Raw genomic sequence first — 144,179 nt, 5'->3', positions numbered from 1 at the left:
CTAGAAGCATGAATGCCTCTAGCTAGAAGGGAGGGCTAATGACGGCCGGTTTTCAAAACCGTGGCCACAAGAACCAACCCCAATCAGGGAGGAGCACAATACAAAAAAACAATGAAAAAGAATGTTTTTTACATTCACCACCCCCCCTTCTATGCTTGCCCTCTGGCGGGCCGCCTCTCAGTTTGGCCACACCCCTCCATTATCACCAGAGAACAGCTCCTCTCTCTTGCTCGGCTCGGCCAACCCTCTCTCTCTCTCTCTCTCTCTCTCTCTCTCTCTCTCTCTCTCTCTCTCTCTCTCTCTCTCTCTCTCTCTCTCTCTCTCTCTCTCTCTCTCTCTCTCTCTCTCTCTCTCTCTCTCTCTCTCTCTCTCTCTCTCTCTCTTACCTTGTTTCTGTGTCACCTAGCCCAATGGGCGCATAAAACAAGCTGCCACCCTCTTTCTTCCACTAGCGGGCCACCATTCTTGGACAAAAGTCTCCCTCTCTCTCTTTCATTATTCATATTAACAAAATCTCTCTCTCTCTCTCTCTCTCTCTCTCTCTCTCTCTCTCTCTCTCTCTCTCTCTCTCTCTCTCTCTCTTACCTCTCCTCGCTCATCCATACTCCCTCCGGCAGGCCGCCATACCACCCTCTCCCTCTCCCCTCTCGTCCACGCTCTCTCGACCTCACTCTCCCTTCCCTCTCTCCCCTCTTCTCTTTCTCCCTTTGGCGGGCTGCCACTCACCCAAGCCCTCTTACTCACTCATCTCTCTCTCTCTCTCTCTCTCTCTCTCTCTCTCTCTCTCTCTCTCTCTCTCTCTCTCTCTCTCTCTCTCTCTCTCTCTCTCTCTCTCTCTCTCTCTCTCTCTTTCTCTGTCGGCCAGGCAGCCTGAACGGGCGCATTATAGAATCTCTCTCTCTCATAACCCACACACAGACACCACCCTTCACCATTTCACCCCTCATCCGCACCCCCCCCCTCCCCCTCTTGGCCCACTACTCCCCCCATCCCATTGACCTCCCCCCCCCCCCTCTCTTTCCTGCCGCGGCCAGGCAGTACCAATCCATCTCTCTCTCTCTTCTTTCTCTCATGCTCTCTGTGTCAAGCTTGCAAGCGCAGTACAGAGGTCTCTCTCTCTCTCTCTCTCTCTCTCTCTCTCTCTCTCTCTCACACACACACACACACACACACACACACACACACACACATACCCCACACTACCCCCATCACCCCCTCAGCACTCCCTCACCCCATCTCACTCCCACCCTCTCTGTCTCTCTCTCCCCTTGTCAAGCCCGCAGATGCAGTACCGAGAAATCACTATCTCTCTCTCATACACACACACACACACACCTACACACACACTCACACACCCTCTCCCCAGCACCCGCACTATCATCTCTCTCTCACTCTTGTTCTCTCTCTCTGTTTCCCTACGTAGTAAGCAACCATTAAAAAAATTTAATTATATATACATATATAATAAAATCACACTCTCTCTCTTGTTCCCACACACACACACTTACACATCCACACAGAACCTATATACATACGGACACCCACTCACAAACACGCCTACATGCATGCATATAAACACACAACACAAGCACGCCATACGCACCCACAAAACTAAAAATAAAAAACAATGAAGTTCGATCCCATCGACAAAAGAAAAGAAACGGCCAAGTCGCTCAATGCCGACACCAAATCAAGGAAAGACGCCAAAGGCATGCCCCGGCCGGCCCCGAAACTAGCAAAGGCACTACACCAACACCCCAACGAGGCCCGCCGATCGCTGGCATCTCGTCCAAGACAGATCTTTGCAGTAATATCCGTAGGTTATCATTATTTTTCTAGTTTCAATCCAAAAATCTGCCCCCATTGTAAATTGTCACCTCTCTCTAGGTGATGGTCACAAAGGCCCACCTAGGAGTTTTCATTTTAAAATTACCCTAAGACAAAGCAAGGTTCAACCATCTGGGACCCAACTCCTTGCTTTGTCTCTCCTAATTAGGGCCCTAACCTAATTGGATTACCCTAAACTAATGCAGCCTGCACCTATAAAAATGCACTGAGAGGTCACTATCGGGGGGGGTCAATACTTGGTAGCATTTTGGTGGGAGGGACTAGAAACACTTGTATCAAGAGAGAGGGGATTTAGTGCAAAATTTTGGGAATTAACACTGAGAAGAAGCCATGTCCACACCTTGACTCCAATGGTCGTCACACACTCACGAGAGTAGGAATCTCCGTGTCTATGAGTCACCCCTAACGCACCATTAGGCTCACTATCTCTCCCTCTATCTCTCTATCACCATGGTTGTCGTCTTGCCGGAGATGAGCTTTCTGTAAATACTGCATTGAATCAATTTTCCCTCATATCTCGAGGGATTTTCATCACCCACGTCTCTCTCTCTCTCTCTCTCTCTCTCTCTCTCTCTCTCTCTCTCTCTCTCTCTCTCTCTCTCTCTCTCTCTCGGTGTGTAGTGTTCGTGTTATTTCAAATCACTATTGTATGCGTCCTAGCCACTCAAAGCTTGGTGGTTCCCCCTGTTCATTCACCATGGCCAGCTCAACGTGCATCAGCTCCTGGCGTTTTGAGGCCGTTTGGGTCCGTGTCGCGCTTTGCGCTCGTCACCACTCATAAGGATTTTCTCTTTAAGCAGTCTAAGAATGTCAAATATCAAATAAGGTCATGATAATCTATCTACCAATGAAAATATCACATATTTAAGTAGCTGTTAGGGTGGAAGTGAAGTTTACCAGGAAAGTTTGGTGACACTTGTGTCTGACTAGCCGTATATAGATTGGAGAGTAACCATTGCAAGGGATGCTCAAAATAGTGAATTGTAGCTCCATAGAGTGGGAGATGTGCAAGATTACAAAGCACATCATTTGGGTTTTGTTTGATGCGACCTATTTTTTATTTCATTTGACTCACTCCTTCTGTTGTCACCCTTTGCGGTTCGATTTCCATGTTAAGGAATGTGTCAAGAATCTCATCAATATGCTCCTCCTCAATATAGTGCTCATCTACACTTGTTTTTGTTGTAGAATCTATTTCTAGGTTTAGAGATTCTTCTTAGTTGCGGGTCTATTGGTGTTATGTCTAGATGCTCAACTTGATCTCTAGCTCCTTCATATGAGTAGAAGAGAAAATTTACAAACCAAGGATGCATCAAACACATTATATTTATGGATGTGAATGTTACAAATCCATCACTTCCGAAAGATATGATACTTGCATTCACTGCAAGAGAAAATGATATTCTCCTTGGGATCACTACTCTCCATCTACATTTTTACAGGTAGAGTTGCATATTGTCTTTTATTTGATCAAATATGCAACCATCTCTCTTTATCTAAAAAAAAATCCCGCAAGGAACATGCATTTGCAACAGTTGTAGCAAAACCACAGATTTTTTTCTTAACCCTAAAGTATGTACTTATGGCATTGCTATGAAAATAAGCTAAACATGAATCTCTTTCTCTCTAGAGTGTGTGTGTATTTCCCTCAGTTTGTATTTTTAGGGCAAAAAACACAAGTGGACAAGCTGCTTTTGGAGTTCGTTTGCGTTTTCTACACTACAAACAATTTTCAAAAACGACTTGCTCGCTTGCCATTTGTGCTTGTCTCTTTGCAAAACGCTTGTTCACTTGTCCATTGATGGTTTGGGCAAGTTGTATGCAAGAGACAAGCACAATTGATGAGTGAGCAAGATATTTTGAAGTTTGTTTGCGTTTTTTACTTAAAAAATGCAAACGGATTTCAGAAACGGCTTGTCGGCTTGCGTTTCATGCTTGTCGGTTTGCATAAACTTTTCCGCTTTCCTGTTGATGGTTTGAAACATTTGTATGCAAAACAAAAAACAAAAATGGTAAGTGGGCAATCCGTTTTGAAGCCCGTTTACGTTTTTTGCCCCAAAAATGCAAATTGACTTAAAAAACGGCTTGCCCATTTGCCATTTGATCATTTTGCTTTGCATATGGCTTGCCCAAACCAACACAAACAAATTCCATAAAGGGCTTGCCCGCTTGCCATTTTTGCTTATCCCTTTGGGCAAGCCGTATACAAAAAGAAAAGCCAAAATGGTGAGTGGGCAAGCCATTTTTTATTCGTTTGCATTTTTTGTTTGAAAAACGCAAACAAACTTTAAAAATGACTTGTGCACTTGCCATTTCACCTACTGGTTTTCATAATGCTTGTCTACTCACTCGGGAAAGTTGTATACAAATCGACAAGAAAAATGGCAAGTGGAAAATCCTTTTTTGAAGTTTGTTTGCGTCTTTCATCTTAAAAACGTGAACATGCTTCAAAAATGGTTTTCCCTCTTGCTGTTTCCACTTGCCGCTTCATATATGGATTACCTACTTGCTTATTGATGGTTTGGGTAAGCCTTTTGTGGTTTGCTAAGCAACTTATGGCAAGTGGACAAGTCATTTCTGAAGTTTGTTTGCGTTTTTTGCCCAAAAACGCAAACGAACATCAGATTTGGCTTGCCCATTTACCATTTGGGCTTACCGCTTTGCATATGGCTTGCTCTTGTGTCTATTTATAATTTGAACAAGCCAAAGTGGCAAGCAAAATGGAAAGTGGGAAACCCATTTCTCTAGTTTGCTCATGTTTTCTGTCCCAAAAATGCAAGCCTACTTTAAAAATGGCTTGCGGGCTTACCATTTCTGCTTGTTGCTTTGCATACAGCTTGTCCAATTATTGATTGATGATTTAGGCATGCCATATATGAAGTGGAAAGAAAAAATGTCAAGTAAAAAAGCCATTTGTGAAGCCCATTTGTATTTTTGGGGAGAAAAGCTTAGACAGACTTCAAAAAACAATTTCCCCACTTACCAATTTTGCTTGCCTATACGACTTGCCCTTGTGCCTATTTATTTTGGGGAAGCCATTTGCAAAGGACAAGCCCAAATGGAAAGTGAGAAATCCATTTCTGAAGTCCATTTGTGCTTTTTGCTCTAAAAATGCAAACGGACTTCAGAATAGGCTTGTCCACTTGCCATTTCCATTCGCTACTTCTATACGGGCTTGCCCACTTGCCTATTGATTGAAAGTAGTTCTCTCTCTCTCTCTCTCTCTCTCTCTCTCTCTCTCTCTCTCTCTCTCTCTCTCTCTCTCTCTCTCTCTCTCTCTCTCTCTCTCTCTCTCTCGGAAGCAATCATGAAGCTCAATGACATTCTTCAACCTATCTACATCAAGCCCGAAATTATTGCTTGGATCAACGACACACATAGACAGATGCCACCCGAGCATTGCATACTCACTTTCAAAGACAAAGATGAGTGTCTAAAGCTGCTATGTCAATCTTGACTTCTCAAGGGAAAAAAGCTTTGGATTAATAAAGAATTGACCATGAATCAACTCAAGAGTAAAGCGAGCGAGTTCAAGAAGATGCATGAAGCACGTAAGCAAGGCAAATGGGCAGTCTACTGAGATGGCAAAGCGATCATCCAGGAATTTAAAATCCCAAATTGGCTCTCCCCTCAACCGACCCTCTTTAGGTTTTGTTTCTCTCTTCTTCTCTATTCTACCCTCTTGATGGACCCTCAGTCCTTAACTGATATGTATCAGCCCGCACTTAGAAGATTGTTGTAATGTTGTGTTTTTTGGTCCCATGGGTCATATATGACCTCCATGGACGATAATTCAATCTCTCTCTCTCTCTCTCTCTCTCTCTCTCTCTCTCTCTCTCTCTCTCTCTCTCTCTCTCTCTCAACTTCTATCTTTCTATTTTTGATGTGGCTATTTTTCTCTATGTCTTTCCCTCCTCTCTATTTATTTATTTTCTCTCACTTCTTTTTTCCTCTCATATTAAACCCTATTAAAGAATTTATCTCCACCTTTGTATCTCCCTCCCTCCTCTCTCTCTCTCTCTCTCTCTCTCTCTCTCTCTCTCTCTCTCTCCCCCCCCCATTTTGCATTTTTCCTTCTTTCTATATGTCTCCTTTTCCTTCTACCTCTCTCTGTAACCGTCTCTTTCTCTAACTCTCTTTCTCTCCCTATCTTTCTATCTTCCCTCAATGCCTTTTGATCTTTCTCTCTAGTTCTCCCTTCTATCCTTTCAAACCCTCTTCCTCTCTACCTTTCTATCTCCTCTCTCTCTCTCTCTCTCTCTAGCCCTCTCTTTTTCTCTCTAACTCTTTTTCTCTATCTACCTTTCCATCCTCTCTCAATGTTTTTTCTCTCTTTCAGTCTTTTTTTTTTTTCTCTCTCTCTCTCTCTCTCTCTCTCTCTCTCTCTCTCTCTCTCCAATGAAAAACAATTTAAAAAATCTATTCTTTTAAATATAATAACTAATCTACATCTTAAAAATATATAAAGTGCTTTTTTAAAACAATTATCTACTTGATATTTTAACAAATAAACTAACATACAATCAATTTAAAATACTTAAATATTTATTAACTAATTCAATAAAGTATTCTATTTGACAATTCTAATTAACAAAATTACATTACAAAGAAATACATACAAATAAATTAAAATAATACAAACTAACATTTAACTCATCCATTGATTTAATAACTGAAATAAGATTAATTTAATTTAATGGACCGAAATAATTTTTTTTAATTTAGTTGTGTTTGTGTGTGTGTGTGTGTGTGTGCGCGTGTGCGTGTGCGTGTGCGTGTGCGTGTGCGTGTGCGTGTGCGTGTGTGTGTGTGTGTGTGTGTGTGTGTGTGGTAGTGCACTCTCCACAATGTTGAGCTCCTATTTTTGTGTGCAAAATTTACATAAAACCTCCAAAAAACTCCAAAAAGAAACATCAATTACTTGCATGTATCAACAAACTAGAACAAATATGTAACCTATATAACACAAATACCATAAAATGTATGTGTGTTTGTGTGAGAGAGAGAGTGTGGGACGGGTGTCTAGCCTCACTCCTATCTTATTCCAGATTTAGCGAGAACCACTATTAAATTGTCAATCCATGGGATGAAGCTGACTCGACTAGTGCATAGAGGCTACAAGAGGTTGTCAATCTCTCGAAAAACAACAAACAACTCGCATCTAACTCAAGCTACACTCAAGTGACTGAAATCACCAAAAGCCAGTCGCTCATCGGCAAACAAATCACATCCGTTACAACATCAAATGACATCCAAACGTAACGAAACTTCTAGGACAAGTTTATAAGACTAAGAACACATGCTTATGGTCTCAAATCCCACTTTAGGTCAAGTGCCAAAATCACGATTATTAACAGTAGTGGAGTTTTGACCTTGTCGTTTTCGACCCAGAATGCACCTAAATGCTTAGCAATGATGCCCCAATACCCCGCCTATGCTTAGTTTTTGATTTTGAAGTGTAAATTTCTACTTATAATAAAATTATGCCGCGGGTTGGCGACGCCAAAAGCTACAAAATACCGTGAAGTGTTTACGTCAATGCGTAGAGCACTTACTTGCGGTTGCAATGCAACAAATGCGACTACAATGTGACAACCCGAGAGGGAGTAGGAAGCGTGAGAAGGAGAGAAGTGAGCATCGTTAGCTCACGATGTGTATTTCATTATCCAAAACTTAATAAAAGCTTACAAAAATTGGCTTTTATACCATAGCCAAGGTTTTTGGTGGTCAAAACTAATAATTTGGGAGCTCTAACTAAAGACACGTAATGACAAGTTGATACAATTTGGAAGCTTGTAGCCCGGCTCATCTATTATAAAGTTTATCCGAAAAATAGGAGTTACAATATTCTTGATTTATCAAAAGTAATAATTGTTTTTACAATGAGAGCTCCAAAAAATGGTATCCGAGTTAGGCTAACATCCCGTCCTCCTCGCATGTGTCATCCCTTGACACAGATTTATGGGCTGAAGTAGTCTTCGAGTTGACGGCTGGTGAGGCGATCTTTAAGCGCATTTAGGAACTTTTCGTATCTAATCTTTCTTTCTTTATCTGGCACCTGCAAAAATTGCATAGTTACTCTGTTTTTAAGCCACTACTAAGTAGCCTACAAATCTCGAAGTCAGGTTGCTGATCACAAGCCCAAATATCTTCGTTCGCCAAGTGAAGAACCCTATGTAGAATGCTGTTATGGAATTAATATCTTATTATTTCTTGCAGCTGTGAGACAGGTGAAAAAGGCTTGACCGAGCTAAGCTATTGCAAAAGGATATCATATTTTATGTACATTTTATTATTCAAGTGCTCTTTATGAGCTTTGGCCAGTGATGACCGGCCGGCCAGTTTGTAACCAATTTGACCATTCAAGAAATCTATATAACAAATACGTGCAAGAGGGAAATGGTCACTCTTGCACGTGCAAGAGGGAAATGGTCACTCTTGCACGGGGGGAGATTGCACCCAGTGCTTGTGTCTTCTTCTCTTCTCTCCTCCCTCCTCTCTCACCGTGCCGGCGTAGCACTCCACTCTAGGAGGTGCGCCTACACGTCCTCTTTCCCTCTCTTCCGCTCTACGTCTCTCGCTATTCGCATATAGCTTTGATTTCGAGTTCGTGGATGATAGTCAAGAAGCTATGCTACTGCTTACATGAGGTCCGTCGATTTCATGGGATGATAGTCAACATTTGGTACATACTTTTGCATTCTAACCTACTTCAATTTTCGTACCAGGTCATTGTTCTGTATGTTTTTATGTCTAGCCTAGTCCATTGGTCATGGACACACAGATTCGCCGATTTAGGCAGTGTGTGGATACTCATCCTCGTGCCGATCTGCCGATTTAGGCAGCACATTGATGAATCGGAGATTCATAATTTTTAAACAATATCAGTGCAGATTCGCCGATTTAGGCAGCACAAGTGCCGATTCACCGATTTAGGCAGCACGTCGGTGTAGATTCGCCGATTTAGGCAACACCGATCACAAAATCATGCTATAGTGTGGCTGGCCACCACTACAACTGGTATGATTTTGTTACACGGGTACATAATGAAAGTGATTTGGATTTGGACTTATATTGTGGAATTGGAATTGGATTGGGATTTGGTATCTGGTGATTATTATGGTAGTGTTTATGTGATGAGACGTGACATTATGAGATTAATGATGAGTGTGACCAATGATATCCTGATTCATCAGGGTATGACATATACTGCTTATTCTAGTGGTATGGGACACTAGAATAGGTGGTATGTGGATGACGGCAGGCATAAGCAATGTTGTTTTGTTTCATAAATTTTTCATTTTACAACGTGCTTTTTTGACACAGAATACTAATCATTGTTTTTGACAAGTATGGTTTGCAGATTTTTATCTTCACAACTGAGGACAGTTGCTTTCCAACGGAGAGGTATGTTATGGAATTAATATCTTATTATTTCTTGCAGCTGTGAGACAGGTGGAAAAGGCTTGACCGAGCTAAGCTATTGCAAAAGGATATCATATTTTATGTATATTTTATTATTCAAGTGCTCTTTATGAGCTTTGGCCATTTATGACCGACCGGCCAGTTTGTAACCAATTTGACCATTCAAGAAATCTATATAACAAATACGTGCAAGAGGGAAATGGTCACTCTTGCACGGGGGGAGATTGCACCCAGTGCTTGTGTCTTCTTCTCTTCTCTCCTCCCTCCTCTCTCACCGTGCCGGCGTAGCACTCCACTCTAGGAGGTGCGCCCGCGCGTCCTCTTTCCCTCTCTTCCGCTCTACATCTCTCGTTGTTCGCATATAGCTTTGATTTCGAGTTTGTGGATGTGCCAGGCTTTTCGCGCTCCCGTCTGTAGAAAATGCTTCCTCAAACACCAAATATTATGAGAAGGTAAGAACATACATCTAGCATAGAAGCCATAGAGGACTTCTTCAGAAGGTTGTTCACTGAGATCGTAGCATAAACCTTTATTACTCTCCAGGAATGACATCAATGGGGCACCTGCTTGCTCTAATTCATGGAAAACTTTGATGCAGGTGAGCAACATTCGGTATATTTTGTATAGCATTGCACATGATAGATCCGGTAGACTTTTGAAGAAGGACATGGTGCTCGTTAGGATTTTCACCATGTACTCTTCTGTCGATGATCCCTTTTTTGGCGCAGGCAATCTCGAGTAGTTCAGCCAGGTTGGCCGCTTGTCTCAGGTGCTTGCCAGGTCCTTACTCTTGGTACAAAACAAAAAGTGGGATCTTTCTGAAGTGCCACAGGTGCTTGTGTGAATAGAATTAGATACCTTGGATTCTTGTTCAACCAGCTCAGCCTCCACTTTGGGTGGTCTTGATCTGCACCTTCTAGTTGCATGTCTTTGTAAAGCCTTTCTTTGACTTGGAGCAACTCCACCTTTATCAAATGATATGGCAGGGATTGTTGATGCCATTGCACATTGATTTGATTGGGAGTGAGTTGAGTAACATTGACGGAGTGAAGAACTCTCAACTCCCAATCCATCGCTACCTTCCACTGCTCATCCACCTCTTGTGTGATCTTTTCTTTCAGCACATCTTTCTCAGCCTTTGACAGCTGGACCATTGGCACTGTATTAATTTCTATTATTTGTACTTGGAATTCCTTCTTGCCACCTAGCCCTTTTGCTGGTTGTGTCTCCATCTCAGCGAAAGAAACAGAGGGGATGTCTATCTGTGGCTGTTCTGAGGTTCTTACTTCTTCTTGAGTGTCTGGTCGTCCATACCTCAACAGCTGGTTGACTCTTTAAAGCTCAATAGCTCTTCTTCTCGTTGCATGCACATTAAAGCCAGGTCTTTGGGCTGAGATTGCTCTAGTTTAAGCTCCAGCTCGAGGTCCTTGTTCATTTTCTCTAATGCTTTGTAGACTTTGTCTGTCCCTTTGATCGAAGCCACGGCGGGATTTTCTTGTATTTGCCGCAAGAAAGTTGCCTGATCATTTATTCTTTGCTTTGAGTATTGCAGGGAGGCGTTCGCTACATCTAACTGTACTTGAATCTTCTGAATTGACAGGGTTGTAGTTAGAAGTTCGTTGGTAACTTCTGTCAGTTGTTCATCTTTTTCTTTGCAAGCATCTGACAACTTCGTAAGTAAGTCACCGAGCTCCTCCATCTCTTTTTGTTGTTTATCCCTTGCTAGCTGATGTTGTTCACCTTCAACTTTCAATTCCTGCACTTGCTTTTGTAGGTCGGTGATGACATTTAATCGGTCATCTGGAGAGCGTCAATCACCATCCTCTAGTTCTTTAGCCTTTGTGTTGCGGCTAAGTGTTGTTGATCAAAGTCTTTGCGTCATATCCTGCATTTGCCTTGCATATTCGTTGACTTGCAGGATTACCTAATCATTTGATTTCCCATCTTCATTTCTCACTAGCTACCTAGATGTCTTGGTAGTGTCTCACTCGGCTGCGTCATGGTGGCTGATTATTCTTGCCCTTGAGGCTGTGGCCGATCTTATTCTGAACCTCCAAAATTGTTATGCTTGGAGTAATGCATCCATTTCTGCACTATTAAAGTAAATGTTTTCTCTATTTTCAATGTTTATTGTAATATTTTTTAATGTTTTAATGCTTAATTTGTATGTGCTCTTTGCTCAAAATGTTCCAGGCCACTATCTCTAAAGTTCTTACCCTCAAACAACGCCCTTCTTACATCAAGAGATGAAGTGAAACAGATGTTGAGCAAAATTGGACTCGGTTACAACACCATACACGCATGTCCCAATGATTGTATTTTGTATAGAAATGAATACAAAAATGAAAAATCATGTCCAAAATGTAAAACATCTCTTTATAAAGATATGAGAGCAAACAGATCCCTTGTAAGGTGCTTCAATATTTTTTTTTGGCACCCCGTATACAACACATATTTCAAACCCCAGATTTAGCAAGACTTATGAATTGGGGAGAAAAGAATGCAAGTACAGATGGGACTATGAGAGTTCCCTCAGATTTCCCTACTTTCAAACATATCAATACAAAATGGCATGAGTTTGAAACAAAACCATAACAAATTAAGATGGGTGCTGGTTTGGATGGTTTGAATCCATTATCCATATGCTCAATTAGATGGTCTACTTGGCCAGTAGTTCTGGTTAACTACAATATGCAACCCTTTATTTGTTTTATAAAAGAGCACTTATTTTTGTCTCTCATACTTCCAAGAAAACATCAAGTTAAAAACATTTAACGTATACGTCACACCTCTTATTGATGACCTCCAAGAGTTGTGGAGAGGCATAGACATGCTTGATATGTCCTTACCAAAAAATGAAAGGAGATTCAGAGTGCGAGGAATCTTAGCATGGACTATACATGACTTTCTCTGCTATGGATTATGTGTCGGTACTGATTTTCTTTTAAGTAATACCTACAAGTACTCCTTTTCATTTCATTCTATTTTTTATTATTATATGAATATCTCACTATGGATATAGGGTGCTTAATCAAAGGTTATAAAGCTTGTTTCTCATGCGGCATTGGTTGAAATCTACGTAAATGAAGCAACTCAAAAATATATACCTTCGACACAAACGATTTTTCCCCGAAGATCATTTGCTACATAGAAGCACATAAACTAGACATTTCAATGGAAAGGTCGAGAGTCCATTCTGGACGATGTCCAGAATGGATGACACGCAGAGGTATGCATTTAAAATGATCAAAGGACCCATTATCGATCCAGAGTCAAAGCTTACAAGTGACGGAGATGATGACTGATCTCGAGGAAACGACCCTCCCTAACTCCCTCTATCTCTATGGTTTTCTTTGGAGTATTTGAAGAATTTAAAAATCGCTCATATCCTTCTTGATCCTATGCATATATTCAAAAATGTAGGCCACTCTTTGTGGAAATGTCTTATTGGTTTGAAAGACACAGAAGCAACTCAAAACGACTTAAAAGATCAAAATTACAAACGCAACTTGTGGCCCCATGTTGATGAGGGACGGGTCAAAAAGAATATGCAAATGCACCAAGTGTGCTAACCTCCAAAGATATTGACACAACTAATCAAAGAATACGATCTATCCGCACACCTATGGGATATGGTGCCTCATTGAAGAATATATTCACTGTGGATGACACGAGTCTTTTGAACTTGAAGACACCTGATGGGCATGATTCCATAAAGGTAACCCGATATTTTTTTAATCGTAAAAACTCTTTCCTCCAACCAAGAGATACTAATTTAATTGTAAATTGATACATGTAGCATGTTCTCCCCCTTGTTATTGATGTTTTCTTAACAAGTGGTATCCGAGATATTGTCTATCGTTTAGGGAAGCTAGCAAGGTATTTGTATACCTTGTAGATGTTTATACATGTACTTTTAATATATTTTTCACATTGTATTTATTCTATTTTTCTATAGATGGATCACGTCTAAGGAGATTGATACAAGGTCAATGCCTAAGAGAAAAGGGAATGCATTGAGCTCCTTTGCTTGGCAGAGAAAGAGTTATCGACATCCTTTTTTGATATCCAAGTCCACGTGCTCGTGGATGAGATAGAGATTGCACGTGTTGTTATATAAACTTTAGCAGGAGTCAGCTCATGTTGTCCCCAAGGTGTACTAGATGTGCTTCAGGGTGTGCTCCATGGTGTGGTCGTAGCAGTCAATGTCGATGGACGTATATGCTCTAGAGTGTGAACATCGATGGAGCCATTTATGTAGCATCCTCCCCCCTCCTTCGCTGCTACTACTATGCCTATGTCTTGACCTCCTCAATGTAGAGGAACCTGAAGTTGTGGCCTTTGGTGTGGTTGCAATTAGAGTATGCCCCTCGAGTGCCTAAGGGAAAAGGATCAAGGGGGGCTGTAGATGTAAAAAAATCTAGTAGTGTAGTGGTTATAAACCATCCAAAGTGGGTAGCAGATGTAGGTGGACCAATAGGGGGCAATGTCTCACTCTGTTAGAATGCAGTGGCTTTCTACTAATGTGGGGTGACCATGCCTACCCATTTATTGAACCTGTAGTGAAGGCTGGCGAACCACTCGCTAAAAAATGAAATCATCCCCCAAAGGTGTATCTATGTGAAGAAACATTGTAAGAATACATTAAAGCAAATTAGTAGATGTTTTTCTCTACCACAAAATGAAAATATAATATATATACATAATATTAAAGGATTTTTTTCACAAACAACGCAAAAAAATACATCGAATATGAGCTAAAACACTCTGTGTACTTGGAGAAAAAAATGAGTGCTAAGAAAGATAGTGTTTTTTGATATTTAGTTACAAAGTGAGGCATCAAGTGTCCATTAATCTTTCATTTTCTAAAAATTAAGAGGCTCCAAAAACATCTATTTCTAACTCTATTCCAACGACTTTTGTCAAACAATTAAATTTCGTTAATTGACTCCAATTCATCCTCATCCCTGTCTTCTCATGGTGGAATCATGTCCATCTGTTCCTTGGTATTTTCCTCTACAGCTTGGACTTCCACCTCATTGTTATCACCTTATTCAAGGGGAAGTTGTCATGGTTTGGCATCATCCAAAATGACCATTTTTACTCTGTACTTCTCGGGCACAATTAGAGACAAGAGTAAGTGTCCCCAACCATGGTGGAAGGTTGTAGTTCACCAGGTAGACCAACCATACTTTGTACTTCTCAGGCACAATTAGAGACAAGAGTAACTATCCCCAACCATGGTGTAAGGTTGTAGTTCACCAGGTAGACCACCCACATACTCTAAGATAAACTTTGTACTTCTCGGGCACAATTAGAGACAAGAGTAATTGTCCCCAACCATGGTGGAAGGTTGTAGTTCACCAAGTATACCAGCCACATATTCTAAGATAAACTTTAAAGCTCAAATAGGTTAACCCCATCCATTTCCAAGCCTAGCCATATACTTCATATCTCTTCCTTGAAGGCGGGCCACTTTCATTGCAAGGGCTCTTTGTAAGTAGGGACACCTAGGAAACTTACGAGCATCGCTTAAGCGACGCCAATATTTTTGCACCAAAAAATAAATATAGTGCTGCTAAAAGCGTCGCTAATTGTGCATTGCATTTTGTGATGCGCATAGTGACGCCTACAAACTGTATTACGTTGCATAAGCGACGCAAAAAACTTCAATAAAAATCCCAAATTTGTCACGAAAGTCATTTTTGCTCCCACGACATTTTGCAGAGCAGCAAGTAGAAATGGAGCAGACAGCCCATCCCCCTCTTCCCCTTTTGATATTTCTACATCCTCGTGCCACTCGTCCCCCTTCCCCTTGAGCGTCCTCCTCTTCCGAAGGAGGGCTCCCACACACACACACACACACACACACACACACACACACACACACACACACACACACACACACACACACACACACACACACACACACACACACACACACACACACAGAAATGAGATGAAATTATATATTAACGTCTTCAAAAGGCCAAAATGACCTATGAGACCAGTTTTCTACAAATTGGTGAATCTGATACCATGTCTGATTACAAAAAAAGAGATACCAAATCGAATCTAGAAGTGTTACTAGCTGGAACTGTGTGGGGTATGTGTGATTAATGATACATTGGGTGCCAAACACAAAAGAGAGATACAATGGGTGATGAATCCATCCTCATCTGTACTTTGGATGTCGAGATAGTATGGATCAAATCCTTTGTTGTAGTATCTGTCAATGTTTTGAAGCTCCTCTCCTCTGTGTGTGTGTGTGTGTGTGTGTGTGTGTGTGTGTGTGTGTGTGTGTGTGTGTGTGTGTGTGTGTGTGTGTGTGTGTGTGTGTGTGTGTGTGTGTGTGTGTGTGTGTGTGTGTGTGAGAGAGAGAGAGAGAGAGAGAGATAAAAAGAAATGAAATGATATATTAACGTCTTCAAAAGGTGTTAATGACCTATGAGACAAATCTGTTACAAATTGTTAAATCTGATACCATGTCTGAGTACAAAAGAAGAGATACTAAATTGAATCTAGAAGTGCTACTAGCTGGAATTGTGTGGGGTATGTGTGATCACCGATACAATGGGTGCCCAATACAAGAGAGAGATACAATGGGTGATGAATCCAATTGAGCTTTTTAGTGGTGGCTACTCCTCTATTTGTCCAGTGTCTAGTGTGAAGAAATCAGTAATCTGTCTCTGGGATTGTCTCTCTCCATATCTTCTCAGTAAACTATCTTTGTGTCTATGTAACTCAAGTAGATAAAAATCTAAGACATCTCTGGTCCTGATAGCTCATGACTCTGGAGAAGGGCTCGAAGCCTTCTCTGAATAGACAGTGGAAGCGAGCACTATAGTAGTAATACATTGTATACTGACATATATAATGCATCTTCATTTTTGGCTCTGTATGGCATAGGCGTAATATCATGTTAACTGTTGATATCACTAGTCTCAATCTCAAGTTGGTGTGAAGATGTGCAAGAGAGAGGCATGAAATGAAATGTTATATTAAACATCTTCAAAATGGCTAAAATGACCTATAGCTATGAGCACCAAACTAATACAATCTTGGTGGATCTAATCCAATGTCTGGGTACAAAAATAAAAATAAAATAAAAGTAAATGAAGTAAAATGAAAGACTAAAATCATCATCAATGCATGAAAATGACCGGCATCCGGTGTTGTCCGAGAAAGTATTGCATGGGACGCTGAAGAGCTTTGTCAATGTCCACCTCTATAAATAGTCTCATAAGGCATCTCCCATGTAGTACTAGAACTTAGTTTTGATCCTGTGATGGAGCCACCGTCGATGTCGTGGTCGCCCTAGTAGACTTGGGCATCTAGCTCCCCCGAGCTCAATGGCTCTATCAACTAATATAATCTGGTATATGTGGGCTATGAAGTCTGTTGTGAAGCATGCTCGTCTAGTTGTCGAGTCTCTGCTCTACAATGATCTCCCTCTGGAAATTTCTCCCTCTACCTGATCTCCTCAAGAGACTCTCCATGTGTCTACATAGCTCTAGCAAAAACAACCCGAGGCATCTCTGATTTTGATATCTCATGACTCTAGCCAATGGTCCAAATCCTCTCCAAATAGACAATGAAAGCGGCATTGTATCTCATTGTATACCGGACAATGACAAATGTGATGTAACTCTGTCTCTGGCTCTATATGACATACTGGCATATCCTAGCCTCTGCTGGTACTCTCCTAAATCTGCTAGTCTCAATCTCTATCTCATGCGATGATGTGCGCATGTGACCAATAGCACATTGTGTGTGTGTGTGTGTGTGTGTGTGTGTGTGTGTGTGTGTGTGTGTGTGTGTGTGTGTGTAATCAACATATATATACCCCTTACAGGGGGTCGTAGCCGAACGGTGCGCAGAGGCAGTGCAAACTTCTTGTGGAATGTGCTTTGCACGTCGTTCGGCTACAACCCCCTTTAAGGGATTTATATATATATATATATATATATATATAATCAACATATACATATATATAGAGTATATATATATGCATACATATGTGTGTGTGTACATATATACACACACACACATATGTATGCATATATATATATTCTATATATATGTATATGTATGTATATGTTGATTATATATATATATATACATATATATATATATCTATATATATATATATATATATATATATATATATATATATATATATATATATATATATATATATATATATAGATAGATATGAGAGGGGGGGGGGGATGGAGAGAGAGAGAGAGAGAGAGAGAGAGAGAGAGACGGAGGAGGAGTTTCCATTGGTTGATGCATTCACAAGCATCCAAAGCAGTCAACATCAGAAGGATAGATAGCATCTTGGCATTGTTTGAAGAACCATCTCTCCAATCTGCTTGGAGAATTCCATCATTCCCAAGGAGTCATTGCATCGTCCTCGATTTGTGCACATCCTTGACAGCACATTGGGTCCACACCATCTACGTCTTTTTTGCAATTGGTTGCCATCAATCCGGAGAAAGGGACACATCTCTTTCGCTCTCTCATTCCCTCTTTTCACGGAAAGTAGAAGGAACCATCATCATGCTAAAAGCAATCATTGAAGCAAGAAAAGAAGTAAACATTTGTAGAAATGTAAAGTCTGTCTCTTTTGACTTCATAAGAACCAAAACGTCTTTAGATAAGCTCTGTGGATAGTTTTACCTTTGACTAAAACCTAAAATTTTCAAACCGATCATTTTGATGGCTCCCACCTCATGTCGAGTAGGTCTACTACTGGCACTGAAGAGCATGTTACGAGTTTCTGGCGTTCTGAGGGAGCAGATAGCAGAGGACATCCTAGAGTAGGAGCAGCTCCTCGACAAGGAGTTGGAGGCTACCATACGTTGACTACAGGAAGTCTTGAGACCCATACATGCAGACGAGGGATCTTCTCGAGACCCTTTAGTAGGAGCAACACGCAAGTTGAATCTCTTTTTATATAGAGTATGTATGTATGTATGTATGTATGTATATATATATATATTGTGCACATAAGTATATCACTTTGTCTCACCAAAACATGATAAACTTGTGATAATAGCAGGACCCCTCTACTAGAACGAGCTACTATCACTACTCAGTCATTGCCTCCAGTACAGACTACTCAGCGGCCATCGGACGACGAGGTCACATAGCAGGCCCCTCACATATAGCAGATCCGATGAGTCTAACAGTGCACCTCTGCAGCCTCGTGACCTTCTTCGACCCAAACACCCTCTGGATCAGGGTCCCACGCATCTTCCACGCCCTCACTAGGGCCCAGTTCTGACCACGAGGGACCTTTTTGGCACGTGTGTCGACAATTAGCGACATCGAAATTAACCGGCGGGTTTGTTCCCATTGGAGTGGAGTCCTTTTTTGTCAGTGCATAGGTCAGCTGGTGGAGCTATACATGCTGACTCCACATACTTTGGGCATACGTATCTATGTGTTGTTTTAAATGTTTTATAACTATTCACTTTGTCTAATCTGTCTCTTTGTAATACAGAGATCAGCTAGATAACAAAAAAAAATTTGTGATTGCTCAACTACACTGCGAGTTTGGAGAGGGATGGGAACCAAAAAAGCTTGGGCCTGAAATGCCAAGCTTTTACAACACACACGGCACAATGCATGGTAAGTAATTACTCAGAGAGAGAGAGAGAGAGAGAGAGAGAGAGAGAGAGAGAGAGAGAGAGAGAGAGAGAGAGAGAGAGAGAGAGAGAGATGAAATGAAATGAAATGTTATATTGAACGTCTTCAAAGGGCAAAATGACCTATGAGACCAAACTAATACAATCTTGGTGGATCTAATACAATGTCTGGGTACAACCAAATAAAAATACAGTGTCTAGGTACAAAAACAAAAATACATTGTCCAATCAATTTTTGCAACTTTCCATGGCTTAGAAAGAGAGTGCTATTGCAATGGCAAACAAAGTGGGACAAAATTGTGCATGCTACTGCATGAGAGTGCTAGGGGGGGGGGGGGGGGGGGGGGGGGGGAGAGAGAGAGAGAGAGAGAGAGAGAGAGAGAGAGAGAGAGAGAGAGAGAAGATACGACATATGGGGTCCCAAACCCCCCTCCAAGGGCCCCCCTCTCAATTTCTAGAGAGGTACTTGTTTTAGATTGCACAAGTTTGGTACAATGGTCGTAAATGCTCTCATGCTAGAGGATGGACTATGTCAACGACGAACATGACAACGACGACAATGACGAGGAGGAGGTTGAAATTTGAAATCTGAAATCTAACTGCTGAAATCTGAAAATGCTATGCTAATGTACAGGGATCTGGTGCTACCATTCCGGTACATGGCTAATCTGCAATCGTCATGTTGGGCATGGCCTAAAAACCAAAAACACTGGGCTGATCTAGCTGAATTTGAATACACTATTGTTCTTGACGTTGGGTACTAATGGTTGTGCAATCACAGGGTATGCAATTATTCTTAAGTGCCTCGATATGCACGGCTTGGGAACAAGCTCACAAGGGTGCCAGAACACTTCCTAAGTTGTCCTAAACCCTAGAAGTATAAATACTCTGTCCACATGCACATAGGGTTAGATGTGCACATGCTAGTGCTTGAATTCATAAATGCCTGCAATGATTGCTTCTTTGGGCCACGTTGAAAGCGATTCCACTTCATCTGCTTCGGGTTCATGCTTCAACTTGGTCTATGAAATTGGGTCCATCTTCTTCCAGGAGCTCCGTTGAGAGATCTTCCTGAAAAACTTAAAACACAAGACCATAAACGGATCTGTTAGATTTAAAAAAATGCATCCTAAACTTAACTTTTTGACCTAATTCTATCCACTATGGCAAACCCTGACGTGAATACCAATGCTCGTTGGGAAATCGTGCTAATGCGTCTTCTATGATTGTGTCATGCCAAGGAATGTGCATGCAAACATGACATAAAATTGTGAAACACTACGAATTCCTTGAAGAGAAGCTACCTATCTTTCCTAAAGTGCTTTTCATGCATTTGTGCTTATCCATGAGTGAATCCTGTGCAACGTGCAATATGGTTTCCTTGTGAAAAGGCCACACACATAGATGGTGACAAGCATACAAGAAACCATCACAAATAAGACACTCTACCAATGCAAACTGACTAATCATGAAAGAAAAGGGTACTTCTTGCATTGCTACTTTTGACTCGACTCAAGAGTCAAGATCGGTCCTTTGTGACTAATCATATCTGCAATCGGGTTAGTGCTACTAGACATACAAGCACTCAAACCATCCAATGGCTCACAAAACTGGAACCATCTAGCTTGATGGTCGTGGCAAGGCTGCAGAGAGCGAAATCAATCGGAGTATTCAAGGCGGATGCAAATACACTATGCTGTGATTGCTGAGATCTTAAAACGCTACTGATCTTATGGCTGAAAACTGAATGCAAGGGTTTTCAGTGGTACTTGCAAAGCCTGACAAGGATCTACTACCGTTGGGGAGTGGATCCGATGAGGCTTAGGGCTGAAATGAAAACACTAATGAAGGCTGAAAATGTTGATCCCTTAAGCTCCAAAAACACTGACTGAATTGCTGAGATAACTTGTTGAGTGGATGTGATGTTGTGGATTTGCAACTGGCGTGCCGGGTATGGGCATGGGTTGTTTTGGGCTAAAAATTGTCTATTGGAAGATCTGCAACAAGTAGGAACTTGTGGCGAGGATCTGGGCTAAAATCCGCAAAACGCTACTGCTTTAAACTAGATCTGCAAACCGCCACGGTACTCTATTCTCTTCTGCGAACTCTATTCTTTAGGGTTCAATCAAACTCGGAAAGAGCTCAATGATCAATCTTATCTCTTCATTGTCCTTCATTGCTTCTTGAAGCCCTTTAGCTGTCAAGTTTGCATCAAGAGAAAGAGTGTCTGGCAACCAATCAAGGATGGACTAGGCTCGCATGAAGGATCAATGTCTAACTCTAAGGCCAGATCTTTCGTTTCATCATCCATTGCATCAGTGTCGCTCTCTTCTTCGTTGCAGTAGTCATAATGTGCTAATGCTATTAGGATATGGGAATGCATAGACGTCGTGTCATTCTCTTGAGTTACATCATTTGAGACTCCACTTGAGTTGGTGGTGTCAAATATTCGACGTCCTCAAGGATTAACAAGCACGACTTGCCTCCATGGACTGAGAGAATCTAGAGAACTGTAAAAGAAGGCCTGCTCACAATGTGCCGGCAAAATATATGGCTCTTGTGTTGTCCGTAATGGTTTTGAAGAGTCAACTGCCCAAAAATTAGACGGCTCTTATCTCATTGTGGCTCTAGCCCCTTTATACTTAGCACGGAACTAGTATATATCCAATACAATCTGTTCAACATAAGATATTCAAAAAAGATTTAGAAGAAACTTCAAAGTTAATAACATCCATATTTGTGTATATCTATAAAATCTTATTACTCATTTGCAAACATGAAAGCTGAGTTCATAAATACCACCTACGGTTCCCACATAGCCAAGCTTCTCATCGATAGGGTTTGAATCTCTTGCACTTTCACACAATTGCTTCCTAAAAGATGAAACAACACAAGAATCTTTAGTAACACATTGTTGATCAATTTTGTCAACTCGAAGTTGTTGTCCACAGGCCCACATGTTGCTATACCCGGAAACCTAAAAGTACAGAGTGGAGTACATAAAATCCAAGTAAGAATATTAGAAATTCAAACAACTTCATAATATACATTCATAGAGAAATTTAAACTTCATAAATATAAATTCATAAAATAATTATTACTTCTCTATCATAGCCATATCCAATCCCTCTCTACTCATCAGTGATGTCTTCTCCTTCCAGAATTCTATCTTTGATACGTTTAGATAACCATGAAAGAATGGATGGAGGTTCAATCTTGGTAAATTTGCAAGCTCTTCGTCTTTTTTGTGAGTTGCAAACTTCATGGTACTCTTTAACAAATTTTTCCATACACTGTGAGTTTTAAATAACAAACGTGAATATGTACAAGCGTTCGGCAGCCGTGAGCTTGCAAGGGATGCCCTTTACACATAGCACCTCACCTGACAATGTAGGAGACTCTTCCATTGTCCATATCCAAGGAGTAGATATATCAACACACTTAAGGTACTCTAAACGGTAATACATGCACTCTCCAAGCACCCATCCTTCGGCCATTTAAATTGAAAAGTTTTTTTAAAAGGAAGCTTCAACGCAGTCTTCAAGGAGGAGCCTAGGCCCACCAAAAGGCTTGATTTCTTTTGCATTTCTTGCTTTGCATCCTTTGTATATCAATCGGGCATAGACACTACCGTCATAGAAGGAATAATACCTCTATTGATAAGACCCGCGAGCTTGCATTAAGATTCTCATTTAAGTTTTTAATACTTTGCATCAAAATAATCATGAACATGAACCTCTTTGTAGTCCGACACGAAGATGGCATTACGATCATTCACACATCTGCCACACACAAACATAAAGGAAATGAGCATGAACGACATAAGGACATGAAGAAGATCAAGGTACACATGACAAATACATGAACTCGAGTCAATCATGAGTCAAAGACAACAACGACATAAATGTTACCCCTTCTACAATTATGATGTACTCTATAATTGAACCTAGGAATGACTAAATGGCCACCTTGTGAACCCTAGAGTGATGAATTAAATTGAACCACCTACGATGTATTAGTGTGCCACCACAAACCCTAGATAAATTACCTTAGAGTATCCATGACTAGTTCAAGGGGGAGTTTGTCGGGATTTCCCTAGCCATGGAATGCTATGGGAACATCCTCTCTCTCCATGACATGATGGCCATATTACACTTCCATGAAGCATACATGCATGCATATATTCGTGACCCATGAAGACTTGGTAGAATCCATTAATTGGAGTCCAAAGACTACATTAAAGAAAGTCCATGATTTTTATGATTTTAGAAGCCTAGCTTTGGGCTATTAAAGCACCATGTACTTAGTTCATTTTTAATCAAATGCATTGCAATTTTCATTTATGTTTACATTGGACTCACTCATTATTCACCTTGTGATTAATCCCATTATTCTAATCACTCATTAATGGTACTAATATATATCCGTCTTAACACTAACCCATTGCGAGCTCAACACCAAGTACTCTTTACAGGTTTTTTACCATTTGATGTTGAATTTTCACTAATTTGCAGATAGTTGGACTTTCTTTATTGTTATTTTTTAGAACATATATATTGTAAATGTGGCATGGTATCAACTATAGGCACGATACTTTAATGATGATTTTGTATATTTTTGTGAAATGATGATATGGTTCTTAATTCAGGCCATCAATTGTTAATACATATGTATATGCAAAGAAACTTGCACTCCGCTCAAAAACAAATTGTAGGTTTTTTTTATGGTATGAGTGTTGGTATATGCATCGGTATTTTTTCATGCTTATAACAACACTTATATCCATGTTTATAATGGTGGTATGAGGTGGGTATAGATTTCGACCCTTATATTGATGGCATGATAAATTTGTAGCCATTTTGAAGCACTGGTGTGAGCGACTATGTCCGAGAAATTTCTTGTAGTGATAGAGGTATTATAAATCTTCATATGTGCTCTTAAAAAGGATGGCAAGTATGTAGTGATTTCCTTGTATTAGGATGGAAATTTGAAGCCATTTTGAAGCACCAATGTGAGCGACTATCTCCGAGAAACCTCTTGTAGTAATAGAGGTATTAGAAATCTTCATATGTGCTCTTAAAAAGGATGGCAAGTATGTAGTGATTGTCTTGTATGTAGTCGGCTCAATCATTGCTGATGATCATGAGGATCAAAATTAACAAATAAGAATAAGATTAGGAATTGAATTTAGAATGGCACATCAAGGTGTTTTGTATCACAACTTTAGCTTTAAGTAAATCTATACATCTTCACATACTTTTAAACACTTTTGTAGGACTTTTTGGGGAATTTTAGTCAAATTTCATATCTCAGTGTATGAATTATAAGATTGTTGTTGTTGTTTTGTTGCAATGGTAGACAAGGCCATAGGAGAAAGGATTTTAAAATTTCATTATGAAGAAAAAGAGAGAGGGTAGTAGAAAGAGCAAATCCGAGCTTTGAGAAATGGTTATAACTTTGGTAACTTTCTTCTTGTAAGAAATCCAAAAAATCCATAATAAAAAAAGTTTCAAGTAAGCAATGAAATTAGGTACATAAAATTGGGCATCTTGGCTGCAATTCCATTCTATGTAATGTATCACAATCACCAGGTTGAAGGAAATAAAAAAGAAAGATCTTTCCTAACAAATCTAATCATTATCTTAGCAGCAACATAACCTCTTTTTCTACCCCTTTGATCAATGAGACAACACCCAAATGAAAATGTGACAAAGAAGGATTTTCTAAAGCCCACCTACCTAAAGCCACTAGCCACATCCCCCCCCCCCCCTTCAGGGCCATGTAAACTCATATCTTCATCAAGGATAACAACATAAATTTTGACCACTATATGACCAACCATAGCAGCCCTATGATTTTGGAGATGGAACACATCTCCCAATTTGTTGATAAGCACAATAAGATGCATTCCAAAACCTTTTTGCTAGTGGCTTATTTTCAAAGTGTACAAGAGTAAGAAATAGAGTACATATTGTGAAAATGGGCCAGTTGTGTGATCTATAAAAGCATGAGCTACAACACAAATCTTTAGATTGGGTGTTATCTTTACCAACACAAAGGTAGAAAGAAGATTCTACAACACTTTATGATGTGTGGGATCAACAAGATGTTTGTTTCACTCATAATCTGGCTTCCATTTGTTAGTAATTGGTTATCTACATGTTCATGTGGCAAGGTAACCAAACATAACCAGCAAACGATAGAGAGATGGGGGAAGAGAGAGACAAAGAATATGAGAGACAGAGAGAGAGAGAGAGAGAGAGAGAGAGAGAGAGAGAGAGAGAGAGAGAGAAATATGCAAAGATAGAACTTAGACACAAATATGCAAGGACACAAAGACAAAGAACAAGAAAGAATCATTGCTTACCACATTATTGGATACTTTGGTAGCCATAGACAGTTTTGCATGCTTATTTTATATGGTGATCCACATTGCAATAGCCTTGTCTTTCTCCTATTCTTAATCTCAAACATTGCATCAAAAGTGCAACACACAAGAAAGAAAAGTGTTCATAGCGGTCTTGCCGCTATTTTTGGTCATAACTCCTCTTCACCTACTAGTCCTTACAAAAGCAATGTTTAAAGATATGCAGCCCTGAGTTTTGAGCACTTGTACTTTTGTATTTAATGAAGTACACTATGATATAAACTTTAAGATTTTTTAAATACATTTTTGCTTTCAATAAAAATCAAGAAATATTACTTTTGATTCTCTCTCTACGTTGGCATGTCATTTCTTACAAGGCCCATATTTGAGTCCAAACTTTTCAATGGATCAATATGATGTTCTTTTCAAAGTCGACGATGCGGAAGCGTAGAGGCCAAGGGGAGAAAGCATGAGTGTGTGTGTGTGTGTGTGTGTGTGTGTGTGTGTGTGTGTGTGTGTGAGAGAGAGAGAGAGAGAGAGAGAGAGAGAGAGAGAGAGAGAGAGAGAGAGAGAGAGAGAGTCTCTTGAACCAATCAACCTTGGCAATGAATAACTGAATGTGTATACAATGGAGGCAAAGGGGTTGCTTATATAGGAATCCTAGTAAATTTCCCTACCCAATACTTTGACAAATAAGTAAAACAAATACCCAAAAGCCAAACTAAATAATGGGATCACATTGGGCAGTTCACTTGAGATGCCTAAACTTTAACACCCGCTTAGCAGCTCATAGTGGACATCAATAGTGAGACCAAGTCAATGAAGAAGCTACCAATGGACACCCCAGTAGTGGCCAACAACTACATATACCTCGTTGTTTCTATTCTCAACTTTGAACCTGAAAGTAATGCCATCTTGAGCATCGGTTGCCTTCGTAGAAATTTTGAACTGTAGACCATACTACGTCCAATAATCCCCATTCGTGAAATGTGAACATATCACGTCCAAAATATAAAACTCCAAGATAATGAGTTGTTGGAACACATCTTGTCCATAATCTGACCAACAACAATGGATTGGTACACTCACCCATAGTGTTTTAGACATCTGATTGGTTCTTTGCTAGATGCATGTGCATTGAACTCCGACCTACGGGTCCAAACACCAATAACTTGAACTCCAACACAAGGGTCCAAATTAATTATAGGAGCATTGCTTGCCCCTCTCTACCACTCACAAGCCTCTCTCTGGTTGAAGCTAGTGGTGACACCTGTCATTTGACTAGAAATCTGACGTCGAGGCCACTATGGCCATCGCCACGAGTGCCATGTCGATCTCCTCTGCCAAATCTTTATTACCGTAATCTCTATCTAGCTTGCCTTTGACTTTGTCTATCTATGAGTTCCTGCTTTTGCCTTTGGCTTCAAACTCTCGAGCCAAATAGAGCGTTGAGTCGCATTCATGAATGTGGTCGTACCTCTTGGATATCGAGGCAGCTAACTCAGTACTGGTACTACCATCCTTGTCCAACTGACCTATTCTTCTCTAGCAAACTCCTCCATTCGCTTTTGAATTCATAAACTCAAGCCAAACAAATTGCCGGGTTCCTTGAGAACTGTGTCGTTGCATAGGCTGCTAAATGGATGGTTGACGATCCATTATCCATAACTTTTGGTTGCTTTTGGTAGTTGTTGTCGCGTCTCGAGCAAGGTAGGTACATATACAAGTTGCAAGATCTGGTAATCGGGTACCATCTCATATTATAAAAAAAATGGTAGTACAAACCAAGTCGAAAAAGATCCAAGCCGCTTCAACTCCACCGCAAAGGGAACTCCACACGCAATGGACTCTGCACAATCTGCTATCCCTCTCTGAAATCCAAAACTTTGTCGCCGATATTCACTTCGCACGTTTGCCGTATGATAGACCTCGAACAAGTCGAAAGCTCCACAATAAATTGTGCATAGCAATGGCTAAGAATTCCATCTACGCTGCACAAAATTTCCCAAGTCTCTCCGCACCCTCTGCAATACTTCTCTTCAACTCTAGTTTTCTCGCTCCACAAGGCTTTGCTCCCAAGGAGCAAAATCTCCAAGCCGATCCGATCTACTCTCCTTCAATTTGCTCCTCACGACACTCAACACTGCCCTTGCTAGATCTCCAAGCCTCTATCTTGCTTGCCACTGTCAGTGTTTTAAAACACTGGCCAAGGAGGGCTTGTCGTTGTCTCCAAAGGGGGAGCGTGTTGACTGTGGCATTCAAAACGATGGGGACACAAATGTTGCCAAGGGGGAGACTGTGGACTGCGGCGGACTCCAACGTCTCAAAACGCAAGACAGTGGGGGGGGGTCACAAAGTTGCTGTGAGGCAGCGTTTTGAAACGCTGCACAATAGTAGGGTCTTCTCCTAGCTCTTGCTTCTGCTGTCGGCGTTTCAAAACGCTGGTGCACCGCAATGTAATCGAGACAGAAGGATACAGGGAGGGCGTTTCAAAACGCACAGCGAGAAGGGGGGTGTGCTCTCCGGCGCCGATTTCTGGTACTTGAAAACGATAGTGTTTTAGAATGCCAACAGCCCCAGTGTTCAGCGCTCTTCTCTTCATTGCTCCTCCACACCAAGGGCTTCAAACCGCCTACTCTGATACCATGTCAAAGCCGACGATGTGGAAGCGTAGAGACCAAGGAAGGGGGGGGAGAGAGAGAGAGAGAGAGAGAGAGAGAGAGAGAGAGAGAGAGAGAGAGAGAGAGAGAGAGAGTCTCCTGAACCAATCAACCTTGGCAATGAATAATTGAATGTGTACAATGGAGGCAAGGGGTTTCTTATATAGCAAGCCTAGTAAATTGCCCTACCCAAGACTTTGACAAATAAGTAAAATAAATACCTAAAAGCCAAACTAAATAATGGGATCACATTGGGCAGTTCACTTGAGATGCCTAAACTTTAACAGTCCTAAGGTTGGAGAGAAAATCCTTAGATCAGGTGATGATTTAAGGACCATCTATCTTCATTTCTATTCCAAATGTCATCACAAAGCGTATAATCTCTTTGTTGTGGATTCTGAGAGCACTATTGTTGTTAATGTTACCGGTCCCCACTTTCTCATTAGTACCAATAAGGTAATTTGGTCCTTTTTCTGTACCACCAAACCCTGCTTTCAACCAAATATGTTTAAGAGCGAGTCAATTGCAAAGTTAATGACATGGCATGCTAGCAATAGGTCCACAGAAAACATTTTACAAGTTCCAGCCGACTGAGCTACATGGAAGCACATGGAAGAAAACACTATTAGGCCGCTTTGTAAATAGGGACGAGTTTTTACGTTGTATAAGCGACAAAATCCGTGTCTCTATCACCGTCACTATAGGGACGTCCCTTATGAGACGCTCTTAGCGACGCTTATACGTCGCATAAGCAACTAAATTTAACGTCGTTTAAGAGACACTCGTCATCGCTTAAGCGGCGCAAGATGTTTTTGTTAGTTAGCATCGCTTAGGCAATGACGAGTTACAAGGCGTCGTTTAAGCGACACTAAGCCGTTTTTTTGTTGTTGTCGGGATCTTCAAGAGCCCAACCATTCCAAGCAAGGCTCTCTCTCTCTCTCTCTCTCTCTCTCTGCACGCACTTTAGAATGTGTGGGAGGGGTGCTAGAGGCCACCACACGGAGTCAGCTTGAGGGATAGAGAAAGAGGTTGAGTCCCATCTAGTAATGATACTACCTAATCTTCTGAGGAGGAGGCTTCTAGCAAGGCAAGCTCTTGATAGGTGAGGTCCCTCCTCCTTCCGAGGTTTTTTTTTCCCCTTCCAGCGAGACAAGCTCTTGATAGATGAACTCCCCAACATTAGCCGAGGGCATGAGGCTCCTTTTTTTTCACCATGGGAAGGTAATACGGATAACTTTATACGTGTCTGTGTATTTACAACCGGACTTGCCATGCGCATCACCCACCCATCCAATAGGACAGCCACATCATGGAGTTTTTTTTATTATGTAGAATCTGACGGAGTGCTGAATACAAAATGCCCTTTCAATTTCTCAAATTGAAAGCGGGCAAACTTACTATTTTTTCAAAAAATGGAAAAGCGGAAGCAATCGCCCCCCAAAAAAATATCCCCCCCCCTCTCTTTCTCCAGCACTCTCTCTCTCTCTCTCTCTCTCCCCAGCGACGGCTGCGTCTCAGCAACGTGGAGGAGGAGTCTCTCTCTCTCTCTCTCTCTCTCTCACGCGTGCGCGCACGCGCCAATGCAACCTTGCTGCTTTGTGCCGTCGCTGTGGACGCCTACGACTACGCTGTCGTCCTCGTGACTTCGTCGACAACCAATTATAACCTTTGTGTGCAATGAAGTAATTAATGAATGGTGCCCGTCGTGTGAATAGGCCACACAAAGGTTATAATTGGTAAGTAGCTCCATTGGAACGACTTCCCCAATGAAGAAGTTGGCTACTTCCTATTTAGTACCTCCACGTGGCATGCTTGTACTTCGGACGCTCTCCAGCTACAGTTCCTTCTCCAGGAAAGCCATCGAGTACACAGCCGCTCTCTTTACGACAAGGCGACGTCTTTCATCGACTCCATTTGCAGCCATGGTTACATGCAAAGCCATCCGCGTCTATGAGCTTGGTGGCCCCGAGGTCTCTTCTTTTCCCTACTTTTAATAGAACTCACGCTTGTTTCTTTCTGATCTACTGCATGCGGCTCTTGCTCTGAGAGAGAGAGAGAGAGAGAGAGAGAGAGTTTTTAACTACTGCGATCTGTAGCATCAGTTTATGGATCATGTGGAAGGTTCATTGTGCTCACAGTCCTTCCCGACATCAACTCCTTAGACAGCTATTTGGACTGAGCTGCTGCATAAGCCAATGGGTATGTATCGGGGTGCTTGCCCCCGTGTAGGTGGAGGTCCAGCGCATCAAGCTAAGCTAAATACAGCTGCTCGCACTTTGCAGGCATGAGTGTGCGTGCAACACAGTGGTAGAGGTGCTGTCTCTCGTAGGCCAAGTACTGAGTTTGACAACCTGTGGCCTGCGTGTTGACCTTCCTCTTGGTCAACCGGTTCTGGCCCCGTTGGAGGTGACTGGGGAACCAGGAGGGGTCGCTTGCCACGATGGCAAGCGTCCAACGCCACTGCATACTCTTTTGCAGCCAATGGGATACTTTTTTGGGCTCCTCTAGGGCAGCGGAGAGGCGTAGATACTCTTTCCTTGGGACATGGGCGAGATCTTCAGTCCTTTTTGCTCTCGATCATGGACACATCATATGGCATTACACACCTCCCCAATGCTTCATTTTGCATTCTTTATACATGCCACCTTGACGTATACATAGCACTCACTTTGTACTCCCCGGCTTGTACATCCTCTGGGCGATAGACCTTTGAATTTTGAGCATCCTAGCAGTCTCGGCTCCCCACCTTAAGAAACCACAGTACTTTTTACTACGGTGGTGGCTTAAGGTTTACAGAACCCCTCTTCTCTTCTGTCACATTCCCGCTTTTAGAGGTGCTGCCTATCATCCATCAGCATGAAGCCCGTCGGGACTACTGTCTCTGCCTGGAGAAGGTTACTTGCATGACCTCGTCTCCCACACCAACCATCCTCCTCCTGGTGCTGCAGACTCCCCGGCAATTGTTCGGCCATTTCTCCCTCTGTTGGTCCAGCTGCTACATCGGTGCCCTGCTTGTTTCGGGTATGTTTTCTTTCCTAGAGTTCTCTCTTCAGTTATGGTCTTCAAGAGCCAACTTCAGCAAGTGGACTGCTCGCTCTTCTAGATGAAAGCTCCTTGTCTACTCTGGTGTAGTGCTTTGTTACCCACCTTGTGCCATTCTAGTGAAGTCTCTTGGTGATGTCAGTTGCCTCTTCATCCTCACCTTCGTCCCCAACTACTCTCTCCCTTTTGTTCCTCCATTACCTTTTGCTGTCAAAAGTTTACCGGTTGGCGGGCTTTGCTTGACACGGAGCTTCTCGTAGCTGCTCATTGTCATCTTCATAGTTGGTGGATTTTGGTGTCTGGTTCTTGATTTAGGGTTGCTAAATGGGCTTTTGGTCGAAGTGACCATCTTTTAGAGGCTACTGCCATCCTCTCTCCATTTAGCTTGCTCTCGGGCACTTTTTTCTCTCTTTAGGAAAGGTTTTTTACCCTAGCCTTCAGTCTTTTCCATTTGGCCATCTCGTTTTACAATTTTTCGTTTGATGCCTACGGGCCTGCTATGTAAACAGTGATGTACGTGCTCTCAGAATAGGCACCATTTGGCCATTCTGTGAGATTTTCAAGTAATAGAATCAGCCTCTTTTTCTTGCCCCACACACACACACACACACACACACAGAGAGAGAGAGAGAGAGAGAGAGAGAGAGAGAGAGAGAGAGAGAGAGAGAGAGAGAGAGAGAGAGAGAGAGAGAGAGAGAGAGAGAGAGAGAGAGAGAGAGAGAGAGAGAGAGAGAGAGAGATGAAATGACATGAAATGCTACATTAAACGTCTTCAAAGGGCCTATGAGACCAAACCGATACAATTTTGGTGGATCTAATATAATAGCTAGGTATAAAATAAAAATGAAGTAAAGTGAAAAACTAAAAACATCATCATCAACATCATCATCATCAATGTTCGAGAAGCCCGGCATCAAGCGTTGTCCGAGAAAGTATTGCATTGGTCAGTGAATGGCATCTTTGATGTCTGCCTTTGTAAATAGTTGTACTGGACGTCTCCCAATGTCGTGCTAGAATATTCATGATCCTTTGATGGAGTCTCCATTGATGTCGTGGTCTCCCTCGTAGACGTAGGCGTCTAGCTCTCCTAAGCCCAACGGCGAGAGAGAGAGAGAGAGAGAGAGAGAGAGAGAGAGAGAGAGAGAGAGAGAGAGAGAGAGAGAGAGAGAGAGAGAGAGAGAGAGATTTCATTATTGTCCATGGAGGTCAGATATGACCCATGGGACCAAAACAAGCATTACATCTGGTTTTTCGAATTGAAGGCATTAGATACATATCCGTTAGACACTGAGGGCCCATTAGGGGGTGAAGGAAAAAGGAAAAGAACAAGAACAAAACTTAAGGAGGGTTAGGTGGAGGCGGTGCTGTCTTGGGAGTTCGAAACTCCTAGATGATGGGTTTACCGCCACGGTAGACTACCCATTTACCTTGTTTACGAGCTTCATGCATCTTCTTGAGCTCGCTTGCCTTAAGCTTGAGTTGATTTGTGTTCAATTCCTCGGCGATCCAATGCTTTGTCCCCTTGAGGGGATAGGATTGACGTAGCAGCCTCGTCCGTTCTTCTTTGTTTTTGAAAGTGAGGATGCATTGACCAAGTGCCACACGCCTATGCGTATCATTGATGCAAGAGACAGCGTCGGGCTCGATGTTCACTGGTTGAAGAATGTCATTGAGCTTGGTGATGGCTTCTTCGAGGGTGTCTTCCTTAGTGCACCATGGTGAGCAGAGCACTCCAATCCGAATCTTGAGACCGAGGGCTTCTTGTAGTTGGCATTCTTGTAAGGCTGCTTGTATTTCGCTATCAATCTTCTTAACTTGTTTTGGCATTCTGAGCCCCAGTTGATATTGGAACTAAAAACACTGGAGTTGTCTTGTGATTAGCGCTTCTGAACTGATGATCAAACGCTAGGTTTGCTACTCCCTATATAGGTGAGAATTGGGCTTATAGGTGAAGTAGGGCAATCCGTCCACCACACCCAACAAATAAATCATTAAAATAATTAATTAAAAAGTTAGGTCAAGGGGGGTTAGCTTGGGTGAAACTGTCGCACATCTTCCCACCCGGGAATCCGATCCACGCAGGGAGTGGCTCGTTGGATTCCTCCTGTAGGGTACAGCGGAGAACTTTGCTCAAGATGAGTGCTCCGAACTGTGCTCAAGTATTCCTTTTACTTACGGAAGGGAGAGCCTTCCGTTCCTTCAGCGAGAGCTTGCAAATGATCACAAACAAAGTGGGTAAGCATTGTGCATGAAAGTACTGAGATTGAGAGATAAAGAGAGAAGAATACGAACCAAACAAGTTGTCAAACCCTCCTCCAAGGGCCCCTCTCTTGATGGTGAGGGAAGTCTTGGCTATTGATTGCACAAATCTGATTTAAGATGTTGATGCAAGTTCTGGACACTACGATGCAATGAGGTTCTAAGTCGGAGACGACGGCGACGACGAGGACAACGGCTGGCTGAAAACTCTGGTTTCAGGGCTGAAAGGATGCTGATTTCATTTGCTGAAAATGCTGGACAGCGGGCTGAAAACGCTGGTTTCCTGCTACAAAAACGCTGGACAGCGGGCTGAAAACGCTGGTTATCCTGCTACAAAAACACTGATGCTTGCTTGCTGAAAACGCTGATCTGATCTGCTATAAAACGCTGATTTTCTGGACAGAAAATGCTGGCTGCCGAGTGTTGCAAACGCTTGTGGAAATGGTAGTCCAAAGGCTGATCTGCAATGCTGGAATGGATGCTGAGAACGCTGGAGTTATCTGCTGAAAAACGCTAGAGTTTTCTGAGGTTCTTGCTTGAGAAGGGAGGTTAGAGAGCCTGCTGCATGGGGTGCCTGTGCTCTCCTTTCTTCTTCTGCTTCCACTAAGTGACTGCCAGTTTCCTTACATATTAACTTAGCAAAATTGCCGTACCCAGTTTCGCAACAAAGTCACTTATTAATAATAAGTGAAAAAGGGCTAAAATAGGGAAAATGGGTTCTGTGCACTGAAAAATACTCCTAATGGATTTTGATGGTAATGTTGACGATCGTGCTGTGTGCAACCAAAGGATATGCAACTACTCCAAGTGTCTGGACATGCACGGCCTGCTCACAGGCTCACAAAGGTGCCAGAACACTTCCTAAGACGACATGAACCCTGGACTTGAAGTAGCTTGTCCACATGCACATAGGGTTAGATGTGCATGTGACATCCCCTCCTTTTTAAAGGGAGGTACTGGTACCGAGCTGCATGGCTTCCTTGTAGTCGACCAACAACTCTGGGTAGTCTTTGAAAAACTCTTCGTCGACTCACACTGCTTTGTCGGTTCCTCGATCCTTGAACTTCAAAAATTACTGTCTCACTTGTTTCTTTGAACCATGGCGAAACTGATGCAATAACACTTGCTCTGGCTCCATGACTTTTGCTTCATCGATGATCTCCGGTTCTTCTTCTTCGGAAATGTCCTTTGGAGGTGTTCCTTGAAACACTTTCAAACAAGAAACATGGAAAAACGTTGTGCATTGACCATGAGTTAGGCAATTGCAATTTAATCGAAACCTCGTTTATCTTTTTAATGACAAGAAATGGACCATACACTCTGAAAGACAACTTTGGACACTTCTTTGCAACGTGCTTAAGACGTTGCTTCATGATTCTTAAATACACCCAATCCCCTTCCTTGATCGAAACATCCTGACGATGCTTGTTAACCTGGCGTAAGTAAGACTCCTGAGCCTTGATAAGCCGAAGCTTCACACTCTCAGAAATCTTATCCAACGACTGACTTTCAGCATTGACATCAGGCATTTGACTGACCGAGCGAGTCAAGAGTGACTGGAACGGACGGCCAAAAGCTACTTCATACGGAGTTCGACCAATGGCAGAGGAATAAGAGTCATTCAAAATAGCTTGAACCAATGGGAGATAGAGCTCCCAATGAGACTGCTGATCATGCACATATGACTTTAAAACATCAAAAGTCAACTGATTGTAAATCTCTGTCTGACCATCTGATTGTGGATAAAAAGCTGATAAAAAATTCAACTTAGTGCCAAAATTTTCAAAGAGTGCGCGCGAAAAATTGGATGGAACTTAACATCCCTATCTGAAAGAATCGATTTTGGCAAACCACAGAGGGGGTACCAATGATTTATGAACAACCGTGGCACATCTTGTGCGGTGACTGTGGCCTTACAAGGAATCAACATGCAGAACTTGCTGAACCGATCAACAATTGTCAAACATTGAGTGTTCCTTGAATGCAAACTAGGTGGAAGGTTAGTCACAAAATCCATGGAAATATCTTGAAAAGGTCCATCGGGAATAGGCAGTGGAAGCAAGAGGCCTTGCTGCTTACCCCGAGGAGCTTTTACCTTTTGACAAATAGTGCACTGTGTGACATAATGAAACACATCTTTTCTCGTTTTAAGCCAATAAAAGAATCTTTCTATTTTTTCCAAAGTGGTGTTCATTCCCCTGTGCCCACCCGTGAGAGAGTCATGTGCATCGTGCAATACGGTTGTCCTGAGAGAGGGCAACACACATAGACGGTGACGAAAATATAATAAACCATCACGAATGAGATAGTTGCTCGGCCCTTGCGAAGCAAGAGCGTGCAACCATTGCTTACCAAACTCGGAATCTGCGTACTAGTTCTTCATGCTGTTGAAAGACACACCCTGAAGAGAAAGTGTGGATCTTTACTCAAGAGTCAAAATATGTGCTTTGCAACTTATTAACGCATCTGCAACAGGGTTAGCTTTTCCAGGCACATACTCAATCAAACCTCGAGATTGCTCAAAAAATTGTGACCGCCGTGCTTGGCGATCACTCCAATGTGCACTAGGCATTGTAACAAAAATACGGAAGCGTAAACTGACGTTTAATTGCACTTCAAATACTCAAGAGAATTAGAGGGAGCGAGAAAACTTGACACTTCATTGGGGACCAGAAGATGGGCTGGTCCCCCCCCCATAAAGAGAATATCTTTATTACTAAGGGAGAATCTTTACAAGCACAGGAACGGGGCATACGCCCGTCCTCTATTCTTTCTTTTGTTCTGTTCTGACTACTGGAAAGTGTTTCCACTTTCTTACTGCTTAGGGGATTTCCCCTCTTCTGCGAGACTGGTTGGAAGCTCTCGAAAAGAGAGTCTATCTTCCGAAACAGCTCATCAGAAGCTCTCACAGAGGAGAGTCCATCTTCCGTTATGTGTTGCCTTCATGCTCATTCATTCATGCATCGAACACAAAAGAGAAACCAGCAAAATGCACACGCACATGCTTGCTGTAATTTTCTGCACATAACCTGAAATTCTTACTTGTGCACACCCCTACGCCGAAACAGAGGTCTTCTTCGCGATGGAATCGCGCCAAACTTGATGTAGACTTAGGATAAGGAGAGAGAAGAGAATTTCTATGGCTGATCTGCTGAAAACAGCCCTAATCTAGGTGATTAGGGACTGAAAACAGAGAATTACAGCAGCCGCACTCTGCTAAGAGAGCTTTTACGGCAGCTTCTCGCGATGAAACTTCACTAGAAAGTGTCTATGACTGTGAGATCCCTTGTTCTTGACAATGGGAGCACAAGGCTGCCACATATGTCGCAAGGGGCTGCTCTCAAGCTTCAATGGAGGGCTCCACCGCGTAGAGCACGCTCACATTAGGGGCGGTAGGTGCACTGCCAGCCCTGAAAATGGGGTAGGAGGGGCTCCTAAATAGCCATCAGGGAGAGGGGGCGCTAGGAAGAGAGAGAGGGTAAGAGAGAGTGAGAGAATTAGTTTGCATTGGTAAGTGTGCCAAGTGGCACACTTACTTTAAAAACTTAAAAACCATTCAACTTTTGACTTTAAAAACTTCTAGCTCATAAAAAAAAATGTGTAACTAACTAACCACTGCTACCAATGATTCTTTTATGAGAACACTAAAGGTCTGCCGGCGCAATGCCGCACGGGCACTGCACCGCCTTTACCTGTTCACACTTGTCCGGCCGCCCGCCCGAGCACGGACCGTTAAATTTAATTTCACGAAACTTACCCTAAGGCTTTATTAGCTTTATTAGCCTTAGGGTCACTGTTCTAAGGACCCCATCTCATTCATGTGCTTGTACTGACGCGCGTATTTTTCTGAGCCTAAAATCTGAGGCTACTGCTTATCCCTTTCTGAAGACCCGATTTCCCAATCACTAGGGCTTCAGGGTAATTTCTGCTAAGGTCCCTCTGAGGTGTTCCAGCCCGCATTTAGGCTCACCTGAGGCCTTAGAACTGCTAGGTCTATTCTGGTGTGCACACAACTAATTAGATAATTTTTTTTCTCGTAAATAAATTAACTATTTACAAAGTCTGACTTAGTTACATCCCTCTTGGTTCTAAACAGTTGACCTCAACTGTAGAGCGTCAACATAACTGTGCAAGATGTCAGGGTAGTCCTTGAGATCGGACTCAGTCATCCACTTTGCATCTAAAGGAGTGTAATTCTTGAACTTGACTAAATACTTTCGATGTAGACTCCCCGACTTGAGTTGTCTCTCCGAGTGGTGTATTACTGTTCAGGTTGAAGGATTTCCTCAGTCTCTTCGACTTCTGGAGGATCTTCTTGTATGGGCGCCACTGGAGGAGGTCCAACATATGGTCGGAGGAGACTGACATGAAAAGCATTGTGGATGCGCCAGTTAGAAGGCAAATCCAATCTGAAAGTCACATCATTGACTTTATCTGTAATTTTGAAAGGGCCGTAGAATCTATGGGAAAGTTTGACAACTTTCCCTTTGCCGACCCGCTTTTTCAATCTAGCTTTCTCAAACCGAAGCAGGACATATTGTCCTTTTTCAAGATTGAGATTCCTTCTGTGCTTGTCTGCTTTTCTCTTCTGTTGCTCTTGAGTACGAAGAATTGCTTGCTTTACTTGTTGATGGGCAATATCAATATTGCGCACAAATTCATCTGCGGCGAAGATGTTTTCTTTGGTCACCATAATAGGAAGTAAGAGTGGCTTCCCGTAAATAATTTCAAAGGGAGCTTTACCAGTTGAGGAATGTATGGTATTATTATACGCAAACTCAACTATTGGTAAGTACTGCTCCCATTCGGATTGTCGTTCCGAAACATAGCACTTGAGGAGATCTAAAACAGTGGCATTAGCGATTTCGCTTTGACCATCTGTTTGAGGATGATAAGCTGATGAAAAATCAAGCTTAGTTCCCAAGTTTTCAAACAATGCCTGCCAAAATAGACTAGTCATGCGGGGATCTCTATCGCTGACAATAGTCTTTGGCAATCCATGGTGTTTAAAAATCTGAACTAGAAATATTCTAGCCATGTGATTAGCTTTGATCGTCTCCTTTACTGGAAGAAAATGGGCTTGCTTACTGAATCTGTCTACGATAGTCTAGATTGCATCATTTCCATTCTTGGATCGAGGAAGATCCGTAATAAAATCCATGGCAATACTTTCCCATGGCGTGTTAGGCACAGGGAGCGGCTGAAGCTTGCCATAAACTTTCTGTCTGTCATATTTCACTTTTTGGCATACTAAACACTCACGTACATGTTTTTCAATGTCCGCACGGAGTGTTGGCCAAAAGAAATACCTTTCGAGGGCACTAGTGGTGGAAGCAATTCCCCGATGCCCGGCATAAGGAGAATTATGTGCTTCATCCATCACCTTTTGTCGTAAGGGCTGAGCTATGCATATTGCTTGTTGACGATAGAGTGTATTATCCCTGATAGAATAAGGTGGCTTTGAGTGACCAGCTTGAAGATCTGCCCAAATTGTGGCGAAGTCTGGATCTTGAGGATACATCTCGCTGAGAGATTCTAGTTCCTCATGATAAATTGTTGTGAGTGCATTGATCTTTGGACGCCTGGAGAGAGCATCTGCAACTGCATTCTTTGTTCCAGAAGTGTGTAAAATCTGAAAATGAAACATTGAAAGAAAGTTGGCCCATCTCATCTGCTTTTCTGATAACTTTCTCTGTGTGAGAAAGTAGCGAAGACTTTGATGATCTGTCTTGATAATAAAATCAGCTCCTAATAGATAGTGTTTCCAAATGGAAAGAGCATGAATTACTGCCAGTAGCTCTTTTTCGTATATGGAGGCATGCAACTCTGCATCTTTAAGGCGCCGACTTTCATAGGCTATCGCGTGACCCTCTTGGTTCAGAACTGCTCCTACACAATCTCCAGATGCATCGCAGTATACCTCGAAAGGTTTGCGAAGATCAGGGACGGTGAGAACAGGTCCGTGACTAAGTAGATACTTAAGCTTTTCGAAAGCTTGTTTTTGTCCAAACCCCCAATGGAATGGAATCCGCTTCTTTGTCAGGTCATGGAGGGGACCTGCTATCGCGGCAAAAGCTCGAATGAAACGCCGATAATAAGAACAGAGGCCAAGGAAACTTCGTACATCATGTATAGTTGTTGGCGTAGGCCATTCTACAACCGCTTGAATCTTATCAGGGTCCATTCTCACCTGGTTGTGAGATACTATATGGCCCAAATAGTGGATTTCTTTTAGAAAGAACTCACTCTTCTTAGCATTCACAAATAATTTGTGTTTGCGTAATTCTTCAAACACTAAGGCGAGATGCTTATAGTGTTTGTCTTCCGTCTTTGAGAAGATTAAGAAGTCATCAAAGAAAACGCCTGTAAAGCTTCTGTATGAGTGGAAGATTCTATCCATCATTCTGTTGAATGTAGCTAGTGCATTAGTGAGCCCAAAAGGCATCACTAGAAATTCATACAACCCGAAGGTTGTTCTAAATGAAGTCTTATGCACATCCTGAGGAGCTATGCGGATTTGATGATAACCGCTCTTCAAGTCTATACGACTAAAGACACTGGCTCCTTGTAACTTATCAAGAATGTCGTCAATCCGAGGGATTGGAAATCGATTCTTGATTGTTATCTTGTTTAGAGATCTATAGTCTATGCACATGCGGAATGTGCCATTCTTTTTCTGTACTAGCAAGACAGGTGAACAATATGGAGAAGTACTAGGCCTTATTAAGCCCTTCTCCAAAAGTTCGTTAACCTGCTTGAGAATTTCCTCTTGCTGCATTAGACTAACTCGATAAGGGGGCTGATTTGGAGGAGAACTTCCTGGGATCAAATCAATGGTATGATCCTCAGGTCGCGAAGGTGGGAGTTCATTTGGAAGTTCATCTGCAAAACAATCTTTATATCTTTCTATTAACTTAAGTCTTTTTTGCTCTAAAGAGGAAGAAAGTTGTGAAACAGACACATCTCTCTCTCTTGCAAAAATCAAGTACGCTGAAACACACTTTTTCATTTCTTTCTTGATGGCAATGTGGTTGGCGATAGGAATACGCCAATCACCTGCATCTGCAAGTACAAGATACTCCTTTCCTTTATGAGCAAAAGATAAGGTTTTCTAAACATAGTCAGGAATGGGATGCATCTTGTAGTGCCAGGGCATTCCCAAGATAACATCGCATCCTTCAAGTGAAGCTAGTAAGAAAGACTCTTGATCCTTGTAGTCGTCGACCTTTAGATTCAACTTCCCTATGATTGGAGTAGAGTTTGAGTTCTGCCCTTTGAAAGCAGATTGCGCTTGAATAGAGACTCCGAAACGATTGGGCTGCAAGTTCAGGTCGTCAGCTAGCTTGGTAGAGATGAAGTTGTCTGTGCTACCAGGGTCAAACAAAATAAGAGCCCGCTGGTTGTTGATACTACCCCATGCTTTGAGAAGAGCTCTTTCTTTTCCATCCTTGGTTGTATTTCCCTGTACATCTGGGACTGCATTGGAAGAGGGTGGTTGTGGAGGTTTGGTTGGACAGCCACCCTTCATATGACCAACTTGTCCGCACTTGAAGCATCTTCCTTCACTAATGTATGTTCGCAACTCAGCAGGAGAGAGATATCTCCCTTTCTTGGGCTGATTTGGCTTTGCTTCTGCTTCGGAGGCGGTTCTTTTCTTCTTTTGAGAAGAAGTAGAAGAGGTAGGCTGCTCATGGAGAGCCTTCTGCTTAGCATGGTAAGTGCTTTGCTCCATCTTCCTGGGAGTATCCTTGTCATGTATTCCATCAGCTATGCGGGCTGATTCCATAAGTATCTGCAAGTTACCTCGAGGGTAAAGCTTCATAGCCTTTTGCAAGGCTTCATGCAAACCTGCTTCAAACTTGCGCATCTTCTCCGAATCGTCAATCTTCTTGAATGGAGTGACTTTCAAGAGAACGTCCCAAAACCTATCCACATAGCGTGGAACAGTTTCGTTCTCTGACTGTGAAAGTCGGTCCCATTCTTTCTTTACCTCTTTCTCATAGTCTGGAGGAAGGAACTGTGCGTAGAACTCCTTCTTGAAGGCAATCCAATCTTGGGGTTTGCGATCTTCCAGGATAAGGGTTAACCACCAATTTCTGGCGGTGCCTTTCAGGTACAAACTGACATGGCGAAGCTTGGATCTTTCCTTGAAATTCCCTTCTGCAAATACAAGTTCAAATTGGCGGATGAAAGCCAAAGCTTTGTCATTATCACGCCGTCCATTGTAGGTGTCGAATTTCACATCTTTATCTCCCGACTTGAATGTTTTCTGCCTATGGTGTTTCTTCTTATGGTGCTCCTTCTTTCTATGCTTAGACTCCTTGTGGACAGGAGTCCTTCCCCTTGAATGCACTTCTTGCTGTGACGGATCGTCGAGAAACATGTCTTCCGGAGAAACTATGTCTTCCAGATCCTTCATAAAAGAGAACTGAGGGGAATCAGGGGGATCCTGCTCTTGAACTTTTGGATTAAACCGCACATGACGTTCTGGAGGTTTCTTCTGCCTCTCGTGCATGCTGGAGGTTCCAATCAAAGGATCTTTCCTTGGTTGTGGCGCCTTTGGGTTCTGCGGGATTTCTCCCGACCCCATCGGCATTTTCTCCTTCCCTTTTTCAAGAGTATGGAGAATCTTTTGGACTTCTGGATGGGAGAGAGCTTTCTCCAACTCTTCCACCTGCTGTTGAAGGAGAGATAACTCTATCTCGCGTCCTCCCATTTCTGCAGTCTGCCAAGAGTCGTCAATCCCTTCAGGAAGAGAGAGAGGACCTTGCTCTGATACCACTGTAACAAAAATACGGAAGCGTAAACTGACGTTTAATTGCACTTCAAATACTCAAGAGAATTAGAGGGAGCGAGAAAACTTGACACTTCATTGGGGACCAGAAGATGGGCTGGTCCCCCCCCCATAAAGAGAATATCTTTATTACTAAGGGAGAATCTTTACAAGCACAGGAACGGGGCATACGCCTGTCCTCTATTCTTTCTTTTGTTCTGTTCTGACTACTGACTGAGAAAGTGTTTCCACTTTCTTACTGCTTAGGGGATTTCCCCTCTTCTGCGAGACTGGTTGGAAGCTCTCGAAAAGAGAGTCTATCTTCCGAAACAGCTCATCAGAAGCTCTCACAGAGGAGAGTCCATCTTCCGTTATGTGTTGCCTTCATGCTCATTCATTCATGCATCGAACACAAAAGAGAAACCAGCAAAATGCACACGCACATGCTTGCTATAATTTTCTGCACATAACCTGAAATTCTTACTTGTGCACACCCCTACGCCGAAACAGAGGTCTTCTTCGCGATGGAATCGCGCCAAACTTGATGTAGACTTAGGATAAGGAGAGAGAAGAGAATTTCTATGGCTGATCTGCTGAAAACAGCCCTAATCTAGGTGATTAGGGGCTGAAAACAGAGAATTACAGCAGCCGCACTCTGCTAAGAGAGCGTTTATGGCAGCTTCTCGCGATGAAACTTCACCAGAAGGTGTCTATGACTGTGAGATCCCTTGTTCTTGACAATGGGAGCACAAGGCTACCACATATGTCGCAAGGGGCTGCTCTCAAGCTTCAATGGAGGGCTCCACCGCGTAGAGCACGCTCACATTAGGGGGGGTAGGTGCACTGCCAGTCCTGAAAATGGGGGAGGAGGGGCTCCTAAATAGCCATCAGGGAGAGGGGGCGCTAGGAAGAGAGAGAGGGTAAGAGTGAGAGTGAGAGAGAATTAGTTTGCATTGGTAAGTGTGCCACTTGGCACACTTACTTTAAAAACTTAAAAACCATTCAACTTTTGACTTTCTAGCTCATAAAAAAAAATGTGCAACTAACTAACCACTGCTACCAATGATTCTTTTATGAGAACACCAAAGGTCTGCCGGCGCAATGCCGCACGGGCACTGCACCGCCTTTACCTGTTCACACTTGTCCGGCCGCCCGCCCGGGCACGGACCGTTAAATTTAATTTCACGAAACTTACCCTAAGGCTTTATTAGCTTTATTAGCCTTAGGGTCACTGTTCTAAGGACCCCATCTCATTCATGTGCTTGTACTGACGCGCGTATTTTTCTGAGCCTAAAATCTGAGGCTACTGCTTATCCCTTTTTGAAGACCCGATTTCCCAATCACTAGGGCTTCAGGGTAATTTCTGCTAAGGTCCCTCTGAGGTGTTCCAGCCCGCATTTAGGCTCACCTTAGGCCTTAGAACTGCTAGGTCTATTCTGGTGTGCACACAACTAATTAGATCTCGTAAATAAATTAATTATTTACAAAGTCTGACTTAGTTACAGGCATAGACTGGAGCCACTTAAGGGCTTGGTGATCTGTGCGAACTGTGAACTCTCTACCATACAGAAAATGCTTCCAATGCTTAAGAGAGTGAATGACAGACAAAATTTCTTTATTATAAATTGAATAGTTCTTTTCTGCACTATTGAGCTTTCGACTAAGGAAAGCAACTGGACATTGCTCGCATCCATCCATACCTCAAAGGGATCATCCCAAGAGGCAAGGATGAGACACAACGCTTCTGTCACCGCAACCTTGAGAGCTGCGAAAGCCTCAATGGCTGCCTCTAGCAAATCCACGCGCTGTTGGCGAGTCTTTACTCCTTTTAAAACATCAGTTGTGGGTGCGGCAATGCGTGCAAAATTCTCTATGTGCGAACTATATGCTTGACATAAACCAAGAAAAGAATGCATATCATATGCAGTTTTGGGCAAATTCCAATTACGTACCTATTCCACTTTCGCGGGGTCTAGCTTAACGCCTTTCTGCAGAAATGATATAACCCAGATAAGTAACTTAAGTGAGAAAAAACTCAGATTTCTTAGCTGCAATGTACAACTGATACTCATCCAAATGGGTTAATACCCTTTCTACATCCTTTTCATGTTGTTTCCACGATGCAAAAAAAATGAGAATATCATCAAGAAAGATGAACATGCATACACCAACCATATCACCAAAACGGCCTACCATGAGACGGTTAAATGTACCCACGGCACCTATCAATCCAAAAGGCATGACTACATACTCCCATTGCCCTCGCTCTGTGCGAAAGCGGTCTTGAAGATGTCGCCTTTGAATACCCTTACCTGATGGTACCTACTTTTGAGATCGACCTTGCTAAAGACCTTTGCCCCATTGAGCCTATCCAGTATATACTCAATGCGAGGAATCGAAAACTTGTTCTTGACGGTCATCTTGTTCAATGCCCTGTAATCAACACACAAATGAGACGAACCATTCTTCTTGCGGACAAACAAATAGGAGCAGCAAAAGGACTTACACTAGGACTTATGAATCCTCTAGCCACCCACTCCGTGAGTTGCCGCTCCAACTCTTCTTCCTGTGTCTTGTTAAAACGGTAGGGAGCCTTACTGACAGGCTGTGCCCCCTCCGTAAGCTCGATGCAATGGTCCTCCGGCCGCTCGAGTGGGAGACGGGGTGGTAGATCATCTTGCAAAAAAAGATGCTTAAACTTGGTAAACAAAGCTGAATACCTGTCTGGAGCCTGAATGCTCTTGGTAGCTGGAGCGACATAGATGAATGCCACTTGTGCTCCTCATGTAATTCACGCTTTGTTTGCACATGAGAAATGAGAGGCAAAGAATGCACACTCCTCAGCACGAATGATCATGGGAGAGTCACTTTTGGCATTTAATATGAGAGTATTGTCCTCCCAATCAATGAGAGGGTTAAGCTCACGAAACCATCGAATGCCCAAAAGCATATCACATCCAGAAAGAGGAGACATGACAAATTTCCTACGGAAGGTAGCTTGTTGAACTGAAAACAACACATCATGGCACTCTTGCGTGATGAGAGAGTCTATACTGGGAGCGAAGCCAGACACCTCGAGAGGAGATGTCAGACTAACCTCTAGGCGGGCTCTCTCTACAAGAGAGGCACTAATCATATCATCCATACTACCTGGGTCCTGGATCAAACAATATGACAAAACGCTGACCCTTCACATGACCATAACACTTCATGAGAGACTCATCAATGTGTGTCAGAAACATGTGATGACGCAGATTGATTCATTGAAGTGCTTGTGGTAGCTGTGGGTTCCTTGGGTTCTTTAGGTGGGGCTGTTTTAGGACAAGCTTTCTTAATGTGACCCTTGACGTGACATTGATAACATCTACCTTCCTTAGCATAAATCACTTGTTCTTCAACAGTTATGTATCCTCCTATAATTCCTTGTGTGTCTTTTTCATTCGGGGTTAGCTTAGGTTTTGCAGGTGCTTTAGCTTTACCCTTAAAGTCATTTTGAGAGTTCTTTTCCAAAGGATTAGAGGAAGATTGGCTAGAAGAGTTACCATTTTTACCATTCTTACGGTTCAGAGGGTTCTGAGAAGTCTGAGAGGTACTTTGAGACGACTTGTTCTCCTTAGGTTCTCTTGTGCGAGAGCAATCGCTACCGCCTTGTTGACATCCACGGGATCGAAGACTTCCACATCAAGCCTGATATAGTCGTCCAATCCGAAAATGAAAGCCTCTTTGCACTTTGCATCCGATTTGCGTAATTGGGTGCCGAGCTGCAAAACACGGTTAGAAAAAGACATGACTAGAGTTTTCTTGAGATCGCGCCAATCTTCCTTTAACCATGCTAGGTATTGAGGGGGCAAGAACCGCGCCTTGAGCTTGTCTTGGGAGTCAACCCAACTGAAAGAAAGGGGCACGCCAACCTCGGCTTCCTCTAGGTGCGCAACCAATTGCTCCTCTTGCCACGCTTGATACCAATTAGTGGCATCACCGGCAAGATACATGTTTGCCGTCAAAACTTTGCTATTCCTTGTCTTCTTAGTTGTCGCAAAATAAGCATTAAATTGATGCAACCAAGAATGGATAACATTAGAATCCATCTTACCGTCATACTTACTAAATGTCAGCTTCTCCCTGACGGGGCTGTTTGAATCCGCTTCTCGACTTGTGCTACCAGATGATTCGTCCACGTCCTTGGGTGGCTCGGACTTCGAGGTGAGAACCTACGCCTCACGTCTTTCTTCGGCCACCATGCGGTCTTGCTCACGCTCACGCTCCATGGCTACCCTTCTTTCGTCGGCCGCCAAGCACGCTTGCTGTTGTAACATCATATCCATCATTGACTTGACCAGAGCCTCCATCGGATTTGGTGCAAACTGTGGCGTAGATGGGGAAGGAGGAGGGTCGGAAAAACCTCTTGGTGGGGAAAATTCTTCTTCACCTCCTTCATGCTCATCACCTTCATGCAAAGTATCCATTCCGCTACGGGTGATGACCATACACTGAGATCTTGGGTTCTTAACTTCACGAGGAACTTGGGTTCTTGTGGTTCTTGGGGGTCTTGAGGTTCTTGAGGTTCTTTCATTAGCTTGCAATCTGTGTTAGAGAAGGATCTTCTCTTACCCGAGCTCTTCTCTTGCCCGTGGGCGCACCCCTTGGCGGCCTTGCGCTCACACCAAGGTTGTTTTTTCCCACCTCACGTCGATTGGCCGGCCGCTAAGTGCATGGTTGTCTAGAGTAGCGAGTCTATACACAACACGTCCGCATGAGCCTCGACAGCCCCCGTGAGTTCTGGGCTGGAGCTGAGTGTGCTGCCACGCCAGAGTCTGTATCGGTTCTTTGAGATAGTCGAGTCCATATGTTCCGGTCTGCTGTTGTGTCTTTGTGTTGATCAACTGCTATCTATTGTTTCCTTTGTTTTCATTCTGCTCGAGTGAGATGTCACGCACATTGCACTGAGGAGCACCCATTGTAGAGAGTACGATACACTATCAATGCTACAGAAATGGCTCGCTGGATTCCTTAACCTAAAACTACATGCACGTCATGCCAGATGCCCACTGTAGTGTAATAACATCTGTCAAAACACTTGTACTGTCAAAAACTTAGCCAAAGTCAAGTCTATCAATAAATCGTTTTAATGATTTAGTTTTATAACTTTGTCTTCCAAACTTGCCCTACCTAAGTCCTAAAAAGTTTATAACCACTATACAGGGAATAGGGGAGCGAGCGTTTGGGACGGATGACCAAGCGCCAGATCTAGCCCAGCGTGCATGCTCCCAGCGTTTTTGCTCACAGATTGCAGATCAGTTGAGTGTTTTCAGTTTTCAGCCTATTTCCTCATCAGAGATGTCGTGGATCTGCTAGCACTAACCTCTTTGCTGCAACTCGATACTTTGGCAGTCCATTGAGGCTCTTCTCGGCCATTCCCTCGCCGCATGGAGTGCTCCCATTGCTGTCCATCATCCGCATCATTATCATTTGTGTTTTCAGCCCTGCTTTGCGCGATAGAGCTGCGTTTCTACAGCCAGCTTTTAGCCCTTGTTTCCTCTCACATCGGGAGCGCAAATCAGCCCTAGATCTACCCCTTGGTGGCCATCAACAACCCCTTATCGAGAAGGATCCAATCAAATCAGCCCGGAGTGCATCATCTTGAAGAGTTACTGCGGCAACATTCCCCATTTGAGTCAATAGAGTCTGCATTGAGGTATTGCATGTGTGTACATTCCATTTACTCGATCAAAAGAAAATACCACATCGGCAACGGTGTGGGGGGCCCTTGAGAGGGTTGGTTGGGACCCCATCGGGTGTCATTCCTCTCTCTCTCTCTCTCTCACTCAACAGTCCTTGATTAGATGAGATGACTAGATTTATTGTTTGCATATGAGTGTTCGGTGTAAACTATGTGAATGCAAACTAATACTTTGAGATCCAATGTGGATTAGGATATATGTGGATGCACGCTTTGTGAGTCCACCGTGTTGCAAGGGATGGTCATTGGCATGTCCGCATAGAATTGGTGTCTACTGAAGATTTGGTTATGTCTGTTGCGCAATTGTTACGCTTCCAGGTATCAAGATGGGTGCCTAAGCCGCCATGACACTTGTCGGGGCATAGCTGAGGTGCCCATCTTGATGTTTGGGGACATAATAGTGATCGAGGGTGATTACTCTTCCCTAAAGGGGGCATATGTGACGAATTGATGATGTGGTAGTATTGCACCGGACGTCGACACAGGAGAGCAGAAGCCAGTCATACATAATAAAAAATTGTGCCGCAATTTATGGCGGGATTTGGAGTGAGAAAAGTGGGCAGCCATACAGTTGACGTTGGGCTTGCTTTTGGGCGCCAGTTCTGTAAGCATTGACTTTATGTGCTTTTGTGCATCAATTTTTTAGACAATTGACTTTTGGTGCTTGTGCACTTGTAAAAACATTGACTTTATGTGCTTTTGTGCATCAATTTTTTATGTCAATTGACTTTTGGTGCTTGTGCACTTGTAAAAACAACTATAATTTTTAAAGTTGCTTTTGGGTATCACTTTTGGACCCGTGCCTATAAAAGAAAGGGCAGGTTGTTGTTAAGAGCAGATCGGCCAGTGGAATGCAACTCTTTGATGACTCAGTGGGAGAGCGTGACTCTTCGAGTTTATTCCAGTAACTTCAGTCTAATGGATAGACAAATACCGTATGGGGCCTAGTTGAGGGGCCAATACTTCTGGTATTTGACATCTATTGTGTGATGTTCTTTCTCTTTCAAGTTCAAGTGTTTGCAGCTTCGGTTCAGTTTGGCATTGTTCTAATGATCCATTGCCTCGCTAGTGGCTAGCCATTTACAAGAAGCATGTAGTAGATTAATGAAATAGGGCAAGAGGTAGTGATGAATCAATAGCGTCAGTTGATAGTGTAATATGTCACTGTAAACGTGGTCACAATCATGGGTGAATGGATGGTAGTCATGGGTGTGAATTCTAGGAAGAACAGTCATCTATGTCATACCTATCGAGTAAGCCTTTGTGCTCCTCCTAGCATGTGATGCCTATATAACTTCTGGACTGGGCTCATATGGGCATCCTGTTATCTCGTTGGAATAAACAATAATGAAAGTCTCTGTCTTTGTTTAGGATTTGAAACAACTCAGATGTGTGATGGCATATTGAGTGACCATTTTCTCTCTTCTCTTGGGCCTTGGTTATGGTTGTTTTAGTGAGAGATATCTGTATTGTGAAATCTTTATGCATCTACATATCCTGTTGTGTTGAAATTTGGAATGATGCCAGGTGCTCAGATATGAGGATATTGAGGTTGGTGAACCTGGAGACGGTGAAGTTAGGGTGAAGAACCTTGCTATAGGCATAAATTTCATTGATGTGTACTTCCGCAAAGGGGTTTATAAAACTCAACTTCCTTTCATTCCTGGTATGTAGCAAGCTTGTAACGTGGATAGTGTGCCTTTATAAGCATTTGGCCTCGAATTCTTCCTGCTGTAAAAGAGTGTTAACTGTCTATCTGTAACCAGGAGTGGAGGCAGCTGGTGTGGTTACTGCAGTTGGACCTGGACTCACAGGTAGAAAGGTCGGGGATAGAGTGGCATATGCTGGTAAGGCGATAGGATCTTACACAGAGGAACAGATTCTCTTGGCTGAAAATGTTGTGCCGATTCCCCCATCTATTGATTTTATTACTGCTGCTTCCATCATGTTGAAAGGCATGACTGCTCAATTCCTACTTCGTCGCTGCTTCCAGGTTAGGCCTGTAAAGTCTAGTTGTTCATCTTTTGGCACTTGTATTCTTTTTGTCAGCTTGGTCTTTAAGTGTATGATTCATGTTTCTGCTTTAGTGCTATCTAGTTTGTATCATATAACGGGACAAGAACAATGGCACATTCTGTGAGAGGAACTAGCATTGGTAAGGACATTAGCACTGCTTGCACTGAGGTCTCGAAATTGTCCTCGCCTCTCCCCCTGAAGGCGTCTCTCGACTTGCTCCAAAGGGTTTGGTTTCCTGACATTGCTTGTCGGGGCTTTTTCAGAGGGTCATCTCCTTTCCCTTCTCGTTCCTGCAAAGCAGCAAACACAGATGGAGGCTCATGCTCCACCCTAGAGGGACTCTCAAGAAGTCCCCCTTGCCCGACCCTGCAAAGCCCACCATCATACTTGCTCTTTCACCGATAGAGCAAGTGAGCCCCGCAGCAGAGGTGGAGCACCTCCAGCACCTGACCTAGCAGAGGAGAGGTGCATGATCTCCTACAGGCCCGCCTTTTAGCAGAGGTGGGCAAGAGCCTCGACGTTCAGCTTCTTGGACGTGGCTACTACCAGATAAAGTTCAAGACCCCCGAGATGGCGTCCAAGGTCATTGCGATGAGCCCCCTGGCCATCCGAGCAGTTCGAGCTCATTTTCGATAGTGACACCATGGTTTTGACCCAAGTACCGATGTTCTTGTCGAGGAGTCAGACCTTCCCATCTCAATGTGCTTCCCCGGCCTAAGGAGGGAGTACCTTCGGCACTTGTCCAGGATTGGCTCAGAGATTGGGACCGTCCTGGAGACACCTTGCACGGCAGCCTCTGTAGCTGCCAAGGCAGCTGGCATAGTCACAGTACGTGTTTTGGTTCGGGAAACCCACACCCTCGCGAAGGTCATTCTACTACCTCGGGTGATTGGTGGTTGGCTCCGCCAGACTGTGGAGTATTCAGGCCTCCTGAATCAATGCTTCATTTGTCGACAGATGGGCCATCTTGCAAAGGCCTGTCCACGGAGGAGGCCCCAACCTTCGCCTCAGACTGAGCCCCTAAGGTTGACAAGCATCAACAGACAGAGTCACAAGGTACTTAGGAAGACTCACCCTCCGAGTTTGGGGCCCAAGTGTTAATTTTACACCACTCTGGTGCTTCACATGTCTAGAGCATACTTGTACGGCTAGTATGTCTTCGGGCTGGGCGATTGGGACACCCCAGGCTGCTGCTACACTCATGAGTATTGTCCTTCAGTGGACATTGTAGCAGATATCTTCATCATTTGCTTCACATCTTCGGCTTCATGCGGTTTGTTCAGCATCCGATGCTGAGAAGGGGTGTTAGATTTATACCACACTGCTGCTCCACAAGTCTAGGGCATACTTGTACGGCTAGTATGTCTCCGGACTGGCCACCCATAGTCTAGGTTGTACCTGGTCCGGCCATCCGAGTTTGGGGCCGGCCGCCCACTTTTGTCTGGGCGCCCGCATATATTTCCATATATCATTTTTTTGTTGGGTTGTAGGGATTTTTTATCAGGCCTTGCCCTACCTCCCCTTGGGCACCTATTTATGGAGCCAGGGGGGTATCCACTTCCAGATCTCACAGAGATCACACATCTGATTGTATTGGGTCTTTTGCTCATGGTAGTCATGGGGGTGATCGCCCCTCTTCACCATACCTTGCATTTGTGTCTCTTGTCTCTCTCTCTCTCTCTCTCTCCTCTCTCACGCTTCCGCACACGCGCACTCTCACACCAGGCAGAGAAGGGCTGGCACTAGGTCCATGGTCGGTGTCGACAAGGGCCACCACGTCAACCTTGCCTTCCGGGTGGTGGCCAGCAGGCTTCAAGCCAGCAGAGCAGTGGGTTCCCACAGGGAACTGTTTCAGCCCCTTCAGCAGGACAAGACCTCAGCTTCACCCTCCACCGCAGCCTCACCTTCCACAATCCCGCCTCCCCCCAAGTCCTCCCCCTACCGCCCCCCTTCCTCTCCGCCCCCCCCCCCCCCTTGCTTCCACATCTCCTCCCGCTCCCACCCCACAGCCGGCCCATAGGGCCTGACCTTCCTCGGCTGCTAGGAGATCTCTTGGCAACACTTTTGCCACGAGGCGCTTGGGAGAGAGGGAGAGCCTTTCTTGCAAACCCCCCTTTTGGGGCAAACGTCTCCCTTTGCAGCAGTTCCTCGTGGATTGATGAGCTTCGACGTCTGTCGTAGGTGGGACTTCTTTGCCTACGACTTCACATGGTTCCTCGGTGACTCTTCATTAGACAGCTTGTTTCAGAGTTCATGTATTGTTTCTTGCAACTAGAGGGATAGAGGCCCTTGGCTTCTCTTTTCCCTTATGTGGCAGGGACCAGTCTAAGTGGACTCTAGACTCAGTGATGGATTGGCTGCAGGCACAGGCCCTCAAGTTCTCTCACCACACGGGAGACTTGGGGGTTACAAATCTGGTACAGACTTTGTGGCCGTTGGCCAAGCTCTCAGTGACACCTCTATACACGGCAGGATGTAGACACATTGTGGTACACTTTGGTGCTAACACGCTAAGCCCACCATGCTATGTATACATACATGAGGACTCCTGGACAGAGGAGGTTGCCTTGCGTATGGCACGCTCTTCTTGGGCCTGGGCTAGATGGTCTTTGCAGTCAGGCCTATCTCGGCGACGCTTGGATGCGGATTATGCCCCATCCAAGCCAGCCTCGAGGATAGCGCGGTTAGCTGCTATTGTAGCATTGGTTTTTTCTCGTTCTCCATGAGGATTGTCTCATGGAACATGCAGGGATTAAGTGTGTTTCAGCGCGAGCGCTGGGGTCGATTGCATCAGGAGCTTCAACGATGCCTTGTGGGCGGAGGGATTGATCTTCTTATGCTGCAGGAGCATCATCTTTGTGAGAGACGTATTAGACGATGTGATCAACTTTTGCGTGGTCGATATGAGACATTTTGGTGAGATGCATTTGGACCTGGTGGTATCCAGGGAGGGGTGTATATGACTATTGCGGACTCTTGGCAGCAGGCCATCGTGGGCAGAGGTATTATTGTGCCTGGCAGGGCTCATTGGATTACTATGTAGGTTCAGGGTTGCCTCTTGGGGCTTCCTGAATATCTATGCGTTCAATGTGGCAAGTGCACGTGCAGAGTTTTGGTCTCACATTGTAGAGTCTCTGCCACATGCAGAGCAATGGTGCATTGGGGGTCTTCAACATGCTGGAGGTATCCATGCTACTGTACACGGGACTGAGTTGGCAGCTTGGGAGAGGCTATGTATGACCTTGAGGATTTCAGATGTTTGGCAGCACTCTGGCTTTGTGAGGCCCCAGACAGCTTTGCCTTCTCTCGCTTAGACCGCAGAGTGGGAGGAGTGAATCTATCTCGGATGGATCGCTTCTATGCCAGTGACCACATCTGTGACTTGGTTGGGTCAGTTTGCATTTCGGCCGGGACATCTTTTTTGCACCAGTGATCCTCACTGTGACAGATAGACAGAGGAGGGGGAGCACGATGCTATGCATCTCTGAGAGGATCTTGTTGGGCTTAGAGCTCAAAGAGCGATTGGTGGCTGTTTGGACAGAGGGCTTGGATACGTAGGACTCCCCGGTTGACAGAGTGGCCTTTGGACTTGCTCAGCTTAGTCGTTTCTTTCTCCAGGAGTCTATGGCTCGCCTGGCTGTAGCAAGGGTGGAGGAGAAGCATCTCCAACGGGGCGTTTCTTCCTTGCAGAGGATGCAGGAGCAACACCCAGATAGTCCTTGGTAGGAGGAGTAGTTGCAACAAGCTCGCCAAAAGCTAGCCAACATAGATAAGAGGCGCCATGAGTTTTCTTTCCATCGACATGCGTCTCAGTGGACCCAGGTGGGTGACAGAGTGACTAGGGCGTTTTTAGAGACAGTGGGACCCTGTCATGTATATACTAGTGTCAGTCAATTGAGGAGACCCGACGAGTCAGTTGCTTCAGAGCCAGAGGATATGCGTGCAGTTGCTACTGACTTTTACCGTGACCTGTTGTTAGCAGAGCCTCAGTCAGAGCGTCAGGATGCATGCAGAGAGCAGGTTTGGACACAGATGCCTTGTCTTGTGACTGAGGAGATGTGCCAGAGGCTTGAGCTGCCTCTCATCTAGAGGAGCTCCATGAGGCCCTCAGAGCACTTCCCCGAGGTAGTTGTCGTGGTGAGGATGGTTTGACTCCCAGTTTTTTCTTGGAGTACTAAAAGTTGCTTGGCTCAGACCTTTGCAGTGCTTTTCAGTACATCTTGCACACAGGAGAGATGCCTGACAACATGAGTGAGGGCTTGATCTACCTCATTCCCAAGGAGGGTGGCTCCTTGGATGAGATTCGGCAGTGGCGGCCCATCACCATCCTCAACTCAGCCTACAAAATTTTAGCCAAGGCTCTAAGTTTGAGGATTCAGCCACTTCTAGAGAGCATTAGAAATGGGACCCAGACAGGCTTTGTCAAGAAGTGTAGTATCCTTGACAACATCTTCACGTTTTGAGAGGCGTCTGCCCTCGCGCGCCTCCGAGGTGAGGATCTGGTGGTTTTGAGAAGCTTTACGACAGAGTTGATTGGGACTTCTTGGAGGGCACTTTACGCAGGATGGGTTTCTCAGATGCTTGGATCAAAGGTGTGTGTCAACTCTCTACAGATGTGCACACAGTCAGGTGCTTTTGATAGGAGGTAGAGGGGACCGGTTCATGCTCACATGCTCGGTCAAATAGTGTAACTATGCCAGACTTTATAAATAATTAATGTATTTACGAGAAAAAGAATTATCTAATTAGTTATGTGCACATCAGAATAGATCTAGCAATTCTGGGGCCTCAGGTGCGCCCAAGTTTGGGCAAGAGCACCTCAGGGAGAGAATCTAGCAGAAAATACTCTGAAGACCTAGTGATTGGGAAATTGGGTCTTCAGTGAAGGGGTAGATAGTAGCTTTAGATTTCAGGCTCAGACAATTACGCACGTCAGTGCAAGCACAGGAATGAGATGGGGTCCTTAGAACAACAGTAACCCTAAGGCCTGAATTATTTCACGGTCTTAGGATAAGTCAATTAAATTATTTTAAATTGTCTATGCTGGACCAAATGGCCGGACAAGTGCGAACAGGTAATGCCAGAGCAGTGTTGGTACGACATTGTGTTGGGGAACAGTTAACATTTTTATTGGTTGCATCTATGTGTGTAGTTGTGCACTTAATTGCACATTTCATTAATTAGCATAGGACTTTTAAAGTCCAAAGTTGAATGGTTTTTAAATTATTAAGTAAGTGTGCCACTTGGCTCACTTATCCATGCTCTCTCTCTCTCTCTCTCTCTCTCTCTCTCTCTCTCTCTCTCTCTCTCCATGCTAGTGCCCCCTCTTCTGGCTGGCTATATGAGAGCAACCCCTCCCCCTCTTGCCAGGTTGGCAGTGCACTACCTCCCTTAAGTTGAACGTCCTCTACACAGTGAAGCTCTCCATTGAAGCTTGAGAGAAGTACCTTGTGGTATATGTGGAGCCTCTGGGCACCCATCACCTAGAACAAGGCCTCTCATGGTTGTAGGCAGCTGTGGGAGAAGTTTCATTGCGTAAAGTAGTAGAAAACTCTCTTTCTCCCTCGTCTAGCTGCTGCAAATTCTATGTTTTCAGCCCCTAATCACCTGTATTAAGGTGAATTTCAGCAAAGTCTTAATGAAATCTTATTCCTCACTACCTACTCTACACATACACAAAGTGTGGAGCGTTTCCATCGCGAAAGGACCTTCATTTTCACATTGGAACGCTCTCAGGTAACAATTTCTGGTTATGTGCAAAAAATTACAGCAAGCGTGTGTGCGTGCATTTTGCATGTTTCTTTCATGGGTTGACTGCACGAATGAGTATGTCTGAAGAGACACAGCTAGCGGAAGATAGACTCTCATTTATGAGAGCTACCGATGAGTTTTGTGGAAGGTAGACTCTCGCCCATGAGAGCTTCCCAAAATCTCACAGAAGAGGAAAGATCCTCTCAGTAGTCAGAGAGCAGTTCTTCTACTCTCTCGGTCAGAAGTAGAAAAAGGACAAGAAAGAATGGAGGATGGGCTTTTGCCCCGTTCCTGTGCTTGTAAAGATTCTCCCTTAGTAATATAGATATTCTCTTTATGGGGGGGACCAACCCATCTTCTGGTCCCCAATGATGTGTCAAGCTTTCTCTCTTTCTCTCCAAAGTCTCTTGAGTATATAAATTGCATTTAACAGTCAGTTTTTTTCGCTTCCATATTTTTGTGTCAGTGGTATCAGAGCAAGGTCATCTCTCTTCCTTAAGGGATTGACGACTCTTGGCAGACTGTAGAAATGGGAGGACCTGAGATAGAGTTCTCTCTCCTTCAACAACAGGTGGTAGAGTTGCAAAAAGCTCTCTCCCATCCAGAAGTCCAAAAGATTCTCCATATTCTTGAGAAAGGGAAGGAGAAAGTGCCGATGGGGTCAAGAGAAATCCCGCAGAACCAAAGGCGCCAGAACCAAGGAACTGTTGGGTCTAAAGGCCCTCTTATAGCCTCTCTTACACATTTATTCAATCTTATATACTTGGGTGTGTTCACACCCAAAGGCCATTTAAATGGTCACAAGTTTGTACCCTTAATAAAAAAAGATAGGGCTTTTAGTTGTGTGCCCAAGAAACACAATTGAAATCGTACGCTCTCTCTCCCTCTCTCTGCAACAGCGCTCGCACTCTCTCTCTCTCTCTCTCTCTCTCTCTCTCTCTCTCTCTCTCTCTCTCTCTCTCTGCTCGTGTGGTCTGCTACATCCATCGCTAGCCCCTCTAGCACTTCAAACTGGTATCAGAGCAAAGTTCCCTACTTACGCGCGCATTCCCTCGCGAGAAATCTTCATTTTCTCTCTCCTGCGCAGTTTTCTCTCTTTAAAAACAGCAAGCATAGGTGTCTTCTCTCTCCTCCCCGGACTCAAGGAAGACAATACCTCAGCCCACAAGTGCTTATATGCTGAAAACGGGTTGAAAACAGGTCATTTCGGGTTGTTTCGCTTCAAAAACAGGTTTTTTTCTGTTAATTACAGCAAGCACAAGTGTTACAGGTACATTTGGAACACTTTGGGCAACACCAATCCACCCGGAGAATTGGGGGTTTTGCCCTATTTGCTGAAATTTCAGTAAATTTCAGCAATTTGTCACTTTAAACTTGGGGGTTTTGCACATTAGTGCAAGATTATTCAAGTCTACGCCTACAGGTGTAATTACAGGAGAAATTCTCGGGGATTCGAGTTGAGAAATTGAGGGCTTTTGCTGATTTTTCAGAAATTTCAGCAAATTGTGCAGTAACTTTTGGGGCTTTTGCAAATGTGATGCAATTCTGGACATTTTATGTAATGTATTGCAATTTGTGGTACAATTGAGCAGAGTTTGAGACCTCTCTCATATATACATGAGGTTTATGTGACAATAAACACATGTAAATACATGTGGATGCTTCCCATTGAGTCTATGTATTGCTGAAAATACATTTTGCAGCAGCTTTTACCTCAGTTGCAGGTTTGAGGTTGTTGCAAATGCACTTTGGTTTTACTGCTGAAGTGGGAGCATTCATGCACAGGATGTATGCTTCATGTGTGTGCTGAAATTTCAGTATTTACTACTGAAATTTATCTCTTTTACTGCTGTACACTTTGGATAAAGTGTTTGTAACCCAGTGTTACGTTTCCTTGCACTTCTATAGTGTTCTCTGAGCCTGTAAGAGGCTAAAATTGCAACTTGCAGCTTGCTGTTATAAAATTACAGCAGTGAATTTTTGGTCTATTTTGCATCGAAATGGATTCCAATGCATCTGCAAGTAGCAGTGAGTCAAAGTCTTTGATGGAAATCAAAAGATTTGATGGCACTGGCTTTGATTTGTGGAAGGAAAGAATGCAAGGCATTCTATTCCTTAAAGATTGCGAAGATGCATTGCTCGCAGCAAAACCTGAAAACTTGTCAGATGCAGACTGGGCAAAGTTGAACAAAAAGGCTATTTCTTATATCAAAATGGCTGTGTCAGATGATGTGCTTACTGATATTAAGCGTCTTGACACTGCACATGCTATTTGGCAGAAGTTGACTAGTTCGTATGAGAATAAAACTCCTGTGAATCAAGTTCATCTCATGGAGAAACTTGTAAACATGGAATTGGATGAGGCAAAGCCTGCATCTGAGTATTTGAATGCGTTTACAGGTGTTTTGAGTCAACTTCAGGATTCAGGGCTGCAACCATTTGATGACAAGTTGAAAGCTATCTTTCTTTTAATGACTTTGCCTGACAGTTGGGAAGCGCTTGTTGTGTCATTGTCAAACAATGCTGCTTTAACCTATGATGGTGTAAGAGGCTCCATTCTCAATGAGGAGATTAGGAGGAAAGCCAGTGGTGAAGGCAGTGGCACAGCTTATCATGTAAGGGGCAGGTCAGAGAAAAGGAACAATGTAGCTAACAGGGGCAAGAATAGAAGTAAGAGCAAGGAAAATCCTCAAGATATAACTTGCTATCAATGTGGACGCAAAGGGCATAAAAAGCCTGATTGCAGATTTTACAAGCAAGAGCTTGAGAGGAAGAAGCAGCAGCAAGGTAAGAAGAAGAAGGATGTAAAAGATGCTAAAGGTGATGATGACACCTCCTCTTCTTCCAAGGATGTTGGCAAGGCAAATGTGGCCTCTAGTGTGGTCATAGAGAAAATTGTTGATGTGGACGAAGCACTTGTCGTAGCTTCGAGTGTCTTTGATGATGTTGTGGCTATGGCAAGTGATATGTATATCACGAAGTCAGATCTTATTGACGCTTTGCTTTCAACTCATGATGGGCTATCCCAGTCTTGGATAGTAGACAGTGGTGACTCATTTCATGTAACTCCTTCTTTGGAGTCTTTTGCTACATACACTGCAGGTAACCTGGGTAAAGTTTACTTGGGTAATAACTATGCATGTGACATTGAGGGTTGTTTTGCATGATGTTAGGTATGTGCCTGGCATTAAGAAGAGTCTGCTATCAGTTGGGCAGCTGGATGTAAAGGGCTACTTCACTACTTTTGGTGGTGGCTCTTGGAAAATACAAAAGGGTTCTATGTTGATTGTGAAGGGCAGCAAAAGGGGAACTTTATACTATTTGCATTGCAAGGCCTTACCTGGCAAGTTTGTTGCTATGGCTGAAGTTCATTGTCCAAAGGAACTTTGGCATAAGAGACTTGGCCATATGAGTGAGAAAGGACTACAGTTTCTCTCCTCTCTTGGGAGATTTGATGTAAAAGGTCCTTGCCTTGAGTTTTGTAAAGATTGTCTCTATGATAAACAAGTGAAGTTCTCTTATTCGTCTGGTATCTCTAAAAAGTTGCATGCTCTTGATTTAATATATTCAGATGTTTGCACTATGCCTGTGAGCTCACATGGTGGTGCACGCCATTTTGTATCTTTCATTGATGATTTTAGTAGGAAGACTTGGGTGTATGTACTTAAAAACAAGAGTGATTTTTTTGACGCTTTTAAAAGATTTCATGCTTTTGTGACCACACAAAAGGGTCTCAAGTTAAAGGCCATAAGAACAGATAATGGGGGAGAGTATGTATCACGTGAATTTAATGTTTTTTGTGAGATGCATGGTATTAAAAGGGAGTTAACAGCCCTTTATAATCCATCATCTAATGGCGTGGCTGAGAGATATAACCGCACAATTTGTGAGAGGATACGTTGCATGTTGTCCACAGCTAATCTTCCGCAAGAATTTTGGGGAGAGGCTTTGAAAACTGCAGTTCATGTATGCAACCGATCTCCAAATCGTGCTTTGGATAATGGTATCCTTGAAGAGGTTTGGTCTCGCAAACCTGCTTCATATGACCATTTGCGTGTTTTTGGCTGCGAGGCATTTGTACATGTACCTGTAGATCAGAGGACTAAGCTAGACATGAAATCCATCAGAGGCATCTTCATGGGTTGTAGAGATGAGGGTGAGATGGGTTACAGAGTATGGCTACCTGATTACAGGAAGGTTGTACGCAGCCAAGATGTAGTATTTAATGAGGCTAAATTGCTCCAAAATGCTACACATGTAGACCATGATAAAAAGAGGGTCAAATTTCATAATGACCAGCCAGCCATAAAGCCTTCCTTGGCTGAAAATATGGTGCCTATTGATGTTGAAAATGAGCAGCAACCATTTGTGCAACAGCCAGAAGAGAATGGACAACAAATAGATGCACAAAATGAGGTAGAACACAATAACCAGCAGGCTGAAAATGATTTACAGCAGGGTATAAATGCTGAAAATTAGCTGCTAAATGATAACAGAATCATTCCTGAGGATTTAGACCCTTTACCGGCAAATGTAGATCATTGGGTGAGGAGATCTACACGTCAGAGACGTCAACCAGAGAGGTTTCAACCATCTTTGGATTGTGTTTTGTTGACTGATGAGGGAGAGCCTCTTACATACAAAGAGGCCCAATCTTGTGACGACAAAAGTAAGTGGGAGCTTGCTATGAAATCTGAGATGCAATCACTGTATGCAAATAATACATGGGAGCTTGTGCACTTGCCCAAAGGTAGGAAAGCTATTCCTAACAAGTGGGTTAATAAGATCAATGTGTTGATGACAAACCCAAATACAAAGCGTGTTTAGTTGCCAAGGGTTATGCACAGAAGGCAGGCATTGACTTTCAGGAAATCTTCTCACCTGTAGTGAAGATGTCTACTCTCCGTGTGTTGTTTGCTCTATGTGCTATCTTGGATTTGGAGCTTGATCATATGGATGTGATCACTGCTTTCTTACATGGTGACTTGGATGAGGAGCTGTATATGCTGCAGCCTGAGGGCTTTGTCATCCCAGGGAAAGAGCATTTGGTATGCAAACTAAAACGCAGCTTGTATGGGCTGAAACAAGCTCCTAGATAGTGGTACAAAAAGTTTGATACTTTTATGCTCAATCATGGTTTCAAACGCAGTCAAGGAGATCACTGTCTTTACACTAAAAAGGCTCCTGATGGTAGTCTTATTGTGGTAGTCCTATATGTGGATGACATGTTGATTGCTCGCAAGCATAAGGAGACTTTGAATGCTTTGAAAAAGGAGCTGAATTCAGCTTTCTCGATGGAAGATTTGGGTGCAGCTGAACATATTTTGGGTATGCGTATTAGGAGGGATAGAAAGAAGCGTCTTTTATTCCTTTCTCAAGACAAGTACATCAAGAAAGTACTTGAGAGATTTAATATGGCTGATGCTAAGCCTCTTGGTGTGCCCTTACCTACGCACACAAAGCTTAGCAAGCTTGATTGCCCAAAAGATGATATAGCTGCTCATGCTATGAAAGGCATTCCTTATGCTTCAGCTTGTGGTTCATTGATGTATGCCATGGTTGCTACATGACCATACATTGCTTATGCAGTGGGAGTTGTTAGCAGGTTCATGTCTAATCCTGGCAAACCACATTGGGAGGCAGTGAAGAGCATATTCAGGTACTTAAAAGGTACACTGGACACATGTATATGTTATGGCAAGGGTACACTATCATTGCGGGGATTCTGTGATTCGGACATGGCAGGTGATCTTGACACTAGAAAGTCTACTAGTAGGTATGTATTCACACTTGCTGGAGGTGCTATTTCATGGTGTTCAAGGTTACAGAAGATTGTGGCACTGAGCACTACAGAGGTTGAATATATTTCAGCCACAGAGGCTTCTAAGGAAGCTATTTGGCTTGGCAGGTTGGTGAGAGACTTTGGTCTTCCTGCATATGCTCCAGTGCTTGGTTGTGATAGTCAGAGTGCTGTATGCGTGGCTAAGAATGCCATGTTCCATGCTCGTACCAAACACATTGATGTGCGGTACCATTTTATACGACAGGTATCGGAAGATTGCCTTGTCACACTGACAAAGGTCAAGACACAGGATAACCCTGCAGATGTTCTCACTAAGTGTCTTCCTAAGACACAACATCAGCATTGCTTACACTTAGTGGGAGTTACTTAAAGGTACCACATCAGGCGTTTAAGTGGGAGGTTGTTGGGTCTAAAGGTCCTCTTATAGCCTCTCTTACACATTTATTCATTCTTTTATACTTGGGTGTGTTCACACCCAAAGGCCATTTAAATGGTCACAAGTTTGTACCCTTAATAAAAAAAACATAGGGCTTTTAGTTGTGTGCCCAAGAAACACAATTGAAATCGTACGCTCTCTCTCCCTCTCTCTGCAACAGCGCTCTCTCTCTCTCTCTCTCTCTCTCTCTCTCTCTCTCTCTCTCTCTCTCTCTCTCTCTCTCTCTCTGCTTGTGTGGTCTGCTACATCCATCGCTAGCCCCTCTAGCACTTCAGGAACGATCCTTTAATTGGAACCTCCCGCATGCACGAGAGGCAGAGGAAACCTCCAGAACGTCATGTGTGGTTTAATCCAAAAGTTCAAGAGCAGGATCCTCCTGGTTCTCCTCAGTTTTCTTTCATGAAGGATCTAGATGACATAGTCGCTCCAGAAGACATGTTTCTTGACAATCCCTCGCAGCAAGAAGTGCATTAAGGGAAAGGACTCCTGTACACAAGGAGTCTAAGCATAGAAAGAAGGAGCACCATAAGAAGAAGCACCACATGCAGAAAACATTAAGTCGGGAGACAAAGATGTAAAATTCGACACCTACAATGGACGGTGTGATAATGACAAAGCTTTGGCTTTCATCCGCCAATTTGAAGTTGCATTTGCAGAGGGAACTTTAAAGAAAGATCCAAGCTTTGCCATGTCAGTATGTACCTGAAAGGCACCGCCAGCAGTTGGTGGTTAGCAGTTGGTGGTTAACCCTTATCTTAGAAAATCGCAAACCCCAAGATTGGGCTGTTTTCAAGGAGTTCTACGCACAGTTCCTTCCTCCAGACTATGAGGAAGAGGTAAAGAAAGAATGGGATCGACTCTCACAGTCAGAGAACGAAACTGTTCCACGCTATGTAGATAGGTTTTGGGACGTTCTCTTGAAAGTCACTCCATTCAAGAAGATTGACGATTCGGAGATGATGCGCAAGTTTGAAGCAGTATTGCATGAAGCCTTGCAAAAGGCTATGAAGCTTTACCCTCGGGGTAACTTGCACATACTCTTATGGAATTAGCTCACATAGCTGATGGAATACATGACAAGGGTACTCCTAGGAAGATGGAGCAAAGCACCTATCATGCCAAGCAAAAGGCTCTCCATGAGCAGCCTACCTCTACTTCTTCTTCTCAAAAGAAGAAAAGAACCGCCTCCGAAGCAGAAGCAAAGCCAAATCAACCCAAGAAAGGGAAATATCTCTCTCTTGCTGAATTGAGAACCTACATTAGCGAAGGAAGATGCTTTAAGTGTGGACAAATTGGACATATGAAGGGTGATTGTCCTACCAAAACCCTCAACCACCCTCTTCTAATGCAGTCCCAGATGTACAGGGGAATACAACCAAGGATGGAACTCCGAAGCAGAAGCAAAGCCAAATCAGCCCAAGAAAGGGAAATATCTCTCTCTTGCTGAATTGAGAACCTACATTAGCGAAGGAAGATGCTTCAAGTGTGGACAAATTGGACATATGAAGGGTGATTGTCCTACCAAAACCCTCAACCACTCTCTTCTAATGCAGTCCCAGATGTACAGGGGAATACAACCAAGGATGGAAAAGAAAGAGCTCTTCTCAAAGTACGGGGTAGCATCAACAACCAACGGGCTCTTATTCTGTTTGATCCTGGCAGTATAGACAACTTCATCTCTACAAAGTTAGCCGATGACTTGAATTTACAGCTCAACCGTTTTGGAGTTTCTATTCAAGCACAATCTGCTTTCAAAGGACAAAACTCTAACCCTACTCCAATCATAGGGAAGCTGAATTTAAAGGTCGACAACTACAAAGATCAAGAGTCTTTCTTACTAGCTTCACTTGAAGGGGGTGATGTTATCTTGGGAATGCCTTGGCACTACAAGATGCATCCCATTCGTGACTATGTTCAGAAAACTTTATTCTTTGATCATAAAGAATATCTTGTACTTGCAGATGCAGGTGATTGGCGTATCTCTATCGCCAATCACATTGCAATCAAGAAAGTAATGAAAAAGTGTGTTTCAGCGTACTTGAGTTTTGCAAGAGAGAGAGATGTGCGTGCTTCACAACTTTCTTTCTCTATAGAGAAAAAAAGACTTAAGTTATTAGAAAGTTTTAAAGATTGTTTTGCAGAAGAACTTCCAAATGAACTCCCACCTCCTCGACCTGAGGATCATACAATTGATTTGATCTGAGAAATTCATTCTCCAAATTAGCCCCCTTATTGAACTAGTCTAATGCAGCAAGAGGAAATTCTCAAGCAGGTTAATGAACTTTTGGAGAAGGGTTTAATAAGGCCTAGTACTTCTCCATATTGTTCACCTGTCTTGCTAGTACAGAAAAAGGATGGCACATTCCGCATGTGCATAGACTAAGATCTCTAAACAAGATCACAATCAAGAATCGATTTCCAATCCCTCGGATTGATGAAATTCTTGACAAGTTACAAAGAGCAAGTGTCTTTAGTCGTATAGACTTGAAGAGCGGTTATCATCAAATCCTCATAGCTCCTTAGGATGTGCATAAGACTTCATTTTGAACAACTTTTGGGCTGTATGAATTCCTAGTGATGCCTTTTGGACTCACTAATGCACCAGCCACATTCAACAGAATGATGGATAGAATCTTCCACTCATATAGAAGCTTTACAGGCGTTTTCTTCGATGAAGTCTTATTTTTCTCAGAGATGGAAGACGAACACTATAAGCATCTCGCATTAGTGTTTGAAGAATTACGCAAATACAAATTATTTGTGAATGCTAAGAAGAGTAAGTTCTATCTAAAAGAAATCCACTATTTGGGCCATATAGTATCTCACAACCAGGCGAGAATGGACCCTGATAAGGTTCAAGCAGTTGTAGAATGGCCTACCCCAACTTCAGTACATGATATACGAAGTTGCCTTGGCCTCCATTAGGAAATTTTGGAGGTCATTTGGAGGGCCTTATTGAAGAGAAAGAAAAAAAGGCGCAGCCAATGAGCAACAACCTTACGTAACGTAGAAATACATGGAAAACAATACAAAAATGAAAGAAAACATTTTAAAATATTGAGTTTTGTCCCATTTTCATTAGGTAACTTCCTCGTCTTACATAGTAGGGCCCACTGTCAGTAGCCATCAAGTTCATGACACCTGACTACTGATTGATAGCCAACTCTCTCCCTTCATTAAAAGATATCCACTACCTATATGAAAGGCTTTCAAACCTCATTCTCTCTCCATTATACCTATGGCTTCGTCTTCTACCTGCACAAGAAGTTCTAGAGGTTTCTCTACACTGTCCCCAACTAGCCTCACCATTAGTGTGCCAAGAAGACAATGTAGTAGCATAAGCACTATCTCAATCTCAAACTCTCTCACTAGAGATAATAGGTGTCAAGAGCAGAGGATAAGCAAAGGTTCTTGGGTTCTTATGCAGCCAAGAAGGAGAAAAAGCTCGAAAGCAACAAACATATTTTGTTCTGCATGGAAAGCAAGAGTTCTGGATTTTAGAGTCGAGGTTGGTAAGAAGACTATGAAAGAAGTCTTTGTTCAACATGTTTTCACTCACTCTGATGTGATTGCTAATGGCGGAGATGTCTCCATGGTGCATAATCCACGGTGCAACTGTAAGTTAATTATTTAGCACTCCTCTATAAATGTTATCTTACATTTCAAATGTGAATCTGTTTTTTTCTTCTCTTATTACAGGTATATAATTAGGTTATACAAATGCTTGTATTTATTTCTATTATCTTATATTCACAGATGTTTATCCTTCCTCATATGAGGAATGGGAGCCACTGAAGTGCATTATAGGTCTCATCTCTATGACCCATGCTCATATTGGAGTCTTGCAATATGCTGACAGAACTAGCAAAAGCTTGGCAGACGAGGGTATTTTCTTCTCTGACCATTTCTACCAACTCAATCAAAGGAATTAGAGAGGATTGTTGGTGAAGGTTCCACTACCAACCAACTGGAACTCCATGGATTGGCCCGTTCCCGACACAACAATGAGTGAGGCATTGAGGAGCACGCTCTATAGGGATGTTCAGAGATCTCTCTGAAACTCTGTACCCACTAAATTGGTGAAACTTACAAATTTCTGTCCTGTTGGTCTCTTTGTTGAGTTATTTCATACTTGCAAAGTACATGTTGCTAAAACTATGCTGCTCTACAAATCATTTGATTCCCTCTTGTGTGATAAGCTTCTTGATCGAGGGTGGTATGTGAAAGAAACAGATGGCATATGTTGCGAGATTGCTCTTGACACTTTCATTGTCAAGTATATGCTTGCGACACAGACATTAATAATCTCCTTTTGGTACAAGCGTTCTCACATTGTTGAAGGTTGTTATGTGCCTATGGATCAAGAGGCAGCAAGTTTGGCAAACAATGCTGTCATAGACGTAAAAGTGGTGGACAAAGACCTAAATCTTATGACAGTAATTACAATAAGGCAGCAATGCAATCTTTTGCGACTTCGACATGACATAGTGGAGGAGACTGCCGACATTGACTCCGTAAACTTTTATTTCTTGCTGGGCGGACGAAGAGTAATGCAAACGAAGGTAGAAGCATTTTTTTTGTGGAGATCTTTCTGGCAGTATTCAAATTGTGCCCATGTAATCAGCCCTGAATGGCTTCAACGAAATGTAACTTTTTTGACTAGTTTAATCTTAATATCAAGTGTTAGCTCAAGGCTCTCTCTCTCTCTCTCTCTCTCTCTCTCTCTCTCTCTCTCTCTCTCTCTCTCTCTCTCTCTCTCTCTCTCTCTCTCTGAGTATTCGAAACACATAGACAGGTAGACAATATCAATTTAAGGTATAAACAATGAATTACTAAGTACATTTGTAAGTACAAATTCCGATGTGCTCAATGGGCTTAAGTACATTGCTTGCAGGTATGGGACCAAAATGTCCTCTAGGTAAAAATCGTGAAGATGCCCTTCAAATGAAGGTGGGGAAATAGTAGTGCCGAGTGGATTAAGTAAACCCTTATGTGGTGTGTCATCAATCAACAAAGTATTGAGAGTATCATAAGGCACATTGATCTGTTCAAAGGGCTTGTAGAAAAGTGGTACATTAGCTTTAGTTGGGTGCAAATGTCCTGCAATGGTATTACAATTTCTTTGACGATACACAAAATAAAAATCCGATCTCTGAATTTCAGCTAAATTGCAAACTATGATAACAAGGGGATTCAGGTTTTGAGCCTGCATTGAAGACCAGATAGCAACCCTAAACCGTGGAATCAAAAAATTCAAAAATTCCTTTGTGCCTGGTTGAATTAATACTCTGACATTTCCCAAGCGAAAACTACATAAATCGGAGAACTCGGTATGTACACTGTACGACTGTCATAGCAGCAACAATCCATTCAGATCTAAGATAATCTGTCTTTGCAATCATTGTGTACGTACATATAAGTAGTTAGAAACAAAAAAGAGTATATTGAGGAATCTGGACGCTACTTGCTACTGCTGCTCGCCCCCCTCTCCCTCTGCGCCATCGCTTCCCCCCCCCCCCTGTTGCCTCCCGTCCCCTGCCTGCCCCTCGCATTGCCGCCCTGCCTGCCCGCCCGCTCGCGCGCGCCAGCCACTCCAGCCACTCCAGCCCGCCCCTCCTACCCCCGCTTGCAGCCTCGCCTCGCGCTGCCTCCCCGCCAGCCCGCAGCGCCCCCCTTCTCACGCCACCTTCCCCCCCCCCCCCGTCTTCGTCAATCTTGAAGGACGTGCAGTTGGCTCTGCATCTCTGTTACTTCAAGCAGTGCTCGGCGTGCTCAGTTGCAGAGCGCCTTCACCGACCGCTTCTTCGCCTCAGCAGTAGACACAGATGGAGGCTCCAGCTCCGCCAGAGAGGGACTCATCCGAAGCCCCCGAAGCTCGACCCCGCTGAGCTCACCATTCGACTTGCTCTTTCGCCGACAGAGCAAGCGAGCCTTGCCGCAGAGGTAGAGCGCTTGCAGGCGACTTCTGTCATCTGCAAGGTTCTCGGCACCCGTCCTAGCAGAGGAGAGCTGCGAGACCTTCTCCAGGCCCGCCTTCTCGCAGAGGTGGGCAAGATTTTGGATGTCCAGATCCTCGGACGGGGGTACTACCAGATCGAGTTCGAGACTTTCGAGATGGCCTCCAAGGTCATAGCTATGAGTCCATTGGCCATCCGAGCATCACGCGTCCACTTTCGACAGTGGCGACATGGTTTTGACCTGACTTCGGATGTGCTAGTAGAGGAGGCAGACATCCCCATCTCAGTCTGCTTTCCGGGTTTACGGAGGGAGTACCTTCCACTTCTCTCCAGGATTGGCTCCGCCATCGGGACTGTCCTGGAGACACCTCGTACGGCAACATCAGTAGCTGCCAAGGCGGCTGGCATCCCTTCAGTTCGAGTTTTGGTCAGAGGTACCCACACGCTCCCGAAGGTCATCCTTCTGCCTCGGGTGAGTGGGGGTTGGTTTAGACAGAGTGTGGAGTACTCGGGTCTCCCGAACCAGTGCTTCATTTGCAGACAGATGGGCCATCTAGCGAAGGCCTGTCCACGGAGGAGGCCACGACCTGCAACTCAGCCTCAGCCCCAGCCTGCCAAGGCTGGGCCGTAGCCACAGCCAGCGTCACAGCGCACAGATTCTGAGCCACCCTCCAAGCCTGGGGCTCCAGCGGAGGAGGGATGGCAGCAGGCCCGTGGCCGTCGACGCCAGGGGCCACAGCGGCAGCCTGGCACTCAGAGTGGCCCTCAGGTGCCTACTCAGCAGCAGTGGGTTCCCACGGGGAACCGCTTTGGTCCTCTTGAGCAGGAGAAGGCCCCTACGCCAGCCTCCACTTCCGCTTCACCCTCGCCAGCCACCCCACCCTCAGATTTCCCCTCATCCCCTCCCCCGCCCTCTGCTCTCGCCCACTCCCCACCTCGCCCCCCTGTCTTTGTCGCCCCACCCCGCTTCGTTTCTCCTCCGTCTCCCCCAGCTCCTTCTCCCCCTCCTCGTGCTTCAGTGCCCCAGTCGACTCAGGAGACTGGTCCCTCGCCGGCGGCTAGGAGATCTCTTGGCAGCGCCTTTGCCACGAGTCGCCTAGCGAGAGAGGGTCAGCCCTTCTTGCGGCCCCCTCTGCAGATTCAGACATCTTCCCTTGCAGCTATCCCTCGTGGTCTGACGAGCATTGACCTCAGACGCCGCTGGGATTTCTTCGATTACGGATTCACTCGCTTTCTCGGCGATTCCGCAGCAGACCACGAGGCAGCCTGCTTCAGGGTCCACGCTCTGTTCCTCGCCGCTAGGGGGACAAAGGCCTTGGACTTAGCAGTTGGTTTCTCCTTTCCCCTCTGTGGTCGGACCGAGACAGAGTGGTCCCTAGACTCAGTGGTGGGATGGTTGCATACACAGGTTCTCGAGTTCTCTCACCACATGGGAGAACTTGGAGTTACAGATTTGCTGCAGACTTTGTGGCCACTGGCCAAGTTTGCGGTGACACCCCCAGACTCAACAGGATGTAGGCACATTGTGGTGTACTTTTTTGCTGATACGCAGTGTTTGCCTTGCTATGTATACATTCATGAGGACTCCTGGACAGAGGAGGTTGCTTTACGCACGGCTCGCTCTGCATGGGCTTGGGCCAGGCACTCACTACAGGCTTGCCTATCTAGAGGACGCTCGGATGCGGATTACTCCCCATCCAAGCCTGCCTCGAAGATAGCCCGTCTTGCTGCTGCGGCAACATCTGTTCTCTCTCGCTCCCCATGAGGATCGTCTCGTGGAACGTGCAGGGATTAGGTGGGCCCCAGTTTCAGCGACAGCGGGGCCGATTGCGTCAGGAGCTTCAGCGTTGCCTTGTGGGAGGAGAGATTGATCTCCTTATGCTTCAGGAGCACCATTTGTCTGAGAACCGCATTCGGCGATGTGGTCAGATTCTGCGAGGACGTTATGATACCTTTTGGTCAGCTGCTTTTGGACCTGGAGGCATCCAGGGTGGGGTATGTATGACTATTGCGGACTCATTGCAGCAGGCCATTGTGGGCAGAGGGATTATTGTGCCAGGCAGGGCTCAGTGGATTACTTTGCAGGTTCAGGGTGGCCTTGTGGGCTTCCTGAACATCTATGCGCCCAATGTGGCAAGTGCTCGTGCAGAGTTTTGGTCACAGATTGTTGAGTCTCTGCCACAGGTTGACCATTGGTGGGTAGGAGGGGACTTCAACATGTTGGAGGACCCCTCTGACAGGATCGGAGGCAGCCATGCTACTGTACATGGAGTCGAGTTAGCAGCTTGGGAGAGGTTGTGTATGACTTTAAGGGTCTCGGATACATGGCAGCACTCTGGCTTTGTGAGGCCTCCAGAGAGTCTTGCCTTCTCTAGGTCGGACCGCAGAGTGGGAGGAGTGAATCTATCGCGGATAGATCGCTTCTACACTAGTGACCACTTCAGTGACTTGGGGGATCAGTGGGCATCCTGGTAGGGACGTCCTTCTCGGACCATGCACCAGTGATCCTCACAGTGGCAGACAGGCAGAGGAGTGGGAGCACGTTGCTTCGCATCCCAGAGCGGGTCTTGTTGGACTCAGCACTCAGAGAGACTGGACAGAGGGCATGGACAGCCAGGCTCTACCTGCAGACAGAGTGGCCTTAGGCCTAGCTCAGCTTAGCCACTTTTTTCTCCAGGAGTCTTTGGCTCGACTGGCTGCAGCGAGAGAGGAGGAGCAGCGTCTCAGACGAGGCATTGCTTCACTACAGAGGATGCAGGAGCACCATCCAGACAGTCCATGGTTGGAGGAGCAGTTACAGCAGGCTCGACACGAGCTTGCTTGCACAGAGGAGAGGCGCCATGAGTTTGCCTTTCACCGACAGGCATCTCAGTGGACTCAGGTGGGTGACAGAGTGACAGGTGCTTTTTTTGAGACAGTGGGACCTCGGCACTCGCATGCCAAGGTCAATCAGCTGAGGAGACCCAATGGGTCAGTTGTTTGTGAGCCTGAGGATATGCGTGCAGTTGCTACTGACTTTTATCGTGAGCTACTGTCGGCTGAGCCCCAGTCAGAGAGACAGGATGCATGCAGGGAGCAGGTTTGGGCGCAGATGCCTTGTCTTGTGACTAAGGAGATGCGCCAGAGGCTAGAGCTACCTCTTCAGCTTGAGGAGTTGCGCACGGCTCTTAGGGCCCTCCCTCGTGGTAGCTGTCCAGGTGAGGATGGGTTGACTCCCAGCTTCTTCTTGGAGTACTGGGACCTGCTTGGCCCAGATCTTTGTAGTGCCTTTCAGTACATTCTGCACACAGGAGTGATGCCGGATAGCATGAGTGAGGGCCTGATTTACCTCATTCTGAAGGAGGGTGGCTCCTTGGATGAGATTCGACAGTGGTGCCCCATCACCATCCTCAACTCAGCCTACAAAATTCTTGCCAAGGCTCTGAGTTTGAGGATTCAGCCACTTTTAGAGAGCCTTATACATGGGACTCAGACAGGTTTTGTGAAGGAACGCAGTATCCTTGACAACATCTTCACTTTCTGGGAGGCTTTTGCCCTGGCACGTCTCCGTGGGGAGGACCTTGTGATTCTTCTTCTCGATTTTGAGAAGGCATACGACAGAGTTGACTGGGACTTTCTAGAGGGCACGCTTCGCAGGATGGGCTTCTCAGATGCTTGGATCAGAGGGGTGTCAGCTTTGTACAGGCAGGCTCACAGTCAGGTGCTTTTGGCAGGAGGTAGAGGTGAGCGCTTCATGCTCACACGATCGGTCAGACAGGGTTGTCCTCTTGCCCCCTTTCTCTTTCTGTTCTATGCGGAGGCGATGAGCAGATTTTTGGTGTCACAGCAGGTAGGTTTGAGGGGCTTAGCACTCCCTATACGGGGAGATGAGCTCCTGGACGCTGAGTTTGCCGACGACTCAGCCTTGTACTTAGAGGGCCAGGAGGCCAATTTACACAGATGTGGGCAGGCTTTGGAGACCTTCTGCTGTGCATCGGGCACATTGATCAACTGGAGAAAGACAGTGGCTTTCTCAGTTGGTAGTGCTCCCGTGCCAGTTTGGATGCCAGGAGAGGGTTTCAGGTGGATTCCTCCAGGGATTGCAGTTCGGTACTTGGGTTGTCAGGTTGGTTTGGATTTGTCCCCCGAGCAGCAGATTGCTCCTCTCCTCCTGTCCATCAGGAGAAAGCTGTTACATTGGAGCTCAGCACTACTTTCGCTGGCTGGTAGAGTAGTAGTTGCCAACCAGGTGGTGTTGGCGACTATGTGGTACATCACTTCTTGCTGGATCTTCTCGAGTTCTTGCATCAGCCAGGTAGAGAGGCTGATCAGGAACTTCCTTTGGTTAGGTTGCGACACTCAGATTGCCCGAGCCAAGGTGGCTTGGTCGGTCATCACACTTCCTTGTTCTCAGGGAGGGCTTGGGATCATTGATCCAGCACAGCAGAGCAGAGCCCTTCTTGGGAAGTTCGTCGTCAGAGGACTTCTTCCAGGCGAGGAGCCCTGGAAGGAGTTCTTGCTGCAGAGGCTTCGTGCCAGGGTGCCTCAGTCAGGAGGCCCTTGGCAACCTTCGACTAGATGGATCTTTACAGAGTTGCGCCGAGTTGGTTTGAGCAGGAGACTGGAGGACCGATTCGCTGTGAGTTTGCTTCGTTCTTGGGAGCTATTACGGCGTGGCCTAGAGCAGAGACAGCTGACGTGCACGGAGGAGCGCCTACGGCAGCTCCTCGTCTGGAACCCCATGGTTAGCACTTAGAGAGGCCACTTGGTTGGAAGTAGGCCTCATGTTTCTTGGGGTCCCATGGCAGCAAGTCCAGCGCGCTCTCTAGGTGACTGGCTAGAGTTCACAGGTTTGTCAGAGGAGGTGCAGGCTGTCCAGCTACAGGGCATGAGAGGGGTTCAAAGCATGTGTCAGGACATCTCAAAGTCAGTTCCAGCTGAGTGGCTCACGCCTCTCGAGCCAGTAGCACCCCGGTGGATGGGAGCCTTCACACGACTTGAGGTTCTCATTTCAGTCAGGGCTTGCTCAGAGACTGTCCCAGCCCTGTTCTTCGAGCTTCAGGGTGGGGGACGATTACAGCGAGTTGCAATCGAGGCCCCGCAGGTAGCAGAGTGTTGTTTCCAGAGGATCCGAGTTGTGGGCATCTGTGGGAGGACTTGCGTCATAGACCCTGACCCAGCAGCTCTTGAGACAGGACACTGGAGGCTATGGGCTTGGGAGTGCTGTCCACTGGCACGAGTACAGTGGGATCCTGGTGAGTGGCTATGGAGGGACCCCCTCTCTTCTGCAGACTGCCCAGGAGTCCCTTTCTTTCAGTACACTGTTCGGCTTGGACGTCATATACTTGCAGCACAGAGAGAGGCCCGCCCAGTTGCAGCACGTCATTGGCAGGAGGAGGGCCTCACAGTTGAGTTCTTGGCAGCTTTTTGGCAGAGGCTGTGGGACTCCAAACAGCCGAGGCGCGTCACTTTGTTCCAGTGGTTGGTTGCACACAAAGCCACAGCAGTAGGGAGCTAACTTGTGCATAGTGGTCTCTCGGCCGCATGTACAGCCTGTGACCAGTTGGTGGAGAGTCAGCGACACTGTCTTTGGGACTGTCCCTCGGCCCAGCAGGTGTGGCTACGAGTTCTTCGGCTGATGCTTGCCCTCTCCACGGCTCGACAGTACACTTGGGGGACAGCGGCTTGGTCCACCCTCACGGGCCCGGCACTTTAGTTTGAGCTATCTTCCACCAGCAGGATGATAGTGATACAGGGGGGGGCGACCTACACTCCAGCCTGCTACAGACCTTACTCCACAGGAGTGGTGCAACGAGAGAGAGGAGTGTTGGGAGCTCATCAGCGGCCTAGCTCTCTGGTTCATCTGGCGGGCCAGTTGTTTCCGCATCTTTGAGGCTCGCCCTGTGCCACCAGCAGAGACTGTTCGTGACTTTTGGCTAGAGCTGATCCATACTCTCAGAGGACAGCTTGAGGGACTACAGGGCAGCTCCGACCGCATGCAGGAGCGCCGCGAGGCTTTCCTTCGACTCTGGCGCCCTGGGCCTTTCTACACCATGGTCCAGGGGGTGCTCAGATGGCACTACTGTCCACCTGTGTGGCTTTTCCCTCCTCCCATCTCTTGATTTAGCCCCATTGTGTATATGCTATTTTTTCATTGGGAGAGTCTCCCCATCATGCTTGTTGTAGCCCTCTCTTGCAAAGGTGGATGTAGCCCTATGGGCAGTTTTCATTAACTAATAGAAGGATCTTTTTCTCGGAAAAAAAAAAAGAGTATATTATTTAAGTACAATGGATATTACCGGAACAACCATATCTACTTGAAGCAAGAGTCCATACTGGTCATTTCTAATGTTGACATTCTGTTGTTGAGTGTCGATGTTCCCTTCTGTATTGCCAAGGGTATCCACCTCTTGTGGTTGTGCAGTACACGACTCTTGTGTTTCCATGGCCGAATGGCTAACTTGTTCTGTTGTTTGTTCCTAGCCTTGATATGCAATGTTGGACTCCTCCTCTACATGGTCAAGACACTCTGTATCTTCTCTCGGCTCTAAAGAGCTCTTCACATCAGCAATTACAGGAGATTGGACTCCCTGATTGCGATCATGTGCCGCATCCTGTGCCACAATAATAGGCACTCCCTTATCCTCCTCCTCTGCTTGGCTTAGAACCTGTGTTGCATTCCTCGGCTCTGAGGAGCATTTTACATCTGCATTTTCAGGGGCTTGGTCTACTTCACATTGATCAACCCCAACTTTCAATTCAGCCGCTCCAACTAGAAAGCATACCGGTGTTCCTCTAATATGGGGTCAGTTTTAGGGATTTGGTTTCCATTGGTGGAAATTGGCATGACTTCCTCTTCACCGGTCATTGTTAAAGTTATTATATGGTCGTCGACAAAACTGTCTTCTGCATCTAAAACTCTTAGGGTTGAAAGAGATAGTAGATGTTGAATCATTGAAGTGCGGTTCCTTTGTAAATATTATAAGGTATAATTTTCCACAGTATTCTGTAAAACTAGGTTAACTTGTGGTCAATACTTTAATTAATAATAGCACCAAGTTGGTCCAAACCATAGCAAGGAAATACCTTTGACATAAATGGATTCAAAGCAAAACAACTCTGTAGTATGTACTCTGCATGGAGAAGACATCTCCAACCACAGGAATTTGGATCTGTCTGAGTATGGGGTATGTCACGAGGACGTGGCAACTGCTAACCTTAGTTGTTGGTTTCTTTCCAATGATTTTTGTTTAATCTTTGAGACCCTCTTTTTGAAGTTGCAAATGGTCGGACATTGTATGGCCAATGTGAATGGTAGTTTCACCCACAGACGGGAAGTTGGTCGGCACTGGAACTCGTAAAGTAAAAGGATGTCTAGGCTCAATTCAAGATCATGTAGGTCCCCCTGTCGCACTTAGCAAGTTGGTGGATACTAGGAAGTGAACTCAATAAAAGCATAAAGTCAAGGTGGGATTACCAAGAGAAAGTATCTGACAGTTGGGCCACATTGCACTTTTGGATGCGGTCCCAATGAGGATAGATGGTCAGATGACCAATGGGAGCCCAACGGAAACATCTCCTAAAAATTAGGGAACTCCTATTTTGGGCGGTGAAATGTGTTCGCGTCATTACCTTAGGTATAACCAGGGGAACATTTTATTACTCTGCTGCAAAGTCAACTGATGCACCAGTTGAGAGATTTTTAAGCAGGAAGCCCAATGCCGGGAAATTGCATGTATGGGCCAATTTACCAAGTTTGGGACAACAGAACTCGTAACTGACTTTTTGGAGCAATTTTGGAGGCTGAGCTCCCATGACTTTACCTTGGACCAAGGAGCTCATTTTCAGCATTGGAAGGCATCAAATGCGTGTTTACAGGGCTGTTTTGCTGCATTTTCAGCGATACGCAGGTTTTGACAGCCATGGAAATCTTCTCCATTTTGCATCTATTTGTTCACAGATGTATTACAGGTTAAGGGCATAAGAGGGGGCGCTCGATTTATGCTGGGGGGATGCCTCATTGAGAACCTGTCTCACAGGTTAAGAGCTATGGAGTGCTTTCTTTCCCTCTCATGTACAGTGTGGTGCTAGGAGTGATGCCTTGCACGCTACACACTGCTCTCTCTCTCTCTCTCCCGTACGTGCAGTTATGTGATGCCCCACAAGAGGGCTCTTCATTTCACTGATGTACAGTTGTGTGGGTTCATGCTTTTGTGCTGGGGCAAGAGCCTCCTTGAGCAGGAACAGGGGTAGCTAGCTGCTACTCCAAAGCAGGCACTGGTGAGGGTAATAACCTCACCGTACAGGTGCAAATTCAGCGCTGTGTATGCGCTGTAAATTGACTGTTTTTCGGCCATACAGACGCCAGAACTATTGGGAATCATGCCCGACTGGCAGAGGACAGTTAGGGGACTGTTTGGGGCTTAAAACAGGGAAAAAACTAGTAAATACAGCGTGCTGAATTTACTGTTTTTGGGCAGGAATCAGAGGGTTTATGCCAGTGGAAGTGAGTTCCAACAAGGGAATTGGTTTCGCGCAAGTTTTGGGGTTGTTATACTGCCGAAATTTGGCCAAAACATGTCGTATCTAGCGTTCCTAGGACTCTACTTTGTAATTTACCCTCTCAAAGTATAAAGAAATACCGAAAGGGACGCCAATTTTGGGGCCGCCAGGTTGTCGGCGTCTGCTTGGAGCATTCTAGCTTCCGAGCCGTGTGTATGCTTAAGTGTAAATTCCTATCACTGGTTTCCTTTGCACGTTCTCTCTGTGTGTGTCTAAAGTAAAGAATTTCGGGCGAAAGCCAACGCCTACCGCCCCACGGGCCGATTTCAAGGTTCCATTGTCAGGATATCAATCACTTTTTCCTCAAAGAGTGAGCCTCGGTTGTTTTGGGTAAAGACACAGAGTACAGGAACGCGGAATTACACTATGGCCGACAAAGGGAAGGACATTATGGAAGAGGGTTCCTCTTCACAGGACAGACAGGAAATTCCGCATGTACGCCCTACCAAAAAGTGGTCAAATTAGGATTGATTTTTTGCTTCGTTTTTAGGGTTTGCAAGTATGAACCAAGATGAGATAGGGAGAGGTCTCACGGTGGTAGATTGGCCGCTAGATCTTCTGCGAGAGTGATGTGGGTCTGCCAGGTGGCACGTTGCTCGCCGATTCTCTGAGGCGATTGCTTGGATTCTGTCACCAACGTGTGACTACTATCTATCCTTTTTGTTGATTTCTTTCTTATTATTTATTCATTTTCACCTTTTGGAAGCACCCCTCGGGAAATCTAACTGCCTTGCATTGCATAGTGATGCATGGTTTTTAGGACCCCTTTTGAAGATGCAATAAAGGCACAGTCAGTTGTTGGGGAGATGAGGATACTCTAGTCCAAGGGATCTCGAAAAAGAAGAAAAATCTACTTCACAAGCACCAAAGAGTAAAAAGTGCCATGGACAGAAGATACGTGGGAACGAGCTCTTATGCATGCCTACAACCTATATCTTATAGAATAGCCCATTCTAGGTGTGAATTTCTAGTGAAATTTACACGAGGATGTTCGTGTGGACTCACAGCACAGCATACTCCGTTTTCACTTTTTTACCGACAGTAAATATTTTTTACCTACAGTAAATATTTTTCACCTACATGGTAAATACAAATCACTTTTTACCTACAGTAACTTTTTTTACCCATGGTAAATATTTTTTACTGTACCATAAGTATTTGGTAGGTAACAGTTCACTGTTACTAGAAGCAGTGATTGGGCATCAACAATGCAGTTACAGGAGGAGAAAAAGAGAAAATCTTATGGTAAAGATGAGTAAACAGGGATAAAGACTTTTGAGTTGAAAAGAAACATGCTGATTTTTTCAAAGAACATATGTCAAAAGAAGCCATGGTTGAGGAGTTTTTGAGAATTTGATATTCAGGAGGACCTAGCTGTCACCTCCCCCCCGCAGGTCTCCCCTGACATGTGCAGAACCTCCAATTTCAACATCCACCTTACCTGCTCTTAAATGCTGGTCAAGGCCTTATCCCCATGTGTCACAATCAAGAAAAATCATCATTTATCCTCCCCTCTCACATCACTCTAGAGAATATCTTGATGGTGACATATCAGGTGACCTCAATCTGTTGACCACCGTAAGCAAAAAGTAACCCCAATCAGCGGATTTAAGCATGTTTATCCCTAATCCTAAACCCTCTCAAAAACCTATATAAGGAGGCCTTCTCTCACTCAAAACCAACACTTCACCCACTTCACCAAGCAACGAAGCTATGACGACATTGCTCACAATGAGGAGCTATGGATGGAGCTCTACTCTCTCTCCCTCTAGTATGCTACATTACTAGCCCTAAAACCTAAATAAGGAGTCTTCTCTCATGCTCCATGGCCACCATCCTCGCCATCATTCTCTAAGGTATTGATGTGTTGCTAGTAGGATCATATCTACTTGGTGGGTTGATTGTTTTTGACAAGGGATTATGCCATCCTTGGCTTGCTTCTCTATATCCTTGTTATGTACGATCAGATGTCGTTGTATTGTTAAGTTGATGTCTTGTGTATATATATGCTACATAAGGTCCCTAAGCTTCGTTTCTATGTGTTTTGCCATATGTTTTGATGCCATCATAATGCTAGAAGTCTCACTTGCCTATGTGTACTATGTGTAAGGTCCCTAAACCTCTTAATTTAGGATGGTGTCCCCTTTGTTTTGTTCTTTGCTTGTTTGCATGAGGCGTGGTTTGTGGAGTGTGCACGAGTACAGAGGCCATCCGATTGCACTGCTCTTTTTCCTGCCATCATTTTGGTGCCCCCACGGAGGAGGGCTACACAGACCTTCAGTCCACAAGCAATGAAGATGTGCAATCTACTACATGGACGAATGGCGTGAGGAGTTTGCAAATTGGAGAACAGAAGAGGAGGAGGCTTTAGAGGCCTTAAAAGCTTTCATCGAGGTCTTGTTACCAGGTTGCAGTGTCATTGAAATTCAAGAAGTAAGTTCTTCTACATGCCTTGTTCGTGATCGTCGCCAACGAAGGAGAGTAAGAAGAAGAGCTTGATATACCTCTCCTCTCAACTTATGAGTGCTCCAGAAACCTCCAACGCACACGAGCTTGAAATATTCTACATCAACATACACGAAGGTACTGTGACGCACATTAAGGGAAGAGAAAGCATCACCAGACCTCTCTTTCCTGAGGAGCCGACTAAGAGGAGGAAGATCACCTCTACACCTAAGTGGCCCAAGGCCACAGCGCGTGCTCAAGCATAAGGTAACATTTGGCTTAATCTCATTAATAAGGGATTACATGACCACTACAGGCAAGAAAAAGACTAGTGAGCAACCAACTTCAACCTCCAACTTGCAACCACGACTCTCACCCCTAAATCCTCCTGAAGCAAAGAGGCGAAGGCTTGCCTACAAGATTGCCGCCCGTCTGCGAGTGCTCCCAGTGCACTTTGTGAATCCAGACACCACCAATCCCAAGCCAACCTCCTGTCCGCGTGAAGATCACTTTGGATATTGTCCAAAGTGCTTTGGAGACCGGGTGAAAAGCCTCCCTGCCCTACCTTTGCTGCTAATTTTCAAGAAGTTACTCAATCTATGGAAACTATCTTAGTTGATGATGTGCTGCACATTAATGGTGTCACTTTCATTCGTCATGCTGATTATAGTAATAGCATCCAATTGTTGCTTGCTAAAAGGCTCAGCATTGTACAAAGTGTTGCCATCACGCCTTACGTCTTCACAGATGCATCAAAAAGAGTCGAAGTGATCCGAGGTGCTGACCTTCTGTGGCTGATCAGGCTCATTGGTCCCAAGGTGGTGCAACTAAGCTAGGCTCTTGTGTGTAAGTATGGATGCCAATAATGAGAATGATGATCGCCGCATGTTTCCTTTCCATTTTGTGCGTCATATCCGTGTGAATATTTGTATTGATAGAAAAATCTTTTATCAGCAAAGAATAGCCCTGTTGTTTGGAGCCGAGAGACTTGGGAAAATCTTGCGCTCTCCTCATCCTGTCATTCTACCCTTACTAGACTATTACCATTCTTTTGATGTGTCGATCTTCATCCTATTTTGAGCTAAGTTGTGCTAAAGCTCCAAATTGTAATTACCATACTCTATTTTAAAATAAATTGGAGCTGTTTGTGTAATTGTTTACTCTCTCACTTATGGCCTTCCCTAATTTTTATGGTAAGCCTGGGGAGGTTGCTCCAGACTTTTTGGATAATTTGGAAATGGCCTTTCTGGTATCGAGAAGGGATGACGAAGCTACTAAGTTAAGGGCCTTTCCTTTGGTCTCGAGGGAAGGTGCAAAATTATGGTATCAAACTTTGGCACCTGAAGAAAGAAGAGACTGGGAGTCCTTAAAGATGGCCTTCATCGAAGAATTTCGCCGCCATGAGCCTCCAGATGAGATATGGAGACAGCTCTTAGAGCTACGCCAAACATCACCCAATGACTATAGAAGCTATGAAGGAAAGTTTTCCAACCTGTGGGAGAAATGGTGTGCATCACTAGGTGAAAGAGAAAGGGCGCCAGAATGCCTAAAGAGGACTGTTTCCTGGCAGGGCTTTACCCCATCCTTCGAGAAAAGGTAAAAGGTAAATTCCCAGATACCTTTGATAAAGCTATGACTTATGCAAGGGAGAAGGATAGGAAGTTGAAATTCCAAGCTCAACTACAAGGGGGAATGGAGCCTCCACCGCTAGCTCAACCTACGACAAGGGTAGTAGCAGGGACAGGAGCAACAGACCAAGAGTCCTCTCAACAAGAATTACTTCAACAAATCACCAATCAACTAGAGAGCCTGTCCATCAATCTGGTTCAAGGTGTAAGGGCTCCCCAGCCAGGAAATGAACGAAATAGACAAGAAGGACAAAGGCAAGCACGTGAGTACATTTGCTATAACTGTGGAGAGGTAGGTCACGACATGTATTATTGCCCCCATCTACGACGCTATCAAGGAAATGGTAATCAAAGACGGCCTCCTCGCCAGCAAGTCACTCCTCCTCGAGCTAGGTCACTAAATGGACAAAATGCACACGTGGCTCCACCAATCCAAATATTGAGACCCCCTCCTCCACCACCACAAGCACCAGCAGAGATCCCTCCACTACCATCGGGAGGGGAGGACAGGGCTGTCTCTGTCATAAGTCTTGACAATGGTAAGGATAAAGGGAAAGAAAAAATGGAGGAAGCTGTTGCCATGCCAATAAAGAGAGTTAGGAGACAAAGAACTGATGAAATGGAAGCTTCAGAGCCGGATAAAGGGAATGAGGGTTCCTCCCAAGTGATAGGAGACAAGAAAAGGAAGAGTAGGTCAAGGAGGCACATAGGAGTAAAAGACTTTCCACTTGGGGTAGGATCCATACCTTACGACCTGGTAGCAGATGTGAGTAAGCAAGGACCAAAGATTTTATGGCAGCAACTCCTCGACCTTTCCCCAAAGATGCGTAGAACCTGGTCTAAGATGGTCAGCACCAGGAGGGCTAAGGCAAAGTCAGTTGGGTCTATTAGTGCAAGAGGCATGAAGGATATCGTGCCAGTCATTGATGCAGAGATTAAGAGTCAGCGAGTCTCCAATGTGTACGTAGATTGTGGAGCCGAGATTTGTGTTATGACAGAGAAATCAATGCACAGGTTGGGTTTGGAAGTAAACGAGCAAACTTCCTTACAAGCTAAGATGGCAAATAATGTAAGGGTGGCTTGTGTGGGAAAGGTTAATGGAGTGAAGGTTTCAGCTTTTGGTGTGGCAATCTCAAATGATGCTTATGTGATCCCAACTAAGGGGGAGGGCTATCCGCTAATCCTTGGAAGACCTTGGCTTATGGCTATGAAAGCTAGGCAAGATTGGGAGACAGGTTCCCTTGAGTTGCGACCAAATCATAAGGTAGGTGGCAAGCAACAAAAAATTGTGTATGACATGAAGCAGGGTAGACAACAAGACCTAGAGATGGAGACTTCTATGGATGAATGGAGCACAAGCAGCTGCTCTTCATCTGAGGATGAGTCATCTGAGGAGGATGCTAGCTCTTTAGAAGTCATGGGTATAATACTGCGAAACCCAGAAGGAGAAGGTGGTCAAGACTCTCTAAACAAGGAAGAAGCCACAGGCTTAGAGGAGATGCTAGCTAAGGATCTACTAGAAGAAGAGAGAGAACCCTATTTGCAGGTACTAAAGAAGCATGCTGGCCTCTTTATAACTGATTACGAGCACATTAAAGGAGTGACGGTAACCCAACACCATATCCAATTAAAGGAAGGTGCCAAACCAGTGGTGCAAAGGCTAAGGAGATTAGGGCTAGTGCAACAAGATGCACTCTTAAAAGAAGTAAAAAGATTACTCAAGGCAGGATTTATCTACCCAGTGGAAGATTCTGAGTGGGTGTCTCTAGTTGTGGTAGCACCAAAGAAAAATGGGAAGTGGAGGGTATGTGTGGATTACAAGCCTCTAAACGCAGCCACAAAAAGGGACCATTTTCCTTTGCCTTTTCAAGATGAAATACTAAATGAAGTGGCTGGTCATGAAAGGTACACAGTGTGTGATGGGTACTCAGGCTACTTCCAAATCAGAATTGCAGATGAAGACCAAAGAAGGACTACCTTCATAACACCTTGGGAGTGTTTTGCTTATAGAGTTATGCCTTTTGGTTTAACTAATGCCCCAGCTACTTTCCAGAGGTTTATGAACTTGGTGTTTCAATCTTACTTTGGTAAGTCCATACGAGTCTTCATTGATGATTTTTGCATTTACAGCTCTAGGAAAGTACATCTGTCCAAGGTTGATGAAGGTTTCACCCGTCTGGCCCAATTGGGTGGGCAATTGAATAAAGACAAGTGCCACATAGGTGAGAGCAAGGTCACTCTACTAGGCCATGTTGTGTCTCAAGATGGTATTGAGGCTGACCCTGAAAAGGTAAAGACATTGTTAGCTTTACCTACTCCTTCAAACGTGAAGCAACTAGTCTCCTTCATTCAAAAGGTTCGCTACATGGGACGATTCATACATCTCCTTTCTCAGGTAATCTATCCTTTGCAGCAGCTCACTAAACACACTACATTGACATGGAGTGAGGAGGGTGAAAGGTGCTTTCAAGAAGTTAAAACCATTTTGAGCTCATTGCCTGTCGTCCTACAACCCACATGGGGTGAATTATTCTATGTAAATCCTAGTGTAGATCCAGAAGCTCTAGGAGCTATCTTGATGCAAAAAGACCCAAAGACATCTCTCATGAGAGCAGTCTACTTCTCTAGTAGAGTGATGACAGCTGCTGAAAAGGGTTTCAGCGCAACTGAGCAATTGGTGCTAGCTCTTAAGTTTGCAGTGGAGAAGTTTCGGGCTGGCTTACTTCCGAGACAATTTGTGGTGATCACAACTGAGGAGGTTTTTCCATATGCCCTACAACACATGGAATTGTCTCAAAGAATAGCAAAGTGGGTGGTGCAGCTTCAAGAGTTTGACTACACACTACAAGTAGAGGATTCCACCCGTGCTTGTTTGGCAGATGTCCTCACACAAAGGTGTTATGAGAAGGCCAAGAAAGAGGCACCTAGTAAGGTACCGCCTATCCCGGAGCCTGAAGTTCTACTGGGAGCACACAGTCTGTATTTTGATGGGGCTTACAAGAGGACCAAAGACAAGGCATCAGCAGGCATAGTAATATTAGGTCTAGAGAAGGAGAAGATCTTTGCAAAAGGGTTTCATCTAAAAGAGGTTCATTCTAACAATGAAACAGAGTACCATGCCCTTGTTTTAGGGTTGCAATGTTGTCTTTCTCAGGGCATCACAAAGCTAAATGTTTTTGGTGACTCCATGTTGATTGTTAAGCAAATGGTTGGTGTATGGGCCTGTAAAAATGACAAATTGTCTGTTAAGATGAGGGAAGCAAAGGCCTTGTTGAAGGGTTTTAAAGAAGTTCGAGTGCACTTTGTACCTAGAGATCAAAATCGAGAAGCAGATGCCTTAGCAGGTGAAGAACTACAAACTCTCATAGTAGGTGCTATCCTTGTGAAAAGTCCTTTATACCAGGGAAAGGAAGAGCTGCATGATTTACTTTACTTTCTTGAGCATTGTGAAGCACCCTCTGGTGAGTAAAAGTGAACGTAGGTGGTTGGCAAAAAAGGCTACCAGCTATAGCTTAGTGAATGAGGACTTGTATTGTAGAGGGAAAGATGTTGTCTTAAGGAGAGTTCCTGCATCCTAAGAGATAAAGGATATTTTGTTTAGTTGTCATGAAGGTGTGTGTGGTGGCCACTTTGCACAAGAGATTACTAGCAGAAAGATTTTACAAGCAGGGTTCACGTGGCCAAGCCTCCATCGAGATGTACAACATTGGTGCCGCACATGTGAGGTTTGCCAAAAAGCTGGACCAAGGCGTCTTACCCATGAAAATCAACATCCAATCAAAACCTATGGGCCATTTGAAAAATGGGGGATAGATGCAATAGGGCCACTACCTTGCACTCAATCAGGGAAGGAATACATCATTATGGGGGTGGAGTACATGACCAGATGGGCAGAAGATCGTCCCACAAAGTGCATCACAGCCAAGGACGTGAGTGATTTCATTTTTGAATGCCTTTGTTGCCGTTTTGGCACACCTTTGGAGATTCTCACGGATAGGGGACCGGGATTTCGAGCTGATTTAGTCGGGCAATTGATGAGCAAGTTAAAAATCAAGTGCAGGCACTCTACACCATACTACCCTCAGTGCAATGGTCTTGTCGAAAAGGTAAATGGTCTTATATGTAAAATCATCACTAAGCAAGTGCATTTACATCCTAAGGCATGGGACAAACACCTAGATGCAGCACTTTGGGCCTACAGAACATCCTTTAAAACATCCTTGGGGTATACACCTTTTCACTTGGTTTACAGGCAAGAGGCACTATTGCCTATAGAAGTGGAGCTAGCGAGCCTCCGAGTTCTAAAAGCACATCAAGAGGATAGTCAAGAAAAGCAGGTGGAAGGAAGAATCATCGATTTGGAGAGAAGTGGAGCTAGCGAGCCTCCGAGTTCTAAAAGCACATCAAGAGGATAGTCAAGAGAAGCAGGTGGAAGGAAGAATCATCGATTTGGAGAGGTTAGGGCTAGATCGAGAGTCAGCAGTGAAGTACTATGCAGCCCAGGCAGAGAAGAAACGAAAGAAGTTCAATCGCAACCTTGTCAAGAAAGGTATCAAGGAAGGTTCTTTAGTGCTCAGATACGACAATCGCTTTGATCGCAGGAAGGATGGTAAGTTCTTGCTTAAGTGGGAAGGCCCTTTTTTAGTGATACAGAGGTTCTCAAATGGTAGTTACCAACTAGGTGACCTAGATGGTAAGGTACATCAGACCCCGGTAAATGGTTGGCGATTGAAGGCCTACCAATGTCGTCTTTCACAGCCATATGCTGGTGAAATCAATGCTAAGGATGGTTCAGAGGAGAGCTCATCATATTCGAGCTCCAACTAAGGTAACAATCATGTACATAGTCGTTTCAAAAAAAGAAAAGAAAAAAAAAAAAAAAAAGAGAAGAAAAAAGAAAAAAAGAGAATGCTACCAGTGAAAGTGGATATTGACAATGGATGGGGTATGGCTTTCAAAGGTCTAGGAGACCAGTTGTTAATCATGGATGGATACAATTATTCATCAGAAAGGACTAAACAGGGTGCATCAGCCAAGAAAGCAGTAACATGGCAAATTCAATTGGTACCAGGTGGGTAAGTATTCAAGAGAACCCTATTGTAGCACAACCTACAGCTAGAGGCATCAAATACCTCTAGCTTAAGGGGGAGGGCTATGTGATGCATGGTTTTTAGGACCCCTTCTGAAGATACAATAAAGGCACAGTCAGTTGTTGGGGAGATGAGGATACTCTAGTCCAAGGGATCTCGAAAAAGAAGAAAAATCTACTTCACAAGCACCAAAGAGTAAAAAGTGCCATGGACAGAAGATACGTGGGAACGAGCTCTTATGCATGCCTACAACCTATATCTTACAGAATAGCCCATTCTAGGTGTGAATTTCTAGTGAAATTTACATGAGGATGTTCGTGTGGACTCACAGCACAGCATACTCCGTTTTCACTTTTTTACCGACAGTAAATATTTTTCACCTACATGGTAAATACAAATCACTTTTTACCTACAGTAACTTTTTTTTACCCATGGTAAATATTTTTTACTGTACCATAAGTATTTGGTAGGTAATAGTTCACTGTTACTAGAAGCAGTGATTGGGCATCAACAATGCAGTTACAGGAGGAGAAAAAGGGAAAATCTTATGGTAAAGGTGAGTCAACAGAGATAAAGACTTTTGAGTTGAAAAGAGACATGTTGATTTTTTCAAAGAACACATGTCAAAAGAAGCCATGGTTGAGGAGTTTTTGAGAATTTGATATTCAGGAGGACCCAGCTGTCACCTCCCCCCCGCAGGTCCCCTGTGACATGTACAGAACCTCCAATTTGAACATCCACCTTACCTGCTCTTAAATGCTGGTCAAGGCCTTATCCCCATGTGTCACAATCAAGAAAAATCAGCATTTACCCTCTCCTCTCACATCACTCTAGAGAATATCTTGATGGTGACATATCAGATGACCTCAATCTGTTGACCACCCTAAGCAAAAAGTAACCCCAATCAGCGGATTTAAGCATGTTTATCCCTAATTTTAAACCCTCTCAGAAACCTATATAAGGAGGCCTTCTCTCACTCAAAACCAACACTTCACCCACTTCACCAAGCAACGAAGCTATGACGACATTGCTCACAACGAGGAGCTATGGATGGAGCTCTACTCTCTCTCCCTCTCTCTCTCTCCCTCTAGTATGCTACATTACTAGCCCTAAAACCTAAATAAGGAGTCTTCTCTCATGCTCCATGGCCACCATCCTCGCCATCATTCTCTAAGGTATTGATGTGTTGCTAGTAGGATCATATCTACTTGGTGGGTTGATTGTTTTTGACAAGGGATTATGCCATCCTTGGCTTGCTTCTCTATATCCTTGTTATGTATGATCAGATGCCGTTGTATTGTTAAGCTGATGTTTTGTGTATATATATGCTACATAAGGTCCCTAAGCTTCGTTTCTATGTGTTTTGCCACATGTTTTGATGCCATCATAATGCCAGAAGTCTCACTTGCCTATGTGCACTATGTGTAAGGTCCCTAAACCTCTTAATTTAGGATGGTGTCCCCTTTGTTTTGTTCTTTGCTTGTTTGCATGAGGCGTGGTTTGTGGAGTGTGCACGAGTACAGAGGCCACCCGATTGCACTGCTCTTTTTCACGCTATCACATAGCTAGTGTGGAACTGTTCAGAGGGAGTCCAGGCCCGAGGACAAGAGAGCACTAAGATTGAACAAGGACTATGACTAGCCAAAGGGGGGTCATTGACTAGCCAAAGTGGAATCCTTTGCTACAGGAGCTACATTTCAGTTCTTGGTGTGGCTGCAGTGTACATAGAGAGTCAGATGACCTAGAAAGATACAATGGCAACATCTCCTAAAATTTAGGGAACTGCTATTTTGGGACCTGAAAATGTGTTCGCGTCATTACCTCCGGAATGACAAGAGGAACATTTTATTGCTCTGCTGCCAAGTCAACTGATGCACCAGTTGAGATATTTTTTAGCCCAGTTGGCCAAAATCCGAAACTGGGCGAGGTGTCACTCTGTGAGCATTTTTGCTACTCCTAGCCAGAGAAGGGGGCGCCTAAAATGAGAGAGAAGGCTGATTTGCAGTTTTTGTCACAGGTTAAGAGCTATGGAGTGCTTCCTTTCCCTCTTATGTACAGTGCGGTGCCAGGAGTGATGCCCTGCACACTACACACTGCCCTCTCTCTCCCCTATGGCAGTATGTTATGCCCCTCTAGTGGGCTTTTCAATTGACCAATGTACAGTTGTGTGGGTTCATGCGCGATTGCCGAGGCAAGAGCCTCTTGCACAGGTACTGGATTAGCTAGCGGCTAATCCCCTGCAGGTACAGGTGATTCGGAGAGGTTTCACGTCCGAAATCTCGTCCGATTCAAAGGGCAAGTAGCCCTACAGGTGCGGGAGCTCGAGGACTTGCTACGGATGCGACCGGCACGCGAAACGGAGCCCGAAACAGTAAATTACAGCTTGCTGTGTATTTTTGCAGGTTTAGGGTTTTGGCCCTAAATGGACCCTAGTACCCCCAAGAGGTTCGGGGACGCGAGGGGACCGCTGTACAGGTGATCTGGCGCACTTTCGGGGCTGAAAACAGAGAATTCAGCGTGCTGCAGATTCTCGCCAGGTTTTGCAAAGTGCCCGTATGCGTCGGGAAAGTCATTCAATGCGTGGGAATACTGACTGTGAAGGGTCCTAGTACAGTTATGTTGTCGAAATCGGGCCGGAACAGTTGAAATTCAGCCAAGCTTGTGCGGGGCAGCTTATAGGGAACCACAACGTTTATTCCCTCTTTTAAACAATAAAGAAATACCGAAAGGGGCGCCTAAGTTAGGGGCCAATCTGGTGTCGGTCTTCTCATACAGGTGCATTCTAGCAGCCTATATCCCTTTCCTCTTTGTTGTGTCTTGAAAGTACAGGTAAAGTGGGCGACAAATTAAAAGGGTGAAAGTAAATAAGGTTTAAGTCTAAGGTCTACCGCCCTTTTTGAAAGTACAGGCCGGTTTCATGGTTCCATCGCCGGGATTAAATCACTTTTTCCCATAGAAGTGAGCCTTGGTCAGTTTGGGCTTGAAGACACAGAGGATCATAGACCAGACACAGGAATTGCAATTATGGCTGATAGACCAGATGATGTGACTGAAGAGGTTTCCTCTTCGCAAGGTCAACAGACACATGAAGTGGGTGAGTCTTCAAGACCACCACAGACGGATGATGATATATTCAGGACCTAGTTGGCTACTGCTGTGGCTATGTTCACACAAGTAATGCAGAACCCGAGGTTTTTAGCCTTTCTGCAACCTCCTCTTCCATCTCAGCAAGTTGGGTCACTGGATTATATTCAAAAGCCTGTTAAGGCTCGAACATAGGTGATTCATACTACAGAGTCAATGGAAACACCTGTACACTTGACGGAGAACATGTAGTCTCCACAACCTGTACCTAAGGTGCAAGAACACGTGGCTGAGATGCCAGTCTTTCAAGCTGTACCAGTTCAGCTAGCCACTTTTCAGCAGCCTATAGTTGGTTCTAATGGGCAGGGAAGCAATCTATAGGCTATGCAACAAGTCTTCCCACCACCTTCAGTACACCCTGGCTATTTTGGAGGTGGATCGGTATTCCAGAGCATGGCTGGTCATGCACCTGGAAATCAGTTTTACATGCCAGGAATAGTGTTCGGGGGTGCTCAAACGATGATGCCTAACCCCATGTACGGTGTCACGGGCATGCTACCAGGGTTTCAAAGCACTCAGGGCCAATTTGGGATGCCACAGGCAAATTTTGGTATAGCTGGAATTACAAATCAACGGCCAAATATGGCATTTCCAGGTCAACTTAATTGCGGTCAGGGAACGATGAACCCTAACAGTGTTCCGATGTTTCAGTCACTTCCATATGACAACTTAACGCCGCTGGAGAGGCCAACTCCGTACAAAGAAGGTGGCAAAGGTGTGACATTCACGACCTTTACAAGGTTTGATGACAGGAAGAAGGCTCTCTCATTCCTCCAGCAGTTTGACAAGGCCTATGCAGGGGGAAACTTTACAGAGGCTTCAAAGATCCACAAGGCAACCACTTTCTTGACAAGGAATGCGGGACAATGGTGGACAACTTTATTGCTGCATGGGCAAGCTCCGTCCACATGGATTTACTTCAAGCAGATTTTTGCAGCAGCATGGTTATCTGATGACTTTGAAGCAAATGTCATGACAGAATGGCACCAACTTAATGCTGCTACTTGCAAGAATCTGGATGACTACAATCGGAAGTTTTGGAAAGCTCTACTTCCAGTAACTTCCTATAGGTTTGTGCCATTGACAGAACAGATTGAAAAATATTGTTGTGGCCTATCCAAAGGATTGAGAAAGTACTGCACGAAGACCAAAGTCATTACTTTGACGCAGCTCATCGAGGTAGCAAACACTGGCAATGGTTTGCTCAAGGGAGAAGATTGTGAATTTAATACTGGTGTCAAGGAAGGATCAGCCAAGAAAAATTCAGTGAAGAAGTGTGTTCCCAATGAGACTCCTAAAGCGACTCAGGAGCCAGCCAACACAGGGAAAGGCAAAGCTACGGCTGAATCAGAAAAGGGACCAGCAAAGAAATGGAAAAGACGTTTTCCTCGCAAGTCGGAAGAGCAAAAGAAGGTCCTGAGGTCAGAGAACAAATTCTTTATCTGTGAGTAGCCTGGCCACATTGCTTACAATTGTCCTCAAAGCAGTCACCTTTAGATGGACACAGAAAGAGATTTCAGCTTTTAATCTCTTAAAGGAAAAGATGACTTCAGATCCAGTCATTGTGTTGCCAGATCTTAGGAAGTCATTTGTGGTCCAGTGTGACGCCTGCGGTAGTAGCATTGGTGGAGTGCTAATGCAAGATGGCAGGATAGTAGCCTATGAGAGTAGAATCTTGCAAGGGCCAAAAAAGACTATGCAAGTCTATGAAAAAGAACTGCAGGCCGTGATTCATGCGCTCTTAAGTTGGAAACACTACCTGCTAGGTGCAGACTTTGTTGTCCAAACGGACCATCAGACCTTGCGATACTTCTTGACACAGGCAAAGTTATCTGAGAAGCATATGCGATGGGCAAATATCTTGTCCATGTTCCACTTTCAGATTGTGCATGTGGAAGGCAAGAAGAACGTTGTGGCTGATGCCTTGTCAAGGAAGCCACAAATTTCAGCTGTGTCAATTCCATCATGAACTTGATGATATGTGGGAACAGTTTGCAAATGATGAAGATTTTGCAAGGGTCTTCGAGCAGCTAATGGATGGACAACGTCATGAACACTATCTTCTCAAAGATGGGTTCATGATGATGCATGGCAGATTGTGTGTCACAAAGCCATTGCGACGCAAAGTTATGGAAGAGAGTCATGTCCCACCGTATGCAGGGCATCGTGGTATCGATGCTACAGTTAAAGCGGTTGAGACATTCTTCTACTGGCCTACATTGAGAAGAGATGTGGATGCCTTTGTGTGAGAATGCCTAATATGCCAGAAGGTCAAGTTTGACAGGCAAAAGGCACCAGGGTTATTGCAACCACTTCCTATTCCAGATAAACCATGGGAAAGTATTGCTATGGATTTTATCTTTCATCTTCTGAGAACGCAGACAGGAAATGATGGTATTTGGACCATCATTTGCAGATTCAGCAAGCAGGTTCATTTTATTCCTGTCAGGAATAAGATAAAGCCAGATCAGATGGCATGCTTGTTTATGAGCAATATTTTCAAGTATCATGGCATGCCACTGTCGATTGTTAGCGACCGTGATCCACGCTTGACAAGTTTGTACTGGAGAGGCTTGTTTGAGAATATGGGCACAATGCTCAAATTCTCTTCGTCATTTCATCCTCAAACAGATGGGCAGTCAGAAGAGGCAAATTCTACTGTCCTGGATCTGCTAAAGTGCTACGTGTCAGAGCATAAAGGAAAGTGGGAGCAGTATTTACCATTGGTGGAGTATGTATACAACAATAGAGTGCATTCATCAACTGGCAAGGCACCTTTTGAGATAGTTGAAGGTGGCAAGAAAGTTCCTCCCATACTGCATACAAAGGACAAGATATTTGAAGCAGATAAGTATGTTTAGGACATGGATGAAATGTACAAGAAGGTCAAAGTGGCCTTGGAAAAGACTCAGGCAAAGCAAAAGAAAGTAGCTAATCGTCACCGTCGTGAAGTGGTATTTTCACTTGGTGATTGGGTGCTTCTACGCTTTGAAAAGGCAAGGTTAAAGAAGATGAAGGGCAAGGAAAGACTGTTTCCAAAGCTCAGCATGCGTTACTATGGGCCTTTTCAAGTGTGCGACATAATCAGTGATGTTGCATATAGGCTGAAATTGCCTGACAGTTGGAAGATTCACAATGTGTTTCGTGTGAGTCTTCTCAGACTCTATGTGGGTGATGTGCCAGAGGATATGCTAGCTGAAGATCAGCCGGAAGTCGAGGAACTTGACGAGATCTTGGTCCCGGAACAGATTTTGGCACATAAAGAAAGAAAAGTGAAAGGCAAGGTTGCTAGGCGTTACTTGGTAAAGTTCAAAAACTATCCACCAATGGATGCTAAGTGGATGGAAGAAGGTGAGCTTGCAGAGTCACCAACTGTGTTATCACTTTACTTTGAAGCCTTCGATTTGCAACCTACCTTGACCCCTTGACTTTCAAAGCTACATGGATTGTCAGTGTGACAATGGCTTCTGAAAGAAATGATGTACATCGTATTTAAAGTGAGCTCAAATGAAATACCTGTTACATGAATCTTAGAGCTGTACAGATTGTCAGTTTGGCAATTGCTCTTATGGAATGTCCAAAAGTTTGGTTAGTGCTATAGAAGTGAGTATTTCTTGTCAGTTTATCAAGGATACAGTAATTGCTTCTATTAAAGGGTACATGTGTAACTGCATTCTTAAACTGTCGGTTTGGGTATGCTCGAAAGTGTTATTGGGTCCAACGTGTACTATAAGACAGTGGCAAAATGTGTAGCTACCATTTTGTCATTGGAAAGTTAATGACTCAGAGCAATGGCAGAGTGCGAAGCTACCACTATGTCATTGGGACAGGGTTCACACGTAGGCAATACATGTGTCGACGAGGTGTTGAATACACCAAGGTTGACAATGAGCATGTATGTGTCGTACATGTGTCGACAGGTGTTGAATACATCAGTGTTGACTGTGAGCATGTACGACATAGATGCAAACGAGGACGTTTGAGAGTTTGCAAGTATGAACCAAGATGAGATAGGGAGAGGTCTCACGGTGGTAGATTGGCCGCTAGATCTCCTGCGAGAGTGATGTGGGTCTGCCAGGTGGCACGTTGCTCGCCGATTCTCTGAGGCGATTGCTTGGATTCTCTCACCAGCGTGTGACTACTATCTATCCTTTTTGTTGATTTCTTTCTTATTATTTATTCATTTTCACCTTTGGAAGCACCCCTCGGGAAATCTAACTGTCCTGCATTGCATAGCTAGTGTGGAACTGTTCAGAGGGAGTCCAGGCCTGAGGACAAGAGAGCACTAAGGTTGGACAAGGACTATGGTTAGCCAAAGGGGGGTCATTGACTAGCCAAAGTGGAATCCTTTGCTACAGGAGCTACATTTCAGTTCTTGGTGTGGCTGTAGTGTACAAAGAGGGTCAGATGACCTAGAAAGATACAATGGCAGCATCTCCTAAAATTTAGGGAACTGCTATTTTGGGACCTGAAAATGTGTTCGCGTCATTATCTCCGGAATGACAAGAGGAACATTTTATTGCTCTGCTGCCAAGTCAACTGACGCACCAGTTCAGATATTTTTAGCCCAGTTGGCCAAAATCGGAAACTGGGCGAGGTGTCACTCTGTGAGCATTTTTGCTACTTCTGGCCAAAGAAGGGGGCGCCTAAAATGAGAGAGGAGGCTGATTTGCAGTTTTTGTCATAGGTTAAGAGCTATGGAGTGCTTCCTTTCCCTCTTATATACAATGCGGTGCCAGGAGTGATGCCCTGCACGCTACGCACTGCCCTCTCTCTCCCCTATGGCAGTATGTTATGCCCCTCTTGTGGGCTTTTCAATTGACCAATGTACAGTTGTGTGGGTTCATGCGCGATTGCCGAGGCAAGAGCCTCTTGCACAGGTACTGGGTTAGCTAGCGGCTAATCCCCCGCAGGTACAGGTGATTCGGAGAGGTTTCACGTCCGAAATCTCGTCCGATCCAAAGGGCAAGTAGCCCTACAGGTGCGGGAGCTTGAGGACTTGTTACGGATGCGCGAAACGGAGCCCGAAACAGTAAATTACAGCCTGCTGTGTATTTTTGTAGGTTTAGGGTTTTGGCCCTAAACGGACCCTAGTACCCCCAAGAGGTTCGGGGACGTGAGGGGACCGCTGAACAGGTGATCTGGCGCATTTTCGGGGCTGAAAACAGAGAATTCATTGTGCTGCAGATTCTCGCCAGGTTTTGCAAAGTGCCCGTATGCGTCGGGAAAGTCATTCAATGCGTGGGAATACCGACTGTGAAGGGTCCTAGTACAGTTATGTTGCCGAAATCGGGCCGGAACAGTTGAAATTCAGCCAAGCTTGTGCGGGGCAGCTTCTAGGGAACCACATCGTTTATTCCCTCTTTTAAACAATAAAGAAATACCGAAAGGGGCGCCTAAGTTAGGGGCCAATCTGGTGTCGGTCTTCTCATACAGGTGCATTCTAGCAGCCTATATCCCTTTCCTCTTTGTTGTGTCTTGAAAGTACAGGTAAAGTGGGCGACAAATTAAATGGGTGAAAGCAAATAAGGTTTAAGTCTAAAGTCTACCGCCCTTTTTGAAAGTACAGGCCGGTTTCAGATTCTATGACGCATTGGTAAATCATCTTGAAATTTGAGCTTGCTTGGTTGTGGGTGGTACGTCAGTGTTGTGGAATTATGCTTGTTTGCAGAGGCAAGAGCCTCTTGCACAGGTAAAAGGTTAAGGGACAGGTTGCAAGATGCTATGTGGTGAAGTTCAAGAATTATCCACCTATGGATGCAAAGTGGATGGAAGAGCATGAACTGTAAGATTCACCAAATGTATTGCAGCTTTACCTTGAGGCCTTTGGGTTACAGCCTACGTATGCCCCAACCCAATGTCTGCAGAGGAGGGGTAATGATAGAGCTAGCACATCAAATATACTCATGGATTCAGTGCAACAGCAGTGTACAGTTTGACAAAAGTATGAAGGTCTCATTAAGTCATTTGTACATATGTTTTGACAGTCTTTCTTGCGGATACATGCGATGATAGAAGGGTGCTTACCACACAAGATCATCTATGGCATGTATTTATGGTATGCAATCGAGGACGTTTTGCGATTTCAAGAGGGGGGTATGTCACGAGAACGTGGCAACTGCTAACCTTAGTTGTTGGTTTCTTTCCAATGATTTTTGTTTAATCTTTGAGAGCCTCTTTTTGAAGTTGCAAATGGTCGGACATTGTCTGGCCAATGTGAACAGTAGTTTCACCCACAGACGGGAAGTTAGTCGGCATTGGAACTCGTAAAGTAAAAAAATGTCTAGGCTCAATTCAAGATCATGTAGGTCCCCCCGTCGCACTTAGCAAGTTGGTGGATACTAGGAAGTGAACTCAATAAAGGCATAAAGTCAAGGTGGGATCACCAAGAGAAAGTATCTAACAGCTGGGCCACATTGCACTTTTGGATGCGGTTCCAATGAGGATAGATGGTCAAATGACCAGTGGGAGCCCAATGGAAACATCTCCTAGAAATTAGGGAACTCCTATTTTGGGCGGTGAAATGTGTTCGCGTCGTTACTTGCGGTATGACCAGGGGAACATTTTATTACTCTGCTGCAAAGTTAACTGATGCACCAGTTGAGAGATTTTTAAGCAGGAAGCCAAATGCGGGGAAATTGCATGTATGAGTGCCAAGTGGCACTTTTTGGCCAATTTACTAAGTTTGGGACAACAAAACGCGTAACTGACTTTTTGGAGGAGTTTTGAAGGCTGTTAACTCTGATTTCTAGCCATTTCTCTTCATTTTTGAGCTCCCATGACTTTACCTTGGACCAAGGAGCTCATTTTCAGCATTGGAAGGCATCAAATGCGTGTTTACAGGGCTGTTTTGTTGCATTTTCAGCGATACGCAGGTTTTGACAGCCATGGAAATCTTCTCCATTTTGCATCTATTTGTTCACAGATGTATTACAGGTTAAGGGCATAAGAGGGGGCGCTCGATTTATGCTGGGGGGATGCCTCATTGAGAACCTGTCTCATAGGTTAAGAGCTATGGAGTGCTTTCTTTCCCTCTCATGTAGTGTGGTGCTAGGAGTGATGCCTTGCACGCTACACACTGCTCTCTCTCTCTCTCTCTCTCCCATACGTGCAGTTATGTGATGCCCCACAAGAGGGCTCTTCATTTCACTGATGTACAGTTGTGTGGGTTCATGCTTTTGTGCTGGGGCAAGAGCCTCCTTGAGCAGGAACAGGGGTAGCTAGCTGCTACTCCAAAGCAGGCACTGGTGAGGGTAATAACCTCACCGTACAGGTGCAAATTCAGCGCTGTGTATGCGCTGTAAATTGACTGTTTTTCGGCCATACAGACGCCAGAACTATTGGGAATTGTGCCCCACTGGCAGAGGACAGTTAGGGGACTGTTTGGGGCTGAAAACAGGGCAAAAACCAGTAAATACAGCGTGCTGAATTTACTGTTTTTGGGCAGGAATCAGAGGGTTTATGCCAGTGGAAGTGAGTTACAGCAGGGGAATTGGTTTCGCGCAAGTTTTGGGGCTGTTATGCTGCCGAAATTTGGCCAAAACAGGTCGTATCTAGCGTTCCCAGGACTCTACTTTGTAATTTACCCTCTCAAAGTATAAAGAAATTTCGAAAGGGGCGCCAATTTTGGAGACTACAGGTTGTCGGCGTCTGCTCGGAGGATTCTAGCTTCCGAGCCGTGTGTGTACTTAAGTGTAAATTCCCGTCACAAGTTTCCTTTGCACGTTCTCTCTGTGTGTGTCTAAAGTAAAGAATTTCGGGTGAAAAGCCAACACCTACCGCCCCACGGGCCGGTTGGGTACCCAATCCTAGAAAATACTTTATTAATAGGAATTGTTAAAGATCCCCTCGCAAGTAGCTGATGATTGACGGGGAGGCAAGGCGAGGCACCCTCAATGGGGCATGAGGCTCCAGACGATATGCGAGGAGGGATGCAAGCTTCAGACGACAAGCGAGGAGGGATGCCATGCGCACAGGGGGATCTGATTGCTGAGCTGCGCCAGTTTGGTTTTTTTTAAACGTGCCATTTGATATCCGCATTAGCACTGGCCGGGTGTTGGATTGGTTACACGAATGCTCTCAAAGTCTAGATCGTGCAGGTGACTGCGTTCGAATCTCGCCCTTCTTTTAAGAGTGAGTTCCAACCTTGGCATTGTAAGGTGGAGAAATGCGTGACATTGAGATTCGAGGGAATCTAGTGTGTTATTGAATATACTAACAAACGAGCCAGTGTCTGATCAGGCACTTTGACAGCTTTAAAGGTTGACTTGTAGAGTTTATGATTTCCACAAAGCCTTCCATAGACATGAAGTAATCTTTTTACACAATTATGAACAATGAAGGTTATTTGTTATTACCAATATTCAAGTCATCAACCATACCCCAAATAAACACTAGGTTTTATCAACACTCACACTCTTATCTATGAATGTATTCATTGTATGGAGTTGATAGTCCATACCACTTGTTTGTCCAGTTCAATGCATACAAGGCTCCAATGATTATTTGATTCGTATGGCAACACCAGAGTTGTGACCTGAAGCACCGGGACAGTGGACAAACCATCTCTCCAATGTGCCATGAGGGATGTTTTTTATTCGGAGTGGCACAGACAACTGTGGATCTAAAACATATATTTCAGTATGGGTTTCTTGAGGGAGTTGGCTCTATATCAAGCTACAATAAAAAACAAGATTTAATTAGAGACCAAGTACAAAAAAAAAAGGATCTTAAAGGTAGAGAAGAGCACTTACTTTAGGCATAAATAAACAATAGACTCTATAATTTGTGCATTGGGATCTTTCAAAATCCCAATATCAACAAAATCCAGTGCTAATTGCCTAGTACCATTAGCAAGGGGAATGGTTGCTAACAATCCTTCTTTCATGGAATGTAAAATATCATTGTTTCTTTCATTGAAGTCTGTGGTAACTTGCCCATAATTTCTCCTTTGGGTCTCTTCATCAGCAGTAGCAGACTGTATCTCTTTAATTTCTTTGCTTCCAGGTAATGTCTTTCTTCTTGCTCAGCTCTGGCTCTGGTGTTCACATCGTGAGTAACCTCATGAATCTTAACCCCATGATCCCGGCGGCCTGGTAGTATTAGCAATATATCTTTCATTTTGGGATCAATAAACTCATTAGGGATAAAGAGCTTATCGTATCTCCAACGTACTCTCTTGAGAGTCTCACTGTCCTTGTCCATTATTGTCACCCGGTGAGCATGAGCAGCAATAATGGCGATATCATCCAATAAAAAATCTTATGCTGCTTCTTGAAGACAGAGTAGAGCAACAGCCTTCCATCTCGTTGTACCAGCACATGCTTTCTCACAAATTTGCCTTATTGCTCTTTGGAAAGGAAGTTTAGGGACACAGCTCAATACATTTCTAATCTTTTCTGATCTCCTCAAAATAAACCCAGGTTCTTGGTCCCTTCAATATCTTCATTAGTTTACTTGAAGTTTTCTTCTTACTAGCAGAGCTTCCACATGCTTTTTGTTTGAAGGTTCAGTTTCAAGAACCACGAACAAAGCTATGGCTCTTTGATACTTTGGTTGCTTCAGCTATGCTTTATGGGGTCCAGGTTTGGGGACCATCTGTGAATCATGACAGTTGGAGGAACATAGAGAGACCCTTGGTATTTATGATATCCCGGATGATTAGAGCCAAGGCCTACATACCACATGCGATTATTCGAGCGGAGGTAGCCGGCCCTCCTATAGAGATTGAGGCTCTTACCAGATCAGTGTCCTTTATGCACAGTCTATGGGATACACATAGAGGCAGATATACTAGATTGGCTCTTGAGTCCTCTAGACAGTTAGCGATGCAGGGAGACGCATCATGTTGGTATGCGCAGATGACCTCATGGTTTCAGAGGCATGGTCTCAGCATGGATAGATTGCCTCCTTTTCAGTATTCCTTGGATGCACTCTCCCTGCCAGTCACACGGACGGAGATCACTAGACTCATTCGTCAGGATCTTATACAGTTGGACACCAGGAGGACATGGGTAGAGCGGATGCAGGAGTTGGGCACGAAGATGGCTTTCTACAAAGAGCATCTTCTCCCAACTTTCGGGAGATGGGTTTGTGACTCGTCCGAGCTACATGGACACTCATTTGTCTCATGGTCTGTGATGTGCTATTGGTCAGATTCGTACATCTGCACAACAGCTGAAGATTGAGACGGGTAGATTCAAAGGAATACCACCGGAGTCTAGGATATGCCAACTATGCGGTAGAGAGCCAGAGACAGAGCTACACTACATATGCCACTGCACTGTGTATTATGAGATACGAGGGCGCTTCCATTGCTTATGCAGGGAGGGTTTTGGACCCCTAGATAGAATCATGAGGTATCAGGATCAGAGATGCCTTGGCTTATATCTACTTGAACTACACCGACATAGAGATAGTCTGTTGAGGAGACATGGAGTACGACAGATCACAGACTTCTTTGGATCGAGGGAGCGAGGAGACCAACCACCAGCACAGGGTTGTACCCCCATTCATACCAGAGGCACCCTCATTGATAGGGCGACTGAGCTCGGGAGATCGAGACGACCACGTCCGAGACACAGGAGCACACTCCATCGACGCAGACTCCAGAAGAGGATCAGAGGCATTCTAGCACGACACCGAGATTGTCATTGAGGGCCTATTCTACATTTTCACATTTCACACTTCATTTTCAGTTTTCATTTTTTACATTCAGTACTTTTTGTACTTGTACTTCAGACATTGTATTAGATTCACCACTTTTTTACATTCAGTACTTTTTGTACTTGTACTTCAGACATTGTATTAGATTCACCACTTTGTAATTAATGGTCTCATAAGTCATTTTGGCCTTATGAAGACGTTAATATATCATTTCATTTCATTTCTCTCTTATCATGAATTCAAGTGTGCATTTGTTACTATAAATGTACACGTATTTTTGGATTGTTAAAAAGTACTTATTGTGGTCTTATCACCCATTTAATACATGTCCTTGTAACATGTGTACGATATATTTAGCTCGCTTCGTTACAAATGCCAAGGGTAATGTCTATTATTGCATGAAAAGGAGAGAGAGAGAGAGAGAGAGAGAGAGAGAGAGAGAGAGAGTAACTCGTGTGGTCAAGCTAAATACAAACCTCGAGAGAGAGATAGAGGCTAGAGAGAGAGAGAGAGAGAGAGAGAGAGAGAGAGTAACTCATGTGGTCAAGCTAAATACAGACCTCGAGAGAGAGATAGAGGCCAGAGAGAGAGAGGGAGAGAGAGAGAGAGACTTAAGAAGGCCTCTGCCTCCTTCAAGGTGCAGGAATCAGAAGCTTGAAGACCCAAAATAACATTCCCAGTCCTGAACCTCTACTCCAACAGCAATGTCTAGCCCTGGCAAAGGTAAAGTCGATCTCTTCACTTTCAATTGGTCCATAGTTTAGTTGTGTCTAGGGATTGTGCTTCAAAATGTAAAAGACCATTTTACAATTTACCAATCAACATTGGATCACGGCGCGCCAGTAATGTTATGGAGATTCGTTTACATATTCCGCGCGCCGTGATCCTCTTTTGATATTTACAAAGGTTTTTTTTTAAGAATAATATTGTAGGTATTCCAATGCATGAAAGCCCGTTAAGTGGATCACGGCGCGCCAGTAGAGTTGTGAACGTTAGTTTACACACTCCGCGCGCCGTGATTCTCTTTTGATATTGTACAAACTTTTTTTTTGAAAAAAAAAATTCTTTGATGTTTTGGTAGCTATTCTATTTTATGAAAGCCCATTAAGTGGATCACGTCGCGCCTGTAGCTGTGTTGATTTTGGTTTATGTACTCTGCGTGCCGTGATTCACTTGTATGGCTTTTGCTCTTCACAAATATAAAGCAGTTTTGCATTTTATCCATACTAATCATCTTATGTTATAGTCTATATGATTAGTTGGGAATAACTATGAGATACCTAGCTATAGTTTGTTCAAAACTTACACGATCATTTGGTGCTCTCCTTTTTATTTATGTTTGATGAAACTTATATTTGTCAGTATGAAATAAATGGGCAGGATTAAGATCACAAGGAGGAAGAGGTAGAAAATAGATCCCGAGCGCATTGTTGGCCAAGCAAACCTTTCGAGAAGACTGCCGGAGCTGTTAAAAACATCAATGAAGAGGAATGTAGACTTCACAGAACCCATTGATATATCTGCTGCAGAGCTTGCCATGAGTTTGGAGGAGCCTGCTCTGAGTTTGGAGGAGCTTGCTCTAGGTTTGGAGAAGCCTGATACTGATCCATCTGTAGAAATGGAGTCTCCTTCTTATCGAAGTGGATTTTTCAGCACCTACTTGCAGAGTGCCCAATCCAAAAGAAAAAAGAGACAGTGATTTATGAAGACCCTATAGTGATTGATGAAAGGCTTTTAGATTTTGCAGTTCCGTTTGGGGTTGGTGATAAGTTTGATTTGGTCTCTTACATTTTTAACGCTCCATTTAATCTTGATGTGTTTATAGTTGAATAGAGTGAACACTTGAAGCTGGAACGAGAGAAGTTTGAGCTTCACACTCAAGAGGGCAGGGTTAATGTTGGTGAAATGATGGTAGTCCATTTAAAAGACTGTGATCCTAAAAGAAAGTTTTACAAGAAGTATAATTAGCTGCCTCTTATGTACAGTCCCAATTGGTGCAGCTTACATGAACCGGAGTGCAAGCTGATTCAAGAATCCTTTGGATTTCTAATATTTTTAAATGGATTATTTACAAGTCTTATGAAAGTTCCTAAGGTGGTCATGGAGGAACACGATTTACCAGCAGATGAAAAAGAGGAAAAGAATGAGGAATATATTGAAGTGACAGAGATAGAGGAGTCCATTGATCTTAAAGAAGAAGCAAAAGAGGTGAAACGAAGCAATCTTCTCTCAGTGAAAACCTCAGATATCAAGCTACCTCTAGATGTGTCAGGTTTCAATGAGCGGCAAGCCACCTTAATGCTACCAGGAGTGCCAGAGTTTAAATTTGGAGATAGGTTATACATTTTCCTTCATGATATACAAAGTATTTTTTGTTTATGGGAGGACTCTACACTGGCCACTATCTCCAAGTATCAGGAGGAGAGGAATGGATTTGTTTCAGATGACAATAGTGACGACGAAGCAATGGAGATCTCCAGTAACCCACTGGACTGCCTTAAACTCTGCTTTGAAAAGACAGAAAAGTATAAAGAAAGCCTTCCTGATGAAGCCACATTTTAAACTATGTGAAATAATCTTAAGCCATAAACTAGTAAACAGGATATGGAGGATTGGTTTAAGCGACCAGCGCAGGAGTCAACCGGATCAATCAACCTATGGAAGGATGAGCTTTTTTTGCAAGATGAAAGTTCCATGGTATAAAATCCTTCCCCCCCTCCCCCCCCATCTCTCTCTCTCTCTCTCTCTCTCTCTCTCTCTCTCTCTCTCTCACATACACAAACACTTCTTTTGTTTACATTCATGGATTGCTGAAAAGGACGACTTTCTTCGTCGTCGAAGAAGACAGTTCCATGGTAGGGATGCAGCTCTAGGACAATATCTTCTTAGTTTATGTGAAACACCCATCCTAATCTTCCACAACGGAATGTCACAAGAGGGGAATATTGCAACCTATGCTTTCAAGACATTATCTCGCTTCTTAGGTGGTCCAATGCTGACAAAGTTATCCTCGTCGGCAAGGTTTTTGGGAGAGAATGTTTTGGTTACTCGCCAGGATATACTGAGGCCCGTGCAGCATATTACTACACATACACAACAATGGCATTATCTTTAGGGAAAGAAAACCCTACTGAACTCTTAAGAGTATGGCAAACATTTAATGATCAGATACAAGGGCGAGGTTCCAAATGATATTTGCAAATTATCAAAATGTTGAAATAGTTGTGACACATATTGAATTTAATTCTACAGGCATTTGTGGTACATCCGATCATCTAAACTCTTAACTCTCTTGTTCCACCGATGATTGGCATATTGCATTGTCTTTCTCCACCTAATTTGACTTTCAAGAGTACTTGAGTTGTTGAATGCATCTGCTCGCTTTCTTTTCTGAAGTTGCAAATGTCTGATTGCCTGTACGGTTGCTGAAGAGGCCAATACTTGCTTTTGTTGCATGCGATAAATGATTCTGCGATAAAACCACTGAAATAACTCCTTCAGACTGTTTGCTTTATTTTGAGAGCCTCCATGCCATGTGTGTCTGAAGTAGGCATTTCTAGCCATGTAATGAGACTTCTCCAGGCCTTGGGTGTTCCATATTCCCATACTTTTGGATGAAGTATGGCAAATGATTGAAATAATGTGCTGCAAAACAAGAAATTTATTTAGAAATTTAAACACAAACTTAGTACTAAGACTATCTGAGGTGCTTTGAATTTACCATGTAATGAGTGATTTGAGTGTCAGTCCATGCTGTCTTGAGGGATTTTTTCAGTAGCTGAAGGTTCTGTTTAAACTTGCTGAGATTATCGTGCGACCAATCATCATTCTCACACATTTGAAATAATATGTCAGTGGAACGCCACACGTCACCCTTTGCATTGCGAGTTGTTGGCTCTTGATCTTTCACTGCTAAATGAAGTTTTTTCCAGTGCATATACTCAACTTTGCTAATGTAGGTAGAGTGATATACTCTCCCTCGCTTTGTTAGCTTCACATCTTTCATACCTTAAGGTTTAGATAGAAAACGGTGTGCCTTGACCCCACCTATGGATGGTTTGCAGGGTACATCTTTCTCATTGGTTGACCTTTTTTCATCCCGTTGTATTTTCACATTGCCCCCATGTAGACCAATATTTGACAAAACTAGTTCCAAAGCCTCTAGAGCGACTTGTCATTCAGATGACTTCTTGATTTTCCAAGCAAACCCAATGTACAGATATACCAACTTCTCTACAATTCGGCAGAGACCATGCATTGTACAAATAAGGATATTAACAAGTGGTATATCCAGAACTGGTCGGAAATTAAAGTCTTGATTGTGACGAGTAGGAGCCTTTCGCCACCACTTTGGGTCCATCACTTTTGCAAGCTCCATGCAATACAAGCATGGAGACTTTGCCATGGCACCCATTCCATAATTATACATACACTTCAGTGTTTTGAGGTCACCTGCAAGATGCCATTGAACTTGAAAGTCTCCTCTCCCATCTACAGCCAATACCTCTCCTCGATTCATTTGCCTATCAATGATATCTGGAATAGGGTTTTGATGGAGCACCCAAAATAAAATGTCATGGTCTTCTTTCTTTACCTGCAAGATCAGTCCTTATGAGATACGAAAAATAAATCTAAAATTTAAGTACAAAAGAGGGCTTGCTAGAGCTGCAAAATTGGAGATAAGTGGATTACCTGAAATGCACCAAGCCACCATATGTTTGTTTTTTATTGAACACTGAAGTATGAAGGGTCATCAGTGGGACATTTGGAAAGGGCCCTATTCATTAATCTGATTGTAACTCGCTCTAGCTTCTTCTCTTTAAGAATCTCACACTCATCTAGCTTCAAAACAAAATGTAGAACGCCACCTGTTTTTTCGAATGTGATATTGTAGAACTCTACCATTCTAGTTTGCAACAAAGTGAGGTCCATGAAGATATTGTTGTACTTATCATAAGTGACAGTAGTTCCCTGTGAGCTATAAATATCTTGAATATGAAATGGACATCCAATGAAGTCTATCTGTTCATTATTGAGCTATAGTCTTTCCTTCCAAACACTTGCAGCTGTTGGTAAAAGCTTCTTCACAAACATGGAAGAGATAGACTGTTGAATAGCTGAGTAACCTCTTTTACTAACTCCAAGGGAGTCCAATGTACCCTGTATATGCTTGGCAGGCACTGCATTCTTTGAAATGAATCTGTCAACGACATCCCATTGCAAAACCTTAAACTTTTTGTCATGCATGTTATCCTTTGCAAGACCACTAGTTATCAATGGCTTTAACTGCTTTCCTACATCGGCCTTCGGGTCTATGTTTTCTTTGTGTGGATAGATGGAATCTCTACAAAGAAAGCATAACTAACATAAATAAAAACTTACATTAATTTAAATTTATTAGACAGTTTACAATGCTCACCTCAATGCTTGGATTCTTTTCTTAAGGCCGCCAGAGCCTACCTTCAACGTTTCAAGATTCCAAAGTTTCTTCTTTCGCACACGAGTGCCTAACATTGTCTCTTTGTTTTGTAATGACCGTACCTTTGTTTGCAAGACCTGTGATTCTTGTGTGTGCTGCATTACAGTCTTTTGGTCCTCATGATGCAAGTTTGAAAGTCTCTGAATCTCATTTGCTTGGTGCTTCACCATGTCTTTATAAGTTTCTGATTTGTTGTTTAGAGCTTTACAATAGCCAAGCAATCCATTCTCTCCATTACGTGCAAAGGTCAATAAGTTAATGGGATTTGAAAATGCTAGGAAAGCATTTGTCATGGGATTTAATGGATAGAGTGAGCATTTTGTCCAAATATCTAAGTGTTTTGCTCCCTCTGCTCTGAGTCTCTCTGTCATGATCGGTGTCACTTTGATGTTAGTTTTACCTCGCTTACACAGTGGCGTATATTGGGGATCCAGGTCAATGTGAAGATGATAGAAGGGTCTTTTAAGGAGGACATTTGTGGGGGTGGAAGAAGAGGCCATGCATGCAACAGGGCAAGAAAGGAAGGATTTCTTTAAGGTTAGCGCACAAACAGTGAGAGAGTAAGGAGAGAGCAGGTTTGGAAGAATACGTCCTATTTCCTTTTAGTCGACTATACATTCCATGTACAGGAAACTTCCTCCAATTCTAAGACGTTCATTAAATGCAACTGAAAACGATTTATTCTTCAATCATCACGGTCGTTATGACACTGTGGCAAGAATCTACTTGTAAGTGCACTTTTCGAATGGTTATTCCAAGTTTATAATTGCTTTTATTACACCTATTTTCTAGAGAGAGAAAATCAAAATTCTATTTTTCTTAGAAGGCCCTCCAAATGACCTCCGAAATTTCCTAATGTGTTCCTATTATCGGCGTTCCATTCGAGCTTGTGCCACTATAGCAGGTCCCCTCCATGACCTGACAAAGAAGCGGATTCCATTCCATTGGGGGTCTGGACAAAAACAAGCTTTTGAAAAGCTTAAGTATCTACTCAGTCACGGACCTATTCTTACCGTCTCTGATCTTCGCAAACCTTTCGAGGTATACTGCGATGCATCTGGAGATTGTGTCGGAGCAGTTTTGAACCAAGAGGGTAACGCCATAGTCTACGAAAGTCGGCGCCTTAAAGATGCAGAGTTGCATGCTTCCATATATGAGAAAGAGCTAATGGCAGTAATTCATGCTCTTTCCATTTGAAAACATTATCTGTTAGGAGTTGATTTTATTATTAAGACAGATTATCAGAGTCTTCGCTACTTTCTCACACAGAGAAAGTTATCAAAAAAGCAGATGAGATGGGCCAACTTTCTTTCAATGTTCCATTTTCAGATTTTACACACTTTTGGAACAAAGAATGCAGTTGAAGATGCTCTATCCAGGCGTCCAAAGATCAATGCAGTGACAACAATTTATCATGAGGAACTAGAATCTCTCAGTGAGATGTATCCTCAAGATCCAAACTTCGTTACAATTTGAGCAGATCTTCAAGCTGGTCACTCAAGGCCACCTTATTCCATTAGGGATAATACGCTCTATCGTCAACAAGCAATATGCATAGCTCAGCCCTTACGACAGAAGGTGATGAATGAAGCACATAATTCTCCTTATGCCGAGCATCGGGGGATTGTTGCTACCACTAGTGCCCTCGAAAGATATTTCTTTTGGCCAACATTGTGTGCGGACATTGAAAAATATTTACGTGATTGTTTAGTTTGCCAAAAAGTAAAATATGACAGACATAAAGTTTATGACAAGCTTCAGCCACTCCCTGTACCTAACACGCCATGGAAAAGTATTGCCATGGATTTTATTACGGATCTTCCTAGATACAAGAATGGAAACGATGCAATCTGGACTATAGTAGACAGATTCAGTAAGCAAGCACATTTCCTTCCAGTAAAGAAGACGATCAAAGCTAATCACATGGCTAGAATATTTCTAGCTCAGATTTTTAAACACCATGGATTGCCAAAGACTATTGTCAGCGATAGAGATCCTCGCATGACTAGTTTATTTTGGCAAGCATTGTTCGAAAACTTGGGAATTAAGCTTGATTTTTCATCAACTTATCATCCTCAAACAGATGGTGAAAGCGAAATCGCTAATGCCACTGTTTTAGACCTCCTCAAGTGCTATGTCTCGGAACAACAATCCGAATGGGAACAATACTTACCGATTTTGAGTTTGCATATAATAATACCATACATTCCTCAACTCGTAAAGCTCCCTTTGAAATTATTTATGGGAAGCCACTCTTACTTCCTATTATGGTTACCAAAGAAAACATCTTCGCCGCAGATGAATTTGTACGCAATATTGATATTGCCTATCAACAAGTAAAGCAAGCGATTCTTCGTACTCAAGAGCAACAGAAGAGAAAAGCAGACAAGCACAGAAGGAATCTCAATCTTGAAAAAGGACAATATATCTTGCTTCGGTTTGAGAAAGCTAGATTAAAAAAGCAGGTCCGAAAAGGGAAAGTTGTAAAACTTTCCCATAGATTTTACGGCCCGTTCAAAATTACAGATAAAGTCAATGACGTGACTTTCAGATTGGATTTGCCTTCTCACTGGCGCATCCATAATGCTTTTCATGTAAGTCTCCTCCGACCATATGTTGGATCTCCTCCAGTGGCGCTAGTACAAGAAGATACTCCAGAAGTCAAAGAGACTAAGGAAATCCTTTAACCTGAACAAATAATATACCACTTTGAGAGACAACTAAAGTCGGGGAGCCTACATCGAAAGTATTGAAAGAATTACACCCCTTTAGATGCAAAATGGATGACTGAGTCCGATCTCAAGGACTACCCAGGCATCTTGCACAGTTATGTTGACGCTCTACAGTTGAGGTCAACTGTTTAGAACCAAGAGGGATGTAACTATGTCAGACTTTGTAAATAATTAATGTATTTACGAGAAAAAGAATTATCTAATTAGTTGTGTGCACATCAGAATAGATCTAGCAGTTTTGGGGCCTCAGGTGCGTTCAAGTTTGGGCCAGAGCACCTCAGGGAGACTCTAGCAAAAAATACCCTGAAGACCCAGTGATTCGGAAATCGGGTCTTCAATGAAGGGGTAGATAGTAGCCTCAGTTTTCAAGCTCAGACAATTACGCGTGTCAGTGCAAGCACAGGAATGAGATGCGGTCCTTAGAACAATAGTAATCCTAAGGCCTGAATTATTTCACGGCCTTAGAATAAGTCAAGTAAATTATTTTAAATTGTCTATGTTGGACCAAATGGCGGACAAGTGCGAACAGGTAATGCCAAAGCAGTGCTGGTACGGCATTGCGCTGGGGAGCAGCTGACATTTTCATTGGTTGCATCTATGTGTGCAGTTGTGCACTTAATTGCACATTTCATTAATTAGCATAGAACTTTTAAAGTCAAAAGTTAAATGGTTTTTAAATTATTAAATAAGTGTGCCATTTGGCACACTTACCCATGCAATCTCTCTCTCTCTCTCTCTCTCTCTCTCTCTCTCACTTCCTCAGGTTGGTAGTACACTACGCTTCCTAAGTTGAACGTCCTCTACGCAGTGAAGCTCTCCATTGAAGCTTGAGAGCAGCACCTTGTGGTGTATGTGGAGGCTCTGAGCACCCATCACCTAGAACAAGGCCTCTCATGGTTGTAGGCAGCTGTGGGAGAAGTTTCATTGCGTAAAGTAGTAGAAAACTCTCTTTCTCCCTCGTCTAGCTGTTGCAAATTCTATGTTTTCAGCCCCTAATCACCTGTATTAGGGTGAATTTCAGCAAATTCTTAATAGAATCTTATTCCTCACTACCTACTCTACACATACACAAAGTTTGGAGCGTTTCCATCGTGAAAAGGACCTCTATTTCAACATTGGAACGCGCTCAGGTAACAATTTCTGGTTATGTGCAGAAAATTACAGCAAGCGTGTGTGCGTGCGTTTTGCATGTTTCTTTCGTGGGTTGACTGTAGGAATGAGTATGTTCGAAGAGACATAGTTAGCGGAAGATAGACTCTCGTTTATGAGAGCTTCCGATGAGTTTGTGGAAGGTAGACTCTCGCCCACGAGAGCTTCCCAAAATCTCACTGAAGAGGAAAGATCCTCTCGGTTGTCAGAGAGCAGTTCTTCTACTCTCTCAGTCAGAAGTAGAAAAAGGACAAGAAAGAATGGAGGACGGGCTTTTGACCCGTTCCTGTGCTTGTAAAGATTCTCCCTTAGTAATAAAGATATTGTCTTTATGGGGGGGACCAGCCCATCTTCTGGTTCCCAATGATGTGTCAAGCTTTCTCTCTTTCTCTCCAAAGTCTCTTGAGTGTATAAATTGCATTTAATAGTCAGTCTTTTCGCTTCCGTATTTTTGTGACAGATAGGGCTGCCCTATAGCCCCCTTCCTCTTTCTGTTCTATGCTCAGGCGATGAGCAGATTCTTGGTTTCAATGCAGGTTGGTTTGTGTTGCTTAGCGCTCCCTATTCGGGGCGATGAGCTACTGGATGCTGAGTTTGCCGATGACGCAGCTTTGTTCTTGGAGGGCTAGGAGGCCAACCTGCACAGGTGTGAGCAGACTCTTGAGACGTTTTGTTGTGCATCAGGCGCACTGATCAATTGGAGGAAGACAGTGGTTTTCTGAGTTGGCAGTGCTCCAACGCCTGATTGGTTGCCAGGTGAGGGTTTTAGATGGATTCCCCCAGGGACTGCAGTTCGCTACTTGGGTTATCAGGTTGACCTGGACTTGTCTCCTAAGCAACAGAGTGCTCCCCTCTTGTCCATCAGGAGGAAGATGCTACATTGGAGTTCAGCACGACTCTCTTTGGCAAGCAGAGTTGTAGTGGCCAACCAGGTGTTGTTGGCTACTATGTGGCACATTACATCTTGTTGGATCTTTTTGAGCTCCTGCATCAGCCAGTTAGAGAGGCTGATCAAGAACTTTCTTTGGTCAAGGCGGGACATCCAGCTAGCCCGGGCCAAAGTAGCCTGGCAGGCCATCACTTTACCATGTTCTCGGGGGGGTTGGGGATCATAGACCCAGCATAGCAGAGCAGAGCCCTTCTTGGGAAGTTTGTTGTCAGAGGACTGCTTCCCCTGAATTGCAAGTGTCTGGAGCAGCTAAGGTGGATAGCTTGATCCAACAATAGGCCCCCTTTAGAATTTAGTGCCTCCCAGACGTATCCAGTGTGGTGTTGTTGGAGATACTTTTGTAGGTGCCTTCCAGAAGTATCTTGAGTGGAGATGGTGAATGAATCAACTGGTTGTCTCTACGTGAGTCCTTTGTGGGTGGCTATGAGGTGGCCATATTAGTAAATTTGCAATGGCTTTTGGACAGAAAGGGATATAGCAGTTAAGCTATAGAAATCTGAGCATTTCTCCTCCATATTTGTGAATAGGTACAGGTATAAAGAGAACCCCCTTCACTCTTGACTGTGTAAAGTTTGGTACTCGATAGCGTTTGATCAGTGCCTACCTCTAAAGCAGTAGTGGTACCTAGTCTAAGCAAGTATCATGTTCATGCCTCAGCCCACTTTTAATTTTTGCAGGTGCAGCCAGGTCACACAATACTCGTGCATGCTGCTGCGGGAGGAGTTGGTTCCCTGCTTTGTCAATGGGGGCGCGCCCTCGGCGCAACTGTCATTGGGACTGTCTCAACGGAAGAGAAGGCAGCTCAAGCACTTCAGGATGGATGTCATTACACCATCCTCTACAAAAGTGAGAACTTTGTAGATCGGGTGAAGGAAATCACAAATGGAAAGGGAGTGCAAGTGGTTTACGATTCGGTTGGGAAGGACACAATTCAAGTAAGCATTGTTTCCATGGAACTTACTTTCATTCAATGTGAGCCCACTGTTATACATGCTTCCTTGCATACCCTTGTGCACTCATTTACTGCAACATGTAGCAAAGCATATTCTACATACAAATGCATGTTAAGAAAGCCTTGTCCCCTAACACACAAGCCCCTTCTTTTGTGCTTCTTTTTGCTTTTGCCTGCACAACCATTTCCTTTGGCTTATTTTTTGCAACTGGTACTTCATTCAAAGCTTTCTGTGCAATGTGGCGCTCCTTTGCTTATCTATCCAAAAGTTTGTGTGATTTGCATCTGCCTTGTTGATGATGCCAGATTTGTCGGTTTTTTGCATGTTATGATTTCAAGAACGGAAACTTTCTTCCTGAATCCTCACGTATAGGTTTTGGGCTTTTTCAGGGGTCATTAGATTGTTTAGCCTATCGTGGCTACATGGTAATATTTGGGCAATCATCTGGCATTCCTGACCCAATATCTTTGTCTGCGCTCCAATCGAAGTCGCTATTTTTAACGCGTCCAACAATGATGCATTACATTGGAACACGAGATGAACTGTTGGCAACTGCTGGGGAGGTTTTTACCAATGTGGCCTCTGGGATACTGAAGGCTCGGGTGAACCACACATATCCGCTGTCTCAAGCTGCTGAAGCCCATTGTGATTTGGAATCAAGGAAAACCTCTGGATGTATCATTTTGCTCCCAGGATCTGCAGAGTGAAGCTCAGCTAGTGTGTTTAGCCTTGGTAAGGGTCACATTTAGCAATCTTGAGTTCATAAGAATAAAAGGCTCACATTATGTGAGTTTCAATAAGGGAGTTATGACTGAAATTTGTGAGTCATTTTGAACATTGTCCTTAATGAAAATAAAAGGAAGTGGAGGAGAACAAAATCTCATAGTCACAAGGGAACGCGTTCCCTAGAGGGAGCCGCTCTTGTTCCCGCCTCTTAATGACTTGAGAGATTGTGTAAGCATTATATGTGAACTAGGTTCATGTGAGACAAATATATGCAACTACTGTTAGTTTCCTTTGAGATTATTTCTTTATTATGCTTTTCTTTCAATCATTTGGAAACAATTCAAGCAATAAACGACCTTCCCAAGTCTGTTCCCTTCTACTCGAGCATGTGGTTTCCGTTCTCATAACGCTCCCGTTCCCTTGTGACTATGGAACAAACATCAGCATGTTGAAATTCTGTGGTTTTCTCGTCGCAATTGTAATGTATCTAGCATACTTTCATATTCAATAACATATCCTACCTTGTTAGGTTACTATAGCATTGCAATTGTTTCTGTAGAATTTCATGATAGCGTCTCTTAAATAAACTCTTTAGCTATAATTTTTGATGTTGAGATAAAAATGCAACCGAACTTAGGACAACCTACTAGTATATTGAAGGAGTGGTGAAATATAACTCTTCATTCTCGTATATGTATAAAAAGAATCATGAAAGTCCTTGAGTGCATAGCAAATGTGTACATGTTTGATAGCAATGGTATTTTGAAGCAAAGGTGAGCAATTTCTAGGACACTAGTTCTAAGGTTGGCAAGATCACTCATCAGGATCCAAATCCGTCGAGCATAGGAATTTCCACCACCTAATTAGCTATTCAAATGGAGCCTGGAAGACGAACCCATCATGCCTAACATGAGTAAAAGGTCAACTTTTTGGCTGGCCTTAGTGGAGAGGGCCCGGGGCCGCAACACTAAGTGGCACAGGGTATTTAATGAAGCTTGAGAGATGGGATCGATAGCGGGCACGGATTTGCGCAGATCTCGAAGGCGTGGACGGCCCACAAAAATCAAACCGTATTCACTTTCTCATTCCCCACGCCCGTGTGGGTTTGGTGGTCCAACCCTCCACTCACAGCCATGAATGTGCCCGTGTTGAGCGTCGTTGAGCCATGAATGTGCCCGTGTTGAGCGTCGTTGATCCCACAGCTTGGGCTTCATTAAAGACCCCGTGCGTACTTCATTTATGGCCTTACAAGTGGACGGCCTAGATTTTTTTGTACCTCCCATTCAGTAAACGATCTTGTATGTGCATGCAGCACTCTGGAGTTATGGCGCAACAGTTGTAAGGAGCAACGTGCAGCCAGAAGCCCCCTAGCAGTGGCCTTCTACTCTGAGTCTGAGGCTTTAATGTTTCTTCCTTCGGCCGTTAAATGCAGTAGTCACTATTTTGGCATCCAATACAATCTGCTCCAAGTGAGCCACAAAACTTCTCTGCCATAGCAATTTCTCTTCCTGCTGTATTTTTGGCTTAGAAAAGCAACTACAAAAGAGAAAACCAAAATTAGAATCTACTTCTTTCAAATCCGCGAGAGTGTTGGTGATGGCATTGGCAAAGATTCTGAGGAGGAGGTTCCTCTTTTTCAGTATTGCAAACGTTCAGCCTTCAAGAGGAACTGCCTCGTGTGGAAAAGCGAGCCGTGCATCACAGCTGCAGCTGCATAGGAGATTATGGAATATAGCAGCCTGCAAGCACTGCCATTGCCATCACCCACAGGGGGAGGTTCTTATCCCTTTGCCATCACCCACAGGGGGAGGCTCTGATCCCTTCCAAATATTAGCCATTTCCATGGTCGGGCAACGGCTGCGTACCATCGGGCAAGAGCCTCGCGTAAGCATCACGGTGGCCACCTAATTGATTTACCACTTGTTGGGAACAACGGAGAGAACTTGCAACAACCAGCTAGGAACCTTCTCCTCGGGTGGGTCACCCGAGGAGGAGGATGCACTTGAGTGTCCATGGGCAAGAGCCCGAGCAACGTGAACACCAGCACAAGGTGTCCCTCTAGAGTGTGACCCAACGGGGGATTTGAACCCACGACCCCTAGCTTGACAAGCCAAAGCACCTGAGTACGTAGGGAAATTTAGTTGTGTGAGACCTGGTTGGCTATGTGCTTGGAAAGTGCACAAGGAAACTTGCTTCGTCAATATGGATGCAAAAACTAATCTTTGTGTTGGGAATTTGTCGCCCCATTAACCGCGTGCTTGGCATGCTGCCGTCTGTGTCATGCATACCATTGTGTGCAAAGAATGCCGATGTAGGCTACGAGGCTAGTGACCCTCAAATGCTTGCTACTATGTCTTCAGCACCTGCACTGGCAGTATCATGTCCAGGTCAATGCTCAGCTGGAGGAGAGAGTAGTTTGTTGTGTCAAAGTCGAGGATGCAAAAGCATAGAATTGGGGAGAGAATGCATGCACGCGAGAGAGAAATAGAGAGAGACTGCTCTAAACCAACCAACTTGGCAATGAATTAGATGATTATACATCGGGGCAAAGGTGCCTATATATGCTAACTTGGGGTCCTCAAGTACCCCCTTGGAAATTGCCCTACCAAGAATCAATCAAATATATCAAAGAAACACCTAAAGACATAATAACTGATGGGACCACATTGGACATTCACTTGATATTCTGTATAGCTCATATTGGACATAAGTAGGAAGATCAAGTCGATGAAGAAACTACCAGGGACACATCAGTATCGGAGATACACCTCATAAAAAATTGAATTGTAGACCACACTACGCTCAAGGATTCCCAGCCATAAATTACAAACACATCACATCCAAGATTTTTACAAGATAATGAACTTTTGGAACACACCCTCCATAATCGGGCCAACAACAATGGATTGTGCACACATCTATAGTGTTTTGTATATGTCATGTTGGTTTCTTGATAGATGCAATGTGCTTTGGACTCCAACACACACGTTCAAACATCGATGACTTGAACTCCGAGACACGGGTCCAAACCAAGTATTGGGAGCTCCTCTCTGCCGCTCATGTGCCTCTCTTTGGTTGAAACATATTGTGGCAACCACCACCGAGCTATAGACCACGATCTAAGGCCAATGTGGCCACCACCATGTGAGCCACGCTGACCTCCTTGGTGAAAATACTCACCGTTGTCCTCGTCAAGCTTGCTTTTGCCTATGTCCTTATCCGTGCTCTTCCATTTGCTTTTGGCTTTTCAATTTCGAGGTCCAGGCAGCTAATTGAGTCCCAGTCAATGAGTTTTTTATAGCCGGAAGTTGATGTTGGATCAGGTTAGAGATGGCAAGGACGATTGGCCAAAATATGTGTGTCTCACAACACTACCCATAGAGGGCCCTTTCCTAGCCTCTCAAAAGGTTGCCCCTAATAGGTGGCTACTATCCTTGCATTTCAAAACTTTCTAAAATAGTACCTGCCATTGGACTTGGTGTTGCGTCTCAAAACGCTCTCTTTGGGGTAGCAAATATTGCCCATCAAAAAGCCCTGCATTCCAAGACAGACGAAGCTTGGAAATATGAACCAACCTTGGAGTCCTTCTACATAGGTTTTGATTTGTACGGGTCCTTCAAGATAGGTTGACTCGAGCATCCTCAAGGACCCAGAGTACTCAGTAATACATAATTGTCTTTTCTCAAAGCAAAAGAGGGATGGAGTTGCATGATATGTGTGTGTGTGTGTGTGGCTATTTTAAACTCATACTTATACACAAAAGAACACATTAGTTCAAAAGACAACTCGTTTTACAAGGGACAAGGAATAACACAAAAACAACCGAGCTTTGAATTATTTTTGTACATAGAGATGAGAATGAGGTCTCATTCTAGTGTTTTTGTACATGGGGTATTTGCAATGATTGTCTACACTGTGGCAAGGGTCAGTACATTAGTGACGAACGACAACTAAGCCAACAAAAACTCCTAAGAAAGGATAGAGTCATCACTTGCATCCATGCAAACAACACAACAGATTCTGAAGCCTTGAATACATATTACATGTGTCGATGAACCCTACCACTTGTTATCCATATCCATCTTACAACCTTTTTAACTTAAGCCAACTATCCAAAATAAATGTAAATCTTTAGAGAAGTATTACTTCTTTTTGCTATCAAAATGCCATTGCTTTAAGTACAAGGTGTGAGTGTTTTTTTTTGTTTTTCTTTTAAAGTTCATATTTTCCTTGAAATCAAAAAGGTCTTCACTCCTTTAAGATTCAAATTGAAAGTTCCCTTCGTTTACTCTACTCTGCTCGGTCTACACGTAGTTTATTAAGGCGAATCTTCTGAGATCCTCTTATTCTCCTTCCCACAATAATGTCTCCTGCAATATGGCGTTCCCATGTCTTCATCGCGCCCCATGCAGGCCTACCTCCTTCCTTCCATGCCTCGCACAAAGTACAGATTCCCTCTCCCACCCACACACACACACACACATACACTCACTGGCTGCACTATTTCGCACTGAGCTTGTCCGCTCTATGATTTGAACGATGGGCAACCTCAAGGCGCGCAAGTATGCAAACCTCTTTGGGCTCAATGAACCTCAGTTAAGTACACCTGACTACAGTGCTTGAGTACACATGAATGCAATACCAACCAAGGCGCAGAGAGAAAGCATCGGCCCCCTACCTGCTTTTCGTTCAAAACTAGAGAGAGAGAGAGAGAGAGAGAGAGAGAGAGAGAGAGGCTTGAGGCCTGTGCACTTGTCATCTCTACTCCTCGTACGTCACGAGCTTTTCCATGTGGTTGGCAGCCTGCTCATCCCTGCACACATCGCACCTGGCTTCCGGCCTCCAACAACCACCAATCTCTCAACTTTATCTCCAACAATGCGCTCATAGTCGTACAACGAAACATGTTTGGACAATATCTAAAGCATTGACAAGCTACAGACGACACTCAACACACATTGCCATAGAGAGAAGGAGGAAGGTCATCTGCACTCGATGCCTCCTTTGCAACAAAGTCTCCCTCTCTGTCCGATGCTCGCAACAAAATCTCCCTCTTTGTGTCTCTCTCTCTTCTCTCCACGTGCCTCCCCTCCCCTTCCGTTTCAAATCGACCTTGCCCCGAGGCTCGAGCTTCCAACATCCTTTCACTTTTACTCTTTAGCAATTCCACGTGCTGCCTCCTCCTTTTTCCCCCCTCAAAGCCATAAGAGCATCTACTTGAGATACCCTTTAATGCAACCCAAAACGAAAATTGGGAGGGCCTACTAGGTTATAAATAAGGTTACTATTTATCCCTATTTTGTAAGACATTTAATATTTATTCAGATTAAATTCAGATCACAAAGCCACTACCCCTTCTAATCCAAGTGTTTTACCCATATGTTTGTCCCAATGCAAAAAAATTTGGCTGATTAAAAAGGCACATCCTTCAAAGTCAATGTTTGCCAATTGCGTCAGCATAGTGTCTCAGTTAATATTTAAGCACAAAAACTTGTGATCTTGAAAGTTTTAGTGTCTTCTAAAGACACCAATGGTGGGTGCTAAAAAACCAACGAATTACAACAATTTACTTTAACAAAATACTTCCTCTCTTTTCTTTAAAAGATTTAAAAGAACCCGAGTACAGGCCCTAAAAATATCTTTAAACAAAAGAGGCCTTCCCTAGACAACAAGAACCGATTAAAGAACTTTCATATCAAAGCCAGTAAAGCAATATATTCCTTTCATTATCTTATGCCACAGTTAGGTTAATTTTCGTAGCCCTAGGGAAGAAAAAACCAAACTGTTTTTTAAAACAAATACTCCTACTCTTTATATATATTTTGAAAAAACTTGAGTTTTAAAATCAACGGTGTAGGGACAGCTTGTTCTTTTGCTTGAATAACCGTGCCATGAAAAGGAGCTATATATTGCTCAATCACTCTCGCAGCTTCAAAAACCAAAGCAGAGGAAGTGCTTTCCTTGTTTAATCCTGAAAAAATCCGTAGATCATAGAATTACACAATAATAAAAAACCAAAAAAAGGTCGTTTACAGCATTTAAGAACACAAGCCCGACTTACAAAATACCATCCCAGGAGGAGAAAGGATCCATCATTTTAACAATCGTTAGTTACAGTACTTGCTAATGTCTGCAGAAAAACTTGTAAGGTCAAAAAACTTTAAGATCATGTCGTTCATATAGAAAAATACCCAAGCAAGGCTCGACACTAACCTGAAAAATATTGTCGTGCTCGATTATCTCCATGATGTCAGTATTGAAATACTTCGATGCCACTGTAATGAAACGCCCTCAATCCTTTCTTTCACATACACACACAACGCAATCAAAGGCTAAGTGAGGGGAAAGTGTTTCCCTCACCTTTTAAATAGGGGAGCCACCTCCAATTTTTTGATAGAGACCCCCACCAAATCAACTGACTAGATTTGCACAGCGCCCAAGAGGGCACACCATGGTGAGCACCTACAGATCCTTAGAGCAAGTGCATGGTGGGTGAGAGAGAGTGTGTGAGATCATGAAGGCAACAGAGGAAGTTTGCAGAGTATGGGGGTAGGAAACGCCCTCCAGGGGGATAAATGGGGTTTACACGATTAAGACGGAGCCATCATACCATGGCAAAGCACAAGGGGTTGAGTACCCATGAGAGGTTAAAGGGGGGGGGGTATTAATAAACACCAAGGTTTTCCCCAACAAAGTAAGGGGTCCATGAGTTTCCCCAACATAGGGTCAAGTTGTGTCCCCGATATAGGGGTTTGTTCGCACCAATGATTGGGAAAAATTGAGAAGAAGTTTCCTTCACTAGCCTAGCATCAGTAGAATAATGGATTAGGCTAAGAGTATAAGGTTTCAAAAGGCTGCCACAAGAAAGTGCCTTAACATGTTGAAGTTTGAAAGAAATCAAATCCTAGCCAATAGTGATATAAGTGAGTGAGTGAGTGTGTGTGTGTGTGTGTGTGTGTGTGTGTGTGTGTGTGTGTGTGTGTGTGTGTGTGTGTGTGTGTGTGTAGCACTTCTAAATAGATACATACGTGCAAATGAACACTACCTGTTCACATACCAAAAATTCTAGGCAAATACAATGGATTTGTATAATAATCTATTTGCTGTTGAGAATAAATTTTGCACAAGGTAATGAAGAAAACTGAGTATAACAAGGGAGAAAGTAATCCCCAAGCAAGGGGAGAATCTGCTTCAAGGTAAACGATAAGCCTCATGTCATCAACCACTTAGAATAGAATGTTTTTATCAAAGAAGGTAACCCTCACATGCACCCATAGCCACAAGAAAACAATTCGTTAGCACGTGACTATACGTGACAGGTGATGTTGGGCATCCTAGTTGTTATCCATGTCGCAATGAAAAAACAAACAGTCCTCTACATGTATTTTGTTTTTTTTTAAACAGTAAGAGTCCTTGGTTTTTAGCCAATCTATCCCGGAGAGTGAGATTTCCACAAAGCTACTATATATCAAGTTAGTTCCAGATTTATTTTATAAAATTTTCCGTTGCCAAACCTTAGTTAAAAGGGTTTTAACGATATTATAAAAAACCTAAGTTTATAAAAAAAACGAAACTTGTTCTTTAACCAGATCAGGGAGAATATTACCCCATAGGAGCAAGCACAAGATAGCTCGAGACCAGTTCAGTTTTTTACGCGCTAAAACACCTCTTGAAGAGATAAAGGACAGCCTGGTTATTTATGAACAAAGTTAGAGCTTGATTTTGTTTCCTTTTCAAAGTTTAAAAGGCCTCAGTAGTATATTTGCGAAAGCCAAACCAACCCACAAGAGAACTACACATAAAGGTCTAGGACCAGCAGACCAACCTAGAGGAATCTGAAACATGAGTTTGGATTTTTTTTAAAAACACTATACCACTACTAGAATTAAGAACCAATTTAATCCTTTCAAATGCCATCATTATTCACAACTGATTCTCTTCCTATGTCACTGCTGACATAATCTTCCATAAAGTCAATAACAAAACCCTGTTTTTATCCTTGCTCATCGAGTACGTATTAAATTCAATCCCATCAACTATTTACCCAATATTAAACAGAAACTGCAGATTTGTTCTTTTTATTATGAAAAAAGGGGGGCGGACAAATTAGAAAGTATGTTTTTATAGTGCAGGGCAAGGTGCCATTCTTTGAAACACAACAACATAGCAGGGCAAGTCCAAGCATCAAGCAAGAAAAGGCCCAAACAGTAACAGCCAGAGATATAGTAAAAAAACCAGAGATCGCTCGACGTATTTTACCATAGTCACCCTCTCACTAGCCAGAGAGTAACCATAATACCATTACACCATGTTAAATGTATACTGCTAAGCTAAAGAATATAGGCTTTCATAGTCTTTGTAACCGGCATCAAGCAGGTCAAATTGTGCAAATTTATCTTTTTCTACCTGATATGAGGCCGAGTTTAAAAGAGCATAGCCTAGATCTTCTAACCATAGGGGCACAAAACCAAAAACCAGGCAAGATATTCCAAAGCTACAACATGTCAAAAAAAAAAAACCAGCTGTAAATGGTAAGCAGTTGATCAAGCTAGTGCAGTAAAAAAAACTAGACAGCCTTCGGGTATTTGAAAGCAGTAAGCAACCATAATGAAGCTAAGAATGAGAACTAGATATCACTAGGTAATTGGTTTTTCAATCTTTTTACGATTTGGCAGTACATCAATATCAAGTAAAAAATATACTAGTGAGATACCACATGTTAATTAGAGATTTTTTTTCATGAAACAGCCTTGAGCAAATATTCCATACCTACACATTCTACAAGCCGAAGAACAAAATACCCAGTATATTCAAAAACATGTTTATCAATATCTCTCAGCCAAACTGCCAGGCCCCATTCAATAGTGCTAGACCACAAAACATAAGGAATTGTTTTTAAAAAAACCACTTGTAGACTCGGAGTAGATGATGAATCCTCCATAGATTTGTCCTTTCCTTTAGGCATGATGTAATCTTAATAGTTTTAGATGTAATGAAAGATTAGGTTGAAAAATACAGCACGTTGTTGCTAAGTGAGTAAAGAACTCACCTAATCCAAAGCAGTGAGTGTTAAATAGAGGTCCATGCCAAGCCGTATTGGATGGGACCCGCCCACCTCTGCCAACAAAACCTTCCACCATCGAGGTCGCTACTCACAGCCCCTGTCTCAGGGATTGCATTTGCACAAGATCTGGAAGCGCATAGAGTAAGACGAAGTGTGAGTGGAAAAGCCTCAGAACGGGCATACACCTTTCTCTTGCAAAGGGTAGCGTGAAGCAGAATCGGCAGTACAAGCATAATTGCAGTAGTTTAAAAGTAAAAAAATAACGCTAACCAGGTGTCATAAGGTAGGGTAATCATCATTTTATTTTGGGTTTTTTAAGCAGCAAAAGAAACCCAAGTTTAAGTAATTTCTAAAAAAGCAACTACCAAAAATCCCCCTACACTTACTGCCAGTAGTGATTTAATAAGATCCAGTAAATTGGAAGCAATAGACAATTTGAAAATATCAGACAAAATTAGCTAAGTCGATGAGTGATAAAAAAATCCTAATAAGGACTACTATCCAACTCTAGATGATTGCAGATGAAAAAATCCACAATATTTCAAGAGAGACCATGGTAGGATGGCCTAGTTTGTAAGTTTCTAGGAGAAACATAAGTCGAAAAAAGCAAAGGTGAGTTAATATGTTCCGAAACTCAATAGGAGTTGGTAAGAAGAGTTGGTTTCTTGTCCGGAAAGTCACTAGGTAGGGGTTGCAATTTGGGTCTATATAAGACCGGTGTTTTCTACTTCTGAGAGCATTGTAACAAGCTAGAGCCATTTAGCAAGTTTCTTTAAAAACTTGTCTTAAGCAGTGTCTTACCCTTCATCAGCCATGGCTTATCAAGATCATATAATAGCAATAACGCTAGCCCATCTACAACAGTCAGGTGAGTCCATCAAGAGAAATACCATACTATGTTATGAGCATCTTCTATTCCCTCAATTAGGAACATCCGTTGCACATACAAAATGGTGGACATATCAAAATAGATTGATACGGGTGACCTTATGGGGTCGAGAACACTTCAAGAATAATATCCATCTCGCGATGGTAAAGGAAGCCCTGGGCTTAGGTCCACAATATTATTATGTGGAACATTTAATGAAGCGTGGATTTTTCGAGCGTTATATTTGCTAGCGCAGTTTCTTCCTCATCGTAAGATATATTTGTATCGGATTTTGGTCAACCCCCAAGAGGATATTTTAACTTCTCACCTAAGACCAAGGAGTTCAGTGCCATTTCAGCCAGCTGTATCCTTCCTTTGACACAGCGTCCTAACATATGTTTTTATTGTGACAGTTGCCTGTGTGATCATGTAATGGAAGGTTTAATTGAGATGTAAAGGTGAAAAAGAAGGGTTATATTGAATCTAAGCCAGGATATTTTTGTCCAATTTATGTAGTGAAGCATGAGAACATACTCATGTAATCTTATGTGTGTGGGCCGGGGGAGGGGGGGGGCATCATGTTCCACAACTTTAGTATGAGTTGTAAGAAGTTTTTCCATTACCTCTAGGGGAGAAAATATTTAGTTGAGTTGAGAGGTGTCACTGGGCTAGCAGCAGGCTAAGCTTGGATTAGGTAAAGGGTTCCAAGATTCCATAAACTATCCAAAGATAGTGTCTCAGGATGAGAGTAAGTGTATGGATACTAGGTATAGGTTTTAAAACAAATCATAGCAAATAGTGATACATGTGTGTGTGTGTGTGTGTGTGTTGTATTAAACTTTTACACTAAAGAACATAAAAGCTCAAAAGATAGCTGGCTTTAGACAAAGGATAGAGATTAACACAAAAAGAACTCAATCTTAGATTCATTTTGTACATCAAAGTGAGAATGAAGTTTCATTCCAGTGAATTTATACATGAGATAGTTAAAAAAATGGCTCTGAAATAGAGGAATCCAGGTTCTTCTATGTCGGACAACAGCTAAGCCAAAAAGATCCTACTTGTCTCCATATAAACAAGACAAGAGATTCCTTAGCCTTGAATACATATTACAGGTGTCAACAAACCCTATCAGTTGTTATCCGTGTCCTACTTAAAAACCTATCATCCATAGAGTGTCAATTAGAACCAAGTATCAATACTCTGCAGAAGTGGTTTGAAGCTCTTTTTCCAGTAGTTTTGAGATTAGAAGACCATCACCCCTTATGATCCGAGTATAAAAATATTTTTTTCATTTTAATTCATAATTGAAATGTGAAGTATCTAGGTGTCCTTAAAAGTTATCCCATATTTTAAAAAAAAAATAAAAGATATAAATAAATAAATATATTTATTTATTTATTTATATTTATATATAGTTTAAATTGTGATCAAATGGCCATCACCCCTTTTGACCCAAGTGTTTTTCCCATTTTTTTGAAGTGTGAAGGATTCAAAACATGAAGCCTCTTGCCAAACCATTTCAAGGGGTTTTTTTCAACTCTCAATCCTTTTGAAGAAGATGTTTTAAACAAGAATTAAATCACAAATTTTGCTCATGTATCTCGAGCCAGTCCATGAGCCAGTACCTCAGTCAATCAACTGCTTGTATGAGACTAGTATACAAGTTGTTTTGGAAAAAACAACAAAATACTATGATAGATGCAAACTAAGTATTCGAGCCAGATGTTGGTATACATTTTGTCTAATTCAAAGGTAAAAAAGTGCTACCCAATTGTAAATTTGAAAATTCACAAAGCCCAATTGACATGGTATTTACACCACTATAACTAAGGTAAGAGACAAACCAAGCACTAGCCATGGTCTATAAAATCCCCAAAAATCTCCAAGTAGAGCATAAAACAATGGGAGAATATGTATAGGATTAAAGGGCAAGTGTATGTCTTTTATCATCATAAGTATTGAACCTCCACAAAACAAGCTACTAGTTTTGTAGGATAACAGTTTCAGGTAAGGATTAGTAAATCAACTCTATGGGTAAAGTTAATAAAAGCCAAGTCGACAATTATCAGGGTCACGAGGTTGATTTAGCTTGAAAATGTACTAAACACTGAAATTTCAGCGAAAAGACCTTCGAGAAGGAGCTAGATTGCCCAATCAATCCAAGGTTACATCTAACATAGCAAAAAATGCAAAGTACAAGCATAATCCACCTGGTTCACTGTAGCCCATTATAAATGGCCGACACACACTCAACTTACTTTCCAAGACACACAAACCGCAAAGCAAATCTAAGTGAGGGAAAAGATTATCCCTTACCTTGTGTTAAATATTTGCAAGTAGAAGCCCATCCAACACTAATCAATCAGTGAGTCCCACAATATCTGCATACAAAATTGGACCAGAGTCCAAGTTTGCACGTGATGCAGCTGCAGTGTTATGATAGTAGGAGTCATTTGAGATGGCGCAGGGAGGAGAGAGAAGGGGAACCAAAGAAAATTCCTCTATGCGTAGGCATGCAAGAGTGCATGTAGAGACGTGCAGAAAACGTCTTCACGCTCGGGAGCAGAGATCAAATGAAGGAAGCATACCCGATTCAAACAGGGGTCATTACTCCATTGAAAATGAATTTAGGGATGAGGTCCCACCACAGAGAACTAGCACCTCAAGGATTTTTTAAAAGATAAATAAAACCTATTTACCTTAGCAATTTTATTTATGCCAAGATAGTACAGGAAGGGGTTCGGTACACGGGAGGAGAAAGATTTAGGATTTTTTTAAAGCATTAAGTGGATGGCATTCTAGGTCAAGTTCAATTAATGTTGAAATTTTTAAAGCTTCGAGATAGGAGTATATACGTATAGGATAGACTACTTATCAGGGGAATTTTTTCGATGGCAAGCCACAATAAAATTGACCAAGTGTAAGTAGCTCAAGTGTAAATGTGTATATAGCAATCATATCCAGATTAAGTGACTGTGTGTGTGTGTGCACGCGTGCGTGCCCCCACCCTTACCTAGGCACCATACTCAATGTTAAGGCAGTAGGTCTGTTGAGTATAGGCCTACTTCCTCATCAAGTTGATGAGAGTAGAATAATCAAGTTTGAAACCAAAAGAGATGTATCATATCAAAGAATCCATGAGTCTCATCAGAGCTATAAGTGACAATGTCTCAACAGAGAAGATTGTACTACAGTCGGAGTTTTAAGACTTTGTCAATCATTAAAAAAAAAAGGGATGTCATTCGTAGTTAGTCGTAGAAGTTGTCCATGCTTTTACCAAATTATATGGTATCCCTCAAACAAATAGTCCATCCAAGAGTAGTTTGTTTCCAGGTGAAATGTTTTTGAAATCATAAGAATCGAAATACTTATACATGGGTAGGTAATTTTGGATTAATATGCAACCTAATCGAGTCAAGGCAAAGATTGCAATAGCTGTGAGCAGGAATCCAAAATTTCTAAAGCCAGCATCCTCGTTTCCTAGCTTTTTGCAAGAACCTTGTGTTTAGGACATATGTGTTGTTGTATCTTATACACAAAAGAACATAAAAGTTCAAAAGATAACTGGCTTTAGACAAAGGACATAGATTAGCACAAAAATGACTCAGTCTTAGATTTCGTTTTTTACATAAAAAAGAATGAAGTATCATCCTAGCGCATTTATACATGAGATAGTAAAAAAAAGGTTCGAAAGTAGAGGAAGCCAAGTTCTTCAGTGCTGGACAACAGCTAAGCCAAAAGATCGTAAGTAAAGATAGAATTATCACATGCATCCATATAAACAAGACAATAGATTTGCGAGCCACCATGAATACGTATTACAGGAGTCAACGAACCCCATCAGTATGTTATCCATATACTATTAAAAAACCTTTTTAACTTGAAAACCTATCATCCATAGAGTGTCAAATAGAACCAAGTATCAATACTTTGCAAAAGTGGTTTGAAGCTCTTTTTCCAATAGTTTTGAGATCAGAAGGCCATCATCCCTTCTTATCCGAGTGTAAATAATATTTCTTTTGTTCATTCAAATTCATAAGTGAAATGTGAAGTATTTAGGTGTTTTTAAAAAAGTTACCCCATATTTTTTGACTTTTTTAAAGATATTATATATATATATATATATATATATATATATATAGAGTTTAAATTGTGATCAGAAGGCCATCATCCCTTTTGATCCAAGTGTTTTATTAATTTTTTGAAAGTGTGAAGAAGTAAAAACATGAAGCCTCTTGCCAAACCAGTTCTCAACTTTCAATCCTTTTGAAGCAAGTGTTTTAAACAAGATTTAAATCAAAGACTTCACTCTTGTATTCTAAGCCAGTTCATTAGCTTGGCAGAACCTCAGTTAATTAGCTACTTGTATGAGACTAGTATACAAGTTGTTTTAGAAAAAATAACAAAATACTATGATAGGTACAACATTAAGTATCCGAGCCAATTGCCAGCAAAAGTTTTGTCTAATTCAAAGAATTATCAAGTAAAAAAGTGCTATACCCAACCATAAATTTAAATATCCACAAAGCCCATTTGATCTGGTATTTACATCACTGTAACTAACGTAAGCGACAGACCAAGCACTAGCCATGGTCTGCAAAATCCCCCAAAATCTCAAGGTAGAGCATAACACGATGGAAGAATATGTCTAGAGTTAAAGGGCAAGTGTATGTCTTTTATAATCTTAAGTACTGAACCTCAACAAAACAAGCTACTATTTCTATAGGATAATAGTTTCACGTAAGGATCAATATATCAACTCTATGGGTGAAGTTAATAAAAAGTAAGTCTACTATTATTAGAGTCGTGCTATAGGGTTTAAGAGAAGCTAATAAATGCTATAGCTTTGATAAGTCAATACCATTTCATAGGGCAAGTATACAATATTTCTTATTTAAACAAAACACTTCTTTACTTTTAAGAAGTACCAATATATTGACCATGAAGGAATGCTGCACCATCTTCCCCCCCCCGTTTTTTCAATAAAACCAGGGAGTAATCATTAATGTTTCCAAAAGAGATTGATTTAGCTTGAAAATGTATAGAACACAAAAATTTCAACGAAAAAGCTTTGAGAAGGAGCCAAATTGCTCAATCAATCTCAAGGTTACATCTAACATAGCAAAAAATGCCAGTACAAACTCTGGTTCACCGCATCCCATTAACTAATCAAATATACATCAAACTATCAAAGTTCAAGGGCTAAGATTATAAACCAACACTAAAACACAAATATCCAAAAAATATTGAGAAGAGGTTGCAGACTCATTATTTTGTATGCTAAACCAAGAAGAATTTCCTTAATGCAACCATTTTCAAACCATTTAATGACACAACATAGTAACAACCAATCATGGAATACAAGAAACTAGAGTAGAAATTGGTTATGGGTGTTTTTTTTTTAATGAATTCGGTAAGGCACCAACCTGAGAGGTAATGTTTTTTTCAACAAGCTCCATAGTGTACTTCTTTAGGAAGGGAAACTCAACAACACCCCACACACATTCACTTGTAGCGAACCATTGTAAACGGCCGACACAAACTCAACTTACTTTCTAGGACATACACAATGCAGAGAAAAGCTAAGTGAGGAAAAGATTATCCCTCACCTTGTGTTAAATATTTGCAAGTAGAAGCCCATCCAACACTAACCTATCAGTAAGCCCCACGAAATCTGCTTACAAAATAAGCCCAGAGTCCAAGTTTGCAGGCGACACAGCTACAGTGTTATGATAGTAGGAGTCAGTTGCGATGGCAAAGGGAGGAGAGAGAAGGGGAAACCAGAGAAAATGCCACTATGCAGTAGGCAAGCAAGAGTGCATGTAGAGACGTTGGAGAGGGGGAATGGGGGAACACGCCCAGCACAAGCAAAAGGGCCTCTCTATAGCTCAGGGCACACACAGCACCCCAATCCACTTAGTGAGCACCTTCGACTCACAGAATTCACACTATCGCACACACGATCAAACACAACTTGACGCACCGCAGCGCACACGCACTCAAATAGACCACCAATCAACCCGCACCCACAAAACGGCTGCAATCATCGCCTACCCTTGCACACATACCACACACACTCTCTCTCTCCCTCTCTTTGCACACACACTCATCGGGGGGGCGCACACGCCATCACACACCCGGCATCACGTGCAACAGAACAGAGCAGGAGAAGGGGGGGGGGGGGGGGATAGCACGACAAGAAACGCCCGTTTTCAATGGGGGAAACTCACTCCCTGCTCAAAAAAACTCTATAGCCGCACTCGGCTTCACAAAATACATAGGGGGAGGCGCCCTCTTGGCCCTCTGCAGACAAAAGCCACCCTTGGCTCTTTTCCCTGTGGCTCCCAAGCCTAATGAGGCGACAAAAAGCCCCCCAAAATGATAAAAAAGACTCCTTTATAGAGGGGGAGCACCCATTTTTAGCATGTTTGGCCTCTTTCCGACACATGGCGAACTCTTTTAGACATTCTCTCACTCTCACTCGCTTTGCTCTGCTGTGTTTCTGTGGGACTTGTCCTTTACATGAGGGGGGGAGGCATTAGCGATATCGCTATTGCCCCCCTCCTCCTCAAAATTTTGTCCTCACGGGACCATCCACTGCCACGTCATCACTTCCAATTGCCGGACTCCGCCGCTGCTACCGGCGCGCGCCACCCCGTTGCCGCCACACTTGCCAACTGTCGCCGCCAAAAGCCCCGCAGGACCGCACGCCGCTCGGCAACGCCAACCTCCGCCTGCGCAGCGCCAACGGCGCTTTCCGCCATAGCCCACGCTCCATGGAGCTCCAAGCTCCTTCTCCACCTTATGATACCAATGGGAGGCATGCGCCCCAACCCATATAGCCCGCTAAGTCCGGACCCTTTTCCGCATATGGGTTCACTTGCTCGCCACGTGGCAACCCTAGGGAGTACCCCCCTTTGAGTGGCCTCCAAGGCTTTGAAAATTTAAAAAACATCTCCATGGAAAACCCACTTCTCCCCTCCTTTCTCTGGTCTGCCAACTGGCACCAGGTGATCCAATCACCGAGTTGTAAAGTGGTGCCGAGTCCCAACTTTGCCGGTCCCTGGCCGTGCCGACTCCATTGCATTCCAATTCCCTGGAGCTCGCTATCCAAGGCGACCAAAAACTCGAAAAATTATCTGCACACCTTCCATTGCCATCGGCTCCCAACTTCATCTCCCTGTATCTGACCGACCGAGCATCCGATTGACGTGCAGTCAACTCGTGCTAGCTCCACATGACTCACCCTTCCACTGAGAACTTTGACGGGGCTCATAAAACGCCAGATGGCACGTCTTCCAATGCGGTCAAGTGAGCACAGACCCGACCCCCAAAAAATGTTTAACTGACCATATCTTGCTATCCAGAGCTCCGATTTGCGATCTGAGAAGACAGGCAAGCTCCATAACTCAAGATCTACACATGTATGCGCTGACATCAGCCCGGGCCACCTACCCCCAGCTGCCCTGTCCGTCGGGGATCTGCTACACACTCTTTCTTTAAACTGCCATATCTTAAGCACCGGGGCTCCGTTTGACGAGCCGTTTGGACCAGCTTAGAAAGCCCATTGAACACTACATTCTCGCACATAAAACTCACATCTCGGGCACAATAGGTCATCAACCTGCTTGGCTCTTTGCAGCACACCTTTGGCCTAAAAAACCGCTTCGAGCATACACCTCTGCTATCCTTTGGTTGCCTAGGGCCTTGGTACCTGCCCTAGCTTTCTGCACTGCACTCACATGCTTCCTCTTCCTGGCATTGACCATCCCCTAGCTTGGACCAACTTTAGCTGCACCATCATTGCCCACCCCCTCGTTGAACATTTATGTTCAACCACACCTGGCCTTATTGCACTAGAAAAACACCTCACAAACAGACTCACTGTACACTACAAAACTCCCACCATATGTACAAAATTGTCACCTGCTACCCGCTGTCTTTGCTCATGCGGGTTGCCCAACCCCCTGCTTTATCTATAATCACCTACCAGGGTCGAACACTTTGCATTGGTCTTCTTCATCCACTTGCAACAACTTTGCATAGTGCCACACCAAGGCACACACCCAACTGCATAACCAAACTGCCATCAACATGCTTCTACGACTCTCAGCACTCCTTGGCAAACTGACCATTCGCAGCAAAGCTTCTTCAAGAACACCATATAGAGCACCTTCGTGCTCACCATCCAAAGACCTGCTTGTACCATCACTCGCGTCAAACAGACCTAACACATCTGACCCGCCCACCCATCCATGTAAAGCTAGATCCTCGTCTAGCAGATCCTGTACCTGTTCAACAGCATATTGCACAGCTACCTTTATCATCATTCCTTTCAACCATCACTCACATACCTCCTTAAAAAGCTTGGAAACCGCCTTGGAATCCGCCTCATCTGTCATAGAAGGCAGTGACTGCATAGGAAGCACCTTTAACCTGGACTCTGCATTGCCCTTCTCACCTGCCATGAACTCAATTCCAGCATCATTGAGCTCCTCCTCGTCAATTGGCCCTTCAAGGTCAATAAGCACCGCCTGATTGTCCGCTTCAACTACTTGCTCTTCTACCACTGCATCATCAGTCTCCTTCTCCATAGGCACAACTGCTTCAAACCTTTTAGCAAAATTTTGCACCTACTGCACCACCATGGCATACTCTATTGCTACCTTCACCAACATAGCCATTAGCATGGCACTACACACCAGTTTTACCTGCTCTTCACCACCTGCCAGCCTGGACTGCTCCATTCGGTCTCCACTAAGCACCTCGGCTTGCACTTCATGCTGCTCCTCACACATATTCACTGCCTCTCCACTCACATGCAAGAGGTCGAACTCATCATACCTGGATTGGGATGACTCGGTCTCCCAACTCGTTTCTGTGTCCATAGAGCTACTGTCACCTGACATAGTTTCCTCTTCGGTTTCAAGCTCAGGAATCTCCTCTAGCTTCACCGCTTCAACCTTGTCTGCAAACCGCATTCCTTGCTCTTTACCACACTTCATTGGAGCTTCAACAACTACACTTGAACTTGGCAGCACATTCTTTTCCCACTCTGGAACCACCTGCACTTCCTCCATAAGTTGAACCGCTCTAGCCGGCATCTTCGGCATAGGAACCATTCTGTCTCTTTGCAGCCAAAGAACCCTTGGTTCTTCTTGCACTTGCACTTCTCTTTGCACCACCTATCACCACCTCATACTGCTTTGGCATCACTGCACCTTGCAAACACCGCTTGGCCTCGCGTTTCTTCATAATTTTCTTGGTTCGCCCTTTCGCTAGAGCTACCGCTTCTTCATACGACGTTGGACCATCTATTTCCACTTTATCTCTCACCTCTTCATGCAGGCAATCCATGAACTTACACAACTTCAAAAAATTGGCATTTTCTACAACAGTTACCTTCATTAACTTCCCCCATAGGGCTTCAAACTCCCACTCGAACGCTTGAAAATCTCCCTCCAAGCTTTGCTTCAAACTGTCTAGCTTCCGCTTTACTTCATCCAGCTGCGCATCTGCTACGAACCTGCTTTGAAAAGCCGCCTCCAGGGCTTTGCAATCTGCTTTTTCTTCTTCACCCAGGCTATCAAACCATAGCTTTGCTTTACCACGAACCAGGAGCGGAAACACCTGTACCGCACCATCTTCTCTCGATAGACCACTTTCCAATAGGAACAATCCGTAGTCTTGAAGCCAAGTTTCCGCATCTTCAACCCCAATGAAAATGGGAAATCCCGTCCAAGCCATCACTAGCACCACCTGCTTTTCAAAGGCCGCACCTTTGGTATCACAAAAATCACTGCTTCGATTTCAACTAGGAGCATCAGCATACTCCTCAGTGGGGGCACCAGAAGATGGAGAGGGGGAATGGGGGAACACGCCCGGCACAAACACAAGGGCCTCTCTATAGCTCAGGGCACACACAGCACCCCAATCCACTTAGTGAGCACCTTCGACTCACAGAATTCACACTATCGCACACACAATCAAACAAAACTTGACGCACCGCAGCGCACAGGCATTCAAATAGACCACCAATCAACCCGCACCCACAAAACGGCTGCAATCATCGCCTACCCTTACACACATACCACACACACTCTCTCTCTCCCTCTCTTTGCACACACACTCATCGGGGGGGCGCACACACCATCACACACCCGGCATCACGTGCAACAGAACAGAGCAGGAGAAGGGGGGCGGTGTTACCATATACATGTGGTAGTGATGTGTGTCAACACACTAGGACCGCCGGGGCATTTTTTCCCTCTTTAGGAGGTTTTTTCCCCCGTGCATTGTATATACGCCCATCACTCTAGGGCTATCTATCTTTCCATTGCACACTAAGTAACACACTCTCTATTGTGTGCCTTGATCTTCCTTCGTCTTCTCCAAGCTGTGTGTGTTTCTCTGCAACCCTAATTCCAACAATTGGTATCAGAGCAGGTCACGTCCTCCCGGGCTTAGTCGCCAGCTGCTCCAGCACACGCCTGCTCACTTTCTCCGATTTCAGTGAGCTTTGGCAAGCGTTCGCAGGTCGACAAATATTTTGGGCTAGCTCGAAGAGCTTGGTCTGCTCAGAATTTTGATTTGGGCTCATTTCGGCCTCCGTTTCCACTACGGGCAGTACTGCACAGGTTATTTCGTCATTTTGTGCAGATTTTCTGTCAGTGCCGTTTTCTGCATAACAGGTGCCTTATAGTCTTCTACGGTTTGTGCTATATAGCACAAGTTGTTCCCGCTCCATTTCTCCTATTTTCGGGCAGTTTTCACATCAGGTGCAGCATTTACCATGGCTGACAACAACAACACAGATGTGTTCAAGATGTTTGCTGCTGAGGACAGGTTGGATGGGGACAACTACCCTATGTGGGCTTATATGATGCAACACGTTCTTGTGTCAAAAGGTGTCTGGAACATTGTGCAGGGCATTGATGTACGTCCTGGTTCTGAAGATGTAGGCGATATTGAGGATGTTGCAGGTCTTGCTGCAAGGATTGCAGCTGTTAGAGTTGTTTTGCCTACAGCAGAACAAGCTCGTTGGGATGTTAAGGATGCGCAGGCTCATGCATTGATTGCGTTGTCTGTGAAGCGCACCATTATTCCTCACATCCGTTCAACAAAATCTACAAAACAGGCTTGGGATATTCTAGCAGGTCTTTATGCAAGCCGCAATGAGGCTAAAATTGCTTTGCTGCGTAAAGAGCTAGAGTCGAAGATTATGCATGAGGAAGATGATATGGACACTTTCCTTGCTAGTGTCAAGGATATCAATGAGCAACTCATTTCTGCAGGTGAAGTCATTTCTGACAGTTCCCTTGTGCAGACTGTTCTTGATGCCTTACCAGATTCCTACCAGACTTTTGCTAGTACTTGGAGACTGATGACCCAAGGAAATCCTGAAGTTGTCAAGTTTGATGCATTATGCACATTGCTGTTGCAAGAGTCACTTTCTAGAAAAAACAGGACTAGGCAGCGTGCAGTTGAACAGGCTTTTATTGCTTCTCAAAGAAAGGGTGGTAACAGTAATGCAGCCACTTCTTATGGTTCTGCTGCGAGTGGCAAAAATTCTGTTCCTAATGCTTCTGCTGGCAGCACTTCGTCTGGCAATTCTGGTGATAAGGGCAAAAAGAAGATGCGTTGCCATTATTGTAAAGCCAATGATCACTTGATCAAGTCGTGTCCTAAGTTGAAGGCCAAAGAGGCTAAGAAGAAAGAGGGTGGTTCCACTGCAAATGCTGGTTCCACTACAAATGCAGCCATTGTTGAGTCTTCTGTGAAAGGAGACTGTGATGCTGATGTTGATGCAGAATGGGCTTTTAGCGCAGAGTGCACTTACAATCCTGTTGTCCATGATGCATGCTTGTCAGTTGCTGCAGATTCACATGTGTGGTATTTCGACAGTGGTGCTACAAAGCACATTACCTCACATCGTGAATTGTTTACCTCTCTCGAGTCTGTCCCTCATGGGAATTCAGTCACTTGTGCCAACAACGCCTCTTATCCAGTTCAGGGAGTTGGAAAGATTGTGCTCACTGCTGCTAATGGCAGTTCCTTCACACTTGTTGATGCACTTTATGTACCTGGGATCAAGAAGAATCTCTTGTCTGTATCCGCACTTGCTAGACTTGGACTTGTAGTCAAATTTGTGGATGACAGATGTACAGTTCATGATCTCAGTTTTGGTGATGAAATTGTTGCATCTGGGCTTTTGTGCCGTGGGCTGTATAAGCTCACTTTGTATGACAAGTGTGGACAAAATTTTGCAAATGCTGTTGCAGATTCAAGGGCTATTTCAGATGCAAAACTTTGGCATGCACGTTTTGGTCATCTGAATTTTGCCAGTTTGCTGCGTTTGCAGAAATCTGATATGGTTGCTTCTTTGCTGCCTCTTGAAGCACCTATCAAACATGTTTGTGAAGGCTGTATTCTGGGTAAAATGCAGCGTTCTAAGTTTCCAAAGGATGGTTCAGTTAGGGCTACATGCAGGTTGCAGCTTGTGCATAGTGACGTTTGTGGGCCCATGCAAACTCCGTCCTTGGGCAATTACCTGTACTTCGTGACTTTCATTGATGATTACTCCAGGCATGCGTGGGTATTTCCGCTTAAAGCGAAGTCCGAAGTTTTTATGTGCTTCAAACAATTTTTGGCTATGGCTGAAAATGTCTCAAAATGTACTATGGGCACCCTCCATTCCGATCGAGGGGGGGAGTATATGTCTCATGAATTTAATGCATTTCTGGCTAGTCGTGGGATAAAACACCAATGTACAGTGCCTTATACACCTCAGCAAAATGGTGTTGCTGAGAGGACAAAAAGGTCACTAACGGAAATGGCACGATGTATGGTCAAAAGTCAAGCTTTGCCGCATTCTTTTTGGCTTGAGGCCATCATGTGTGCCACTTATGTACTTAACAGGTGTCCTACGAAAGCTTTGCAGTCTATTACTCCATATGAAGCATGGCATGATAGAAAACCTTCTATTGAGCACATGCGTGTTTTTGGCTGTTTGGCATATGCTTTGGTGCCACAAGTGCAGCGCAGAAAATTGGATGATAAGGCTGTCAAATGTATTTTTGTTGGTTATAGTGCTGAAAGCAAAGGTTACAGGTTGTATCATCCGCAAACAAAACGTATTTTGGTTTCACGGGATGTAGTGTTTATGGAAGATTCTGTTCAACCCTTGCTGTCATGTACTAGAGACAGTAATGTAAGCTCACAGGACATTTATGACACTTTGTTGCCTCTTTTCAGTGGTGGAAATACGAATGTAAGTTCCAATGAGGCAAATGTACAGCCTATGGGGGTTTCTGAAAATGTTTTAGAACAGCCTATTACTGATGCAGATGTACATGATGTACTTGATGAGGAAAGGGCTAAAAATGAGCAGGCTAGAGGTATGCCAAAATGGCTGGTGCACACTTTGCGTGACAGTAAATTGGATGCACCTTTATCTAGTCGTACTCGTTCAGGCTCTCGCCATGCATCTTATGCATCAGATTGTTATGCTTTGGCTGTGTCTAGTTTACATGATGTTGAGGAGCCTCTGTCTTTTGATGAAGCACAGAATTCAGAAAATTGGATTGCTGCCATGAAATCAGAATATGATGCACTTATAGAGAATGACACATGGACTTTATGTGATTTGCCTCCTGGCAAAAAGGCCATTGGTACGAAGTGGGTTTACAAGTTGAAACGCAAGCCGGATGGTGAGATCGATCGCCATAAGGCTCGACTTGTTGCAAAGGGTTATGCACAACAAAAAGGCATAGATTATGAAGAGACTTTTGCTCCCACTTGTCGTATGACTACTGTGCGTTTTCTATGTGCATTGGCAGCTCATTTTGGTTGGGATGTACATCAATCAGACATTGTTACTGCTTTCTTGAATGGTGACATATTTGAGGAAGTTTATGTAACGCAGCCTCGCGGTTTTGTCATAAAAGGACAAGAGGACAAAGTGTGCAAATGTAAGAAGGCTTTGTATGGGTTGAAGCAATCTCCTCGTGCTTGGTATGAGAAAGCTGACACTCATTTGGTTAAACGAGGCTTTCGTAACAGTCCAACAGAAAGCACATTGTATGTAAAGCGTGAGGATGATGTATTTCTCATTGTGGTTCTTTATGTTGATGATTTGCTGATCACTGGACCAAATGAGAGACATATTGCTGAATTTAAGGCTGATTTGAATGCTACTTTCAAGATGAAAGATTTGGGGCTGTTGCATCATTACTTGGGTATACAGTTTAAGCAGTGTGATGGTGGTATTGCCTTGTGTCAGAAAAGTTACATAGAGACATTGCTATGTAAGTTTGGACTTGAGGATTGCAAACCTATTGCCACTCCCATGGAAACAGGTTTGAAGTTGAGTCTACATGATGCTGGCGATCCTGCTGATGTCACTCTTTACCAAACTGCTGTTGGCTGCCTCATTTATGTATGCAACACGAGGCCAGATATTCAGTTTGCAGTCTCGCAGGTCAGCAGATTTATGCATAGCCCAGGGTCTAAGCATTGGCAGGCTGTCAAGAGGATTTTCCGCTACCTTAGTGGCACTTTACATCTTGGCTTGTTTTATCCCAAGGGGGGATCATTGCCGCCAGACTTACATGCTTTTTCGGACTCAGATTGGGCTGGTTGTTTTGACACGCGAGTGTCCACAAGTGGTTTTTGTTTCATGCTTGGCAGTTCATGTATATCATGGTTGAGCAAGAAGCAACCTACTGTGGCCACTTCGAGTTGTGAGGCTGAGTACAAGGCAGTCTTCACAGCTACGGTTGAGTGTGTATGGCTCAGACGCCTTATGGCTGACTTGGGTGCTGGACAGGACACTGCCAACACTATCTACACTGACAGTCAGAGCGCATTGGCAGTTGCGATAAACCCAGTTTTTCATGCTCGCACAAAGCACATTGAGGTGCATTACCACTATGTCAGGGAGAGGCTCTCAGCAGGAGAGATCAGCTTGGCTTATGTGCCAACACAGGACAACCTTGCAGATCTTTTCACAAAGGCATTGTCTCGTGAGAAGCTTGAAGCTTTCCGCAAAGCTTTGGGCTTACTCCCCTTTGTGGACTGATCCTGTCCTCAGGGCATGGCACTTCCCTTTACTCATGTGCCAGCTCTCGTTCACCGCATCACTCCAGGGGGGATTTGTTACCATATACATGTGGTAGTGATGTGTGTGAACACACTAGGACCGCCGGGGCATTTTTTCCCTCTTTAGGAGGTTTTTTCCCCCGTGCATTGTATATATGCCCATCACTCTAGGGCTATCTATCTTTCCATAGCACACTAAGTAACACACTCTCTATTGTGTGCCTTGAGCTTCCTTCGTCTTCTCCAAGCTGTGTGTGTTTCTCTGCAACCCTAATTCCAACACCTATTGCCACTCCCATGGAAACAGGTTTGAAGTTGAGTCTACATGATGCTGGCGATCCTGCTGATGTCACTCTTTACCAAACTGTTGTTGGCTGCCTCATTTATGTATGCAACACGAGGCCAGATATTCAGTTTGCAGTCTCGCAGGTCAGCAGATTTATGCATAGCCCAGGGTCTAAGCATTGGCAGGCTGTCAAGAGGATTTTCCGCTACCTTAGTGGCACTTTACATCTTGGCTTGTTTTATACCAAGGGGGGATCATTGCCGCCAGACTTACATGCTTTTTCGGACTCAGATTGGGCTGGTTGTTTTGACACGCGAGTGTCCACAAGTGGTTTTTGTTTCATGCTTGGCAGTTCATGTATATCATGGTTGAGCAAGAAGCAACCTACTGTGGCCACTTCGAGTTGTGAGGCTGAGTACAGGGCAGTCTTCACAGCTACGGTTGAGTGTGTATGGCTCAGACGCCTTATGGCTGACTTGGGTGCTGGACAGGACACTGCCAACACTATCTACACTGACAGTCAGAGCGCATTGGCAGTTGCGAGGAACCCAGTTTTTCATGCTCGCACAAAGCACATTGAGGTGCATTACCACTATGTCAGGGAGAGGCTCTCAGCAGGAGAGATCAGCTTGGCTTATGTGCCAACACAGGACAACCTTGCAGATCTTTTCACAAAGGCATTGTCTCGTGAGAAGCTTGAAGCTTTCCGCAAAGCTTTGGGCTTACTCCCCTTTGTGGACTGATCCTGTCCTCAGGGCATGGCACTTCCCTTTACTCATGTGCCAGCTCTCGTTCACCGCATCACTCCAGGGGGGATTTGTTACCATATACATGTGGTAGTGATGTGTGTGAACACACTAGGACCGCCGGGGCATTTTTTCCCTCTTTAGGAGGTTTTTTCCCCCGTGCATTGTATATATGCCCATCACTCTAGGGCTATCTATCTTTCCATAGCACACTAAGTAACACACTCTCTATTGTGTGCCTTGAGCTTCCTTCGTCTTCTCCAAGCTGTGTGTGTTTCTCTGCAACCCTAATTCCAACACCTATTGCCACTCCCATGGAAACAGGTTTGAAGTTGAGTCTACATGATGCTGGCGATCCTGCTGATGTCACTCTTTACCAAACTGTTGTTGGCTGCCTCATTTATGTATGCAACACGAGGCCAGATATTCAGTTTGCAGTCTCGCAGGTCAGCAGATTTATGCATAGCCCAGGGTCTAAGCATTGGCAGGCTGTCAAGAGGATTTTCCGCTACCTTAGTGGCACTTTACATCTTGGCTTGTTTTATACCAAGGGGGGATCATTGCCGCCAGACTTACATGCTTTTTCGGACTCAGATTGGGCTGGTTGTTTTGACACGCGAGTGTCCACAAGTGGTTTTTGTTTCATGCTTGGCAGTTCATGTATATCATGGTTGAGCAAGAAGCAACCTACTGTGGCCACTTCGAGTTGTGAGGCTGAGTACAGGGCAGTCTTCACAGCTACGGTTGAGTGTGTATGGCTCAGACGCCTTATGGCTGACTTGGGTGCTGGACAGGACACTGCCAACACTATCTACACTGACAGTCAGAGCGCATTGGCAGTTGCGAGGAACCCAGTTTTTCATGCTCGCACAAAGCACATTGAGGTGCATTACCACTATGTCAGGGAGAGGCTCTCAGCAGGAGAGATCAGCTTGGCTTATGTGCCAACACAGGACAACCTTGCAGATCTTTTCACAAAGGCATTGTCTCGTGAGAAGCTTGAAGCTTTCCGCAAAGCTTTGGGCTTACTCCCCTTTGTGGACTAATCCTGTCCTCAGGGCATGGCACTTCCCTTTACTCATGTGCCAGCTCTCGTTCACCGCATCACTCCAGGGGGGATTTGTTACCATATACATGTGGTAGTGATGTGTGTGAACACACTAGGACCGCCGGGGCATTTTTTCCCTCTTTAGGAGGTTTTTTCCCCCGTGCATTGTATATACGCCCATCACTCTAGGGCTATCTATCTTTCCATTGCACACTAAGTAACACACTCTCTATTGTGTGCCTTGAGCTTCCTTCGTCTTCTCCAAGCTGTGTGTGTTTCTCTGCAACCCTAATTCCAACAGGCGGGGGGAGGAAATAGCACGACAAGAAACGCCCGTTTTGAATGGGGGAAACTCACTCCCTACTCAAAAAAACTATATAGCCACACTCGGCTTCACAAAATACATAGGGGGAGGACCCTCTCGGCCTTCTGCAGACAAAAACCACCCTTGGCTCTTTTCCCTGTGGCTCCCAAGCCTCACGAGGCGACAAAAAGCCCCCCAAAATGATAAAAAAGACTCCTTTATAGAGGGGGAGCACCCATTTTTAGCATGTTTGGCCTCTTTCCGACACATGGCGAACTCTTTTAGACATTCTCTCACTCTCACTCGCTTTGCTTTGCTCTGCTGCTGTGGGACTTTTCCTTTACATGAGGGGGAGAGGCATTAGCGATATCGCTATTGCCCCCCTCCTCCTCCTCAAAATTTCGGCCTCACGGGACCATCCACAGCCATGTCATCACTTCCAACTGCCGGACTCCGCCGCCGCTCCGGGCGCGCGCCACCGCGTCATCGCCACACTTGCCAACTGCCGCCGCCAAAAGCCCCGCAGGGCCGCGCGCCGCTCGGCAACGCCAACCTCCGCCTGCGCAGCGCCAATGGCGCTTTCCGCCATAGCCCACGCTCCACGGAGCTCCAAGCTCCTTCTCCACCTTATGATACCAATGGGAGGCATGCGCCCCAGCCCATATAGCCCGCTAAGTCCGGACCCTTTTCCGCATATGGGTTCACTTGCTCGCCACGTGGCAGCCCTAGGGAGTACCCCCCTTTGAGTGGCCTCCAAGGATTTGAAAATTTAAAAAACATCTCCATGGAAAACCCACTTCTCCCCTCCTTTCTCTGGTCTGCCAACTGGCACCAGGTGATCCAATCACCGAGTTGTAAAGTGGTGCCGAGTCCCCACTATGCCGGTCCCTGGCCGTGTCGAATCCATTGCATTCCAATTCCCTGGAGCTCGCTATCCAAGGCGACCAAAAACTCGAAAAATTATATGCACACCTTCCACTGCCATCGGCTCCCAACTTCATCTCCCTGTATCTGACCGACCGAGCATCCGATTGACGTGTAGTCAACTCGTGCTATCTCCACATGACTCACCCTTCCACTGAGAACTTTGGCGGGGCTCATAAAACGCCAGATGGCACGTCTTCCAATGCGGTCAAGTGAGCACAGACCCGACCCTCGAAAAATCTTCAACTGACCATATCTTGCTATCCAAAGCTCTGATTTGCGATCCGAGAAGACAGGCATGCTCCATAACTCAAGCTCTACATATGTATGTGCTGACATCATCCCGGGCCACCTACCCCCAGCTACCCTGTCTATCGGGGATTTGCTACACACTCTTTCTTTAAACTGCCATATCTTAAGCACCGGGGCTCCGTTTGACGAGCCGTTTGGACCAGCTTAGAAAGCACACTGAACACTACATTCTCACACATAAAACTCACATCTCGGGCACAATAGGTCATCAACCTGCTTGGCTCTTTGCAGCACACCTTTGGCCTAAAAAACCGCTTTGAGCATACACCTCCGCTATCCTTTGGTTGCCTAGGGCCTTGGTACCTGCCCTAGCTTTCTGCACTGCACTCAGATGCTGCCTCTTCCTGGCATTGACCATCCCCTAGCTTGGACCAACTTTAGCTGCACCAACGTGAAGAAAATGTCTTCACGCTCGGGAGGGGAGATCATATAAAGGAAGCGTACTCGATTCAGACATGGGTTATTACTCCATTGAAAATGAGCTTAGGGGTGAGGTTCCACCACAAAGAACTAGCACCTTAAGGGTTTCTATAAAGGTAAAGAAAACCTATTTACATTAGCAATTTAGCTATGCCAAGATAGTACAGAAAGGGGTTTGGCACACGGGAGAAGAAAGATTTAGGATGAAAGGGCGGTGGTAATGCATGTGCTAGTCTCCACCCAACCGTGCTATCTTATAGTCTCTCCCTAGAGTACACATTGTCTGACCGTGTTAGTGGCCTTGCCCGTTGCACCCATGTCCTTACATTACCCCCCCTTGGAGAATTGTTTTCGTCCTCAAAAACCAACATAGGAAAATGTTTCTAAGTGTGGAGACATTCTCCCATGTAGAACCTTCTTTAGGTCTATCTAGCCATTTTACCAACACCTGTCGTCTGACATGATGCCTGGTGTGAAGCTCATGAGAATCTTAAATCTTTTCGGGCTCATGATGGATGCTTGGCGGTTTGATAAGGTCAACTAACACACCTCTGTCAATGAAATCATCATTTTTTCCTAGTTGTTTTTGTAAAATGGCTAACATGAATGCTCTGGAAGAGCTAACTTATAGGTCACTTGACCTAGATACGTTTGAGGATGGTAAATGGTCCACAATAGCGTGGTGAAAGTTTAGCAACTTTTCCTGTCTTCAAACTTTCTGAATGCTCCGAAACCTTGAGGAAAACCTTGTCTCCTTCTTCAAAGTAGCAAGACGACGATGCTTATCTACGTATTTCTTATATCGATCTTGAGCTTGATTAACATTCTGTCGAGCAATTCAAAGCATGATAAAATGGTCTTGGAGAAAATCCTTCGCTTGTTGTATCTTCTCCTTAGCCAGCTCCACCGTAACGGGTGATCTAGGTTGAAATCCATATAAAAGCATAATTGGACTAAATCCTGTAGTCACATGCTTTGAACTATTATAAGCAAATTCCAATATCGGTAAATAGTCTTCCCAATTGGTTTTCTTCTTGTTAACATACACTCGTAGCATATCTTCGAACACTTGATTAACTCTTTTGGTTTGACCATCTATTTTGGGATGATCAGCCGTACTTAGATTAAGTTTAGTTTCCAACTTTTGAAACACAGCTCTCCAGAAGTGATTACTGAGCTTTTGATCTCTGTCACTAGTGATACTAGCTGGAAGACCATAGAGTCTATATATATGCTCTACAAATAGCCGTGCTAATTTTGGTGTCTTAATCGTATTCTTAGTGGGAATGAATCGACCCATCTTTGTTAGACGGTCTACAATTACCCATATGGCATCATGGCCACGATTTGTAGTAGGTAGTCCTACTACAAAGTCCATAGAGATACTCTCCCACTTACCTTGTGGAGTCTCTTAAGGATGTAAAAGGCCATCTACCTTGAGGCGCTTTGCCTTAATTACTTGGCACTGTTGGCAGTTTAGTACATACTCTTGAACATCATGATGTAAGCATGGCCAATAAAATTATCGTCGAACTAAGGCATACGTCTTACGAATACCTGGATGACCAGCACTTACTATCGTGACACTCAAATAAGATTTGGCTCTTCCTGAGTAGGGGTGGAGCTTGGTGTGTTGGAGTTTATATATGTGCATGTAAAGACATGTTGATCCGGCTGTACAGAGACATGTGAGTGTGAGGAATCCCTTTTCAAAACTGCACTCCACACTTTAGAATATGATTGATCTTGTACACACTTGCCACGTAATGACTTCAAAAATCCACTCTTTATTTTTGTGAAAGCAAGTGAATTAATATAATGCATCTGACTTTCAAAGACTATAGATCTTTCCTCTTGGAGAAGTACCACACCAATTGCTTTATCCCTAGCATCAGTCTCTCCCACAAACGTCTTAAGTAGGTCAACAATTTCTAGAATGGGAGCAGTGGCTACAGCTACCTTGAGCTGTTCAAAACTTCATTCTTGGGCTTCTTCTCAAGAAAAGATCTTACCTTTTGCTTTTAGTTGATCGGTCATAAGAACAACAATTTTGGCATAATCACGGATATACTGTCGAGAAAATCCAACCATGCCTAAGAATATTTGAAGCTCCTCAATCGTGCTGGGATGTGGCCATCGAAGAATGGCAGCGACCTTGTTAGTGTCCATCTTGAAGCTGGAATAAGTGATCACATGACTGAGGTAATGTATCTCTGTTTTAAAGAAATCGCACTTGCTTTGCTTAGCATACAAAGCGTGAGTTCGTAGCTGTTCAAACACTAATTGTAAGTTTTCTACGTGTTCATCTTCAGTCTTACTGTAAATGAGAATGTCATCAAGGAAAACCATAACAAATTTTCCAAGATAGGGACGTAAGACACTATCCATGAGTGTCATGAATGTAGCTGGAGCATTGGTTAAACCAAAAGGCATAACCAAAAATTCAAAATGCTTGAACCGTATTCTAAAGGCAGTTTTAGAGATATCTTGCAAAAGGATACGCACCTGGTGGTATCCTGAACGAAGGTCTATCTTTGTATATTATCTTGCCCCATGTAGTTGATCAAACAACCCATCCACGTGAGACAAATGATACTTGTTCTTGATGGTTATGGCGTTTAATCCGCGATAATCGACGCACATGCGCATAATACCATCTTTCTTTTTGGCCAATAGAATTGGTGATTCCCAAGGAGAATTGTTGGGTCTAATGAGACCACGGGCGAGGTAGTCATCCAAATGACTCTCAACTTCCTTGGCTTCTTTAGCACTCATGCAATAAGGTGGTTTACTCACTGGTTTAGTGCCTCGCAGGATATCTATGCCATGCTGCACATCACGTGTAGGGGGTAAACCTGGCGGTAAATCACTTGAGAATACATCACTATACTCTGTGAGTAGGTGCATCCGCTTTTGCCGTGCAAAAGAAGAAAGTAAATTAGAGTTATGCTTAGATGGAGAATTTTGTAATTCCTGTAATGTTTGATTTACAACAGTTGCACGTTGCTCAATAGATTTAGAATTGAGAGCACTTTGCTCTTTAAAATTGTTAACACTTTTCTTATCATTAGAATTCATTTTTCTTTGCATACCATTACTAGAATTCATAGCACTTTTCTCTGGAGAATTCACAAGACTTGGAGACAAGCAGTAACACAAAAAGACTTCATCTATTAAATCTGCTTTCTGTAAAATAGAAAGCTTGGCTATACATATAAGAGGTGCAAATGGTATATTTTTATCACCAATCAAAAGCACATGTTTACCATTGTCCATAAAGGATAAGGAGTTGTGTTTATAACTAGTGTGCAATGTGTTTCCTAATCCATGCAGCCACTCTCGTCCTAAAACTATATCAGGACGGTTCATGTTCATAACTTCAAAGTCAAGGGTCATCGTATGATCTTGAACAATAAGCTCAACCCCTTGAACTACCGTGTCTCTTACTTGTTTATCATTCCCAGACATCTGCTCTACCACATACTTGTGGGAGCAGGGAATCTGTGTAAACTTCAATTTCTTGACTAGCTTATAGTTCAGGAAGTTATGAGTTTCACCATCATCCACTAGAATACGAACACGTTGTTCATTAATAGTGCCATGCATGCAAATCAAATTATGGGGGCTAAAGGTGGGCTGCCACATTAAAGCAGGCACACAACACTTGTGCTTTTCTTCCATATGAAGAATCTCTACATCACAATATTTAGGAGATGAATCTAGTGTGAGGCGTTACACCGTGTGCATGGCCTTTTCTTTGCCTTGAAAAAGAGGACAATCCTTCTTGTTATGTTGGTCCGAAATACATTTGAAACACAAATTGTGTTTCTTTGCACACTCAAAATCAGTAGTGTTGAGAGACCCACGTGGA

The 144,179-nt window shown here is 43.8% G+C and overlaps 1 protein-coding gene across 1 annotated transcript; it reads left to right on the top strand.

Moving 5' to 3' along the window:
• Positions 1–29,676: 29,676 nt before the first annotated feature.
• On the top strand, positions 29,677–111,529 carry LOC147437729 (uncharacterized). The gene is made up of 5 exons (XM_086487222.1): positions 29,677–29,926; positions 49,298–49,436; positions 49,537–49,763; positions 110,233–110,490; positions 110,898–111,529. The coding sequence occupies exons 1-5, from the start codon at positions 29,723–29,725 to the stop codon at positions 111,213–111,215; spliced, it is 1,146 nt and encodes a 381-aa protein (XP_086343348.1). The 5' UTR covers positions 29,677–29,722; the 3' UTR covers positions 111,216–111,529.
• The last annotated feature ends 32,650 nt before the right edge of the window (positions 111,530–144,179 follow it).

This window comes from Adiantum capillus-veneris, chromosome 17 (genome assembly GCF_014529385.1).
Source record: "Adiantum capillus-veneris isolate H3 chromosome 17, ASM1452938v2, whole genome shotgun sequence".
NCBI lineage: Eukaryota > Viridiplantae > Streptophyta > Polypodiopsida > Polypodiales > Pteridaceae > Adiantum > Adiantum capillus-veneris.
Note: the sequence above shows the minus strand (reverse complement) of the source record. Positions and strands in the feature narration are given on the sequence as shown.

Coding starts and splice junctions, on each gene's coding strand:
- LOC147437729 (XM_086487222.1), top strand. CDS start 29,723: ATGAAGAAGTTGGCTACTTCCTATTTAGTACCTCCACGTGGCATGCTT. Junction 29,927..49,297: donor ATGAGCTTGGTGGCCCCGAG/GTCTCTTCTTTT, acceptor GAATGATGCCAG/GTGCTCAGATATGAGGATAT. Junction 110,491..110,897: donor TTGGGAAGGACACAATTCAA/GTAAGCATTGTT, acceptor GGGCTTTTTCAG/GGGTCATTAGATTGTTTAGC.